At 39.2% G+C, this 144179-nt stretch overlaps 1 protein-coding gene across 1 annotated transcript; it reads right to left on the bottom strand.

The window, feature by feature from the left end:
• Positions 1 to 39246: 39246 nt before the first annotated feature.
• cdh7a (cadherin 7a) lies at positions 39247 to 132766 on the bottom strand. The gene is made up of 12 exons (XM_051697027.1): positions 132325 to 132766; positions 118087 to 118543; positions 102875 to 103169; positions 99201 to 99320; positions 97477 to 97644; positions 92970 to 93157; positions 86846 to 87099; positions 85174 to 85310; positions 75602 to 75723; positions 63479 to 63596; positions 63043 to 63294; positions 39247 to 41093 (listed from the first exon to the last, which is right to left on the bottom strand). The coding sequence occupies exons 2-12, from the start codon at positions 118327 to 118329 to the stop codon at positions 40585 to 40587; spliced, it is 2406 nt and encodes an 801-aa protein (XP_051552987.1). The 5' UTR covers positions 118330 to 118543; positions 132325 to 132766; the 3' UTR covers positions 39247 to 40584.
• Between the last annotated feature and the right edge of the window lie 11413 nt (positions 132767 to 144179).

Here is a 144179-nt window from a genome sequence, read left to right as displayed (position 1 = left end):
TTTATAGATTATGTAGTTCATTTGTTATTATTTTATTTATCACTCTTTGTTTTTTATATATTTATACTTAATTGTTTGTTTTTGTTAACAAAGAGATTCACAAACTGTGAGATATTAATATTGATGTTGAGAGGGGGTGATTGAGGTGACATTGCTTTTGTCAGGTTTTTGCAGAATACCAACGCATCAGCAACCAGCAGCTGCAAGTTGAACTGTTTGCTGCACTGGATCAACACACAGATTGTTTGCTGACTATAGCCAGAGGTATGCAGGGAAAATCTGGTCAAAGTGCCCAGAAGATCTCTTCCATCTTGAAGGTATATTCTCAGGTAAATAATCTTCTAATGTTCTTAGCCAATTCAAAGGATTGGATTTATGGCTGACTCTGGGCATATTTTAATGGATCAATATTGGCTATAATAATGAAATCCTATTCTTTCTTTACTTAACTGTAATGTGTAAACTGTTGCAGTGCTGCTCTCCTTTACAACATCCTACACAGTGCAGCATTTCACTGCATATGCAAGTGAAAATAAGTGTTCCTGCTTTTCACTCAGCCCAAAGTGCCCAATTTTTCTATCGTTCTTTTGGGACACTAAACTAGTTATTTTTAAAGGGCATCAGTATCAGGATCAAGAAGTTTGTATAAAATAAGATGTGTCAAATTTAGTATCTGTTACTGTTATTCATGGTGTCCGATGCATATTTATTCAACATTTAGATAATGTACTGGACTATAAATAAATGAAGACCAGAACTCTGTATGAGCATATACATGTTGTTAAAGGCCTGTTAAAGGACGGTCATGGTCAGAATAAAGAAAAATCATCTCAATCCAAGACTGGCAGATGCAAGGTGGCAGTACATATGATTGGTATTTTAACATTTTGTATTTTTTTCCTTTGTTTTACTGCAGCAAACACGAGACATCAATGTGGACCGGGTTGCAGTTCTGCGGTGCCTACCAGCACTGCTCCAAGAACAGAGAGCTGTTCTACACTTGCAAGGTGGGTTTTAACTGACAGATTTAAACTGATAATACAAATTCCATGTTTACCAAAAGCAAAAAAAAATAAAATAAAATAAGAATAATAATCTACATTTTTCCATAAAGAATTCAAAAATTTTAAGATGTACTATTTTTAATTTTTAAAATTAATTCATGGTTTTTGGGACATTTTTCAGGAGGATGCAGAGCAAGGTCCAACCATTGAGAGATCTGCTGCCATTGTCTCTATCATAGCTGACAACAAGGATGTAAACATGGTGCCATTCCATCCTTGCTGGCCTGATGAATTACTTTATTTGTATGGCATGTTGTATGTCCTCCATGCTGAGTACCCAAAAGACATGTGGTATACTTTTGAGTTTATTCAGAAAGTCCTGCATAATGTGGATGGATAGAAACTGAAACCAAAGACACTTGCCTTAAAAAATAAGCTTTAACAGACACGTACATAAAGTCTTGCAGACTTGTTGAAAATGTTAGTTTTGCTGAAAAATGTGCCTTAAGTTTTTCTTTGTAAAGGTATTTTTTTTTATGTTGAGAAAAGGTTGTCAAATGCACACACAGATTTTAAGGTTAAAGTTGTTAATTTTGGGTTAAGGTTATTTTTAGGTTGTTGAAACCTTGTCAATATTCCAAGGAAACTATAGTGTTTCATACAATACCAAGTTTGGTAATGTTGGCAAAACATCAAAAAAGATTGAACTATTAGAAGTCTTATAGATAGATAACTAAATAGTTTTCAGTATTGATGTTGAGCTGCTGGTCATGATTTTGACCTTAAAGGAATAGTTCACCCAAAAATGAAAATTTGCTGATAATTTACCCACCCTCAGGCCATCCAAGATGTTTCTTTCTTCATCAAAACAGAATTTAAGACTTTTAGGATTTCATTTCAGGCCTCCTCCTCTAAACAATGCAAGTGAATGTCCTCCGTTTTTTGACAGTCCAAAATGCATATTTAGGGTGCATCAAAATAATCCACACGAATCCAGTCGACAAATAAAGTTCTTCTGAACGCAAACGATTGATTATTTTTAGAAACAATACAACACTTATATACTTTTTAACTACAAATGTTCACTTGCGTACATCTCTGTGACGTGCGCTCATGAGAGGGATGACGTAAGCTCGTTGGTAAGGTCGCGTCACATGGAGGAGTCAAGAAGCGCGTCATTGTTTACTTTGGTTTTTTTTTTTGTTTGTTTTTTTACAATTATTATTTGGAAATTATTATTATTATTATTATTTTATATTGTATTGAAATTGTTTTGGACTGTTTTGTTTTGTGAACGGCACAAGTTTCTCTTGTAAACAATGACGCGCTTCCTGACTCCTCCATGTGACGCGTGACCTTACCAACAACTTACATCATCCCTCTCATGAGCGCACGTACATCACAGAGATGTACGGAAGCAAACATTTGTAGTTAAAAAGTATATAAGTATTGTTTTGTTTCTAAACATAATCAATCGTTTGCATTCAGAAGAACTTTATTTGTCGACTGGAGTCGTGTGGATTATTTTGATGCACCCTAAATATGCATTTTGGACCATCAAAAAATGGAGGACATTCACTTGCATTGTTTAGAGGAGGTGGCCTGAAATGAAATCCTAAAAATCTTAAAATTCTGTTTTGATGAAGAAAGAAACTCAGAAACATCTTGGATGGCCTGAGGGTGAGTAAATTACCAGCAAATTTTCATTTTTGGGTGAACTATTCCTTTAATGTTCTTCAATGAGCTGTCATGTTTTGCAGTTTGCACAATTAAAAAAAGAACATTTCAAACACAAAGAACACTTTCATAATTTTTCTTTATTGTGTTATTCTTATGTTATTTTGTATTAGCAGTGAGATTGCAGAAACAACATGAACTGCAACATGGGAGTTTGTAAGCATAGTATAATGTGCTGAGATTCATAATTTTAAATTATGTGTTCCAAACTAGATATTTTATGCTTAATGCACGCAATGACGGATGTTTTATAACTGGACATTTTTGTGTGCAGTCGTTTCCAAAAAATCTTTGGAGTAAGCGAATTAGAATTTAGCTAAAAAAAACCCCCAAACATTTAATGTTAATTTAACATTAAAATTTAAATATATAAATGTTGTTTGCATGTAAAATGACTAAGTTGTGACACATCATTTTATTTGTGTTTAGTAAACATAAAAAAAGACATCCATTGACTTGGTACATTTATGTCTTGTAAAATAATATATTCCCTGTTAATATGACATAGAATTCTGTGCTCTAAAAACACAGATTATTTGATTATGTGATTAAAAAAATAATGTTGAACCGGCAGAAATTTCCCGTCAGATAAGGGTCACGTGACACATTTAATTTGTGTCAAGTGTACTCAAAACTTTCATGTTACTGTGCTGGACTAAACTAAAAGTTTTATGTGCAAGCCGTTAACAAAAAAAATTTAAGTAGAGTGAGTGAGTTGAGATTTACAGTGTGCTAGCACACATGCGCAACACGAGAAAGTGCTGGAAAGCAGGTGTTGCAAATCTCAGGTTCTAAAAGGGGCCACGTCCAATTTATGACTAGTGTTAAAGTACATTACATTTCACCAATTGACTACATATAGTTTACATTTAGTTTTGCTTTGGTACTGAAATTAGTAAAGAAAATTGTACAATTTTACTGGTATTGGTATCAACTACTGAAATTTTGTAATTGTGACAACCGCATCAATTGGACTTTTTTTGAATAACGTTCTGTGCATTGTGAAGAGGCTTTCCGGTGTCATGGAAATAACCATCTTTGATATTTACTTTAAATTAGATTAGTCACTGTTGCCGGCATAAATCACGGTTATTGAGGGAATAGACAAAGCGATTGATTTTGGTTACTTGTTCAGCTAAACAGTATATGGATGTCAGTGCCAAACACTGACTATATAAACGTAGTCCATTAGTCACAGCTGATGACTAGGGATGGAACTCATAAAGAATTTATCACTTCTGATTCCAATTCTGATTTCACTTAACATTTCTGCTCTTTCATGGTTCTGTTGAAGATTATTTTAAGTAACTATGAGAAAAAAAGAATGGACAATGTTTGAAAAACAACACATTGCATTCACACCTCAGAACAAAGTAATGTACAAATGCAAATTTGTTGTATTTATTAATACTTATTAATTTCATGAAAATATTTTGGTTTCAATTTTTTGTATATATATATATATATATATATATATATATATATATATATATATATATATATATATATATATAAACCGTTTTGTTTTTTAAGTCAAGAACCAGTTGCTGATTCCTAACTTTAAAGATTAATGCAAATCTAGTCAATATTTGAATAGTGTAAATATATCAGAACTACTCGTTGAGCAGGCTTCTCTCTACTGTATCAGCGAAACTAAACTTTACCTCACCCCATCTCCAGTTTTTACTGTTTCAACCATATATATCTCAGCCCACTTAGAGGGAACTGTGTGGTCTGCCCCAGAGATCCAGCCCTAGGCACCCCATCCCCCTCACCGCCTGCCACAGGGCTCGATGTACCTGCATGAATGCTTCCCAAGGAAGAGCGGCTGGCATGGTCCACTGCAGCACCAGCCTGTCAATCTCAATTGGGACAGGATACTCTGAACAGATCATCTGCATGTTTGCAGGCTCCCAACGGCATTCCTGGAACACCACAGGATGTGATTCAACTGCCAGGAGGCAGAGAGGAGTAGGTAAACAAGTCTGACACAGAGAGAAGCAGCTAATGAGAGGTGATGTACTGTATGCACTTGCACTGTAGCTGCTATGCATGTGACAGAGAGATCACTGAATAATGTGAGGCTTTGGACAAACTGTTAAAACTGTAAAGAGCTGCTATGAAAAAGTGTTAAAGCTTTACAATGGTAGGGAAAAGCTTGCTACTGTTCAAATATGTAAGACAACAAAATAAAAAAATATTCAGAGTGACTAATTGCGTCTGCAAAATATTTTTTTATTAACCAATATCAGTGTTTAACGAGTAGTACCCTTAAAATGTATCCTGACAAGGCTTTTGTTTTCATAGTTCAGGTACGGCTAGGCTTTTCTGGTGAGGGCAACATAATTTAAAGGAATAGTTCACCAAAACATAATTTACTCATCATCATGTTGTTTTTAAGCCATTTGACTTTCTTTCTTATGCATAACATAAAAGGAGATGTTTCAATTAATATTCTGGTCCGTCTTTTCAATAAAATGGCAGTGGATTAATAAATAAGGAACCGAAAGTATCATAAAAGTAGTCTATACAACTATTGAGAGGGTCACTAGTCAAAACCACTTGCATGATGTGCTCTGCTCTATCCTACTGTATCACTGGAGCGCAGACGCTGTCGGGCTTCCCTTGAAATCTCGGTGGCGGTGCTTACCACAAAACTATTGCGACCCATTTGAATTCTGCTTAGAATAGTGTAGTTTAAAATGTTATGGAGGCAATCAAACATTTCAAATGGCTAGACAGCCCTGACACTCTAAACAGCACTGACGAGGTAAAGACTAAACACTAGCTACATGACCTATCCACAGCAATAAGGAGTCATCCATATTATTACCTATGCTTATGGCATTGCACTGTAAAGGTAAGGGCAAGTAAATAAAGGGCTTTGAAGTCTGGACTTCTAAGATGTATGGAAAAATTATAGACAAAGTTTTCCTCCTGTGTAATATGCTTATAAAAACTACCCTTTTTTTACTTTAGATGTTCCCAAAGATCACTTAAATCATTAAGAGCCTAATGAAAGGAAAACAATATCTGTTTTGGAGTAGGAAAAACCTTTTCACTAGCACTGTCCCAACTCAGTGGTCTACATATGGTTACAGTCAGAAAATCACATACATATTGTACAATATGTATGTCATTTTCTGACTGTACCCATAAGTAGACCACTTTACTGAGCTGGGACAGTGCTAGTGAAAATGTATATATTGGTTGGATACTCTTAGCCCCTGATGTGGTGTAGTGGACTAAAGCACTGAACTGGTAAGCAAAAGGTTGTTGGTTCAATTCCCATAGCCACCACCATTGTGTCCTTGAACAAGGCACTTAATTCCAGGTTGTTCCAGGGGGATTGTACCTGTAATAAGGGCACTGTAAGTCACTTTGGATAAAAGCATCTGCTAAATGTAAATAATGTTTTGGCCTCAGCCACTAATGTTTTTAAATCTGATAGATGCCCCTCATGCGCTCATGAACATAACAGAGACGTCAAGATCTTTTTATGCTCGTTTCGAGGGAATAACACCGCCCTCACGGAGAGAGCTCTCGCGGCCGAAGCTACAGAGGTTAGTTCACTCTCCGTCTCTGTAGCGGATGTAACCAGATCCTTCAGACGGGTGAATATCCGCAAAGCCGTGGGTCCAGATGGCATTCCGGGCTGCGTCATCAGAGCGTGCGCGAACCAACTGGCTGGTGTTTTTATGGACATTTTCAACCTTTCCCTCTCTTTGTCTGTTGTCCCCACATGCTTTAAAACGTCCACCATTGTGCCTGTTCCAAAGCAATCCAAAATTACTTGCTTAAATGACTGCCGTCCTGTTGCTCTGACCCCCATCATCAGCAAATGCTTTGAGAGACTAATCAGAGATTACATCTGCTCTGTGCTGCCTCCATCACTGGACCCATTGCAGTTTGCTTACCGCAACAACCGCTCCACTGAAGATGCCATTGCATCTACAATACACACTGCTCTCTCCCACATGGAAAAAAAGAACACTTATGTGAGAATGTTGTTTGTAGACTACAGCTCAGCATTCAACACCATAGTGCCCTCCAAGCTTGATGAGAAACTCCGGGCTCTTGGCTTAAACAGCTCACTGTGCAGCTGGATCCTGGACTTTCTGTCAAGCAGATGCCAGGTGGTTAGAATGGGCAGCAACATCTCCTCATCACTGACCCTCAACACTGGAGCTGGAGCTGTGTTCTCAGCCCACTCTTGTATTCCTTGTACACACATTGCTGTGGGGCAACACATAGCTCCAATGCCATCAAGTTTGCTGATGACACGACGGTGGTAGGTCTGATCACTGACAATGATGAAACAGCCTACAGAGAGGAGGTGCACACTCTGACACACTGGTGTCAGGAGCACAACCTCTCCCTCAACGTCAGTAAGACAAAGGAGCTTGTGGTGGACTTCAGAAGAAAAGACAGAGAACACAGCCCCACCACCATCAATGGAGCACCAGTGCAGAGAGTCAGCAGCTTCAAGTTCCTGGGTGTCCACATCACTGAGGAACTCACATGGTCCATCCACACTGAAGTCGTTGTGAAGAAGGCTCATCAGCGCCTCTTCTTCCTGAGATGGCTGAGGAAGTTTGGAATGAACTGCCACATCCTCACACGGTTCTACACCAGCACTGTAGAGAGCATCCTGACTGGCTGCATCTCCGCCTGGTACGGCAATAGCACAGCCCACAACCACAAAGCACTGCAAAGGGTGGTGCGAACTGCCAGACACATCATCGGAGGTGAGCTTTCCTCCCTCCAGAACATATATACCAGGCGGTGTGTGAAAAAAGCTGAGAGGATCATCAGAGACTCCAGCCACCCGGGCCATGGGCTGTTCTCACTGCTAACATCAGGCAGGCGGTATCGCAGCATCAGGACCCGCACCAGCCGACTACATGACAGCTTCTTCCTCCAAGCAATCAGACTTTTGAACTCTTGATCTCCCACGATCAAAAATACATCAGCACTGCACTTTATTACTCTTATATCTCACTCCGGACTGTCATAAATTATATTCTCTCTTAACAACACACTGGCAACTGACTATCAGCCGACAGCCTGAATGTCAATACAGTACAATACAACATACTGTACATTTTATATATACTATTTTTTATTGTATAATGTGTATTCTATATTGTGTGTATTGTATACTGTACATTGCATGTTATTATTTGTATATTGTGTTGTGTGTAATTATGTGTGTATTAGATTTTAAATTGTGTTGTGTAAATCTGATGTTTATTGTAAACTGGTATATGTCTCATCACTGTCACGACTACTGTGTTGCTTGGAACTGCACCCAAGAATTTCACACACTATTGCACTTGTGTATGTGGTTGTGTGACATTAAAAGTGATTTGATTTGATTTGAAGATCTTAACTGAAAAATTACTTACATTTTAGGTTATTTCTCACCTAAACCTATAATTTGCCTTCAGCAGACTTTGAATGAACTACATGAACTACTTTTATAATACTTTTGGGCAGGGCCGATTCTAGACATTTGGAGAACTAGGCATAATTTATGTTGGAGGCCCCCCGCACCCCTCCTCCCCTCCACATTTTAGAATAAATAAAAAGCACTTGAAACAAATATGATTCCTAACTTTTTTATTTATAAAACATCTGTTATTAATATTTGTATATTTTTACTTATATGTCCATATTAATTAAACTTTAACTAAGGTAAACACTAAAAAAAGAATTTAAAGAATGAAAGGTCATCTGGACCATCTCTTATTCCTTTGTTAAGGATGCTATCAGGGCCGTGGCCACCTACAGAGACACTCTTCTGCTTTTTTTTTTTTTTTTGAAGCAAAGTCGTCAATAACTGCTTCATAAGAAATCTGCTGGGTGAGTTCTCTGTTAATGATGATTAAAGCAAGTCCACTAAGACGTTCCTGATTCATTGTGGAGCACAGGTAATTTTTTACAAGCTTCAATTTTGAGAAATTTCTCTTGGCAGCTGCTACGGTTACTGGCAGCGTAACTGCAATTCTGAGAGCAATCCAGAGATTTGGATATACTGTATCTCCTGCAGTTGCTTCTGGTGCTGAAATTTCAGAAGCTCCATAGCTGTGTTTTTTTACGGTAATGGTGGAAGGTTGAGGATTTCCTCTGCCATTTCCATTCCAGAGATATCTACATGTTCTTGCTTGCTGAGTGCCTTCTCAATGTCTTTACAGTGTTTCTTCACTGTACCTCTTGACATGGTTGCAACATCATTAAAATTCAAAAGGATACCAAAAGTGTCCCTGACATTTTCCATGGTCTGAAATCTCTCCTCAAGGGAATGAAGTGCTACATCCACAACTGTGTTAAAAAATTTCACTTCCAGGTTCTGCAGTGCATCAGTCAGAGGCTCATCAGCAGCCTCATAAGAGAACTGCTTCCTGGTGTTATGTAGTCTTTTCTGTATGAGAACTGTCTACAAAAATCTCCATCTCTATGGAGTGGTGGTGTAGTGGACTAAAGCACTGAACTGGTAAACAGAGGGTTGTTGGTTCAATCCCCACAGCCACCACCATTGTGTCCTTGAGCAAGGCACTTAACTCCAGGTTGCTCCAGGGGGACTGTCCCTGTAATCAGGGCACTGTAAGTTGCTTTGTATAAAAGCATCTGCCAAATACATAAATGTATGTTTGCTGCAGCAAAGCCAGAGGCCCTATACTGTGAGAGTGCTGCTTTGGTGGAAGTAGTCAGGTTTGAAGTAACATCCAATTGCATAGAGGAAAAGCTTATTGACCTGGTTGACAAGTGCTAGAATATCACACAACATAACAAATCAAAAAGTGATAAGACCCCAGTTCTTCAGCAAGAGCTTGGGCCTCCACTTTAGAAACAGTGCCATACTTCTACAAGTTTCTAATTTGGGCAACCTGGAACCTGACAGCCTGTAATCTGCTCTCCCACATTGTGTCACTCCATGAATTAAGAGTGAGGTCCACATATTTTTTCAAAATAGACCATCTCTGAGTGGATCCTGAAAAGAAGCTGAATAGTTTCTGCAGATGTCCAAAGAATCCAATGGCATCCCTTGAAGCTCTTGCAGCATCTGCCAGAACCAGGTTTAATATGTGTGCCCCACATGGGACAAACAGGGCTCTTGGGTTCTTTTCAAGCAGCCTGGCTTGTACACCTTGCTTCTTCACATTGGAGCCATTGTCATATGACTGACCTCGACAATCCATGAAGTCAATCTGAAGGTCCTTCAGCCTATATAGGATTACCGTTGACAAATATTTGCCAGTTGTCTCTTCCACAACCAAGAATCCCAGGAAATGTTCTTTTATATCTGGCACTGGCTGTAGTTCCACAATGTGTGTAAAGTTCCTGTTGGGTAATGTCTAGTGTACAATAAAGGATGATTGAAAAGTACTTTGCAGTGTGGATTTTTGCAACTATTTCTTTGGTCAGTTGACTGCTCATCAGATTCAGTAGCTCATTTTGTATGTCTTTCCCCAAGTAGTGTGTGTGTGTATTGCCATCTTTGATTTTAGCCAAGTGCTCCTACATGACTGGATCAAACTTTGCCAGGAGCTCCACTTCCTTTAGGAAATGACCATTATCAGAAACATTGAGTTTGTCTGTGGATCCCCTAAATCCAAGATTCCTCTCAGCAAGAGACTGTATAATTGCTAACAGTCTTGTGAGAACATTTCACCACCTCTGTCTTTCTTCCTCCAAGAGGGTCATCTGTCTCTGGTCTGTCATTTAACCTGTTGTAGACCGCAACTCTAATTCCTTCCACGTGGTGCTTATATGCTCAGAACTGTTCTCATGGCTGCACAGGATGGTGTGGATGTTCTTCCAGTCTTTTAATCCTCCTTTAATGAGCTTAATTACTTGGGTAGAGAAAAGTTTGCAGCTGTAGCAAAAGACTGCATCATTCACTTCTGAATATGACAACCATGATCTTTTGACTCTTTCACCATTAGGCATTTTCTATAAAACAGACTGTGTGGAAAATCTCATCCGTGTTTTTTGGAAAAACATATCTTTCTCTGACATTAAATTGTCCTCTTCGCATTGCCTCTGCTCTGAAACTTTGCGAAATTGTGTCAGGCCACAAGGCTGGATCAATAGGTTGAGCTTCGGATACTGTGCTTCCTATTTCACTTTTTGTTGATGTTCCAGGTGTGGCATTGTCTCCTCCAGACTCAATGACTTCCAGTCTCTCATTACTGTTGCCTTCGACCTCATGGCTACTCTCTTTGCTGAGTTGATGTTCTACCTCACAAACACTCTCTGGCCCTTCACTCTCTTTGCTGAGTCGATGTTCTACCTCACAAACACTCTCTGGCCCTTCACTCTCTTTGCTGAGTCGATGTTCTACCTCACAAACACTCTCTGGCCCTTCACTCTCTTTGCTGAGTTGATGTTCTACCACACAAACACTCTCTGGCCCTTCACTCTCTTTGCTAAGTTGATGTTCTACATCACAAACACTCTCTGGCCCTTTGCTCTCTTTGCTGAGTTGATGTTCTACCTCACAATCACTCTCTGGCCCTTCGCTCTCTTTGCTGAGTTAATGTTCTACCTCACAAACACTCTCTGGCCCTTCACTCTCTTTGCTGAGTCGATGTTCTACCTCACAAACACTCTCTGGCCCTTCACTCTCTTTGCCCTGTAGTTCTTCTGACTCACCACTGGTCTTTAAAAACCTCATCACTGATCCTACAACAGGTAGTGTTTAAAACAAGTGATGTCATTAGATAGGCTACATTGGTTTTTCGACACTGTAAAAACTAATTTGTACAGTATGTTATGATAACATATTTTTTCCCATTACTTTAAAATGTTAACTTGATTAAACATTTTTAAGTCAGTTTATTATAATTTAATTAGAAATTACTGATAAAGCTACACTGATTAAAGATTTTAAGGCAGCCAGGATTTTATTTCATTTTTTTTTTGCAGTCATTTATTTACAGTAACACACCCACCCACTATTTGGGATAACAAACAGTTTTGCCTACTCTATACAGTAAAATGAAAAAAATAAAAAATACAAGACAACATTACATTGCCAACAAATAATTACAGATGAACACTTCCTGGACACCACTTCAGTAAATTAACATAAGTGCCTTTATCGTTTTTTTCTTAGCTGGATACGGACAGAATTTCCCCCTCCTACTGAACCAATATAGACTACTGATATAGTCATATTATGTATTGCAGTGCAATACCTTAAATATGCATTATATTACACAAGTCAACTGCTAGCGGAAGTGAATGAGACAAACTACTAAGCAGAAAGAATAGTTCATTTCTTCATAAAATTGTATGCTTATTTTTCAGTAAATATTACAGCAGTATTTATGATTTGAAAACTAAAGTGAAGTATTATGTTAGAGCAGTAATCTAAACATCAGCAGAATTTAGAAGATATACATACAGTAAAAAAAAAAAAAAAAACCAACATTAAAAAATGCTCTAGTGTGTTTGCTCTTTGACTTTGAATACAAACCTCTTTACTTTTACTTTAGTATTTTGCTAGTCAGCTCCTGACGCAATGTCATTGTACGCGCAAATTCAAACTGTCTGACAGTCTCGACGCGTCCACGGCGCTCACGCTCTTTTGAACTCAGAATAAACCGGCAAATGATCTATCCCGAAATGACGCTGATCGACAGAACAAGGCCCAGTTTATTTTTAGAATACATTACAATCACTCCAAAATAGATTATGACAACTCACATACCTGCATCACAAGCTGCACTGTCTTTGCATGCCTGTTTAGCCTTTCGCTTAGAAGGAGGTGTTCGTTTCGGCGCCATCATAAGTCACTGACATAAATGTCAGTCAGCTGCAGAAAAGTTGCATTTTTGCATTTTGTTCATCGTACCCTATCTCTTCATACATTCATATGGTGGGACCCTCTTTGAAACGGTGACATTAATTGGTTTCACTAAAGGTGAGTGACAATTCATCTATATCCAATGGACAAAGAGCCTAAGCAAAAGAGCTTTTGCTGCCCATCTTGAATGGTGGACTAACGTATAGGGATGTTATGGAGGCCCTGCCTCCAAGCCCAAGGCCCTAAGCAATTGCCTACTCTGCCTATAGGTAGCGCTGGCTTTTGCTTTTGGGCCCTTTTTTAAAGTGAGGCACTATCCACTGCTAATGGGTCATTTGGCAAAATCAGTGCCTTTTGTGCCCCTCATTAAAATATGTGTAAATATTGACTTTATTTATAACAATATATATATATATAATATATAACAATCATAAGTCTCTTGCAATCATTTATTAGACTTCTTAATTATACTTTCATGTCCTTTTGAAGCTTGAAGAGGTGGTCACCATAAACTGCCATTGTATGACATCACTGAGAACAAATTTCTTTCACAATTTCTCCAATTATGTTAAGAAAAAGAAAGAAAGCAATATGGGGTTATAACAACACAGGGGTGAGTAAACAATAACTGAATTTTCTTTTTTGGGAGAACTAACCCTTTATACATTAGCAAATATCCAATAACTTTATTATTATTATAAGTGTTTTTTGCAACCTAGTATCATAGAATGAACATTACTATAACAAAATTTTACAAACTGAATTTTATGTGCTGCATACTGTACATTTCGTCACAGTTTCCTTTTTAAATGAACACTAGAGGCGCTACAACAACTGTGATTTTTATTCACTTTCACCCAAATCACTAGTACACCAGCTGATTACAACTTCATAAACACTTACTTTTCGTACTATTACTCACACACTGCTATGTTATGATGTCAAAATACTTTTGCTATAATACATAATTGACAAATTTTTATGCTTGTATACAGACCCACCTACATTTGCACGTTATTACACTGTAATTAGCTTATGAGGTAGCTCACCTGATAGAGTGTTGGATGTCAGACTTGGTAGACCATGGTTTGAGCCCAGCCAAGCACTCAAGCTATGATATCAATATTTTGTGATATCAAAGTGTCATAGAAGCAACATGAAATGACATGGTTGCATCAGACAATTTGCTTTGTATGTATATCACATTTGCTTTCAGGACACTATCGGTTAGGTTTTGGTGTTGGTGTAGAGTAAGAATGTCTGCTTTGTTTACCTTTCATTTGTTTTTATGACACTATTGGTTAGGATTAGGTTAAAGTTTTAGGTTAGGGAGGTATGTTTTAATAATTTAAATATCCATCTAATATTCACCTTAACCTAGTCTGATTATGACACCATTTACCTGCTTTTGGCGCCCCCCGCTGGACATTTCACTGGGAAACTGCAGCGGAACCTGTAATGAAACACTTAATTTCGTTTTGCAACAATGTTGCCACGGTCACGAAATGTTCAAGAGACCAGGCTGTTTTTTTTTTTTTCTCCCTCATCGTATTTCTTTATGAAGATGCATTTTGGCTCGGCTGGGTCATGTGTTTCCAACTTTTCCTAGGGTATGAGTAAAAATACACATTTTGATGTTGAAAAAAAAAAAATGTGTAATGAGAGCCAGCTGGTATTTGATAGCAGTATGTGTAAACCTCACTCCCCTGGCCTCAAGAGGTGCTCTAGCAAAAGACATTAGGGGCTGTATCCTTTTGCCTCCTCATCATCGTGCCCGCCTCCCATGCCGGAGACCCCGGTTCGAATCCCACTTGGAGCGGGTCAGTAGTACACATGGAAATAAAAGCTAGTAGTTAGTATTTATTCTCTCTACTTTTTGTTTTTTTATATTTTAGTGGATATATTTTAAAGTCTTAAGTGTCAACTATATTACCATCTTAACACCCCTATTTTAAAATAATGTACAATTTATAAATAAAAAATTGTCAAGCCTGTCACATTTAAAGGCATAGCTATATCCCAACATATAATAAAATAAAAAACAAATAATAATTTGGCTTGAGATGGCACAATGAAATTTATTAACACTGACTGTAAATACGTTGTCTGATAGAATGTTTAAAAATCAAACCTTTTTGAAATAGAAAAGGCACTGATTTTGCGGAATTACCCCAGTGTATTGAAAAGATGAATTAAGATATTAATTAAAACATCTAATTTTGTGTTCCACATGAGAAAGAAATATATACAGGCTTGGAATGACATGAGGGTGAGTAAATTATGTAAGAATTTAGATTTTTGGGTAAACTATTCTTTTAAGATCATCTTCCATAGTAGGTCATATTTTTGGACTGGTTTAAATGAGACACAAATATGCAAAAATGTGCAATGTGCAAATCCATATATTAGCATCAAACGTGAATAACAATGGCTGATAATGCTCCACTCTGAGACACACCTGGCACCATTTATTAACTTCTGGCTGTTGAATATAACATCAAGCTTTGAGTCACAATCCTCCAGCCATGTGCAGTTCTGTGACACAAGATGATTGCAAAAGAGATACAATATCACACTATACAGTGACTGCCCACTGTATAAATATGAATTCAGTTGTTTTCCCAAGTCCAGCAGGTCTTGAACAAGATCTGAATGGTTCCATTCACACTTGCACAAGGTGAGGGTGATGGGATAAGCTTGTGAGAGCCACTTAGGTGTGAGATTTGTGAAGCCAAAGGCAAAAAAGAGGATGGCACTGAAATTGCTGTAGACTTTTCTACAGAGAGCTTTGGGGCTGCACATCAGTCTGCATAGGTTGGACACTAGAGAGATTACAATGCCAAGAGCGGTGTGTTGTGATGGTCAGAGCCACTGTATATTTACTGACGTACAAAATGACCAATATCATGACTCAACACACTGTGTCAGGTGTGACTGCACTGGTTAAAAAACAATAGTTCCCTGTCCACACCTATAAATCAGAGTTCATTCGGACCACTGGTTTAAGCAGCTCGGCCTGACTCGAAAATTCCTTCTGTCAGGCTTTCTTTGGATCCATGTGATGAGAGGAATAAAGCTACCTCACTCAGTGTCCTTTTGGACTTTGCCCAAGGTAAAATCCACAGAGGACGGTGGATTGGGATTCACTTCTTCAAATACTTGCTTTTTTATGTTTAGGTGCTCGGCCTTTTAGCTGATGTTCTCCTCTCACAAGCCCATGAAGGATACATTAAAGTTTATTATGTAACAGCTCTGCATCATCAGAGGGCTTTTGGCAGTAACTGAAAGTTGACCCAGCTCAATCCCTACTCAACCATATGAGCAATTTTATTTATTGATCTCATCATCTTACCATGTGTTATCCAGTGGTGTAGTTTGAGCCATATGCACGTATACGCCGTATGCTTTTTTCCCAGGGCTGTTTGCATATAACGACTTCAGGATCAATATTGGCGTATACCCTTGGTATAACCACTTGTTTTGCTGCTTCAGAAGTCATGATCCATGATCCATAATGAAATCCATATGCAATGCCATTTGTCCCATATTTTAGCATCACACACCCAAACTGCTGAGAATGTTTCACAAATCGAGAGAAATGGTCCTGAAACACACACACTTTCGCGTGAGTTGTGTGAGATACCGGTTGTTACTATACACGGACACTAAACTTGACAGAAACGGCTGGGGGAAAGATCAGTGACAATCCATGGACGTCTTCTGTCATGTTTTCTGTCAGAAGCAAGATATTTTTGTCAAAATCATTTAGCATTCGAGTGCATGTTAATTGTTGCCCACCAATGGGATTTAAAAAAACCCAGTAAATGCACCTATTCATGACATGCCATTACATTTGATTGCATATGTCAGAGCTCGTTCTGGTAGAGAGAGAGAAAGAGAAAGGTAAGAAAAACTGCATTACTGCATTAATTCAAAATAAAACTACAGTAGTACAGGTGTAGTTAAAACACAACATGATTTTCTTACATTTCCCTTATGATAAACACCATTTACTGCCAAAACAATGACACTAATCCAAGGAGAAATACACTATTTTCATGTTAAGCCTTTTCTATCCCTTTCTCTTTTCTTCCTGGTCATTGTATTAAAGCATTTTTCATTTTAAGTTTAGTAGGGGACGTTCGCACTGAACATGTTTTTGCATCCGTATGAGCTGTTTTTCAATGTAAAGCAGTGTCTCGCGCAGGAACACCTGTAAATAGAGGTCATTCCTACAATTCTGTGTCATTTAAGTCCCCATTACAAGTGTGTGGTATTTATATTGTTTAATTTCACCCAATTACAATTTTGACAGGCTTGTTAAAAAGAAGAAAGACTTTTTATAATGTTACACACTTCTTTGGGCTTAAAAGTTACATTTAAATAACTGAAATCCTTTTCTATTGCATTATGTCACTTCCTTGTGTCCCAAAAACCGCACGTCAACACTGGACATTGATGTGATACAATGCACTAAATAGACAGAGGACAGCTAATGTGGAAAACATATGTAGCTTCTGTCTGAACATGTTACCACAGCTGTATTTCACCCAGCACAAGTACAATCATACTTAACCTTAACCTTAACATTATCTCGGTGGTCTAAGAAACCCCAAGGCCATTTTATAAGCTCAGTACATTCCACAGAAGTTGTTTGGAACAACATGAGGTTTCATTTTTTGGTGAGCTAAATCTTTAAAATTGAAGTATGAGGTATGAGACTTTTCCTAATCTTAGGAGAACTGATTATAAACTAAATTTCAACTTGATAGCATTCATCAAATGTAAAATGTTACATTATTTATGTTGGGGGTTTAACAGACCTCAGGTTAAAAACATGATTAAATGCAATGAATATTCATATGTTAACTGGTGAACACATTATAACAGTGCATTCCTTGCCAGTTATTTATTTAAAAAAAATATATAAATGTAACTGTGCTACACACAGGGTTGGGAGGGTTACTTTTGAAATGTATTCCACTACAGATTACAGAATACATGCTGTAAAATTTAATTTGTAACATATTCCGTTAGATTACTCAAGGTCAGTAACGTATTCTAAATACTTTGGATTACTTCTTCAGCACTGGTAGATTTTTTCACTTGTTTTGACTATAAAAACTCTGCCAGAACAGTAAGACAAAATACACATGTTAAAAATACATTCTCTGAAAAACCTAAATATCTTATGCAGTGCTGTTTCAAAAACAAGATAAATCAAACTGACCTTGTTTTAAGGATTTTTAGATATTTTTACAGGAAAACAATACAGAAATTATTATCAAGAATAAGATTTTTGCCCTATCAAAAGGTTGTACTAGAAAAAAAGAAATTATGATCCAATGTGAATTTTCTTGATAAAAAAAATATGATTGTGCCTGGTAACATTTGGCTAGAAATAGCATTTTAGCTTAGCGTAAGGCTGACAATTTATACAAGGTTTATTTCTATTTCTTTTGCTCCAAACTTCAAACTTACTTCTCTGTCTGCTCGTATGAATGTAACACATCATAAGAAAGTGTTTCACAGCTGTTCAAATGCACTTTGGATCACATAATTTCTATGTATAAATGTTTTCCATCTGAAAGGACTAAATATTAAATGATACAAATGACAATAAAATGCAAAGTAATCTCTTCAGTAATCAAAATACTTTTTGAATGTAACTGTATTCTAATTACCAATGATTTAAATTGTAACTGTAGTGGAATACAGTTACTTATATTTTGTATTTTAAATACGTATTCCTGTTACATGTATTTCGTTACTCCCCAACCCTGGCTACACAACAGTCGAATTTCTGAAAAGTGCACTCCTATTTGTGATACAAAAGAGAGTTAAAGCTTCAATAGAAATCTGGCTTTTATTAAATAAGAGGAACACATTAGAAGATATTAAAGGTAAGATAAAGGTTAATTTCAAAATGACTATTATTATTTTTTAGTGGTGTGCAGTCAGTCCCTTTAAACCCTTCAGAGTAGGGGTGACATAAACTGAGACAGTTTTCCCCATTTATTTAACAATGTATGTGAATTAAATAAATAAATACATTAAAATATATTAATATATAACTTCAAAAACATCTTTAATGTAATTATGTAGACCATAAATATCTTCGCATTGTTCCTGTTTGATGGAGTAAAAGCTGTCCATGGCAGCCAATCAAAACTGCTCATTATCACGCTGTAACTCAACGTTACTGCATCCCCTTTCACAGGATATTTTGAAGGGTTATGTTATTCATTTGTATTAGCAGAGTGTTAGAATAACTGACCAATAAAATTTATTATTTTTACCTTGGGGGTCGGGCGTCAGCAATTTGCACCTTCACAGCTCCTGTGAGAAGGGGTTACGCTTTGAACACAAGTCAGGAAAGTTTCCCTTCCTGCAGCTGTGTTTCCATCTCTACCCAAGGCTACGTTGAACAGTGGGACATGCCTAGCTATAGGCAGAGCAGGCAGTCTTAAATCTGTGGATGATTTACAGGGAAGAATCCAAATAACATAATTTGCATCAAACGAACTGACTAACTGACAACTTTCCTGAGCTGTACGGAATCATAATTTATTGCCATATCAAAGAAACTTTGTTCTTACAATCTCCGTGTCAATGGCCTCCGTTGAGTGCAGCTTCAGAATAAAAATGAATGCAAAAAACACAACAGAAAAAGTTTGACTGAAAATTGGCCTATGTTGACTAACAAACACCCTGTCAACAATGGACGTGAGCGGCACGTCACATCAAAAGCAAAAAGATCCTATTACAGTCAATGTAGCTGTCAACACTGGAAGCGTCTGTTGCGGTGTCGCTTCGACAGTAAACGGATGCCCCATTCCACTTTGTGCTGCCTTCCAAAAGTTAATATGCTGTCCACTGTGTCAGATCTACTGAAGCATTTGAAGGTGTGCTTGCATGTTTTCCTAACTTTTCTTTGCATATCTAACCAACTCCTGGCGAACACATTTTATTTGTTATTTGAATTATCCTGTATGTCATATAACCACACGTCACTATGTATTTAAAAAGGTTGTGTCCATCAAACTTATCAAAATGCCCAAATATATGTTATTTCGTATTCACAATCTAATCCGCACATAAATGCTGAATAGATTGCAGTAGCACGTTAAGTTAGTTTTAGTTTCACAAATGGCTTTTGTCCTTAGCTTCAAAAATTTACCTCAATGTACTTTTATAACTTTTGTGACACATATTCACCAGTACAACTGGTCTGATCTGTTACCTCACATGAATGGTGGTTGTAATGCCAAAATTGCTGGAGTAAGCCCCAGAAAACCTGTTCATAATTCTATAACCTCTCCCATAAGAAATGCATGTTTTTTGCTTCTAAATATGTATGTTGATTATTCTTATCACTCAAAATGTGTTTTTGTATTTCATGTCCCTTTAAGTCCCATTTCTTTCACTCATTAACAGACAAATAGTGAGTGAAACACAAAAAATCATATCAATTCTTGTATTTTGATTTATTACGTTTTCTTAAATGTATTTAATCAACATTTTGTGAAAATGGTCCAAGTTATCCTACTCATAAATGCAGGTGACATCAAATTAACAAATTTGTGGGGGGGTGGGGGTTAAGCATTGAAGGGGTACGCAGTTTATGCATCGCACACCACTGTTAATTTCACACATACACCATTAGGGTCTCAATCCCAACAGAACATGCTTGTTAATAATGAGGAGAACAAGGAGCTACATCTGTCCCACCTTTCTTAGATTAACCTGATTATGGCTATTCTATGTCAATGATAATCCTGTATGGTGGGTTGTGAGGATAATAAACAGAGCTGGAGTCATTTGACAGCAGGAGCACATTCCCAGACAATAGGGTGGTGATTGGTGCTACTCAGCATTAGCAGTGAGAAAGCCCTTGAGTATGACAGGCACTAAGAAGAACAAACAAATCTGACAGTATATTAAAGTCAATATTCATTCTCACAGAGGGCTAATGAAGGGCTGTTCTAAGTGACTTTGCAGAGGGTCTCTTTCTCTTGCAATGTCAATTAGCACTGCAGATACAGGGTATTAAGCTTTAGAAGGCGAAATAAACACCATCACAATTGCAAGACTGCTTCTTATCCAAAGAATCTAAGAAGTATTAGCTTATTAGTTATAGTTGTGTTTGCCTTGCATCCAGTCTGGTGTTGTGTGCCCATACTTAAATATTGTCATCCACTAGCTTTGTGGGTGATTAAACTGTAGGGTTTTTGAATTCCTGTAGGAGGCTTCAGTCTGGCTGGCTAATCCATCAGACCAGCCTAGATGAGTCTGTGCCCTAATCAGAATGAATGATGCCGCAGTGATCAAGGATGCAGGTCAATCTCCTTCCAAACTTCATTTACATGAAATGTTCCAGCCTCCAGCAAGCTATTCAAGCCCCTGGCTACAAGCACAGTTTACCAAATATCTTGTGCCCTTGAGATGTTGTCCCCGTGGACAAACCTGTAAATGTCAGCAGAATGCAGCTTGGATGACTAAGAGTTTGGCATTTGATTCTAGAATTATAGAAGTCTTCCAAACAACTGTGGGTCAGTTCTAAACAATGTAGACATGGTTCTGGCAGGCTGTATTTTAGTTCCAGGAAAAAGAGCACAACAATTATAGCTCTGCTTCTATATACAACATGGTGTATGACAATGTTCACATTTTCCAGTGGTTCCTGACAATATTCTCCACAAAGGAATGGTCTATTTGGTAGTGAGGCACTTCACTTTTTTAACATCTCTCCTTGAAGTTGCAAGAAGATGTATCATATAATGACATGCTTTTGATATGAAGTGGCAGAATTTAACGGAAGGAAACTGAAGAGATCTGGGTGAGGAATGATGACAGAGTATCAAAGGAGATAGAGCACTTAAGTCTCAACTCTAAGTGAGAGGCTCTTACAGTTCTCAGCAGATGAGCTATTATCTAGAAAGACATTCTGAAACACACTTTCTCCATCTCATCTGCTGCCCACCATAAAAGTTTTTTAGTCAGCCAACACGAAACTCTGCAACTGTGACTTACACGGCTTTTCCACCTATCTCGGAAGATAATTGAAAGAGTTTACAGGGTTTAGAAACTAGTCTTGCGCTGTTGTTTTCGAGAACTCATTTTCTGAGAGGCAATTTACAGTTGATTTACGGATGCTTAAGAAAGGCATGGAGGGTCTGTCTTATCCTAAAGCTGTGGGGCCTGAGGCCTGCCTGTCCTAATCTGCAGATTGAGGTGCTGATGGCTCTATGTGTGTCTGATTGCTCTCCGTTTCCCTGAGGGGGTTGCCCTCCCACAAGATGCGTCCTCCTACTCTTGATTGGTTAGTTTTTTTCCCCTATTCTTGTTCAAGCACTCTATTTTGATCATAACAATAGGCTGTGAGGCAAAAAATTGTAAGTAACCACAAAGGCAAAAGTCGGTAGTTGTTCATTTTTTCTGGAGTAAACCTGAGAAATTGAAGTATATGGTACTGATCTGCTATTTTCAAAGCATACTAAAGAAGCTCTCTGCTGTGGTGATGGACCTGACAGATGTAAAATGTGCAAATATGAGATTTTATGTACAGTGGAATTGGCTTGGCTATAGTCTTAATAGCATCCACTAAGAGCAGTTATTTGTGTCAATTTTTGATTTAGAGTGTGAAATATATTTAACGTAAAAATAAATCGGGAGCAAGTTATCACATAGGGAAGTTGTCACAACGGCTTTATCTCGGTCACAATAAGATTTGGAGTCAAAAGTCCAGTTGTGTCATTTCTCTAGCCAAAATGTTGTATTTTGGTTTCAAGCAACTACACTTCAAAACCACTTGAATTACAATTTTTTTTGTTTTTTGTTTTTTGTTTTTTTTTTACTCTACCCTTCAAAGTAAATTTTCACTCTCATCATATTTTTGTTATAGCTCTTGGGTAAGCAAGTGAACATAATCAAACCACACTGGCATATTTTACTACAAGGGGCAACTATGTTATGAAGGCAGATTTTTACTGAAAGGTTTAAATGTGTTATTAGCAAAGTTACTTTTCCTGAAAGTCAGGTTGGGGCATGTTGTCAAATGTTTTTATCGGGGCAGGTTGTCACATTTGTTTAACATATCATAAATTTCTACTTTTAAAATTAAATATATGTTGGTGATTTTTATTTTTTATTTTATTTATTTATTTATTTTTTTGTGGTATTTTTGGAAGGTAACATTTTATTGTTATTGTTAAATTAATGGTTTTATGCTTTAAAATAATAATAATAATAAAAAAAAAAGCCTGTAATTGTCTGTTTAATACAGGTGTACATTTAGAGATGTTTATCTTGTTTTGGAGGTTGTGATAGTGGGGAGATGTTCCCCTGTCTCCTCTGGCTCCACTGGCTTATTGGCAAGTTCCTTTGTGACATCTTGCCCATACAGTGTGACAATATGCCGCATTATTGGGGTGAAAATATAAAATAGCTGTTTTGTAGCTAAGACTTCAAGGCAACTGCCTATGCAGAAATTGAATTGAAATGGAAATTTACTTAATAAATATAAACTGTAGTTAAAAGTGTGACAACTAATCTCCCCTACCTAAAAGTAGGCTACTCAATACATTAAAATATTTCCAGAGATAAGAAGAGTGTGATGTCTTTACATCTTAAAGAAGCCTTAGATAGTTTGCTAGTTATAGCAGGTCTGGTTTCCTGGTTTTAGAAGGGTTTTGAGAACTTGTCAGCTGTTTTAGGCTGGGAGACCAGCTAGACCACCTAAAAACCAGCTAGACTGGGAGACCAGCTTAATGTGATAGTCCTCCTATAAATGAAACTTCTCTCATTTACTCACCCTCATGCCATCCCATATGTATATGACTTTCTTTCTTCTGCAGAACACAAATGAAGATTTTTAGAAGAATATCTTCAGAAGTGATTTGATGGGTGTGGGTGAGAAACAGATCAATATTTAAGTCCTTTTTTTGCAGTAAATCTACACTTTCACTTTCACTTCAACATTCTGGTGTGGAAGTGACTTTCACGTTCACATTCAGACACCTACTGGTTGAGTCTGGTCAAATGTGGAGATTTATAGTAAAAAAAAGTAGTCAAATATTGATCTGTTTCTTACCCGCTCCCATCAGTTCTGAAGACATGGATTTAACCACTGGAGTCATATGGATTACTTTTATGCTGCCTTTATGCCCTTTTTGGTTCTTCTGAGTTCTGGTCACCATTCACTTCCATTTTGAGGACCGACAGAGCGGAGATATTCTTCTAAAAATCTTTGTTTGTATTCTGCAGATGAAAGAAAGTCATACACATCTGGGGTGGCATGTGTTTGATGAGAACATTTTCATTTTTGGGTGAACTATGCCTTAAAACCAGCTAAGATCAGCACACCATCTTAAGCATTTTGTTCTCGGAGGTATGTTTATTTCCAAGCCCTGAAACTAATGAAGTACATATTTTAATGTGACATTGTTTTATGTTTTTTTTTTAAATTATTTTTATTTATGAGAAGCCACAGAGACCAACAATCACAGTGAATGATCTACAAAATTCAGTAGCTCACAATGGAGTCAAGGTGCACCAGTCAATCATATCATAAAGTTGTGCATAATACTGGCCTGTATATATGGGAGCGTGGCAAAAAAGGAACCATTATGTCATGTGTATTTTGTTGATTCATGTCTTTTATTTTGAAAAGTTTAGTTCCTGTTCCCTAGTCATGTGATGTCTTGTTTTCCCTCCATGTTCATGTGTCATGTTTTCATTGGTTTATTGTTTAATTATCTTGTTATCAGTTCTGTTTGTTCATTGGTTTATGTTCTCCCATGTCTTGTATTTAAGCCCTCATGTTTTCATTGTCTGGTTGTCAAGTATTGAATGTGGATGTGATCGTAGACGTTTAAGTCAAGCCATGTTCAAATCAAGTCAAGCCATGTTCATGTTTATGTTTAGTTTAGTTCATGTGTAGTCAGGGTTATTGGTTCTCACTTTGTAAATAAACTGCACTTGGGTTCTTCATCTCATCATCGTCTTCGTCATTGCCATCATTGTCAGCAGCCAACATCGTTACAGAATACTAGACCCCCATGAACCCAGCAGTTTTATTTCTGCGCCTTCGTCAGGGCAATCGTCCCCTGGAGGACTATGTCGAGGACTTCTGCGGTCTAGCCTGCCAGGTGGACTTTAATGAGGTTGCCCTCAAAGACTGTTTCAGATTTGGATTGAATGAGTCCATTTCTTTTTTGATGCCTGGCGGTCGCAGTTCCCTCAGCCTGGTTCAATATATCGACCTCGCCCTACTGATCATTGGTTCCACGTTCACTGTGGGGGAGGCGGATGCCGAGCCAGAGTTCCACGACATGGCCGCCGCCGAGCCAGAGTTCCACGTCACAGCAACGCCTCAGCCTGCTCCATGCCACGTCACAGCAACGCCTCAGCCTGCTCCATGCCACGTCAAAGCCACACCTGAGCAGTGGGACCTGGAGATGGTTCCCACCCTTATACCCACCCTTAGTTCTCCTGATCAGGCAAGGGGAACTTTCGGCCCTCCGACCCCGCCTGGACCCTCCGAGCCCTGGACTTCACCTTGGCCTGTCAGTCCCTCGACATTGCCTCAGCTCTGCGTTCCCTCGGCTCCACTGCGGTCCTTCAGCCTGTCGGCTTTGCCGGGGTCCCTCGTCCCTCCGGCTCCTCCTTGGTCTGTCGGTCACCTGGCTCCGCTTTGGCTCTCCGATCCTCTGGCTGCGCCTCGTCCCTCCGATCTGTCAGCTTCACTGGGGACCTCCTTCCCTATGGCTTCACCTTGGTCCTCAGTCCCACCGGCTCCACCTCAGTCTTCCAATCCCCCAGCTCCGCCTTGCTCCTCCGAGCCTCTAGCACCGTCTTGGTCCTCCCTGCCATCGGCTCCACCCTGGCCTTTCGAGTCTTCGGCTACTCTCCGGGCACCATGTTCCATGGCTCCGCCCCTCGAGCCTCTCATGGCTTCACCCCCACGGACTTTGCCCTGGTCCCATGCCCTCGCCCTTTCTCGCCACGCCCCACGCCTCAAGACAAATCCCCCCCCCCCCGCTCCCTACAGAACTTTGAATTTATGTCATGTTTTACGTGTTTTGTTTGTGTTGGGGTGTCGGGAGCCACCCCTTAGTGGGGGGGATATGTCATGTGTATTTTGTTGATTCATGTCTTTTATTTTGAAAAGTTTAGTTCCTGTTCCCTAGTCATGTGATGTCTTGTTTTCCCTCCATATTCATGTGTCATGTTTTCATTGGTTTGTTTAATTATCTTGTTATCAGTTCTGTTTGTTCACTGGTTTATGTTCTCCCATGTCTTGTATTTAAGCCCTCATGTTTTCATTGTCTGGTTGTCAAGTATTGAAATTGGATGTGATCGTAGATGTTTAAGTCAAGCCACGTTTATGTCAAGCCATGTTTAAATCAAGTCAAGCCATGTTTGTTTAGTTCACATGTAGTCAGGGTTATTGGTTCTCACTTTGTAAATAAACTGCACTTGGGTTCTTCATCTCATCATCGTCTTCGTCATTGCCATCATTGTCAGCAGCCAACATCGTTACACATTACTAAAAAAAACCCACAAAAGCATGTCTGGAGTTTGTCAAAAAAAAAAAAAAAAAAGCAGTTTAAGTGTTACACTACATTACTTAAGTGTAAAAATATTTTATGTTAAGATCACACCAAGGTATGGCTTTCGAGCCAAAATTCTAGGCGATATGTGTGAATCTTACACTGTACACACCTCCAAAAAACACCATACCTTCAGTGAAGAACAATGCTGATAGTATCATGCTGTGAGACTGATTTTATCCATTTTATTTTTTATTATTATTATCAGCAGGACTGGGCATCTTGTTGAAATAAAGAGAACAATGGATGGTGCAAAATGCAGAAAAATACAGCGAAACATATTTTATATGGATTAAACATAGAGTTTGTATTTCAGCAGGACAAAAACAAGGCAACATTAATATTGGAGTGGCTAAAGAACAAAGAAAAGTCAATGCCAAAATGACCCAGGCAAAGCCCTGATCTAACTTCAGTTGAGAATCTGTCACAGTATATGAAAATCCAGAGCACAAGCATCATCCCATTAATTTGAACAAGCCGGAGCAAATTTGCCTCAACGAAAGAAGGGCCTGAATCACACATAGTCTTTGTGCAAACCAGTAATTGCTGCAAAAGCTTTTTTTAAAGATTGAATTGACAATGTTTAAAAAAATAAAATGTTTTCTAAAATAAGCAATGTCACAATGTATATTGAATACTGAAAACTTTTGCTGTGCACTGTACTCATAGAGAGACAGAATATGTCAGGATTGCAAAAGAAAAGGGGTGTTATTATGTGCATGTAAGTATATTTTGACAGAATCAACACTTCAAAGCAGCCTCACAGTCATCCAAGGTCAGTTCAAAGCAAATAAAAGGCACACTCAGCCATGTCAAAATATGCGCATGATACTGTAGCATACTACATTAAACATACACAAGACACAATAAGCCACAGAGCCACCGCTCAACCCAGGGCAACAGCTCAGAGGACAAATCCAGAGATGGGGACTTGAGTTATATATATATATATATATATATATCAAAATTATTCAACCCCCCTGACCAGCAATACATTCTGGTGATGTGAATTAAACACATCAACTAAAACCTCAGTACACAGTCAAAGTAAGTTTTTAATACACATTTGAGTAATTTTGAGAACAAAGAGTTCAGTTTACCCAAATTTTAAAATAAAAAATAACTAATTCTGTCCACAAATGTCATGTCAAAAATATTCAACCCCCAAAGTCAATCATTTGTGGAGCATCCTTTATCCTTAATAACAGCAAATAAATGTTTCAGGTAAGTGTTCTCAGGCTTCGGACACCTCTCTATTATAATTTTTACACATTTCTCATGAGCAAAAGCTTCCAGCTCATTGACATTCTTTGGTTTCTGTGCTGCCACTGCTTCCTTGAAATCCCAGCAAAGGTTTGCAATGGGATTTTAATGATGGACTGAAAGGGCCATTTAAGGACATTCCACGATCTATCCCTGAACCAGATTTTGGACAACTTGGATGTATCCTTGGTGTTATTGTCTTGCTGGAAAGTCCAGTGATCACCGAGCTTCAATTTACACACTGAAGTCATCACATATTTCATGCCAAAATGGCCTGATACCTGAAAGAATCCATGGTGTCAGTCACATAATTAGGATAGCCATTTCCAGCAGCCGCAAAACACCCCCATAACAGGACTGACCCACCTCCATGCTTGACTGTGGGGATGGTGTTGTTGTTGTCATCACTTTGTCATCTTACTCCAGACGTACTGCTGACCCATGGGTCTAAAACTCATTTTCAGTTTAGTGTCATACATCTATAAAACCTTCTTCCAGGACTCCACAGGTCTTTCCTAATTACTTGTTGAATATTCAAGTCAACATTTCCCTTGGTGAAGTTTTGCTTTCTTCCACACCCCAAGAAGGTTGCTGTTGTACCATATTTAAAAAATGTATGAATGGTGCTGCCAACTTTGTCTGTTGGAAATGGAAGTGCCTTGGAAATGTACTTTTAGTCATGACCATTCTTGTGTAATGAAATAATCTCCTCTATTAGCTTTTGAGACAGCTTATTTTTAATTGCATTTTTTTTGCATAGAAATACATTTTTGCTTACAATGCTAAACTTCAATTTTAAAACTGAAATAAGTGCCATTGCAGATTGATGACTTAATTTTGTTTTAAAACAATTACTTGTGTAGCCTTACATATTTAAGAAACTATTGCTACATGCAATAGGGGTTGAATAATTATGACATGGCTGTATTTTAAAAGAAATCCTGCTAATTAGAAATATTAGGTTATATATTCACACTATGACTTTGAATGTGTCACTCAACTGATATAGATGTAAAGTTTAAAAATTCTGGGTCATCAGAAAAGCTTACCTTTGTAAATCCTCACTGTCTTGGGGGGGTTGAATAATTTCGATTGCAACTGTACATACATACACAAATACATACCACACATACACATATGTAGTGCAAATCTAAATACAAATCGGTTATATACAGAGCAAGGGAATGTAATGGCAGAAAAGGTTGGATGTGTTGGATAATATAAAAAGACTAAGCTGTGTTTTGCACATTATTTATTGCTCAAAGGGGCAGTTTTATCTGTTCATAGCCTGGGGGAAAAAACTGTTCCTGTGCCTGACGGTTCTGGTGCTCAGAGCTCTGAAGCGTTGGCCAGAAGGCAACAGTTCAAAAATGTAGTGGGCAGGGTGAGTGGGGTCCAGAGTGAATTTTCCAGCCTTTTTCCTCACTCTGGAAGTGTATAGTTCTTGAAGGGGGGCAGGGGGCAACCAATAATCCTCTCAGCAGTCCGAACTGTCCTTTGTAGTCTTCTGATGTCTGATTTCGTAGCTGAACCAAACCAGACAGTTATTGAAGTGCAGAGGACAGACTCAATGACCGCTGAGTAGAACCGTATCAGCAGTGCCTGTGGCAGGTTGAACTTCCTCAGCTGGCGAAGGAAGTACAACCTCTGCTGGGCCTTTTTCGCAATGGAGTCAATGTGGGTCTCCCACTTCAGGTCCTGTGAGATGGTAGTGCCCAGGAACCTGAATGACTCCACTGCTGCCACAGTGCTGTTTAGAATGGTGAGGGGTGACAGTGTTGTGGGGTTCCTCCTAAAGTCCACAATCATTTCCACCGTTTTGAGCATGTTCAGCTCAAGGTTGTTTTGACTGCACCAGACAGCCAGCTGTTTAACCTGCCTTCTGTATGCAGACTCATCGTCATCTCGGATGAGGCCGATGACAGTGGTGTCATCTGCAAACTTCAGGAGCTTGACAGAGGGGTCCTTGGCGATGCAGTCATTGGTGTAGAGGGAGAAGAGTAGTGGGGAGAGCACACATCCCTGGGGGGCACCAGTGCTGATTGTACAGGTGCTGGAAGTGAATTTCCCCTGTTTCACAAGCTGCTGCCTGTCTGTCAGAAAGCTGGTAATCCACTGACAGATAGACGTGGGAACAGAGATTTGGTGTAATTTAGTCCAGAGAATAGCTGGGATGATGGTGTTGAAAGCCGAACTGAAGTCCACAAAAAGGATCTTTGCATATGTCCCTGGTCTGTCCAGATGTTGCAGGATATTATGCAATCCCATGTCAACTGCATCATCCACAGACCTGTTTGCTCGATAAGCAAATTGAAGGGAATCTAGAAAGGGTCCAGTGATGTCCTTCAGGTGGGCCAACACCAGTCTCTCATATGACTTCATGACCACAGATGTCAGGGCGACAGGTCTGTAGTCATTAACTTCTGTGATTTTTGGTTTCTTTGGGATGGGGGTGATAGTGGAGCATTTGAAGCAGCATGGGACTTCACACTGCTCCAGTGATCTATTGAAGATCTGTGTGAAAATGGAGGCCAGCTGGTTAGCACAGGATCTAAGACATGCAGGTGAAACGCCATCTTGGCCCTGTGCTTTCCTTATCCTTTGTTTTTGAAAGTACAGCACACATCATCTTCACAGATCTTAAGTGCAGATTGAGTTGCAGGAGGGTGGAGGAGGGGGTTTGCAGGAGGTGTTGGAGTTTGTGTGAAATGAAGGTCAGGGCGGGTGTGGGGTGTGAGATTGGGCCTTTCAAATCTACAATAGAACACATTCAGGTCGTCAGCCAGTTGTTGGTCCACCACAGGGTTGGGGGTAGGAGTCCTGTAATTCATAAGTTGTTTCATGCCACTCCACACTGATGCAGGGTCATTAGCTGAAAACTTGTTTTTCAGCTTCTCAGAGTATCTTCTTTTAGCCACTCTGATTTCCTTATTCAGTGTGTTCCTGGCCTGATTGTACAAGTCTTTATCCCCACCCCTGTAAGCATCCTCTTTGGCATGACGAAGCTGCCTGAGCTCTGCTTTAAACCATGGTTTGTCATTGTTAAATGTTAAATAAGTCCTAGTAGGGATGCACATATCCTCACAGAAACTGATATATGATGTAACAGTATCTGTGAGCTCGTCCAGATTGGTGTCTGCAGCCTCAAAAACACTCCAATCAGTGTAGTCAAAGCAGGATTGTAGTTCCAGCTATGCTTCATTGGTCTATGTCTTTACAGTCCTTACTACAGGGTTGGCAGATTTTAGTTTCTGTCTGTAGTTTGGAAGAAGATGAACCAGACAGTGATCAGAGAGTCCCAAAGCTGCTCTAGTGACAGAGCGATATGCATCCTTTATTGTTGTATAGCAATGATCCAGTATATTTCTGTCTCTGGTGGGGCATGTAATGTGCTGTTTGTATTTGGGCAGTTCACATGTGAGGTTTGATTTGTTAAAATCCCCAAGAATAATAATAACTGAGTCCGGGTATTGTTGTTCAATGTCTGTGATTTAATCAGCCAGCTGTTGCAGCATGGTATTCAAACATGTGTCTGGCGCGATGTAAACACTCACCGGAATAAACAAGGACAACTCCCGAGGCTAGTAGAAAGGCTTGCAGTTAATAAAGAGCGCTTCCAAATTAGGACAGCACATCTTCTTTAACATTACATCTGTACACCAACTTTCATTGATGTAAAAGCATGTTCCACCGCCTCTCATTTTCCCCGTTAACTCCGCAATGCGATCGGCTCTGAACAGCTGAAAGCCCAGCAGATGTAACGCGCTGTTCAGAATGGCTTCACTCAGCCAGGTTTCTGTGAAGCACAAGGCAGCAGAGGTTGAAAAGTCCTCGTCTGTGCGGGTGAGGAGATGTAGTTCGTTTGTTTTGTTAGGAAGAGAGCGGAGATTCGCTAGATGAATACACGGCAGCGCTGTTCGAAAGCCGCGCCGAAGGAGCATGACCAGTGCCCCAGCTCGTCTCCCTCGCCTGCATCTCTTGAACAACAGAGCTGTGTCTCCGACTAAAATGTCCAGCAAAACGTCTGAATATTCATAAACTGGGAAAAGATTGACTGGTATATGCTGTCGAATGTTCAGCAGTTCATCTCTGGTAAAACTGACTGGAAAAAGATTACTAAACACAGGACAAACAAACAAAAACAACAAAACAATAGGAGCGCTCCACACCGAGGTTGCCATCCGTGGCGCCATCATGATGTAATGAAATGACTTCAGACTTGACTCGACACAAAGGACTCGTGAATGTTTCAAAAACGACTCGAATCTTTTAACCTTAACTATTAATATCTTAAAGGAAGAATTTGTGTTTTATTTGTATGATTTTACTACATCTGCTTCACATTTCCCTGTGTCGTGATCGATCGGACCCTTATCATAGATTTTGATTATGTATTTCTGCTTAAACCCTGAAATGTAATAAGAGTCCCATAAAACATGACGGCACCCGCCGTGCCATTTGTGCTCACATTTGGTTGTGCCCTCAGAAGCAGAAACTTCAGGAAGAACACATTCTCAAACGTTAGTCACATTAATTAACACACAAAGCTAGCTAATATTGTACTGTCGCAAATGCTGGGTAGTGTAGCTACATGGCTCATTATGACTGCAAACCAGAGGTTGCGTCAATTTAAACCTAGTGCTTCATTTTATCAGTGTTTTCATAGTATATATGTCACCTCTCTCTCTCTCTCTCTGTGTGTGTGTGTGTGTGTGTGTGTGTGTGTGTGTGTGTGCGCACGTGTAAGGAGAGCAAGAGAGAGAGACAGAGAGAGAGAGAGATTTGTCCCATATTTTAGCATCTTGCAATCAGCACACGTACAGTTTTTTGTGGACTAAAAACAGCTGGCAAGTTTTTGTCAAAATTATACCTGATGATGTGGCTGGGTGATAAAACGATATAGATATTTATCGAAAAAAAAGTTGTGAAAACGATGATAAACATTTGAGTAATTTTCTATATTTAGGCTATGTTCTACATCTAGAGTAGCTGATCGAAACAGGTACGTGTCTCTAAAAATGCAAGCAGTTTGGCAAAGTAATACACACAACTAGCTAACAGAATCACAGACATGAAATCAGCCTGTTAGGAAGTTTTAGCAGGCAGCCCTGCTGTCATGGAAACTAATTAGGCTGGATAGCTACTAGCCATTAGCTAGCTATCCGGCTAATTTAATATCGCTGTGTATCGAACAAGACAGCGCTGACAATGCAATACAACAGCTGTCGACTGAGCACAACAACAACTCCGATATCACCATTGCAGTTTATTTATGTACTATTAGTTAAATATTTTTCATGATCCATATGTCACAGGCAAGAACATTTTCTTTTGGTGATGTTTATTGCTGGTTGCAATCCAGTTTATGGTGCATTACCGCCACCTACTGAGCTGGATAGTGAAACATCACAAGAAAGTCTTCAAGTGGTGTCAGACATCAGCTGAAGATAATGAAATTGGCTAAATTTAATCAAAAAGAGGTCACACACCTTATGTAGGATTAAATCTTAAACTGAGTGTGCTTTAAAGATAGCTTACTCTATGGAATTTACTTGTAAACAAACAAGTTATGTTTAATTCATTCTTGAGGTCTTACAAACATGTGGAATGCAGTTCTGCCCCCATTGATGCTATGAAATGTACAAACATGTGGAATGCAGTTCTGCCCCCATTAATGATATGAAATGTACAGTATATTTCGTGATAAATATCGATATCGAACGATATGAAAAAATATTATCGCCCAGCCCTTCCTAATGATATCACATTACATTGCATTTCATATGTCATAATGCATTGCTTGCATGTGCATTCTGAGCTTTGCTGAACTGACAATGAAAAAGACTGCGACACCTTTATTACAAAAAAAAAAACAAAAAACAAAAAAAAAAAAACAGGATAAGTTAATTAAGTCTGTGAAATCATAAAATAAAATGAAATAAATAAAACAAATGTTTCCAAGTTCAGGTAGAATCCTATTAGTATCCCAGATTTTTCAAAGGTCATACATTTAGAATTTTTAAGTAGAGTATTTTAATATTTATATAAAGACTACACGTTTAGTGACTTGAGACTCGACTCGGCTTCATGATAAAAGACTCGAGACTTGACTCGGACTCCAGATTAAAGACTCGTGAACATCTCTGAACAAACCTCCAAGAATGTCAAAATATGACTTGAAAACAGTAGTCCCCTGCAGAGAGCTCTGCCTTTGGCTGGCGTTAGATGTGCCTCATTGTGAATACAGATATGTACTGTATATGATATGTAAAATTATTGATCAGAACACCCTTTTCTCTGCATATCTCTCGTAGTTTATTATAAGCTCTCGTATTAAAAGTATGTGTCTTTCAAACGCACAAGACCCTCCAGTTAAAGATCCCAAGTGTTTTCATAACATTTCAAAACCGAATTCGCTATAGCTTCTCCTTTGGCTTAAAACAGCCATTGCTTGCATAATTATCCCGGCCCTTTTAATGAGTTTTCCACTGGCTTGGAGCAGTAATTGGATTTTTCTTGGAGCAATCTTGTTAAATGCATAAAATCGTATATTTAATTTAGAGAGGAAATCGATGGCGATGTGAGTGTCGTTGGCAGTGCTCGCACCGTTGAGGACATGCATCGAGCAGGGCTATGGAGAGGGAGGCAATATATTAACACGCACACTAACATCTTGTTACTGTAATGAAAGCTGTAAATCCAAAGGCTGAGCTTTATAAGTGTTTCATGGGAACAGTATAAGCAAGAATTGGGTATTCTGTTGTGTTGAGGAGACTTTATTAATGCTGTTAATTTTCTAAATGGACCACAGTTTTCACAGAAAGCCATCGTACTTTAGTCAAATGAGAACAGACATTTTAAATTTCAGTCAGAATCAGAATAAGCTTTATTGCCAAGTATGCTTACGCATACAAGGAATTTGGTGACAGAAGCTTCCAGTGCACAAACAATACAACAACAAGTCAGAGATAATAATAAAAAAAGAATAAAAAGTGAATAGAAAATATAAGTATATATAGAAATACACAATAAGACAATATATATATATATATATATATATATATATATATATATACAGTTGTGCTCAAAGGTTTGCATACCCTGGCAGAAATTCTGAAATTGTTGCATTGATTTTGAAAATATCTAAGGATAGTGATCATATGAAGCCATTTATTATCACATAGTTGTTTGGCTTCTTTTTAAATAATAATGATAACAGAAATCACCCAAATGGCCCTGATTAAAAGTTTACATACCTTTGAATGTTTGGCCTTGTTACAGACACACAAGGTGACACACACAGGTTTAAATTGCAATTAAAGGTTAATTTCCCACACCTGTGGCTTTTTAAATTACAATTAGTGTCTGTGTATAAATAATCAACGAGTTTGTTAGCTCTCACGTGGATGCACTGAGCAGGCTAGATACTGAGCCATGGGGTGCAGAAAAGAACTGTCAAAAGACCTGCGTAACAAGGTAATGGAACACTATAAAGATGGAAAAGGATAAAAAAAAGATATCCAAAGCCTTGAAAATGCCAGTCAGTACTGTTCAATCACTTATTAAGAAGTGGAAAATTCGGGGATCTCTTGATACCAAGCAAAGTTCAGGTAGACCAAGAAAGATTTCAGCCACAACTGCCAGAAGAATTGTTCGGGATACAAAGAAAAACCACAGGTAACCTCAGGAGAAATACAGGCTGCTCTGGAAAAAGACAGTGTGGTTGTTTCAAGGAGCACAATACGACGATACTTGAACAAAAATGAGCTGCATGGTCGAGTTGCCAGAAAGAAGCCTTTACTGCGCCAATGCCACAAAAAGCCTGGTTACAATATGCCCGACAACACCTTGACATGCCTCACAGCTTCTGGTACACTGTAATTTGGAGTGACGAGACCAAAATAGAGCTTAATGGTCACAACCATAAGTGCTATGTTTGGAGAGGGGTCAACAAGGCCTATAGTGAAAAGAATACCATCCCCACTGTGAAGCATGGTGGTGGCTCACTGATGTTTTGGGGGGGTGTGAGCTCTAAAGGCACGGGGAATCTTGTGAAAATTGATGGCAAGATGAATGCAGCATGTTATCAGAAAATACTGGCAAAAAATGTGCATACTTCTGCACAAAAGCTGCGCATGGGACGCTCTTGGACTTTCCAGCATGACAATGACCCTAAGCACAAGGCCAAGTTGACCCTCCAGTGGTTACAGCAGAAAAAGGTGAAGGTTCTGGAGTGGCCATCACAGTCTCCTGACCTTAATATCATCGAGCCACTCTGGGGATATCTCAAACGTGCGGTTCATGCAAGATGACCAAAGACTTTGCATGACCTGGAGGCATTTTGCCAAGACAAATGGGCAGCTATACCACCTGCAAGAATTTGGGGCCTCATAGACAACTATTACAAAAGACTGCATGCTGTTATTGATGCTAAAGGGGGGCAATATACAATAGTAAGAACTGAGGGTATGCAGACTTTTGAACAGGGGGTCATTTCATTTTTTTTTTTGTTGCCATGTTTTGTTTTATGATTGTGCCATTCTGTTATAACCTACAGTTGAATATGAATCCCATAAGACATAAAAGAAATGTGTTTTGCCTGCTCACTCATGTTTTCTTTAAAAATGGTACATATATTACCAATTCTCCAAGGGTATGCAATCTTTTGAGCAGAACTATATATATATATATATATATATATTCACACAAATACAAACCAATAATCCTCTCAGCATTCCGAACTATCCTTTGTAGTCTTCTGATGTCCAATTTCGTAGCTGAACCAAACCAGACAGTTATAGAAGTGCAGAGGACAGACTCAGTGACTGCTGAGTAGAACTGTATCAGCAGCACCTGTGGCAGGTTGAACTTCCTCAGCTAGTGAAGGAAGTACAACCTCTTCTGGGCCCTTTTCACAATGAGATGGTAGTTCCCAGGAACCTGAATGACTCCACTACTGCCACAGTGATGTTTAGAATGGTGAGCGGGTTCAATGTTGGGGTATTCCTCCGAAAGTCCACTATCATCTCCACTATTTTGAGTGTGTTCAGCTCCAGGTTGCTTTGACTGCACCAGTGAATCAATATTCTTGAGGTCTGTCTCTGACATTTGTGTCTGTCAAACGATTTAATATCTGAGAGGGCACAGAGTTGTAAAGCTGAGGTGGTTTGACTGACTCATACAGCAAACACCTTGTAAGTGATGCTTGAAGATGATGTCGTGCTGATAAGTCCAAGTTCAGGTATATTTAAGTAGTGCTTGTTAAATTATCTCAATCAGTTGAGGAGCATGTAAGGAGTACTTATGTGGTGCTAAAATCATTTTATGAGTAATATTAATTAGAACTAATCAGCCATTTCACTGAAGTTGTCATTTTCATACACTTAAATCATTCACTAGCTGTGTAATGGAAATGACCTTGCTCTGTACTCACTTTGGAACACTATGTATTACTTTATTGAAAATTATACATATGAAATTAAGTCAAGAGTGGATTCCTTTACAAAAATTTACATAAAGTCTATGAGAAGAAGCTTTTGAATGTCGGGGCATTGATTGTCTGCCAGACTGAAGATAAGCTTTCTCCTCTGTTCAGACAGGAAAGGCCACTTAGATACCCATTCACTCTCCGTCTGACACTGTGTCCACATTACACCAAATGAAAATGAATGTTAAGCCATTAAAAAAGACAAAACATGAAGTAAATACAAAGTGGCGGACAGGAGGAGCAGGGTTTCTATTCATAGCTTTTCTTACAATTATTATTTTCTATATATTGTCTGATATAAAGTGTGGTTAAAGGTATAGTTCACCCAAAAATTCACCGTCATGTTGTTCCAAACCAGTATGATTGTTTACCTTCTTCCATGTAACACAAAAGGAGATGTTTGGCAGAATGTTAGCCTCAGTCACCATTTTTGTTGATTGCATATTTTTCCACACAGTGAAAGTTAATGGTGACTGAGGCTGTCCTTGTGCCTAGCATTCCTTTTGTATCACACTGAAGAAACAAAGTCATATGGGAATATTCATTTTTGGGTGAATTATCCCTTTAAGATTTTGAGCAGTGAAATAAACATTTTGTCATAGCAAAACAGCAGCAGTATATGTATGTTTAATTAAACTCAATTGTAGTTTTACTTTTAGTAATCAAGTTACCAGCCAACTGTAATCAGCCCAGCATTCGTATCATGTGCCCGATGAGATCATTTGCCAGTAGGGCTTAAGAATGTGCATAATCCCAAACCAAACACAACCAGTTCAGTAAACAGAATCAAATTTATGAATGCCTGTCAATGCTTAAAAGAAACCATTACATTGATTTCCAGTCCCTCTGATATGTGTTAAAGAGTCTCATGTCTGTAAGGAGAACAATGATGGGCTGACCCCATCCTCCTTTGTGTGCATTATCTGCTCGCTGCAGTGACTTGCTTAATTAAAACTGTATTTATTATTAGATAGTGCCAAGTCAAACGAGATTTCAATTGCCCTTTTAGTTTTCATTTAGCGAGCAAGTTAACAAATAATTACATCACCCAAATTAGACCCAGGCCCAACCAGAATTTTAGAGATTATTCTTTGACTTCAAACATATATTTATAAAATAGTTTAAAAACGCATAAATGCTTATTTCTGAAAATGTGAAAGAACTGTTTGACTGTGTTTCTTTGTTGTTAAGGAAAATTATGTAAATTTTTTTTTTTTTTTAAATAGGCGAAAACCTTACATTTTTATTGAGGCCCACCCAAAAGTAATTTCCTGGCTACGCCCTTGCTTGGAGTTGTTGTCCAAGGGCATATTTTTAGGGCATTTTTTCCTAACCTTATTGAAATATGCTGTGTGTTATCTTGTCAAATAATTCTATTTAATCAATAAATCAGAATAATGAGACAGGCAGTTACCTTTAAATTTAAATCAAGGTCAACTCATTTTGTGCAATTTTGTGTATAACTAGGCATAAAAAGGATATTAATTAATATATCAATGGTTACAAATAACAAACAAAGACATTCATTACAGGGCCATTATCACACATTTTAAAATTTCAGGGGCATTTTTTGTGGCATTTTTGTGAATGAAATGGAAAATGGAATGCCATCATGCTGGTGGAAAGTGAGGGACTGATTTCTGCACCCAGTATTTATGCTTTATGTTTTTGTGCATTGTTTGGCCACGAATGAGAGTATTGAGATTCTATCACTAAACATTTATGCAGTCTGAATAACAGTTTACACTGTATATCCAAGTGCCAACATTTGCTGGGAAAGAAAACAAAATGGAACATGTTTCATGACTCGGAACAGATCACAGCTATATCACACTCTGATTGAGTGTAGGCCAGACTGCAATGGGAGTTCGTGAAAAGGCTGCTATCCTAATGCATCAAGCTGTGTGTGAGTCTCAGACAAACAAGGCTTGTTTCGAGGGTTCTAACTGGCCCGGTCGTGACAATTTATAGGCAAAGATTCACATCCAGCCATGGTGTCGCACACTCTGTCTGCCCGTGTTTAGATGTGTGATCGTATTTCTGGATGCATGTTTGTGTTCCCTAACAGAATCATCAATCTCCTCTCGCAGAGGCTAATTTAGCCGAGGTCTTTTAAATGCTCTGACAAGCCTTGTGTCATTCATCAAACTCAAGGCCCTGTTAGCCCTCTATGCTGGCCTTGATTACATATCATGTCCGTGCAAACCACCCCATTTCACAAACAAAAGCAGCTAATTTAGCAGTTAGTCCTCCACATTCAGCACAGATGAAAATACGCTCTGTCTGGCTGTCTGAATGAATGACAGCAGTCATCATGAAGTGGTCACACCAAGCTGTGTATTGTAATTTGCTTTATTACAAAATCTGTACAAAATGTCTTCCCAGCTTTAGAATTTAGCATGTGTATTATACTGTAGACTGATACTGTAATTTTTTTTTGTTACAATTCAAAATCATAATAACCTTTTGGACAACAGTTAAACATTGATAATATACTGTATTATTAGTTCTGCATTGTCCTGATCTTATACGTTGGCTCACATCTCACCAGTAATATTATTCAGGATAATTACTTTACATTCTTTTTTCCCCTTACAGTTTCACACTGAAATTCATTTCAACAATAGGCCTGTTTTTTTTGTTTTGTTTTTTTTTTTTTTATAAAAAAAACTTTTTATCTCACAATATTCAGCAAGAACCACTGCAAAAACTGTACACGGGACAGCATAGAGAACTACAAAAACATTTTGATGCTTTGAGTCTGTCATTGAGGTTTTCAAGAAAGGAATCGGCTTAATACAAAAGACTTCCCTTCAAAAACCTTCACTGTCATACGGTTTCTCTCTACAAACTTACAAAATAACATCTCAAAATAACTCAGGTTGACAGCCTCAACTGAAAGGCAAGTACTATACATTTTCAATTATTAAATCAACTCGGGCCTGTCCTGCTCGATACATCAAAGCCTGTTTTCTACGAGTTTGACTTGTATTTTGGTCAGCATTTCTGCAGGATATTTCAGAAATTGCTATTTTAATGCGCCTCAGCTGCAATTTCATGTGTAAATAAGGCCTGATAACAGATGTGAAGCTATGCATTAAGAATATTTTACAAAGCAAAAGTTGCAGTTCCTCACTAGGCGATGGAAAAGATATTGGTGTTCTCAGTTGCTGAATTCATATTGATTGTTTTTTTTTTACGAAGAATCCATGAGTCATAGTAACACCTGATGGAACAGAAACATTGATCTTTCAAGCATCAGTGCTGTGTGGCTAGCTGGATGACACTGTACTCATTTATAACCATGGGAGGGCACTTCAAATGTCTCTTCTTAACAATTGGTATTCCTGGACCAGCTCATAAGGCCCTGCATCCCACGGTCCTCTGGGGCCTGAAGATCTCTCTCCGGCTTTTACAACCACACCCCAATCCAGACTTGGCATCTAACGGCAATTTTAAATAGAAGTGCTTCAGAGTTGAATCTCCACTGTCTGTTCTTTAACAAAACCACTGCTCTATGCAGATATACGTCCCCCCACGCATTGAATGTTCCCTTTTTTTGCTCCCCTCTTCCTTCAAGCAATGAGTCAGTGGTGCTCTCTTGATCATTGTTCATTTCCATTATGCCCTCGATTGAGCAGACCTTGGCAGGAATTTTAATCTTGGCTAGGAGGAGAATATATTGCTGCTGTCGCCATGGCCGTACAGGTCGGCTAGCTTCCTGAAGCGTGGCCCCCAGTCACTCAGATAGTCATAGTTGTGCTCTGAGTCTGTGCTCAGGGAGTCCAGCGAACTGAGGGACTCGGCCACTGAGCCGCTGCCCTCAAAGGCATATGTCTGCAGGGAGTCATAGGGAGGGGCAGAAGGATCGACGTCAGCGTCCTTCAGGCGGTCCCATATAAACTCCCGAAAGATCCCATTGTCGGGAGTGATTTTGTAAGGGGGAGGGCGGGAACAGTAAAGGGTGGGCAACTCCGGGGTGACGTCTCTTCGGGCTTTGCTGTCCCTAACTATGTTGAGATTTCGCAATGCTACCATGTCAAAGGCCTCCGTGTCTTCCTCGCCTCCACCTTCGTCATCGTAGCGCACAATGTTCTCCCGCACATCCCGGTCTTCATCCAGAATCAGAGGTTCCTTCTTCCTCCTCCTCATTGTCACAATCAACAGCACCAGAACTGCAAAGCGAATACAGAAGTACAATACAGTGTTAGACAGTACAAGCAGAGGAGCTGTCATCAGTCTAACAAAACACATTAGCATTGCAATAGACTGCAACCTCTTTTCAACCATCTTGATTCCGGAAGTATTTTTCCTAATTTCATTTCTTCCAAAGGGATTCTACCCTTCATAGAATAGTTCTAAGCCATGAACCAAACCAACCATTGGCAAGGTAAATCACTTCATTACAAACCTGAATTTGAAAATCAGACAAAAAGACAAAGGTACAAGTATGTGTGGCATGAACTACAATACCATGAAAAATATAAAACTTTTGATTTAAAGTTGGTGATTATAAGTATATAAACAATTTATTAAAAATTTAGTGCCATATATTTAAGTATTTGCAAATATACTAGGGGCTCTATTTTTGTGAGTGCGCAAAGCGCAGCGCTATGCACAACGACTATGTCTTATCCAATTTACGTGAGAGTGCTAATTCTAAGTGCAATTATCTTGCCAGCGCAAAGCGCAAGTGGGCATTGGTTTGAGTGTTTGCGCTAACTGTGGGTGTATGCGTGCAAACTGTGGGTTTATTGTATGTTATTGAAATGCCGCAAAAAGCAATTTGCTATTTTCCTTTTTGTTGAGTTTGGAGATTCCACCAGCAGGTGGTAATAAAGTTAATATCCAAACTCTGAAAATATAGTGGAACATGAAATTATGTCCCTGATGGTCAGAGTTTATTCAATTCAATTCAATTCAATATTTATTTATAAAGCACATTTAAAAACAACCAAAGTTGACCAAAGTGCTGTACAAAAAGAAAAATAATAACTATAGGAGATAAAATATACCACAAAGTAAATAACAAATACTATGATAAAAAGAAAACAGTTCACAATGATCAAGGAATATTGAAGGCCAGAGAGAATAAGTATGTCTTTAGAGCAGACTTGAAGGCTGAAATAGAAGGGGCTAATCTGATATGGAGAGGTAGACTGATCCAGAGTTTCGGACCAGCGATCACAAAGGCACGATCACCTCGTTTTTTGAGTCTAGATCTATGCACAGAGAGTAAACCAAGATCGCAAGATCTCAGAGTTCTAGAGGGAATATACAGATGGAGCAAATAGCTCAGATACTGAGGGGCCAAATTATTGAGGGCTTTGTAAAAATACAATACAATTTTAAAATCGATTCTGTACTTAACAGGAAGCCAGTGCATAGCGATTAAAATAGGTGTAAAGGGCTCGTATTTGCAAGTCCCCGTGAAAAGTCTGGTAGCTGCATTTTGCACCAGCTGTAAACGGGAGAGGGAAGACTGAGAGACACCGTAGTAAAGCGAGTTGCAATAATCCAGGGTCGGTCAACCCATTAGGCGACAAAGGCGAGTGCCTAGGGCGGCATTGTTTGGGGGCTGTCGATCTACTGAGCCAATAAGTATGTGTTCAATCTGTGTCAAACAAAATGCGCCCTGTGTATTCCGATGATGTGTTGTGGCACCCCCCACAGAACAAATGGACCGTGTACTAAATGCCTTACTACCATACTACTCTCACTGTTTCTGTTATACCTGTGTTTGGCAAAAAAACAGTGAGAGTAGTATGGATAGTATGCCATTGTGAACATGGCCATAAACTCAGCTGGGCTCGTGAAGCGAAGTGAGGCCCGATGCATGAATTAATCAGTCCTTTGAGTTGGTTCTTCTCATTAAATTTGTCTAACGTGAGGGCTGAATCGTTTGAAGCTCTTTGTCACGCAGTAAAACAGTAACGGGATGCTTTAGAAGACAGAGAACAAAAACAACGCTGAATAAAGTGAATATTTACTTACATTTCAATGAAACAAAACCTGCAGCTGCATTCATTCGTTTGCCAGTGATGAAGATCATGTGCGAGTGCAGTCTGTGAACATTCATTCGTTTGCCAGTGATGAAGATCATGTGCGAGTGTAGTCTGTGAACGATTGTCTACAGGTAAAGATACTTTCTAAATAAAAGAGTATCAAAAAACTTACATGACATGAAAGCGCTTAAAAGTACCAAAACCAATCCAATACCATGTTTTTTGGACATGTTCTTTGGAGTAGCCTTCTATATAAATACCATGATATAGGCCTACTGTATATATTAAAAATACCAAGGTTTTACCATATTGTACCATTACTGTACCATGATACTGCCGCAGCAGGATTTTAGAAAGGTAACTTTGATAAACTTCATCTTGTGCTGTGTAATGTGAAAAGGTGACAATATGTTTTTAGTCCATTCATTAATGCTACACAATATATATAGGCTACTAAAGAAAATGTTGAAATGATGCTCCTAAAATCACCAGAAATGAATGTTTTGGTGCTGTTTTTGAAAAATGAATAAATAAAATAAATAATCTGAGACCCCCCTACAACATCATAGTACAATAGACTGTGTACTTGATGGGCCCCAGACTCCCCAGTAATGATGAAAGCCTATAAATGTGCCTGCTGTGAAATATACTGTACAATGTGCATAGATATTTACTGCAGTGTGCCTTTTTTTTAACAACTTTGACCACTTGACTTGGTTTACAAGCACTTTTCATTAAAGTTATTCCTACATATAGTGATACCCATTAATGATGCCCAAGAAGCCATAACGTGCACTTGCATATTTCTTCCCACCATTGGTATAATTCAAGTTTTGCTAGTTTTGGTTTATACACATTTGGATGTATTATGTGTTAATTTGTACTTTTTTTTATGTAAACAGTAATACGTAGCTCTCTAATGGGGGGGGGGGGGGGGGGGGTCAGGAGATAGCTTTTTGGCTTATAACTCTTGAACGCTTTGGCCAAAATGATAAAACTGGTCCCTTTAGATTCAGTGAAATGTTCTGAGTCAAACGTTACCCAATTTTCCCATGTCGGCCATTTTGGGCATCGGCCATTTTGAATTTTGTCGCAAAATGCTTTATTTTATGAACACATTGACGTATCGTTACAAAACTTTGTATGTGTCATCAGGACCATGCCCTGAAGGTGCCTGATAAGTTTGGTTCCGGCGCCACCTAGTGGTGGAAAAAGGATTGTTTTTTTACTTTGTGAGTTTATAACATTTAGTGGTGTTGGTCTATTTTCACAGGACTGGTCTCGTTAAGTTTGGGATGACTTGCCGAGCACAACGATACCATAATTGCTATGGTTCACCTTATGGCTTGTTGCCACTTCGAAAATAGTTTCAAAACTACTTTAGCGAATTGCTTCAAAGCCGTTCGTCCAGTCGGAAGCAAACCACCAAAATCATTGGTAAATTTCTTAAGTTAAAAGAGAACATGGAAAAATTTTGCTCGTAAATTCCAAAAACAGGCCGATGAATTTTAAAATTGGTCTCTGCTTTTACGTAAATTGATATAATTCTTAAGTGAAATGAGATATTTTCACCAAACATGACACACTTATATAAGGGCTCAACCTGAGAACACACAGATAAGTTGCGGGGTTTGGCCATTTGGTGGTGCTATAACAGGGAACATTATGAAAGTGGCTGTAAATATAGAAACATTGGTCCGATTAATTTCAAAATTTGCATGCAGTGTCTTTGCATTCAGTGTCTTTGTGGGAGTTGCCATCATTGATCATGAGAACAGTTACATATATTGAGAAACATGGCAGCCATTGGCCAGTCATCAACAAATTTGACATTGAGCACACCAAAATGGACTTGAGGCTGTATGTATGCATTTTTGTGAGACTGGTCTTGTTAGATTGTGTGGGTCATGCAGAGAACAATGATACCATGGTTGGCCATGATTTAATTTTATGTAAACGTTTTGTTTTTGCTATTACTCCTATAACATTTGTCCAATCAACATGAAATTGAAATCTGCTGATTATTTGCAGACCATGCCTGAAAATAGTTTTGTTGTTTAGAATTGTTTCACAAACAAATTTGAAACTATCAAATGTGTATATATATATATATATATATATATATATATATATATATATATATAAAATAATAATAACAAAGAGGAATTAAGGCTGTTGCATTTGCTTTGTAAAATGAAAATATTTTAGGACCTTGCCCTGGGGGGTCATTGTGAGTTCTGGATGCCCTGTAGTAAACAATGGCTAAATGTGCTTTCCTTAAATATTTCAATCAATTAGACAAATTGTTTTCAATTAAGTTATTGTCATGGAAATAATCAAAACTTTTTTTTTTTAGTTTAAATTGGATTAAACTAAATATTGCATAGATGTCTATAAATGTATTGCATATAACTCAATGGATGTAAAAACTTACTTTTCCAATCCAACAAAGTGCTTGAGAATACACAAAACAATGTATAGTGTGCAATGTTGCACTTAACACCTTCTGCACAACCTTGAGTAAATGCTCTTTAACAATGTACTAATAGCCAAAAGAGCAAGCGCTTTTGTTCTGCCGATGATAGAGATTTTAATGTGCAACTAGTACATGCAAATAGAACAGCAGTGTATTTTGAGAAACATGGCCATAGATGTTTGATTTTTTTATCTTTAACTCCTACAGCATTCATCAGAATTCTAACTTAAAATGTGTCACGATGCTTCTTTCGCTGCTCATGCTGCCGATAATTGGCTTGACCCCGGTATTGCTGCTTGCAGCTATATTGAATATTATGTTTATATTTACAATTGTATTTATGACCTAATTTGTATTGTTATTTTAACACCTGTTGTCATAGAGTGATTTTTTAAGTCACTGCAAAAGGTGCCGGTGAAAGAAGTTGGAGGATAAAAAGTTTGGATTTGGTATATTCTGTATATAGTATATATGTTTTTTAATCATTTTGTCATTTTTATTATATTTTAGTTTCGCTTAAATTGTAATTTGAATTTAGAAATATTTTGGTTTAATTCTTTCGAGTTTCAATATATGAATTTAATTGTTCAAAATCAAAATCAACCGGTAGAAGTGAAGTGTGCTGATATAATCAATATTAATTCTAGCCATGATGTGTGTGTCAGTAGATGAAAATTATTAATAATACTTACATTCCCTATAATTTAACAGAGTGTACATCCATTATTAAACAACAGGCTAACAATATGAACAAAGAAACAAATTCTGAATGATACAACAAGAGAATTTAATAAATTGCTTCATTACAAATTCATGCCCTTGTCACAATAAACAACAAAGCCATGAGATGTCAAGCACCGGGTACGATTTAGAGACACCACACTATTGGCAATAAAAAAAACACATCTGCACATCTCAAGCAGTCTATTTACCTTGCGAGATAAGAGAAGACATAAGATGTGTCGAATCAGATAAACAGCGCTGCCATGACAATATCTCTTCGGTATTTATGACACTATGCCAATATACTACTTTCCCATTGTTTTACACCCTATAGAACATCTCTATTACCCTCCAATGGCCTGACACTTCTATGTAAAACATGAAAGATAACCTGAATTATCTCTGCAGTTCAATCAGGCCAGATCTGGTACATTAGTTTTATCAGTAAATTCATCAGATTGGGCTGTAGTGGTTTTTAATAACACTGCTGACAAATCCAGAGCAGGAGGTGTTTCATCATGGGAGGTACTACTGGGAGCAGGAGGTATTGAAGGAGTAACAGTCTTGATTTAATATCATCCTACTATGTGTTTCTGTTTACAACACTTATTAATTGTACGGCCCCTTATAAGCAAACACAAGCACATGTATGGCTGAGAATTAAGCATATGCAAACACTTTTGTCTTCTCACTCTTGGCTCTGTTAAGTGTGAACACAAGCAAGCACCCAAAGATTTAGAGCAGGATATGTGTTGTGAATATGTGGCTTTTATGGCCACTTGCATGCAAGCAGCTTATTCTTAAAAGGCCAGCACTAAATCATTTTAATGAGTGCAGCATATGCCTACTGAATTCGTAAAATAAGACTAGATTATGTGTCAGTCAAAAAATATCAACCTTTCCTGAAAGCATGCGAAGACCTCATGTTTCACACATCAAAACTATCAACAAGAGGCAAGGCAGCGCTGTCGCACAAAGGCTCGTGTCTCAGCGATGCAAACCAGGGATCAAATGATACACTAAAAATATTTTGTGAAAGAGGAGAAATTCAGTCAATAGAAAATAAGAAAAAGGGGGACACATGCCGAGAAATAAAGAAAATAAGACACATTAAACTGTTAAAATAAATCAATTTTTTTGTGGAATGTAAAATGCAAAACCCAATCCTCTGTGCTGCACCGCTCAGACCAATGAATGCGTTGGATCTTACAGTACAGCCGCAACACAGTCCTCCCACGGGAGTCTATCTCTCTCAATGTAGACACCACATATGTGTTTTTAGCTGCTGATACCAAGCTCGAGGAGGAGAGAAAAGGAGCTGAGGAAGAGAAGGAGAGAGAAAGAGGAGGTGTAAGTGGGAGCAGGCTGAAGAGAAAGAGAGAGAGTGAGAGAAAGATAGAGTAGGGGGAAAAGGGAGGCAAGCGTCTAATGATCCATCCTTCAGGCCTGCCACAGCGAGTGTGAAATATGGTGCCAAAGCCTCATACTTCATCCTCGGGCCTGGTGTCGTTTCGCAAGTCAGACAAACTGGGCGAGTGGGCTGGTGAGGCAGCGGCTGCACATGTGCAGTTATAATAACAGTGTACACACACACACCAACAATGATATAAACAAAACCAAAGCCAATTTTCGACCTTACATTCAAGTGCAACATTGTTATATGGGAGTTTATGGTGCCTATGAGAATGTTTGGTGCCAAGGACTCTGCGGCTCATTATTTTTATTTAGGAAACAAGTAAAAAAAAAAAAAAAAGAAAGAAAGAAAGAAAGAAAGAAAGAAAAAAAAACATTAATAAACTGCAGATGCCAATGTACATATTCATATATGTTTGCAGTTTACTAAAAAAAAAAAAAGAAGAAGAAGAATTTTTCTAAACATAATTAATTTCTTGTTTTCCACTAATAATCATTAAAACAAGATCAATCCAACTGATAGGTAAAACTGGGAATTTTAAAGGGATAATTAACCCCAAAATGAAAATTCTGTCATTATTTACTCACCGTCATTCAAAACCTGTATGACTTTCTTTCTTCTGTGGAAGACAGACAGAGAAGTTAGGGAGAATTTAAGCCTCAGTCACCTTTCACTTTTATTATATGGAAAAAAGATGCAATGTAAGTGAATGGTGACTGAGAATAATATTCATCTCCTTTTGTGTTCCAGTAAAAAAAGAAAGTCATATGGGTTGAGAACAACATGACGTGTTTAAATGATAACAGAATTTTCATTTTTGGAAGACCTATCTGTAAGGGGGTTTAGAGGAAAGGAGGAGGCGAGAACCGGCTTGACAACTTAAATAATAATTTATTAAACAAAAACCCAAACAAAAACACACAACTAAAAACACAGCACAGCTGTCTGTAATTCTCTCTCTCTCGAACTGTCGTCCCCGGCCGCCTTTATCCCTCGCGCGCCCCATCAGGCTGATTGGGGACCGGGTGTGTCTCATTCCAGCCCGGCCCCGCCCTCCTCAGCTCTACACTCCTCCCGGCGTTGCCTCAGGCCGGGGAGCCCCCGGCATGACGTACATCCCCCCCACCCTTCCTCTCCGGGTGGGGGGCGTGCCTTATGCCCCGACTGCCGGCGGGTCCTCCCCGCCTTCCTCGACCTGGGAGGAGAAAAAACAACAACACAAAATGGCGAGGGAAAGGCCAACACGGAGCGGCAGAGAGAGAGAGAGGAGAGAGAGAAAAAGAAACTCACCGGTTCTCTGATGCGCCGTCGCGTGGTCCTCGATCACTACTCCACCCTCTCAGGCGGACTGCAGCCGCTCCTCCCTGGGCGGACCGGAGTCAGACCTCCGACCCCCAGCGGACAGAACGCCCCTCCGCGTTCCCGGCGTCCCGTGGAGACTCTCCTCCGCCCCTGGCAGCGGCCCTACCACTCCAGGCGGTCGGGGAGTCACTTCCCTCCTCCCCCCGCGGACGGCGGTCTTCTCTCGACCCCTCTGCGTTCCCGGGGGACGGCAGGGCACTCCTCCGCCCCCGGCAGCGGCTCCCTCGCTCCAGGCGGTCGTGGAGTCCCGTCCCCACTCGCCTCGCGGACGGCGGCCGTTCCCCGCGTCCGGGTAGTCGGGCTACTCCGTCCCCCGTCGGACAGCAGCGGTGCTCCCCTGGGTGGACGGCAGTGTCGAGGACTCTGCGACGGGAATCCCTCCTCCTTCCCGGGTTTCGGCACCAGTGTAAGGGGGTTTAGAGGAAAGGAGGAGGCGAGAACCGGCTTGACAACTTAAATAATAATTTATTAAACAAAAACCCAAACAAAAACACACAACTAAAAACACAGCACAGCTGTCTGTAATTCTCTCTCTCTCGAACTGTCGTCCCCGGCCGCCTTTATCCCTCGCGCGCCCCATCAGGCTGATTGGGGACCGGGTGTGTCTCATTCCAGCCCGGCCCCGCCCTCCTCAGCTCTACACTATCCTTTAAGGCTTGTTCTCAGAGAATGTATATTGAATATAACATAATTAAGTCAGTTGGCACTGGCAGATTTTTCACTTAAACAAAGACTAATGAAAAATAAGTTTTAAACAATCTGACAGTGCCACAAGACAAAATATACGAAATAAAGATGCTTTCTCTGAAATCAAGCCTTAGGGCCCTATTATAAGAGCTCTAGCACTAAGTGAAATATATACGAAAATATAATCAAAATAACCAAATGGTCACATTTTATCCTCTCCAACTTCTTTCACTGATACCATTTGCAGTGACTTAAAAATCACTCTATGACAACAGGTCGAAATATACAGATACAAATTAGATCATAAATACAATTGTAAATATAAACATAACAATAATAATAGTTGAAAAATAAACCATGACCTATATATACAGTTGTGCTCAAAAGTTTGCATACCCTTGGAGAATAGGTAATATAAGTACCATTTTTTAAAGAAAACATGAGTGAGCAGGCAAAACACATTTATTTTATTTCTTATGGGATTCATATTCAACTGTAGGTTATAACAGAATGGCACAATCATAAAACAAAACATGGCAACAATGAAAAAAATGAAATGACCCCTATTCAAAAGTCTGCATACCCTTAGTTCTTAATACTGTGTATTGCCCCCTTTAGCATCAATGACAGCGTGCAGTCTTTTGTAATAGTTGTCTATGAGGCCCCAAATTCTTGCAGGTGGTATAGCTGCTCATTCATCTTGGCAAAATGCCTCCAAGTCATGCAAAGTCTTTGGTCATCTTGCATGAACCACACATTTTAGATCTCCCCAGAGTGGCTCGATGATATTAAGGTCAGGAGACTGTGATGGCCACTCCAGAACCTTCACCTTTTTCTGCTGTAACCACTGGAGGGTCGACTTGGCCTTGTGCCTAGGGTCATTGTCATGCTGGAAAGTCCAAGAGCGTCCGTCCCATGCGCAGATTTCGTGCAGAAGAATGCAAATTGTCTGCCAGTATTTTCTGATAACATGCTGCATTCATTTTGCCATCAATTTTCACAAGATTCCCCATGCCTTTAGAGCTCACACACCCCCAAAACATCAGTGAGCCACCACCATGCTTCACAGTGGGGATGGTCTTCTTTTCACTATAAGCCTTGTTGACCCCTCTCCAAACATAGCGCTTATGGTTGTGACCATAAAGCTCTATTTTGGTCTCATCACTCCAAATTACAGTGTACCAGCAGCTGTGAGGCATGTCAAGATGTTGTCGGGCATATTGTAACCGGATTTTTTTGTGGCATTGGCGCAGTAAAGCCTTCTTTCTGGCAACTCGACCATGCAGCTCATTTTTGTTCAAGTATCGTCGTATTGTGCTCCTTGAAACAACCACACTGTCTTTTTCCAGAGCAGCCTGTATTTCTCCTGAGGTTACCTGTGGGTTTTTCTTTGTATCCTAAACAATTCTTCTGGCAGTTGTGGCTGAAATTTTCTTGGTCTACCTGACCTTGGCTTGGTATCAAGAGATCCCCAAATTTTCCACTTCTTAATAAGTGATTGAACAGTACTGACTGGCATTTTCAAGGCTTTGGATATCTTTTTAATATCCTTTTCCATCTTTATAAAGTTCCATTACCTTGTTACACAGGTCTATTGACAGTACTTTTCTGCTCCCCATGGCTCAGTATCCAGCCTGCTCAGTGCATCCACGTGAGAGCTAACAAACTCATTGGCTATTTATACACAGGCACTAATTGCAATTTAAAAAGCCACAGGTGTGGGAAATTAACCTTTAATTGCCATTTAAACCTGTGTGTGTCACCTTGTGTGTCTGTAACAAGGCCAAACATTCAAGGGTACATGAACTTTTGATCAGGGTCATTTGGGTGATTTCTGTTATCATTATGATTTAAAAAGGAGCCAAACAACTACATGATGATAATGGCTTCATATGACCACTATCCTTAAATAAAAGACATGAAGACATGTTTTTTTGCATGATCAGTCATATTTTCAAAATCAATGCCAAAATGTCACAATTTCTGCCAGGGTATGCAAACTTTTGAGCACAACTGTACATAGTTTAACACAAATCTCATTCATTTTTTTTTTTTTTTTTTTTTTTTACATCAAACGCCTACAACTCTGATCATCAGGGACATAATTTGATGTTCCACAATATTTCAAGTGTAGGAAGTGATTTTAGACTTTGCGCTGAAAACAGTCCTGCTTTTGAAACGTCTTAGTGCAATGACCTGTTTCTCAGGAAAACAGCAAATTGCGCTTTTTGTGCCACAGTTAGCGCAAACACTCGCACCCACACCCACTTGTGCTTTAGAATTAGCGTTCTCATGGAAATTGGATAAGACGTAGTGCATGGTCATTGCGCATAGCGCACAGTCGTTGTGTGAAGCACTACGCTTTTGGGCATTCACGAAAATAGAGCCCTTATATCTTATGTAGTGTTGCTTGTCAGCTAAATCTTGTTTTGACAAAATACAATGAGTTCAAAACAAGTTGAGCTCAATCGACAGCATTTTGTGGCAAAAGAAAATTTCGACTTTGTTAAAAAAAGCAGAAATTGAGGTTATAGTGAGGCTCTTACAATGGAAGTGAATGGGGCAAATTTTTGGAGGGTTTAAAGGCAGAAATGTGAAGCAATCATTTTTTTCAGTTTAGCAGTGGATATTTCATAGCTTATGAAAATCACTGATTCTTGAGATAAGGGACAAAACATAATTTTATCAAAGCACTTACATTAACTCCTCTGTTCCCTATCTGTCACTCACTCGACGTTGTGTCGATGTAGAGACAATAGGGGTCACTCTTGGGAGCCGAGACACCTCTGGTCTTTGATAAAAGGCCAATGAAAACTGGCGAGTGGTATTTGCATGCCACTCCCCCAGACATACGGGTATAAAAGGAGCTGGTATGCAACCACTCATTCAGATTTTCTCTTCGGAGCCGAACGGTCATGCTCATTGAGCTGAATCCTACTGTTCATTCACCTCTGCTGGATCTGACAGCGCATTTCAGCGGCTTCTCCCTCCTCTGCACTGGTGCACTGCAGAGAATGCCCCTGGGCGCTTCGGCAGAAAAACAAGAGAGTATATTTTCTGAAAGAGCTTTTTTCCCTCTAAAAGAGTATATATTTCTCTAAAAGCGTGGCACACACGGAACGTCTTTTTAAAGACACATCATTTTAAAGATGCCTTTCCGATTGTGTTGTATTCCTGGTTGCGGTCGTTATCTCTCAACTTCGGATGGTCATGATCGCTGTCTTTCATGTCTGGGCGTGACCCACATGGAGACAGCATTTGTGGATGGTTCATGTTCTCATTGCGAGAACATGACCATGGCAACGTTGGGGTCGCGGCTTGCTTTCGTAAGAAAGCAAGCCACCCCAGCGGCTCCCCGCCTCGGTCCTTCTACCTACGGGTATGAGGCCAGCGCGGCTGCACTGGGGGCGATTTGGGGACCCCATTGGGATCGTCTCTGCCGGGTATCCCCCGTGGACCTCCCATTCCCCAGCACGCTCGTCTGCCCCAATCGGGCTTCTGGATGAGTTCTCCAGCGAGTCTCATGGCGAATCTGGCTTCTTGTTCGGAGCCCGTGAAGATGATGAGCTCTCGAGCGCAGCATCGGAGAGCGGGCTTGTCCAGTCGGACGCAGAAACCTCAGCTGGGCGTCCCCCTTCGGGGACGATTGCCCAGTCACAGGCCAATGCCGAAATGACGGACATGCTTTCCCGGGCGACCGCGAGTGTTGGGTTAGAGTGGAACCCTCCGCTCTCCCCTGAACCCTCACGGCTTGATGATTGGTTCCTGGGCTCGTGGCGCCGCTCAATTCAGCCACACCCCGCTCCAGTGCCATTCTTCCCGGAAGTGCACGAGGAGCTGACGAAATCGTGGGAGGCACCTTTTACTGCCTGGCCCCAATTCCGCAGTTCCCCCGCTCTCACTACCCTCGATGGCGGGGCGGCCAGGGGCTATACGGCGATTCCCCCGGTGGATAAGGTGCTCGCGGTGCACCTATGCCCGCAGAGCACCGCCACCTGGCGTGGACGCCCTAAGCTCCCGTCCAACCCTGTAGGCTCACGTCGTCCCTGATGGCTAAAGCCTACAGTGCTGCTGGACAAGCCGCCTCTGCCCTGCACGCCTTGGCTCTCCTGCAGGTCCACCAAGCCAAGGCATTGAAAGAACTGCTCGAGGGTAGTTCCACCCCAGATTTGATGCAGGAACTGTGCTCGGCGACCGACCTCACTATCCGAGCGAGGAAAGTCACGGCACGGTCTCTCGGGCGGACGATGGCCACACTAGTTGTCCAGGAGCGCCACCTTTGGCTCAACCTGGTCGAGATGGGCGAGGCATGGTTCCTTGCTGCCCCTATTTCCCAGGCTGGCCTATTCGGCGACACCGTCGAGGACTTTGCCCAGCAGTTCTCGGTGGTGAAGCAGAAGATGGAGGCAATCTGGCACATCCTGCCCCGGCGCGGCTCAAGATCCTGCACCCCGTCTGCTCGTCGCCAAGGGCATCCCCCTGCGGTGACTGCACCGGCTCCACCGCAGCCCGCCCCTTCGGCCACCCGTCTCACAGCCAGCGCCTAAGAATCCATGGAGGTCGTCAGAGCGCCCCTGAGACGGGCGACCCAGAGATGAGGGAACCCATTCACTTGGAGCTGGTAAAGAGACCACTCCATCCCCCAGTGGAGGGCCGGGCGTAAAATCTTTTTTTGCCTTTTTGTTTGATTTCACCGCATGCCCAAGTGGTTGCGGTACCCAACAGTTCAGCAAAAGAGTGGCTTCCTTCCTCCCTGGGTCACATACCCGGTGTGCACGGTCGTCACCACAACTACCGTCCACGGGTTTTTTCTTGCAGGATTGGCGCTCCGGCGGTGGCCTTTCTGCCCCTGAGCACCCAGCTGTGGCACACATCCACACCCGATGTGGCAGTTTCCAAGGGTTACGAGGACAGGCCTCTTCCTCCCCCATCCCAGGCTGTTCCGGGGGTGGTCACAAGGAGCCAGGTAAGTGCTTCGATGTCCGTAGACTCAGCATGGCCACGACATGGAGTGGCACCTTGAGCTCCGCCCTGCCGCGAGGCCCCACCTGCCGGTACATTCGGCGACGTTGTCCCCTTGATCCCCTTGTGCGGAACTTGGATGCGTGGCTCACATTTTACAATCCATCGCGATGGCTGATCCGGACCGTCCGACTCGGCTACGCGATTCAGTTCGCCAGGTGCCCGCCCAGGTTCAGCGGTATTCACTTCACCTTGGTCAAGAGCGAAAATGCTGCTACCTTGCGCGCGGAGATCGCTACCCTCCTACGGAAGGGCGCGAGAGAACCTGTCCCTCCAGCCGAGATGAAGAAGGGGTTTTAAAACCCCTACTTCATCGTACCGAAAAAAGGCGGTGGGTTGCGGCCAACCTTGGACCTGCGAGTACTGAACCGGGCCTTACACAGACTCCCGTTCAAGATGCTGATGCAAAAACGCATTCTGGCGAGCGTCCGGCATCAAGATTGGTTCGCAGTGGTAGACCTGAAGGATGCGTACTTCCACATCTTGATCCTTCCTTGACACAGACCCTTCCTGCGGTTTGCATTCGAGTGTCAGGCGTATCAGTACAAAGTCCTCCCTTTCGGCCTGTCCCTGTCTCCTCGCATCTTCACGAAGGTCGCAGAGGCTGCCCTTGCCCCGTTAAGGGAGGTGGGCATTCGCATTCTCAACTATCTCGACAACTGGCTAATCCTAGCTCACTCTCGAGACATGTTGTGCGCACACAGGGACCTGGTGCTCTCACACCTCAGCCGACTAGGGGTTCGTGTCAACTGGGAAAAGAGCAAGCTCCTCCCGGTTTAGAGCATCTCTTTTCTCGGTTTGGAGTTGGACTCAGTCTCCTTAACGGTGCGCCTTACGAACGGGCGCACTTTTCAGCCCTTGGACCGTCCTCTCATTTCTACGGGCAGGTGTTCCTCTAGAACTGGTCTCCAGGTGCGTCGTGGTCACAACAGATGCCTCCAAAACGGGATGGGGCACTGTTTGCAATGGGCACGCAGCCGCCGGCCTCTGGACTGGTCCGTGACTGCATTGGCACATCAACTGCCTCGAGTTGTTGGCAATTCTGCTCGCCCTGCGGAGGTTCCGGCCGTTGATCCAGGGCAAGCACGTGTTAGTTCGGACAGACAACACGGCAATGGTAGTATATGTCAACCACCAAGGCAGTCTGCGCTCTCGTTGTATGTCACAACTCACCTGCCGTCTCCTCCTCTGGAGTCAGCAGCACTTCAAGTCGCTGCGAGCCACTCACATCCTGGGCAACCTCAACACTACAGTGGATGCGCTGTCATGGCAGGTTACCCTCAGGAGAGAGTGGAGACTCCACCCTCAGGTGGTCCAGCTGATTTGGAGTCGATTCGGACGGGCACAGGTGGATCTGTTCACCTACGGTGGTAGACACAATCACTCAGGTTAGGGCCCCCTCTACGAGGCGCCTGTATGCCTTTACGTGGCATCTGTTCGCTAAGTGGTGTTCTTCCCGACACGAAGACCCCAGAAATGCACAGTCGGATCAGTGCATTACTTCCTGCAGGAGAGGTTGGAAGGGAGACTGTCCCCTTCCACCTTGAAGGTGTACGTTGCTGCCATAGCAGCACACCACGACGCAGTTGACGGTAAGTCCTTAGGGAAGCACGACCTTATCATCAGCACAGCGGAAGGTTAGGAAGTGGAAAACAAAGATACTCACAAAGACAAAGCATTATTTCAACACGTCTTTGCTTACAATTGTGCCTCAAAAGCACAAGGATAAAGTTTAAAGCAAAAACATCTATTTCGTTGAAAGTTAATTCTCTGTAAAGCATTGTTTTATTCAACACCAATCCAAACAGCTGTTTAAAGACATGGGGGTTAGATTTTTCATGCCACTGTTATGCGATTACGAGGAGTTATACAGATCTAATGCAGAGTCTTAAGTCTTAACTGTTACAGACTGCACCCACTTTAAGACTTGATTTAGCCTCACTGCAGTTTTGACACAAGATGGATGTTCAACGGGAGCAGCAGATCAATTTAACATTATCCTCGATTTGCAGTAATTGGATTGAGAAAACAATCCGTCATCCAGAATCAATTAAACAACAAGTGGGATATTTTGTGGGGGCCTCGTTCTCATCGACCTCTTCAAAATGAGCCAGTGACTAGTAGATTACGCACTGCCCTTCATTCTCTTTCTCTCTCTCCCTCTCTCTCTCACTCATGCATCTCCACATATCTCAACCACTGCCAATAGCCCTGGGCAATGAAGACTAATCAAGATATACTGGCGAAACGCAAATCTATCTGGCTTTGGACATTTATGCCACTGCCCGACACAAGGTGTTTGTGCTTTATGACACCTGTCTGTCCCTGCATTTTCACAGTGTCGACATTATCTGCAAAATAAAATGTGATTTATTCTGGGTGATGCAAGAGCGTACTACATCGCCTTAAGGGGCCTCATAAGTATTACTGACTGCGGTCCGTGTGCACTGTCGGACGCCATAGGGGAAGCATGCCTGGAAGAGGGGACGCCCTGCAATCAGGTGAGCAGAGACTGAAAAGGTGATGTCACACTTGCGAGTGTAACCTGTGGTCATGAATCTATCAGAGTGCCCCAGGCTTACCTGATCTCTCCATCTATTCCTCTAGCTAAAACTGTGGAATAATGAGGATCAACTCAATTCAATGCTGAGCGCTGCACAGAGGCTCTCATTATGTGAGATGTACTCCTGAAATTCTTTAGATTACTTTATGCAAACACTGATAAAACCTCATTTGTATACCACAAGAGTTTGCTGGGTCCCTCCATCAATTTTCTCTGTATCAAATATTTCATGAGCCATTATCAAGCTTTGGAGTTCATAGCGTGACTCAGACGTTATAATGACACGATGAAAGTATGCAATCAAGTTAACGGAGAAGCTATTTTGTATGAATGTTAGGTGAGCTGGAATCAAAAAGATAGAAAAAGACAAACAACTTTCAAAGCTGACATGTCCTTGTGTACCGTTCATTGTCTGGCAGGTTTGGATGACTGTTGCTTTGATAAGTACAGCAACAGCAGGCAGGAAGCTTGTTGATTCATTACTTCGAAAAAAGGATAAAAGGAGGGAAAGAGGAGAGAAAGAAAGATCTCTCCTCTGAAGTCATCCTCCTCCTCCCTCAACCATGAGAAGTCTTGAGCCCCTGGGGCTGGACTTTGTTTGCCAAAAATAACTGTTGCTCAGATCAGGCAGAGCACTGGTCTAATCCAACTCTTGTAGTTCGGATGGAGAGGTGGGTGGGGGTGGTGGAACAGGAGAGTCCTATGTTCACATGAGATGGCAAACCACAGGAAAGACTATTTCACATCCGTTAGAGCTGTTAACAAGTAAGCTGAGCTTGCATTCCCATGATAAATAATTAAAGACAGTGATCAATCAACACACGAGGAAAGAGTCTGGTAGCCTACTGCAAGCCCCAAACTGTGCTGTTTTGAGAGGATGGTATTTCTCACAGGTCCCTGTCAATCTTAATTAGGGGCAGAGTCTGAGCTGACAGATGAGCTCTGTTACAAAAACTAGTGAGCTGCCTCATTGCCTACTGCCTAAATGTGCTGCTGCCTTCTGAGGCAGCATCCTAAATATCATGGAACCTCATAAGTATCTATCTATCTATCTATCTATCTATCTATCTATGTCTATACATAAATTGTCTATCTAGTTACTTATTGAATGAAATAAGTTTACTTAAAATCAACATTTCTCTCACCTTGATCACCATCTTGGATTATTTAATCACAGTGCATTCTTCATGAATAATACTTGCAATGCTGCCTTTGAGATTGGCTTTAAAAAAGGTATCGTAGGAAGTAGCATAATTAAAATGTCATCTTTTAGGAACAGCCTATGATGCCTTAAAATGCTGCCTCTGTAGGCAGCTCACTAGGTTTTTGGAACAGAGCAATGCTCTATCCTTCCCTTGACTCTGTTCAGCAAAACAATGCAATTGTATAAGAATCTGTTGTATCTTAGAGATTTTGATGTATGGTACAGCATCTTGTGTGTGAGAACGGCAGAGAGGAGAGTAGGTTTCTTAGGGAACATAAAATTAAAACAATTCACACGGTTTCACCTGGGTATATTATTTCACATCTACAGTTTAGTATTATCACTATGGAGATAGAAATGAACAATTTCATATTTAGATGTAATCAGTGCTCGAATTGGGGGGGGGGGGGGTATCCCCAAATATTTGTATTTTAGTAAAGATAATAATGACAAAATACTATTTAGTTTACACAGTTAGGATACGGTAAATTTGGTGAATTATTTACAATAATCAGAGCTCTACAGTGCGAGTAAAAAATTACTGTTTACGAATGCAGAAATTTATTTGAACGCACGGCGTGAGTAACAGCTGATCTAGCGCCCAAAGTTATGAACTTATTATTGCAGCCTAACATCAGAATTAAAACTCCCTAATGTATCTTCCCTCATATACCAAATACTTTTAAAAGAGGCGTGTTATTTATTTTTGCATTAAAAGTGCCTTTTTTTCGCTCTCTAATTGCTGCGAGTGCTGTCCTCTCCCTCCCTCTCTTTCTTTCATGCGCACGCAGAGACCGAGGGAGAGATATACCATGTGAAGTCACTGTCGCATGGACAAGTGCTTGTGGGATTTTCAATGGTCATGAAAATTCTATAACATCATAACCACGCACTGCAAGACTGTAAAAACCTTTTAAAATGGCATACCTTTCTTTATAACGAGACCAACAAGCATCTGCATGGCTCTGCGTCAATATGCAATAGAAATGTCAACCGCTAAAAATGTATCAAGTATCATGTCTATCGCGGTTATGCAAAATCCGTGGCAATGCACGTTCCCAAAAATCATTGTACTATATTTCATTTCTCACGACCATCGATGATAGTGCTCTCTCTAGCGCACATACAAGCAAACACATAGCCCGTGATGAGAGAGAGTGCGCGCATCCATGGCGGTGATATACTGTATGTGTACACTTACAGTATATACAGTTGTGTTAAAAAAATAGCAGTACAACATCAGTAACCTGATGAACAACTGTTATTAGTAGTAGTGATATTTCTGCATTGCAAATAATTTACTTGTAGATGTAGTAGTGTAATAGAAAAACAACAGACCCAACTGACATGACATGCACGCTGCTTGTTCTGAGTAATTGACTCATTCATTGAAAGGGGCGTGTTCAAAATAATAGCAGTGTGGGGTTTAATTAGAGAATTCATTAATTCTGTGAAAAAACAGGTGTCATTAATTGTCCTTTATTAAGGAAGAAGGGAAGCAAATGTTTCACACATTGTTATAAAATATATTTCCTTCTGAATTGCTAAGTAAAATGGGCCGTTCCAAACATTGTTCGGAGGAACAATGTAATTTGATTCAAAAGTTGATTGGAGAGGGGAAAATGTATAAAGAAGTGCAGCAAATTATAGGATGCTCAGCTAAAATGATCTCAAATGCTTTAAAATGGCAACAAAACCCCAAAACACGTGGAAGAAAATGAGCAACTACTGTTAAAACAGATCGTAGAATAATAAGAATGGCAAAGATTCAGCCAATCATCACCTCCAGAAAGATCAAAGATGATCTAAAATTACCTGTAAGTATTGTTACAGTCAGAAGACGTTTGATCGAACCTAAGCTATCAGCAAGAAGCCCCCGTAAAGCACCATTGTTGAAAAAACGGCATGTGCAGAATTGGTTAAAATTTGCCAAGGAACACATCGATTGGCCCAAAGAGAAATGGCGTAACATTCTGTGGACTGATGAGAGTAAAATTGTTCTTTTCGGGTCTAGTGGTCATCGACAGTACGTCAGATGACCCCTGGGTACTGAATTCAAGCCACAGTACACCGTGAAGACAGTGAAGCATGGTGGTGCAAAAATCATGGTATGGGGATGTTTTTCATACTGTTGGGCCTATTTATCATATACCAGGGATCATGGATCAGTTTGAATACATCAAAATACTTGAAGAGATTATGTTGCCCTATGCCGAAGAGGAAATGTCCCTGAAATGGGTGTTTCAATAAGTAACGACCACAAACACACGAGTAAGTGAGCAACATCTTGGTTCCAGACAAAAAGGATTGAGGTAATGGAGTGGCCAGCTCAATCCCCTGACCTCAACCCCATTGAAAACTTGTGGGGTGACATTAACAAATGCAGTTTCTGAAGCAAAACCCAAAAATTCACAGGAACTGTGGAATGTAGTTCATTCATCCTGGGCTGAAATACCTGTTTCTAGGTGCCAGAAGTTGGTTGACTCGATGCAACGCAGATGCGCAGCAGTTATCAAAAACAATGGTTATGCAATAAATATTGAGTTTGAAGAGAAAAATGTCAACATTGCTATTTTTTTTTAACAGATTAATATTCCTTTTCTTTTCTTCCTGTAAAAGAATAACGCAGACTTGATAAAATTTGTTAATGCTTTGATTTGGAATTGAATGTGTAATGTTTCCACTACATTTGAAATATGGAAATAAAAGCTATTAAAAAATATTTGCACATTATTCACTTTTATTAACACACTGCTATTTATTTGAACACAACTGTATAAGTAGAGGTGGCTTCAAGGACCACTGGTCTGGTGCATATTTTCATAGAAAAACAATATAAAAAAAAAACAGCATACACAGATGCAGAATTGCTTTTTTGCAGTAGTTTACATCATAAAATATATTAACACTGTATAACTTTCATGAATAACCCATTAAGCATTATTGCATTATATAATGCTTAATAGACAGTTAACACTGAAAATACATTAATTTAGTTATGAATGTCACGAAAGTTTGATTTGAAAGATTTAAATGTTGAAGAACTAAATAATAATCTGTTAAGAATTAGGCCTACCTACAGTATATGTTTGTTAATGGCAAAGGAAGTATATAGTGTCATCAATATATTATTATTTTATTAGTAGCTTAAGGAGATCTGTCAGGACTGATGTAGTTTGGTGCTGCCTGTAAGGTTAATTTAAGAAATAATAATTTGAATAAAGTTTTTCAGAGAAGACGTCCTTTGTCATGTAAGAAGAATCTTTTGTTAATGAATTCTGTAGTTATTTTTAATGCATGCATGCTCTCTTGTTATACATTACCAGTTGTATCAATCTGAACACCGACTGTAATAGCACCAAGGAGGCAGAAAGAGGTTTCTTTCTTACTTATTTGTCATCTTATTTGTCAAAAAAAGGATAGTCAAACAATAAAATCACTGGGACTCGGATCAAAATGTGTGTACACATACAAATTCCCACCTTGTCACAGTAACAGGATTCTTCTTAGACAGAGGCAACAGCTGTCAGCAAACAGAGCTGTAGCAGTGTCTGTGGACAGATCTAAACCCCGGAGAGATAACCTATCAATGGTATAATCAAGAAATCAATCCAACCATCAGGACTGCATTCAGTCCCTCTCTGCAGTCTTCAGGCTAACAAATCAGCACAAAGACACACCTGTCAACCAATCAGACCAAGTGAATGGTACATATTGGGTAGAGGTCACTCATCAAACAATCAGCTATTAAGGCTCCAAATGTAGCAATCAGACATACAAGCAGCCTCCCAGGAGAGGGTAAACAAGTCAATTGTGGCCAAGCAGGCCACTCAGAGCACACCGCGTCCCACTTGTTAGAGCTGTTATACCAGCATTTTAAAGGTAACGGAAAACCAACTGCGTGCGAAATGTCAGTATGGGTGAGGTGGAAATTTTATGAAGCTCTTTAAAAATGGTTCAAAAATGGTTTAAAAATGGAGAACAATAACATGGATTGAACAAATATTCTTTGATTGGAAATTCATAAAGCACTAAGTTGTATTTAAATGCTGGCACTGAAACAGAATATGTTCACATTAGCTTGGTATTATTAAGGACAACCTGCAATCAAAATTGACTTAATCAATGTCCTTGGCCTTATTGCACATGATTCATCAATGCATATTATTACAAGAGACACTGCTTTTTCCATGCTACTGTGCAGTATGACAAAACGTTAAATCACAATTTCTTTGTTACAACGTATTGTGTCAACAGCTTTACAGCCGGGTAAATTAAGGTAATTAGCAAACATGCTCACCAAAAATATCCCTTCTGTCTCTCATATGAAGCACTGGGATGTCCAATTCCTTTTAGTGAATTGATTTGGTCATTTAAATGAACCCGTAAAAAAAAAAGCAGAAAAAAAAAGCAGAAAATTTTTTTTTGCTGCAAATTGTTTTTTGTTTTTTTTTTTTTTAATAATATTTATAAAAATAAATTTACAGAATAATATAATATTATGTTATATGCTGATATAACTAAATATTATATTATTCATCAACTTGTTTTCAACTCTCAGTTATACAAAATGTATTGCTTGATGTACTACAGTTTCAAAGTTGTTTCACCAACACTGCTTATTATCCATTGCTTTGTGTGCTGATGAGGGTTAGAATTATCTCCTACCAAGCAAGGTGATGATGCAGGCCAGGATGGCAATGAGAGCACCAGTGCTGAGTCCAGCTGACAGCATAAAGACCTCAGTGCCGCATGACTGTGGAGTCCCATCAGAGTCACAGTCACACACTCTTATAGACAGTGTGTTAGTGCTGCTGAGGGCAGGGGTGCCGCTGTCCACTATCAATACAGGTAGTCGATACATAGCCTGTCCCCTCCTCTGAAAACCACTCCGCTTAGTCAGGATAGAAGCGGTATTGTCTGGAGAGAAAGAGAGATATAAATGACTTATGTGGAAGGTGATTTCAGGTGAAATTGTGAAAATATGTAAAATGACTCTTATGAATAGGTTATAGAATGACACCTATGCTTTATCTTATTAGGAATAATAGCTGAGTTTCAAGGCTTTGCCAGAAGATCTTACTGTCTTAATGAAATCACGTACCTTTATTGTCTCTGAGGGTGAAGTTCATGTTTCCAGCTGTCTCTGCAGTGAGAGAGAAGAAGAAGCGATGTCCGCTCGGCGGTTCATCTCTATCCACTGCACTAATGGTTTCAATGACCTGAGACAGTGTCGAAGAAGGAATAAAAAACAGAAAGATGAATATGGGTGTTATTACCTCTCTCCAGACTATACATCTCACAGATCTTTTGCTCAAAAACACTTTAGAGTCAGTTAAGCAGTGGATATTTCCAGAGGTGGGTAGTAACGCGCTACATTTACTCCGTTACATTTACTTTAATGTAAAAAATACTTTTAGAGTAGGTTTGAAAGTGGGTACTTTTTACTCTCACTCAAGTACATTTCTAAAGAAATTTCACGTAAGATGTCACATATGAAATTATTAAATATTTGGGCCTTGTTATTCTTATTAAATAATATATGAATACAATAAATCTTCATTCTGCTTGTCATTTTTTAATATATACTGTGTGCTAATATAAAGAGTAAACACATTTTATCAAATAAACAGTACAGTTTAAAATGTATCTGTATGTTTTGCCTCTCTATATGTTATTATGTTATTTTAATAAAGTAATGATTTGTCAAAAAGTAATTTAATACATTCAGCATGAAATAAAACATTGCAGGAGTGAATGAAGCAGTAAACTCCCAGCTCATACATCTTCTCCGTGGTGGATTGTGGGCAATTAACCGTTGTCAAGTGGACATCAAATATACACTCGAAATTAGAGTGCATTGTGGGTAAGAATGAGTGAACAAAAGTAGGGAATGAGTGGCTCGCTCAAAATTCAGACACTCCTACAATATAGCGGACACCCAAAATAGTGCACTATATAGTGGATGGGGCGGTTTCAGACACAGTGAGTGTTCCATGACCGGGGTTGGTGCCCTACGCACTAGGCTGCATACTCTGCATTTAGAGAGCGGCGCTACTGCTGTACAGAACTAATGATCTAAATACTTATGACACTGAAAACTATAACTACACTGAAATAAGAATCCACACAGGACTTTAAAAGTTATGAAATGCTAAAGTAGGCATTAATAAAACATGATCTTGCTGTGGTTTATATTTCAGCATTTTATATAATGTACTTGTGGGACATTTTCAATTACTAGAAATGTTTCCAAACCTCTCTTCTTATTGACAAATTCATCCAGATCTGACAAGAGTCCTTAAAGGGATAGTTCACCCAAAAATGACCATTCTCATTATTTTCTCACCCTCATGCCACCCCAGATGTGTATGACTTTCTTTCATCTGCTGAACTCGAAGATTTTTAGAAGATTTCTCAGCTCTGTAGGTCCATACAATGCAAGCAAATGGGTGGCAACATTTTAAAGCTAAACAAAATCAAATAAGTCAGCATAAAAGTAATCCATAAGACTCCAGTGGTTAAATCAGTATCTTCAGAAGTGATGTAATAAGTGTGGATGAGAAACAGAGAAACAGATCACTTTCATATTCTTCTTCTTGTGTTTTTGGTGATTCACATTCTTCTCTGCATATCGACCCCTGCTGTCTAGCAAAAAATGACAAATATTGATCTGTTTCTCACTCACACCTATCATATCACTTCTGAAGTCTTATGGATTACTTTTATACTGCCTTTATGTGCTTTTTGGAGCATAAAAATTTTGGCTTACAGAGCTAAAATATTCTTCTAAAAATCTTAATTTGTATTCTGCAGAAGAAAGGAAGTCCCCTTTCCCATCACCTGCTCATGGTGGATGTAACAGTAAGACACGTGGTCTGGTAAGTTTTATATTTTTTCATATATTAAACAATGTTTAAGTCTCTGCGGTCACAGCTTCAACATGTCAACTCTGTCATTTTCATTATGATAATTTCTGTTATAATTTTATTATTATTATTATATTATTTTGGCATTTTAGTTTAGGTAATAGAGGCAGCTTTAACTGAGGAAAAAACAAAATGACTCCTGAGTACAACACAGTCAGAAATTTCAGAATAGTGTGAAAAAAGAAGAAAAAAAATTTAGAATGTATTTTATCACTTACTGTAACTCCATTACTGAACACCATTATTAGATAACTAACGCAGGGCTCCAGAATGCAACTAAAATAACTGATTGTGACAATGCTATTCTGAGATGCGGTTTGGCACTGTTTTGGCAGCACGAGGGGGACCCACACAATGTTAGGCAGGTGGTTTTAATGTTGTGGCTGATCGGTGTATGAGATCATCGAGGGACATGTACACAACTATTACACAAGGTGCAAACATTCATTGATGCTCAATAAGACAACACACTACAATATGCATACTATACTTCATGTAATTATCTGTAATGTAGATTCTGAAGGGTAGTACTAAATAAAATAAAATAAAATGATCTCTTATATTTGTATAAATTATGAAAGGGGTGTGAACATTTATGAGACAAAAGGGAATAAAAACTTATCTTCTCAACTATGAATACTGTTTATTAAACCTCCTAATGGGTTATCAGCTGTCTTCCTGTTTTTCGGCTTTCTATCTTGTTTCTGAACAGCAATCTAAAAACAGCCATTTGGCTCCTTAATGTTTCAGTTTAGAAGCCAATGGATCCTAAGTCATTTTTTAGTCTGGAGCCCTGCTAACGACTTTACACTCTTGTTGGATGGATCAGATTAAAATAGCATGCTTTTTAGTGTGTTCGACCGAGCTGACACAAATGACAGTGCGTTCAAACTAACATAACTTACAAATCTAAGTAAGTTACGAAGTGAATAAATGTTGTTTACAAAAATTTTTTTTTTTTTTTTTTTTATAAACACCTGTTCCCTTTCATGGTTCGTTAGCTAAGACCTTTGTCTACAAATATATTAATTTCAAATTAATTTAGTATAAATAATAATAATAAAAAAAAAAATTAATAAAATAAAAGATTTAAAACATGTTTTGTCGCTTATCTCAAGAATCAGTGAAACCTGAAAATTTCACTCTAAAATTAAGCAATATTAAACAAGAGTGCTGTTGTAATGAACATCAGTATGGCTGTGATTCAGCCATAGATAGTATGAGGCCACTGTAATTTAAGTTCCAAACAAAATTTTCATTTTAATATTTTTTCTAAATCAACAAAAATGTCTCCAAAAGAAGCCAAAGCCTCAAGCTTTGCGTGTCAGGCACAGACAGCCCAAAGACAAACAGAATGATACGAACAGTGAAACATCCCAGTATAGTTACAGAGAAATCATGGATTGCTGTCATGAATAAATGCAATGAATTCTCACATGTGAAGATTTTTTAAATATATTTAAAGAATTAAAAGGGAAAATAAAAAGTACATTTTTAAATAACTATTCTTTTTACACATACACCATTGGGATCCCTGGGACCCCAAATATAAAAACACTAGGGTCAATCACAATAAAACAGGGTTAAAAAGCACAAAATTAGTCTTGTACTGACAAAAAGCTCATCATATAAAAAAAAATATGGGTGATTTTTGTTGTTATACTAAATCTCCCTTTTGTTGTTATATATATATATATATATATATATATATATAAACTCTGAACCCAATTGTCCAATCAAATTTGAGGACTGTAGAAAACTTTTTTTATAATATGGAACAAACTTTAGCTAGCAACTGAATTCAAGGTGGTATACACATTTCACAATGTCAAATTTCACATTAATTCTAAATCGTGCTGAAAACAACATCATGAGGATAGACTGCCGGTAAGCTAACGCTTATAAGGCACCCAGGGATTTAGCAAAGTAGAGGGCCATCCCAGTGTTAAAGCTGGACCGAAACCCCCAAAGCGCGGCAAATTGCTACGATTTACAAATGAATATCAGGGTGACCCATCAGGTGGTACACTAAGAAGATTCTCCAAACACACTGCTGTAGCCTAATCTGTGGGCTTTGGCTGGGTTAAATACTGTGTGCACAGCTCTTCCTTTGTATCAGACTGCAGTCAGCATAAACTCAATCTGCTAAAAAATCTCCTAAAACACTATGCACAGGTCAAGCAGCCGAACCACAGCTATCAGGATCTGTATATCCGTATATATTCCTTGTTCACTGCAGGAATTTGACCTTGTACTATCCAACAGCTTTTCAGAGCTTTAATTCTCCACTTGGTTATTTTATTTAATGCCACCCTCTACTTACGCTAAGTGATTATTTGGCAATGGGAACTATGAAGGATTTATCTTTTATCTGTAAATATTTTTGAAATAGTAAAACGCTACGCTATTAAAAAGTCTCCTGCTTAAATGACACACAGTGCAGGATGTTCCCTCCACACTGAGCGCTGATTACTGTAAACTGTGACAAAATTAATTACAGATAGTCCATTAAGGCAAACACAAAGTGTATTGATAAAATCAATGAGGCAATGGGTTCATTTAAAATGAATAAGAACTCTTTGCCAAGGCAGGGTACCTAAGGTTTTAAAGAAAACCTGATTTTGCACTTACCGACCATACATGGAGAACCAGTAATTTTCAGTGTATTAACCCTTATACCCCCAAAACCATTTTAAATTTAAATGTTTTTTGGGGGTATGAGGTTTAACAAACATTATGAAAAGTCATGAAATATCAACCTGATACATAAATACTAAGTATGTTTTTATTTTATTAATAATACTTTTTTTTATTATTATTTCTTTTGTATTGTTTTATAAAACTCTAAAAAACAATGTAAAAAATCTGGTTGATATTTTATGACTTTTCCTAATGTTTATGAGAACTTATTGCTAACAAAATTTCAACTTTATAATATGCTTCAACCATTTCAAAATATTGCATTACATAACTCTCTCAAAGACCCCAGGTTTGAAATATGAATAAATGCAATGCATTTAGACTTGCTAACATTCTCTGACATTCCTGAAAGTTATTTACGTTGATTTGTTTTACTGTATTTTTCTAGAATGTGTATTTGCCGGGCTCAAACTGACCCAAAACAGAAACAATGTAACAAGAATTTATTTACATTTCTGAAAGTGCAGTCTTACTTTCTGATAAAATAGAGGTTTAAGCTTCAAAAATATATGTGTACTGAGTTTTGATCAGGTGAGAGGAACATATAAGAATTTAAAGACAAAATAAATGGTTAATTTAAAATGTACTATTATTTTACACTTACTGTACACCACTGGGGACTCTAAGACACCTAACATAAAAACATTAAAGTCAATCTCAACAAAACATGAGTTTTAAAAATCACAAAATACCCCTTATGATGGCAAGAAGTTAAAAATATGATAAAAATATGGGTGATTTTAGTCCTTTCTCCAGCATATGAAATTGGCTGGAGGGAAAGGAATATCTCTCATAGAGAGTACAGGGGTAATCTTCACTATGGTGAGACCGCCTGTGGAAAGTCAGCAGTCACGTGAACTCTAAAGCATCGGTCTGTCAGCCCGTCACTGCTGACCATGTCTCTGAGGCATAAAGAGAAAAGGCAGAATATAGACGACCTTAAAGAGATAAAAAAATTAAAAAAAAAAAAAAAAACTGGGAAAACACTTGCTCCTCATAATCTAATCAGCTAAATCACCTGTAACAAATCATCTGGCTCATTTAGAGACTGCAGCTTCCATTCATATTAAGGTTCTATTAAATTCCGAAAGTCGTATTAGGAACAAAAGAGAAACCAAGGGCACTGAGGAAAGAGCTGTGAGCTGGAAACAGAAGGTGAAGATATGCGTTTGGTGTGACCCCATTACAGGCACTTGTTGGATGGGGATCTGGGGACCTCTTTCAACAAGCCATCTGTTTTTGACTCGGATGCAATGATGGGGAAAGTTACCTCAATCTCATATCATCCCCTTCCATCTCATATCACCCCTTTAGCATTAAATAAATTATTCGGTGTTATTATCTTTAACGAAAGCTAAAATGAAAACTATATCACACATTTTCATAAAAAAAAAAAAAAAACCCTAAGAAAACTGAAATTAAACTGAAAAAAAAAATTCATGATTCAAAACTAAAAATGATCACAAATTAATTTTCATTTTTGATATGCAGTATATTAAAAAAATGTGAAACCTTTACAACTCAACTTTATTAAACACAAAAATGCCACTAAATAGCAATAACACTAGACTGCCTGGAGAAAATTAATGTTGCTAAGTAAGGGATAATGTACAGTTAGCTGGTTGTTTTTGTAAAATAAACCCCAACAGGGTGATCAGGACCCAACAAGAAGCTTCTGTTGGAGTTTATTTTGTGAAAATGACCATATGACTCCTCATTATCCAGCCTATTACAAGAGTACTTGTCAAATAAATAAATAAATGGACATGAAACATTGATTTGAGCTTAAATTATTTTATTAGCTTACTTGTAGAGATAACAGTGATCTGAGAAGCATAAAAGATGACTCGCAATACCCGGATAAGTAGTTTTAATGATGTGCGGTTGTTACTCAGATATATCAGACCGCTAGATGGCACCATTAACCAATCAGAATAGAGTATTCCAGAGTGCCGTGTAAATTATATCAGTGAACACTTTAACTTTAGCAGCCCTAAAATACTTCTGCTAAAATAAAAACAAAACATATACTGTAAAGCTAAAACAAAACTGACACTAGGAAACACTGAAGAAACTAAAACTAACAATTAAAAGTGAGCACTAATGAAAAAGAAATTAAACTGAAAAGACCAATTTAATGAAAGAGAAATAAAAACTACATTAAACCTGTAACAGTCAGTCACTACAAGAAATCCTAAAGGGAAAATATATTTTTCTTAAAAAAAACTTTTTGTAGTGAGTGTTTTTGATTATCACGGGTCAGAAAATGAGCAAAGCGGATCTGAATCTGATTCAACATTGTTTTTGTTTGTTTTTTTGCACTTTTAATCTTCTACTAAACTATGGTCTACCAATCAGTTGAGGAAAAATGAAAATAAACCTGGTTGGAAAAAGCTAAACAATTTAATTTTAACTCAAAACCTGAATTAACTGGTTCTGAACAGGTTTCCCACGCAACTACATGCAACAATTCATTCTTTCTCCAGGCAATTCTGAGGAGTTCATTCAAATTCAATAGCTCTATATAGTCTCTTTCAGAGGGGCTGGCTTCTTGATGGTGCAGGTGTGAAACTCTAAATATACAAATGTGCAGATGAGGTGTATGAAAACAACAAAGTGGAGATACACTTGTAGATAACAATGTGACAACAGGCACACACGCTTGCTGGAAAATAACCAATTTTGCATCAACCGTAAATAGGCGAACAGCAGTCGTGACTATTTTGCAAGGTATTGAAGTGACAAAGAACGTAAAAGTGTCATCACTGTTTGTTGATGATATTGCATCTCACAGCATACACTGCATCTGATCAAAATTCCTTGTCTAACAGCTCTCAGAACAGCTCATTCAAAGGTTTTGACTTTCAGATTCGGCCTCATGGCACCAAAGCCACTCCAGAATGTCTGAGAGTGTCCATTTCACAGGTACAGGGGTTTAAGGGCTGTGATAAGGACAGAGTCATCATGCTAAGAATCACAAGAGAGATCTGTGTTATCAAGAATGCCATTTGACTATCATTGCTGCATCACTCAAGAGGTCCCATGGTTAAAGATTTTTCACTTGGGAAACTTAAATGATTATGAAAACATACAGGAGCTTTCATCTCAATTCAAAAAAGCAGAAGCCGATCCACTGTTCCTCTGACAGATGGCAAAGTAATTTAGCCTTTAATATGAGCGAGAGCTGTCCAAAACACATACAGAATGTATGTAATACATTAATACATTTCAAGGCTGAGATCATAGCATTTGTGAGGAAAGCCCACCAGCACCTTTTCACTTAGGAAAAACAAGCATGATTCTCTGTTACTTTAGGGACACAGGAGGCCAGGCCTAATTGTTATGGCTCAGACAATGATGCCACTACAGGGGATTGTATCTTTCACACAGTGGACCCTGTAGCCTTGTTTTGTTCTCTCTCTGTTGAGAGCTCTTGTGGGAGAGATTGTTTTATTAAGAGAAAGGAAAACATATTTCATTATCCATTCATTGCTCCCAGAATTACTGATTAGATCAAGTCAGTTTCTGATACACAAATAATAATATTGTAACATAATGAGTTGGTGTTTCAAACGCCTCTGCCAATGCATAACTATTAATTCTCCACTAAATATACACCTGCCGTCAAACATGTAAATTAACTGATTACAGTCACCAAGTAGTGTTCCAGCTACTGCACACCAGATGAAATTTGATTTAAGAGAGTACACGGTAGAAAGTGCTATACTCAGGGTTGGGAGGGTTACTTTTTAAATGTATTCCACTACAGATTACAGAATACATGCTGTAAAATGTAATTTGTAACGTATTCTGTTAGATTACTCAAGGTCAGTAACATATTCTAAATACTTTGGATTACTTCTTCAGCACTGGTTGATTTTTTCAATTATTTTGACTATAAAAACTCTGCCAGTACAGTAAGACAAAATACACATGTTAAAAATACATTCTCTGAAAAACCTAAATATCTTATGCAGTGCTGTTTCTAAAACAAGATAAATCAAATTGATCTTGTTTTAAGGATTTTTAGATATTTTTACAGGAAAACAATACAAAAAAGATGATCAAGAATATGAGTTTTGCCCGAATATCAAAGATCTTACTAGAAAAAAAGAAATTATGATCCAATGTGAATTTTCTTGATAAAAAAATATGATCGTGCCTGGTAACATGTGCATGTAAAATGGCTAGAAAGAGCATTTTAGCTTAGCGTAAAGCTGACAGTTTACACAAGGTTTATTTCTATTTCTTCTGCTCCAGATTTACTTCAAACTTACTTCTCTGTCTGCTCGTATGAATGTAAAACATCATAAATATTAAATGAAACAAATGACAATAAAATGCAAAGTAATCTCTTCAGTAATTAAAATACTTTTTGAATGTAACTGTATTCTAATTACCACTGATTTAAATTGTAACTGTCGTGGGATACAGTTACTCATATTTTGCATTTTAAATACGTAATCTGGTTACATGTATTCCGTTACTCCCCAACCCTTGCTAAACTGCAATTGTTATTTTTAAGAGCTATTTCTACCTTATCCAACCCTTAATATATTCTGGTCGATTCAGTGATCTTAAATAATATTTTTTCCTTGAATAAAACCAATTAATTTAGATGTTACCACTTTTTGGGTTAACATTTGTCTTTCAGTGTATATTATCCATAAAAAAATCTATGAGTGATGAAAATTAAGTCAATTCTCATAACTGCTGATAAGATAAAAATCTATTTATTTTCCAATTATTTTTTTTTTTTTAGAGTGTTGTATTGCAGTAGATGCTCTCTAAAGGCTGGATTACACTACACAACATTAACATTAACATTAAATGATTTTAGCCTGTGCTAGTGGCTCCAGTCAGCACATTTTGGGGCAGTTGGTGTTGACAGAATCGAGTAGTATATGATGGGGATATATATATATGATATCTGGAAATAAAGCGAGGCAACAAAGAATAAAATAGCAAAGTCTTCCTTGGCTCCCATGTTTGTTATTTACACAAGCGTTGTGGTAAAATTACGTTGCTGTGGAGAAAGCTGCTTACTGACCGAGCCGCATGTACAGTATACGGGAGAAAAGAGTACGGCACTTATGCAGGGCATGTAAACCGGAACGCTGTCGCAATAACCCGCTTTAACCCGCAATAAGCCATTTTCTGGTGTCTATATAAATGTAGTCAATGTCCAAAGAAAAAATCTTACAGTATTTATTAAGAGGCCAAAAAGTGCAAAAAGAGCAAAGTGCTCAGTGCAAGAACAAAAAGTTTTAGATTTACATCATCATCAGTGTCCAAGTTAAAGCAACACACCTGATCCCATTTATAGCTCAGAGTAGGCTAGTCAGAGCAGAGCTGACTCTAAGAAAGCCTAGTAGTGAATGATGCTCTGCGACTCAAATCTGAAGTCATACGGTGAACACCCAGTGGAAAACGAGCCTACGGGGCCATGAAGCTCAAGAAATGGAAACGGTGAACAAACACTCAAAGTGGAGCTCCACGATGAAGGAAATGATAACTCAGTTGTGGCAGAAGAATTAGTGCCTCTAACAAAGTTGATGACAAGAGTTAAGGGGAGTTTGTGTATCCATGTCAGTTTGTAATTTGATTGATTTGACAGTCGTGTAGTTTGTGATCCCCAGTTATTTCAACATGATCACAGGAATTTAACATGTTGCTTCCAAATGTTCATGTACCTTGAAATCAACCCCATCTCCCGAATTACTGACCAGCGCCATCCCCCATCAGACATTTTTTCATCAACTCAAACAAGTTTATATTTCTCTTTGGTGCTACCGACAGTACGTTGTGCATTTAATCTCTGAGACACAGGCTTGGAAACCAGAAAGTAATCACGTTCACATAAACAATAGGAAACATGATTTGGAGGTTGCATTTTCGCATTAAAATCACATTTTTAATCCACTGGCGGTTAGGTTTAGGGTAAGGATTTGGGTTACCAAGTAGGGTTAATAAAGTGAATTACTGTTAACTTTGTAACATAATTTACAACTAAAAATACAACTTGCTTTTGGCGCCACCGTGTTGACATTTTACTCAACAACATTTCTAGCTTCGGCCACTGGGGGCAGTGGTTTGAATTTCAATTTTCGCAGCAGAACTTTCAACTTTCTGTTGTCGAATTCAAAGTGTGATCAGTCGTTTGGTCTGTAATGCCCAGTTTCTGTCTGTGTGATACAGTGTGTATGATCCCTAGTATTGTGTATAATCTGATTATATTTTAAAAATTGTGTAGTGTGATCCAACATTAAGTGTAAAGTGCTTCTAGTTGAATAGAATGTTCACCCTCTGACATTACACGGAACTTTCTAGATCATTTGGTGTATCATGAAACAAAATCAGACAGTGGCTTTTACCATTTCCATTAGAACAACAAAGGTCCATACTGTTTCCTCCATGCTTTTATAGGAGTGTTTAGTATGTGCCATTCGTTATGCCCTTTACACTACATTCATCTAAGTAATGACATTCTGACAAACATTCGAATATGAATGTGACAGAGAATGTGGCTTGTTGCTGACTCAAAAATGAGGATGTGTGTGTTTGTGTGCTCTGCAATTGGCTGCTGCAATTGGCCGATGCAGGACCTCACATTTGGCAACATGACACAATGCCACGCTCCCCAACAAACCAATTTCATGCCACAGTCACCTCTGTCTCATTTGCATTGGTGTAAAGCTTTTTCCACATGAGCGCACTGTTTTGATCCCCTGATTAGAGTGATCTGCAGCAGAGAGCCACAAGAATCCCGTTGTTATCGTTTTGTCCATCTGTGTGTCTCTCTCTGCTCTTTACTGGCTATGCTTCAGTACCAAAGCCCACATTCTTTCTGTCTTCTAATGAAGGATGTGAATTATATACTTTTATAATCATCGGTGAAATCCTAAATTGAATATTTACTTTATTATTGCATGTTCTTGGGCTTACTGTGTATGATTAATTGGTTCATGTTATTTTGAAGAAAAAAATGTTTGTCTTCATAATCTTTAATCAAAATGTATTAACTTGCTCTTCCTCTGAAAATACTGGGCTAATGGATAATGTTAACTAATAGTCATATTTTGTTCTTAGCAAACTCACATTCAGGTCTAACTCCACTTTGGTATGTAACAACCACTTTTCATGATAAAATAAAGACACTGACTAACATTTTTTTCTCATCGAATATCCTGTTTCACTCGGAAATATCTAATGTGCTTCATGTGGTAAAATCTAAATTAACTGGTTAGATTTGTGTCAAAATGATTATTTAACATGTCTGAATCAACTTGAATAATAAACAGTATTAATATAAACCAGCAAAACAAATTTTAAGCATAAGATCAGGTACAGTAAAAATATCTACTTTAGGTAACAGTTGCAGGTTTCCACATTTACAGTGCATGGGTGCACAATGCAGTACATAATAGCTATTCTCATTTATTAGCTATGCTCCACAATAATAATGGAGAATTCATTTCTGCAGTATCAGAGAAACTGTGCTATGAATATATCATTGTTGTTTATTGCACTCAATGGGTATGAAATCACATTTGATATAAATAATTTTTGTTAAAGTAGTAAGGAGTTTGTCACAATACCTTTCCTGGTCCAGCGCTTTCACACAGGAAGGTTTCATACTCTATGGCAAAGACTGGCGCATTGTCATTAATGTCCATCACTGTGATCAGAGCCACGCCTTTGCCCACCTGTGACGGATCCACTGAAATCACAGAGAGAGACAATGCACATGAATTAACAGGATAATACACACTTAAATATAATGACACATTAGCAGGCCCAGACAGAATCTACAGAATCTACATTGTTCAGATGATGGAGTTACATTAAAGGGATAGTTCAGCCAAAAATGCAAAATATGTTAGCGCTCAGTCACCGTTAACTTTTAGTGCAATTCTACTCCAAAGCAAGTGGCATTGTATGGACCAAAAGAGCTGAGAAATTCTTCTAAAAATCTTCATTTGAGTTTAGCAGATGAAGGAAAGTTATACACAACTGGGATGACATAAGGGTGAATAAATGATGAGAAAATTTTCATTTTTGGGTGAACTATTCCTTTAAGCCTGAAGCATACTACATTATATGCATGTGTGTGAATACATATGCTTCTAGCTACGCCAACTTGATTTTGTGCATTGTTGTTCTCCAAAATATGTCAGACCGCAATACACAACACAACGCAAGTATGTGTTGCATTCTCAGTGTTGCCACAAGGGGCACTATAACCAGGTTATATACAGGTGCATCTCAATAAATTAGAATGTCGTGGAAAAGTTCATTTATTTCAGTAATTCAACTCAAATTGTGAAACTCGTGTATTAAATAAATTCAATGCACACAGACTGAAGTAGTTTAAGTCTTTGGTTCTTTTAATTGTGATGATTTTGGCTCACATTTGACAAAAACCCACCAATTCACTCTCAACAAATTAGAATACATCATAAGACCAATAAAAAAAACATTTTTAGTGAATTGTTGGCCTTCTGGAAAGTATGTTCATTTACTGTATATGTACTCAGTACTTGGTAGGGGCTCCTTTTGCTTTAATTACTGCCTCAATTCGGCGTGGCATGGAGGTGATCAGTTTGTGGCACTGCCGAGGTGGTATGGAAGCCCAGGTTTCTTTGACAGTGGCCTTCAGCTCATCTGCATTTTTTGGTCTCTTGTTTCTCATTTTCCTCTTGACAATACCCCATAGATTCTCTATGGGGTTCAGGTCTGGTGAGTTTGCTGGCCAGTCAAGCACACCAACACCATGGTCATTTAACCAACTTTTGGTGCTTTTGGCAGTGTGGGCAGGTGCCAAATCCTGCTGGAAAATGAAATCAGCATCTTTAAAAAGCTGGTCAGCAGAAGGAAGCATGAAGTGCTCCAAAATTTCTTGGTAAACGGGTGCAGTGACTTTGGTTTTCAAAAAACACAATGGATCAACACCAGCAGATGACATTGCACCCCAAATCATCACAGACTGTGGAAACTTAACACTGGACTTCAAGCAACTTGGGCTATGAGCTTCTCCACCCTTCCTCCAGACTCTAGGACCTTGGTTTCCAAATGAAATACAAAACTTGCTCTCATCTGAAAAGAGGACTTTGGAACACTGGGCAACAGTCCAGTTCTTCTCCTTAGCCCAGGTAAGACGCCTCTGACATTGTCTGTGGTTCAGGAGTGGCTTAACAAGAGGAATACGACAACTGTAGCCAAATTACTTGACATGTCTGTGTGTGGTGGCTCTTGATGCCTTGACCCCAGCCTCAGTCCATTCCTTGTGAAGTTCACCCAAATTCTTGAATCGATTTTGCTTGACAATCCTCATAAGGCTGCGGTTCTCTCAGTTGGTTGTGCATCTTTTTCTTCCACGCTTTTGCCTTCCACTCAACTCTCTGTTAACATGCTTGGATACAGCACTCTGTGAACAGCCAGCTTCTTTGGTAATGAATGTTTGTGGCTTACCCTCCTTGTGAAGGGTGTCAGTGATTATCTTCTGGACATCTGTCAGATCAGCAGTCTTCCCCATGATTGTGTAGCCTAGTGAACCAAACTGAGAGACCATTTTGAAGGCTCAGGAAACCTTTGCAGGTGTTTTGAGTTGATTAGCTGATTGGCATGTCACCATATTCTAATTTTTTGAGATAGTGAATTGGTGGGTTTTTGTTAAATGTGAGCCAAAATCATCACAATTAAAAGAACCAAAGACTTAAACTACTTCAGTCTGTGTGCATTGAATTTATTTAATACACGAGTTTCACAATTTGAGTTGAATTACTGAAATAAATGAACTTTTCCATGACATTCTAATTCATTGAGATGCACCTGTATATACCAGATTACGTATTTAAAATACAAAATATAAGTAACTGTATTCCACTACAGTTACAATTTAAATCATTGGTATTTAGAATATAGTTACCATTAAAAAGTATTTTGATTACTGAAGAGATTACTTTGCATTTTATTGTCATTTGTTTCATTTAATATTTAGTCCTTTCAGATGGAAAACATTTATACACATAAATGATGTGATCCAAAGTGCATTTGAACAGCAGTAAAACACTTTCTTATGATGTGTTACATTCATACGAGCAGACAGAGAAGTAAGTTTGAAGTAAGTTTGGAGCTGAAGAAATAGAAATAAACCTTGTATAAATTGTCAGCTTTACCCTAAGCTAAAATGCTATTTCTAGCCATTTTACATGCACATGTTACCAGGCACGATCGTATTTTTTATCAAGAAAATTCACGTTAGATCATAATTTCTTTTTTCTAGTAAGACTTTTAAAATTAGTGCAAAAATCATATTCTTGATAATAATTTTGTATTGTTTTCCTGTAAAAATATCTAAAAAACCTTAAAACAAGATCAATTTGATTGATCTTGTTTTAGAAACAACACTGCATAAGATATTTAGGTTTTTTAGAGAATGTCTTACTGTACTGGCAGAGTTTTTATAGTTAAAACAAGTGAAAAAATCTACCAGTGCTGAAGAAGTAATCCAAAGAATTTAGAATACGTTACTGACCTTTAGTAATCTAACAGAATACGTTACAAATGACATTTTACAGCATGTATTCTGTAATCTGTAGTGGAATACATTTCAAAAGTAACCCTCCCAACCCTGACTATAACGGACATTAGTGTGAACTGTCTGCTTCTACAGTGAGTTTTCTCTTTCAAGCCGACTACTGTCATGACAGAGCAACAGTGTAAAGAGAATAATGATGAACAATTAAGCTGAAGTCAAAATATTTACAGCAAGATAGTTTTAAAGCAGAGATTTTTAAAGGTAACTATATCATCCCTTCAGTATCGAGGTTTGTTACTATCACAGTAAAGCAAAAAGACAAGTTAAGTACAGTATATTCAACCAGGCTGTCCATTGACCATGCTCATGTCCGCGTTCGTGTACTTGCAAAAGTTTGTTTCAGGCCTTATGAATTTCTTTCTTCCACAGAACATAATAAGAGATGTTAGGCAGAATGTTAGCCTCGATCACCATTCAATTTCACTGTACTGAAAAAAAAAATGCAATGAAAGGTGACTGAGACTAACAATCTGCGTAACATCTCCTTTTATGCTTTATGTAATGATGAACTAAAAGGTGAACTATCCCTTTAACCAACAAGGTTTAATAAAAACTCTTGCAAGCTGTTCTATCATTTTGATCTCTAGGTAATTTTGGCACCAATGATGATTTTGAGAGCATTGAGGAGGACAAAATGCGGTCATGGTCTTCAGCCAAATAAGTTGATGGAGAGCAAAAATAAATCAGTTCTGCAGGTGTGAACACAGCGGCAGCAGACCGGAAATATGCTGGCTCATTCCAAGTTCATTTTCAATGAAAACACAGTGATTTATTGTATGTACCAATCTAGCTTGCCTCTTTACATGGCTAGCAAAATTCAGCCTAACTGTCAACCAAATACAGTTCAGGTTTAAGGAAAACATATATCCTAATAAAACTGTGCTAGTAAATATACTGTATGTCTCCCGCCTCCTAGTATCTTCAGCTCAAGATATTTCAGTAGTTCGCAAGTTAATGTAACCCTGCTTAGAAGATAGTGTAAACGTGTATGGCTTGCTGTCCGGGGCGAAGGGCTCGAGGCTTGACCTGAGCTTGAATACCCCCCAAGAGATGCCAGCAAAACGGGACAGCAAGCTGTTGTCTCTGGATCCTTGTGTTTGAGATGAGATGAAAAATATTGCGAAGTCTCTTGTGTCCCCCAAAGGAATTAACTAAAACTAAAAAACTAGTTGCTTGACTTATCTTGTGTGAGATGGGCAGATGTGCCAAAGAAGATAGACTCAAGGGGGGCCGCTAGCTGAGGCAGCCTCACGCTAGGGTCCACGTCGGGGGATAGGAAATTGGGAGGTGTAGGATAGGAGGAGATTGGAGAGTGAATTGAGGTTGAAGCACTGAAGGGACAATAGTGGTATCGGCCACAGGGAAATGTGCTGGAGGGATCGTTACTCCTTAACGATAGGGCAAGGTTGCCCCGGACGGAGGCGTAAATCCTAACCTCCCAAATTGACCTTAAGTCTCCCTCCAGGTTGTTCGACGGGTGGGCTTGTCTTAGGAGAAGACTCGGCAGCCGCTCGAGCAGGCAAACCCAGCCGCGGCTGAATGGGAAGGGCCCTCACTGCGTTCGATGGGGGGGGAGGGTCACCCCAAGCCACGAATGAGGGAGCCCATGATACAAATGAATGTGAATGGCTCACACTGCATTCAGACAAGGAATCACTTACCGCAAATCAAACGGGGAGAGCCCTTGCCATGATTGTGTTGGAGGGGTCTGCAATGCCCTACCATGGGGGTCACCCCTGCGGTCTTGAAGGATCGCTCCGAACAGAGGCGACCTGGCCCCCCCTCCAGATGCAATATCCCCCACATTGAGTCTGGAGGGGGGGCCAGTTTTTTTCCAAAAATTAATTTGTGGAAGAAATGGATGCCGTTTAGGTAACCTTTAATAGTACCGAGGTGAAAGTTTTTGGTTTTGTTGAGTTGTGAGGTGAAGGAGAATATGGAGAGGAGAGAAAATCGAGAAATGGCAGATTGTAATTTAGGTGGACATCTTTGAAGCATTTCTAAGCTGTCGGATATGTTTGTAGGGTTCGGGGGGAAATGGCTTGAATAATGGAGTCCTGGGGGACGTGGAGAAGGAGTATGAGAGGGTAATTTCTAGGAATTTCAGTTCTGAACGGGGAGGAACTGGGGTTGGTGTTGGATTTGCTTCAATGTCCAAGGCTCTGGATCTCTGAAAGGAAAAACGAGAAGAGTCAGCAATGTGGTTTTTTGAGCCTGAAATGTGTTCTGTTTTAATTATGGTTAGCTGAGGAGGTATTTGGGATGAAGTTCGCTTGCGGAGGCGGCCTCATGCAGGAACTAGGAAAGATTAAAATGGTAGAAAGGAGGGGGATAATGTGAAGAGGGGAATGGATCTGGAGTGGGGTTCTCCAGCGGAGGCAACCTCATGTGGGAATCAGCTCTAGTGGCCCATGGATAGGAAGGGGTAGAGGGATGGATGTTGGCAGAGAAATAGGTTGCGTGGAAAAACTAAGGCATCTGGAACATATGTGAGGCAATGTCAGGAAACGTGCTTGCATGGCATTTGTGATATGAATGGGCTGAATCCTCGGGCGTGGGACCGCACAGCATTCAATGGGAGAGCATACGATTCATGTGAGAATGTTTATGCTGAATTTTACTGAGCTCGCTTGAAGCTGCGAGCGGCTGGATCCACAGGCGTAGGCCTGCACGGCATTCGATGGTAGGATGAACGGGATGAATTCTCGAGTGCGCCATTTAACAGGAAGAGCCCATGTTTTCGTGTGAAAAGTTTACACTGCAAATAAGCAAGAACTCACTCTGTGGTACGAATGGGTTGAGCATGGCATTCGACGTGAGGGCATATGGTAGGCTATGTTCGAATGAAACTGACTGATGCGGAGATGAAGGCTTATGGTGATCTGTTTAGGGAAGACCTGAAACAGCCCAATTGTTGTCAGGTGCTAGGTGGGTGATGGTTCATTTGGTATGACTGGCATGATATGGGTTACGGACCCATGGAGGTTGAGACGCATGGTCTGAAAGACGTGCCACAGTTGTGGCACGTGAACAGTTGTGGTGCCTGGAGAGTGCTTTGCGCTGTTTTCCGTGTAGTGGGAGTTTGTCATATGGCCCTCAAGACGCCACGATTGCAGCACTTGAACAGCGTATTAGCACTGTTGCAGTGCAGTAGCAGGTTTGGTCGCACAGCCCGAAAGACACCGCAGTTGCAGCGCTTGGACAGAGCATTGCACTGTTTGCAGTGTAGTGGGAGGTTTAGTTGCACGGCCCGAAAGACGCAGCAGTTGCGGCACCTAGACAGTATACTTGTGCTGCTTAGGGATGTGTTGAGCCAATAGAAAACATGGTAACGTGGTAAACGTAGCATCTGCAGATGCCTAAACGTAATTGTTTGCTAGATAAAATGTTGGGAACATATGTGAAACAATGTCAGGAAACATGCTTGCTTGTGCATATGAACAACGGCATTTAAAGTTGGTTAGTCATGAAATTAGAAGGCACCTGAAACTGAATGCCCAGATGAATACCGTAGTCTGATGTTTACTAACTTAAGTGTCTGGTTTGGAGCTTTGTAGATAGTTTCCAACGTAATGCGAGTCATTTCATAACTCTATATTATTGGCACGGGGTGACTTGTCTCGTTTTGACGAGGAGCTGAGAGCTGGATTTAATAGATACTATAAGAGCACCATTTGTAATAGTGGTGAAATAAAACAACTTATAATGATGACTTGTAATAAATTCTACAGAAAACTGAAATATTGGAGTATAAAGCAAGGTGCCAAGTTGAATTGTTCGGCATCGATTTAAACCGGTTACTTTAAAATTGGGTGGAGCTTAAAATTATGACAGATTGTTGAACGCTTTTAAAATCATGCAGCAATTAAGTTGTATGGTCAAGCTTGCAAATAAAAAGTTTGTAATCCAATGATTCGGGCAAAAGTAGAGAAGACTGTCTGTAAAAAATAAAATAATAGCTTTTGTCCTGACGGGAGGAGGGAATGTGATGTTATAGTGTAGAGATGAGTGGAAGTTTGTAGCAGAGCTTGCTTTGTGTTATCGGGGCTGCGCGGCGAGGCGAGCTCGAATGCTGAGAGACGGGACGAGTTTACGAAATGATTATGAATGAGTTGGGACTTGGCGCATGTTCTGCCTCTTGCGAAGCCGAATTCGGCTCGTGTCTGTTCAGAGGCTGTGTATAACTGCAGTGTGCTGTGGAATGGTCAGAGCAAGTGCTGCGCGGCAGCGAGCTGGTGCTAAAATGTCTGCATTGGTTTGTAATTAGAGTATCGGTCGATTGGAAGGAGTTCGCTGTTGCATGATTGCCCCTGTTTTCCGAATGGAATAAATCGCACTCTGAATGGCACTTTGAAGGGAGAACATCATGATATTCATGTTAGAAGATGACGAACAGAATCGCTGAATGGATCACGCCCTAAACGAGCTGCGCGGTAAGGTAATGAGGCTGACAGGAATCACCTGTGTGGGAGAACCAGATTGAAACACTGGGGAACATTGGAATGATGATTGAATTAAATAGTTAATCTTTGTTTCCCACACGTTCAAATGAAGCTGTAATAGAACTCGAGTGGCATGAAGCTGGAAAAGCGCCCGTTCACAGAGGCAGGCTTACACGATGGACTGCTCCGGGTGGAAAGTTTAGATAAGAGAGCGTATGAGCAGTCGTAGAGAGCTGTTTAGCATGTATACAGTGCATAATGGAGCATAGAAAGAAAGACATAGTAAAAATATAACACTTAATGTGGTAGCTGTCAATACTGCAAAAAACAAATGAGCTGCTGTGTCAGCTTCTGTTGAATAATGACATAGTTTGGATGGAAGAGCTGTTCGGATAAAGGCGAATGCTTTGCAGAGTCACTTGCATGAGTCTGTTCGTGGGGAATGGCCGGAGCCGAATGCCGGAAGACTCGACGCCATGTAGAGGTAAACGGCTGTTTATATATGCTTAATCTGGTGATGTGATTGGTCGGATTAAATGACCTTGCTCCTCCTGAACCTAGTTTATAAAACTCCATATAGAGCCCATCTGCCACTGTGCTATACTCACCTGCAGGAAACATGCTGTGTTGCAGCCAGTGCTCGGTTTGAGCTTATTCATCTATTAATTTGACTTATTAGAGGATGCGGGATCTGAAAAGAACCCAGGCAGGCTGCCATCACTGGATTTGTATCATAACTGGCTTTACAATGCTCTAAACAATAAAATGGGTGATAAGTTACCTCAGAGTCGATGACACGGACAGTGACTATAATGTCACACACAAGTGATGCCTCTGGGCATAGACTCATAATTCGCCATGTTAAGTGCAGTCACAAATATATTAGGTTGTAAATTATTGACCAGAAAAAGAGATTATGGCACACAGAGCCAACTTTATCCTGAATGCCCCTTTCGAATATTGCTGCCTTCAGAATCTAAAGTATCCATTTTCCAAAATTGAGATTTCCTCCCTTATGATTTTCTGAGCCATTAAGACCTTACCTAACATTGCTTGAAGACAAATGACTTTGAATAGACTTTTTGGGTTCCAGCAAACCTCATTCTTATGAATAAATAGAAGAGGACATTTCAATGTTCTCTGCCAAGGCCCATTTGAGAGACCATGAGTGCCACTGACAATGACTGATTTTCTTTGGAGGGGAAACTGCAAACTTTGGTTAAGTGTGTCCACATTTATGGATATGGATTAAAAATGTAACCTCTGATGGATATTATTCCCTTTCATCACTCAAGTCAATATGGTTATGGCTGTCTGTGCAAAATGAAGGTCATGGTGAAAATCAGAAGCAAAACTTTGGTAGGTGAAGAGGAAGCCGCCATTCTCGCCATCGGCTACAATCAGGACAAGACTCGATCAAACTACACGAATTGTGGAGGTGACAGTGGACAGCAGTCACCTCCATGGCCCAGCATCTGTTCGAAGCCTGGCCAGAGCACTTGCACAGATTGAACACTTACGCTATATCAGCTGTCCAGCTGTAGCTCTGTGATCGCGTGTTTGATCAGAGTTTCAGGAGGGAGCAGCACAACACATGCTCATAGAAAATGGTTTGAAAAATATTGATCACTTCACAGCAGTGCTAACTGTAAGCCCAGGCAAAGTCTGCTAGCATCGGGATAATTATATTCATTGGGAAATTACTGGGAAGGCTTGCATTTTGATTTGCATTTCGTCCTAGTAGAATTTTGGATTGCAAAGAGTGAAATGCAGCAGCTCAAATCTTCACAATACAAAATGAACGTAAAAATTAGTTGACTGTCTTTCAATAAAAAGACTGTCTGAAAGGCTCAATCATGAAGGACAAATCAAGATGTGGCAGTTTCTGTAACGAACAGACCTTGTTCGATGCAAAAAATGAGCACTTACATGGAGTCTTACGTAAATAAAAACCAAACCTCTATCATATACCATATTTTGCATCTCATTTTTTGTTTCAGCCAAGAAAGACAATTATTGTCAGTGTAACCTACTTGGATTTCAAAAAGACTTTCAGATCTTCAGATAACAGAAACAGTATAAAATATTTCCATCATTTTATAAATGACTTGATTGGGAGTTCACTCACAGCTTTCAATAGCCAGGATGGTGATGTTGTGTATGGCATTGGCTTCTCTGTCTAATGGTTTAGCTGTGCTGATGACCCCTGTTGCTGCCTCTATGTTGAAAAATCGCTCCAAGTCAGTGTTTCTGTCTATTGAATACCTGTGGAAAGGTGTGAAAAAATCAGAACAATTGTGAATTTCAAGCATTCACTTTTAATGAGTCTTATGGATATGTCCTAAAGCCATAGGTCTAAGAGGGAATCCCCATCAGCAATCATTTTCTAGAGGCCCTAAGGCATAGAACAAGTTAATTATGAACATTTCTCTTTTAGCAAAATAACACCTGAGCCCACAACTCATTTGTGGCCAACATTTACATCCACTCCTGCATAAGCTAAGGAAATAATAAAATGCAATCATAATGGCACTCATGACTTGCATGTGTATATCTTAGTGTAACACACCATAATCAAACTACTTCATAAAAGGTGAAAGCAATAAAAAAAGATGTGAAATTTGTAAATGAGGCAATTAAGATTTAGGCTTCAATGAAATTTTTTTTGTAGTTTTCCTAATCAACATATAAAATAATTTTCTTAATTAGTATTTTTGTCTTGTTTTCCACTAAAAATATATTAACAATACCAGAAACATGCATAAAACAAGATTAATTTATCCATAAAACAAGATAAATCCTTAAGATAAAAAAAAATAAAAAAAATATCCTTAAAATTACAGAGATAAGCATCCATCTTACTATCTAATATAATAAGACCTTTTTATAGAGAATATACATTAAAGTACACAGTAACACAGGTTTGGGTGGTTTACGAGGAAATTTATTTAGGTTACAAACAGGTAATTACAAGGGTATTATGCTATAAATGTGGTTTATGAGGGCATTTCTAGTGTCCCCATAATTCAAATCACTTAAAAAACATACTAAACAATGTTTTATGTTAGTGCAGATGAATGAAAATACTGACAGACAGATAGACTGACAGCGCTACTGCTGACTAAATGCAGGTCACCTCAGCTAGCTCGTTTACACACACAAAAAAAAATTGTCTTTTGCGGGCTAAAATCTGCGATATCACAAAAATATATGTAAAGAGACACATCTAGCTTATTTTATTAAAGCTGCACCATGTAACTTTTGGCACTCTAGTGATTAAAAACTAAAACTGCATGCGTCTTAAGGAAGCACATTGTTTTGGTTGTGCTTCGGCTCTGCTCCTCTGCGCAGATGAATGTGGTTCGAGGCACTGGTGTACACATGGTTACAGGACATCTTATCAGAGCAAATGGACAAATAAATAACAAAATAAAGGGAAAAACGGATATCCAAAAACGTAATCTGAGCAGGTAAGTGCCATATTTATGCTGTTGTTTTGACTTATTGGAAACATTGATGTGCAGTAGCAGGTTTGGTTGCACAGCCCGAAAGACACCGCAGTTGCAGCACTTGGACAGCGCATTGCACTGTTTGCAGTGCAGTGGGAGGTTTAGTTAGGCAACATTCGTCAACATTATATTAAATTATATTATATTATATTATATTATATTATATTATATTAAATACTGATTAAGAAAATTATTTGCTGTCAAGATTGTGATTTAATCTTGCCTTCATAAAAACATTGTAACTATGGAGTAATACAGTGTGTAGAGCCATTCCACCTGGCAATGCCTTACCTAATGGGACTGTTGGTGGAGTCAGGGTCCAGAGCAGAGACAGTTCCTATGATGGTTCCCACTTTAGCAGCTTCAGAGACCACCATTTTACTGAGGGAAGAGGAGAAAATGGGAGGCTCATCTACATTCTCCACAGTCAGCCTCACCATCGCCGTGTCACTGAACGGTCCTTGAGATAAGAACTGTGGGTCTATGTTCCTGTTGGATGCCTCAATTTTCAGAGTGTAGCTTGACTTAGTCTCAAAGTCGAGATTCTGAGGTAAAGAGCACAAAAGGGAAGACAGGACAAAAAGTGTTGAACAGCTGGTTTTGAATTAATAAACAAGGGCATGGTTTCTGGTAGGCAGCCAGACAAGTCAAAACAAAGTTCACACTTGAAATCTAGCCATGTGATGTTTGTACACATTTAATGCTCCCAAGAACCCTTGATCCTCTTCTCTTAGCTCTCATATTTCATTTAAATATTGCTATTGATTGACAAGAAAGAATAGAACAGTGTTAAAGCAGCACATTGATTTTAAGACAGAGATACATGATGCCGAAAATGTCTTTCTCATATAGTAATTTATCACTCCTGTCTGCTGTAATTTGCAGTGCATTGAAAACAACCTTCCGTGCCTACTTCATATCACTGACAATACATAACTTCCCTGAGGGTGCAACCAAGCCAGATCCAGCATAAATGTACATTTAGCTATGGCTGTAAAATGAGAAGTCGAAGTTGATTTATTGTAAATTCTATCCTACATATTAGGGGAAGAAACATTATGTAGTTTCCCTGGAAACCGCAGATCAAATATTTAACACTGTTTGTAAAACTGAGAGTTCAGACTCTAAATTATGATTGGATAAGCCACAATGTGCATTACAGTGATTTTATTAGCATAAATGCTTAGACAGGAAGTTTATTGATTTCATTTATTGATAGCTCACTCAAAAAAGAAAATTCTGTCATCATTTAATCACCCCCATGTTGTTTCAAACCTGTATGAGTTTCTTTATTCCAAGGAAACACAAAAGAAGATGTCAGGCAGAATATTAGCCTCAGTCATCATTCACTTTCATTGCATCTCTTTTCCATATAATGTAAGCGTACGGTGACTGAGGCAAATGTTCTGCTTAATATCTCTTTTTTTGTGTTCCACGGAAGAAAGCAAGTCATTTGGGATTTGGAACAACTTGAGGGTGAGTAAATGATGGCAGAATTTTCAGGGTGAACTATCCTTTTGACATAAAACAATTCAGTATCATGTCACAAATTACAATACAGTGTAAGACTAAATACCTAATAAAACACTTTGAGAGTTGAAATGATATGTTGTCATGGAAATAACACTGAATATTGCACTAAAGTTAAAACAGCTGCACATGAAAGGCTCACTGGTTGGAAGTTTTGGTGGGGGGCGTAAAGTGGGTTGAGTTGCATGATAGCCTGTGGGAAGGGACTGTTCTCAAGTCCAGTGGTTTAGAAGTGTATGTTCCTAAGCCTTCTCCCAAAAGGAAGAGGGGCAAAAAAAGCTTAAGGCCAAAGCACTATCCTTCATGCTGTTATTGACTTTCTTTATACACTGCTTGGGGGAAGTCACATGCTGAGCAGTCTTCACTGCAGGGGCTTTCAGTCTGAGGAAGAGCAGTTTCCAAACACTGTTGATTTCCTGAAGTCAACAATTATCTCTTTTGCCTTGTTGACATTAAGAGATGGTTCTTGACTCCACACCATTTTTCTAGGTCTCTCATCTCCTCTCTGTATGCTATCTCAACATTGTTGTTGATGAGCCTTAACACTGTGGTGTCATCTGTAAACTTGATGATATGGTTGCAGGGATGCCTGGCAACCAAGTTCAGAGTCAACACCATGAACAATAGAGGGCTGAGGACACATCCCTTTGGGGCACTGGTAGTCAGGGTGACAGTTTAGGAGGTCTAGACACAGATCCTGACTGCCTGAGTTCTTTTTCAGGAAGTCTAGGAGCAAGCTGCAGAGGTGGGTAGTAACGCGCTACATTTACTCCGTTATATTTACTTGAGTCATTTTCTGGAATAAATTTACTTTTAGAGAAGGTTTAGAAGTGGGTACTTTTTACTCTCACTCAAGTAAATTTCTAATGAAATGTTTTACTTTTACTTCATTATAATGGGCGGCATTCCTGTCATTACATTACTGGGTTTAATTTTAATTCATTTGTAATTTATTGAGAGATTATTGAATGGGACTTTTACGACAGCGGAAGTTCACACAGCTGCGTACGCTGACACAGACTGTCACTCAAGCCGAGTCCATCACTGCTGCAGCATCATGCTCTTCACACAAAGTGAAACACTTTCTTCACTCCACACAGTGAAAAAAGAATAGTTTCGTCAAACAATGCTTTCATTTAACACCAAGACAAGTGGATATTTCAAGATTAAAATTGCAGCTCCAACTTAAGGCAGCACGCTGAGGTAAGTTTTGGCTGTAATGATAACGTGGGCTTTTCTGTGACATGGTGATGGTCATTGTCAGGGTGATTCTGTAAACATGGGCTCTTGTGATATCAGTTTTTAAGTGTACATTTTTAAATCTGCAGCAATATATCAGTGCGCTTTGTCCCGCATCCCGCATGTCTTAAGCAGTATTTATGCATTTAACCCGCACCCTCGCAGGTGTACTGGAAACTATCGCAGCTACTTCAGGCTGATTAACTGTATGAATCCATGTAAAAATCCACGTTAAGTGTAAATGCCTTTTGCTCTGCCGATCACTTTATTGACAACTGGAGCGCGAACAGACAGCATTTCTGCACGTGGTGCCCTATGCAGGCTGCGTACTCTGCGTTTAGGGAGCGGCGGTACTGCTGTACAGAACTAATGATCTAAATTCTTTCGACGCTGAAAACTGTAACTACACTGAACTAACAACTAAAAGCTATGAAGTAGCAAAAGTAGGCATTAATAAAACATGATCTTGCTTTGGTTTATATTTCCCTGTGGGATATTGTTCACGTTTTCACCGTAATAATTAATAGAAAGGTTTCCAAACCTCTCTTCTTATTGACAAATTCATCCAGATCTGACAAGAGCCCTTAAATTATCCCAGATGTGTATGATGTCCTTTCTTCTGTAGAACACAAATGAAGATTTTTAGAAGAATTTCTCAGCTCTTTTGCTCTATACAATGCAAGTGAATGGGTGCCAACATTTTAAAGCTAAAAAAAAAAAAAAAATCACATAAGTCAGCATAAAGGTAATCCATAAGTCTCCAGTGGTTAAATCCATATCTTCAGAAGCGATATGATAGGTGTGGAAGAGAAACAGAGAAACAGATCACTTTCACATTCTTCTTCTTGTGTTTTTGGTGATTCACATTCTTCTCTGCAGATCGCCCCCTGCTGAGCTGGGAGAAGAACTTCTAGCAAAAAATGACTTAAATATTGATCTATTTCTCACCCACATCTATCATATCGCTTCTGAAGATATGGATTTAACCACTGCAGTCGTATGGATTACTTTTATGGTGCCTGCATTTGCTTTTTGGAGAATAAAAATGTTGGCACCCATTCACTTGCATTGTACTGACCTACAGAGCTGAAATATTCTTCTAAAAATCTTAATTTGTGTTCTGCAGAAGAAAGGAAGTCATACACATCTGGGATGGCATGAGTGTGAGTAAATGATGAGAGAATTTTCATTTTTGGGTGAACTAGCCCTTTAAAGTGATAGCTCAGCCATAATTTAATATTCTGTCATCATTTCCCTACCCTCATGTTGTTCCAAACCCATGTGACCTTCTGTATTCTGTGGAACCCAAAAGATGTTAGACAGAATGATAGGAGCTGACAGTCTCAGTCACCATTCACTTTCAAAATATATATATATATATATATATATATATATATATATATATATATATATATATATATATATATATTTATATCTATAAAAACACATTCACTGAAAGTAGATAGTGACTCATTGTGACACAACATTCTGTCTAAAATCTCCTTACTGTGTTGCATGGAAGAAAGAAAGTCATATGGGTTTGAAACAACATGATGGTGAATGATGACAGAATTTCCATTAATAATAATAATAATAATAATGATTCTGTAATAGGTTAAATGTGTATTATGTAATGGAATGTAGGGAGTTAACATCCATTATGTCATTTGTGAAAGTAACAAGTTATTCACTACTTGATTACTATTTTAATTGGTTACTTTCTTATTCAAGTAATTATGTTAACACTTTTACTTCTACTTGAGTAATTCTTTTTTTAAAGTAATTGTACGTTTACTTGAGTATAGTTTTTGGCTACTCTACCCACCTCTGCCAAGCTGCAATGTGATGCATAGTTTAAAGGTGAAGTGTGTAAATTCTGGGATCAAGTGACACCAAATGGAGATGTTCAATCAAACAGAGCAATGTTTTTATAGTGCCACAGAGCTACAGTGTTTACACACCTGGGGAAATCAGTTTATTTATAGTTTTCTCTGCATAATTAGATGGGATAGGAGACACTATTTTAACATTGAAAAAAATGACATAATGAAAATGCTGAAATTGATATTCACAGTGGATGGTTTTGCCTGTGAGTGAAAAGTCAGGGGTCCAGTGTGGGTGGTATGGAGTTCTTGATATGGGTCATGACCAGCAGCTAGAGGCACTTCATTATTATGGGTGTGAGAGTAACAGGATGCTAACAATTAAGGCATGTTACCGCTGGCTTCTTTAGTGCATATTCAGTAGAAGGCAAATGAGCAAATCGATTTTGTCAGAAATTCAAAGGGGTCTTATTTTGGAACTGATCCCAGTTGTTGTTCAGCATCTTATGTACGTGTAGCCTCAGATTAACCTGTGACAGTGTCTGAAGATACATGCTTTTTACATCAATCACATTCTTTTTGTGCAGCCTACACTGGCACAAAAATATATAGTATCCAGTAACCCAAATGACACATTATTACTGCAAAGAGCTAAAAGTGTGACAGTAAAAGGAGGGCTGTACATACTGAGGGCATCTCTTGTACAAACAGAGGAGTACAACAGTCTGAGACTATAATGAAAATGCTTATTTTTTGCATTTTAAATTACAACTTATATTATCAGCATAACACTTTGAGTGAAAAGATGAATTAACACTTGGTTGGCATGGACTCCACAAATCTGTGCAAAACCTGATGATCCCATCCCATGATGTTGTCCCATCATGATTTAAGAATGTTTCAGTGGAAGCAAGGAAATCTGACCATTTTGTACAGTTAAAATGGTCACTGTCAAAAGTTTGATCATTTGATTTTGTGACCTACAAATAGTGCAGAATCCTAAATATTTCATCTTTAGTTTAGCTCATTGTTTGTTTGTTTTTTGTTTTTGTTTTCTCAAAATCCTAAAACCTTCTGGTCGTTTCTAGGTTTTAATTAGGTACTGAACCCCAGATTTTCATTGTGGACTTTTGGACCCCACTTTACATCAGCCTTTATTTTTACACTTAGTGTTTGGATTATGGAATTGTTTGCACTGGGCACAGCTTGCATCTACACTACCGGTCCAAAGTTTTGAAACACCTCATTCTTTATTATAATTTTTTTTTTTTTTTTTTTTTTTTACATATTAGAATAATAGTAAAGTCATTAAAACTATGGAATAACATAAATGGAACTATGGGAATTATGTTGTGACTAAACAAAATCTAAAATAAATCAAAACTGTGTTATATTTTACCATCTTCAAAGTAGTCACCCTTTGCCTAGAATTTGCAGACATGTACTCTTGACATTTTCTCAACCAACTTCTTGAAGTATCACCCTGGGATACTTTTTAAACTGTATTGAAGAAGTTCCCATCTATGTTGGGCACTTATTGGCTGCTTTTCTTTATTATTTGGTCCAAGTCATCAATTTCAAAAACTTTTTTTTTTAATTAAATTTTAGTTTTATAATGAAATAAATTAATATGGTGGCACAATTATATTTTTGTCTACAAAACTAATTTCAAACATTTAAGCATATGCCTTCAGATAAAAAAAAAATTAAGATCATGAGAAACATTTCCGTCAAGTGTTTAAAAACTTTTGACCGGTAGTGTATATGCTGTCATAGCGATGGGGCTGAAAGTACCTATCAGATTTGAGCTGTCCCTGGCCTACCTTCTGCAGAGTTATGACTCCTTCCTGGGTATCTTTGTCTGGTGCGACCCTGAACAACCCAAGGCCGTCACCCTCTATAATTCTGTAGTCCATCTCAGCATTTGGTCCGATGTCAGAATCCAAGGCTTTTATCTTGGCCACCACTGAAGCCATAGGCAGGGATTCAGGCACAGCAAACTGATAGGATTCTGTAAAAGAGGCCGAGCAAACACACACACACACACACACACACACACAGAGGTTATTGATGATGCTATTTCTCTTTTTTCCTTTCTTATCACCCAGCTGTTAAGGCTGGTCTGAGCTAATAATGTATATCTCTGCTCTGTGGCAGGTAAGCCACTCTACAGATATAGCTAACACAAGGATACTCTAAGCTCTGCACACTCATTTTACACTTTCCCAAACACATAATGATGGTGGTGATGGTATCACACTGCTAAAAATAGGTATGGAAATGACTGTGATGATGATTAAAAAAACAATTTTTTTTTTTTTAATAAAATAAGATTTTACATTTCGGTTCAGTAGACGATCTAGCTGATAATTACACAGCATCTACAGTGAGTGCTTGATCGGTAGCACTTTATTTTACAGTAGTGTTCAACATTTACATACAGTATAATTACAACAACTACAGTAATTACTAGGTACAAGTGGCAAATTGTCAGGGCCAGCAAAGCCTTCTCTGCTGGCCTAACATGCGAAATAAATAAATATATTTCATCCTTTCATTCTCAATCACCTTTTTGCCTATGTATTTTTAATCTCTTTCCACTCTTAATTAATCTACAAACAAATAGAGAAAAACAAAAAGTTTATCCAGAAGTCAGAATTTATCATTGCCAGCCGACGTTACAGAATACCTGACCATCAAAATGAACCCAGTGGATATAATTATACGTCTACGTCAAGGAAAGCGATCTATAGAAGATTACGTGGAGGACTTCTGCATCCTGGTAGACGAGGTAGGCTTCAATGAGATTGCCCTCAAACACTTCTTTCGTGCAGGCTTGAATAAGCCGGTGCACTCCTGGATGCCTGGCAGTTGGAGTACCTTCAATCTGGCTCAATATATCGACCTTGCCCTGCGGATAAGTGGTTCAACTTTCACTGTGGGGGAGGCGGATAACGAGCCAGAGTGCCACGTCATGGCCACCAAGCCAGAGTTCCACGTCAATGCCGCCGAACCAGAGTTCTACGTCATGGACGCGAAGCCAGAGTCCCACGTCATGGCCAAGCCAGAGTCCCACGTCACGGCCACCGATCCAGAGTCCCACATCATGGCTGCCGAGCCAGAGTGCCATGTCATGGTCGCTGAGCCAGAGTGCCATGTCATGGTCACCGAGCCAGAGTGCCACGTCATGGTCACCGAGCCAGAGAGCCACGTCATGGTCGCCGAGCCAGAGTCCCACGTCTTGGCTGCCGAGCCAGGGTCCCACATCATGGCTGCCGTGCCAGGGTCCCACGTCATGGCCACCGAGCCAGGGTCCCACGTCATGGTCGCAGAGCTTACACCACCTTCTACCCCAGATCTTGAGTCTGCTCCATGCCATGTCACAGCTACACCTCGGCCTGCTCCATGCCATGTCACAGCCATGCCAGAGTCAGCTCCATGCCATGTCACAGCCACACCTGAGTCTGCTCCATGCCATGTCACAGCCACGCCTGAGTCTGCTCCATGCCATGTCACAGCCGCGCCTCAGCCTGCTCCATGCCATGTCACAAGCAAGCCTCTGCTCCATGGTTTAGGCCTGCCTCTGCTCCACGGTCCAGGCCTGCTTCCGCTCCATGGTCCAGGCCTGCCTCCGCTCTACGAGCCAGCACTCATGCCTGCCACGGCCAATGAGTCAGCATCCACACCTGCCATGGCCAAGTTAGGATCCTGCTGTACCATGTTACCACATCATGCCATGTAGCCACATCAAGTCACCACAGCCCCCCCCCCCCCCCCCCAGCTCCATCACAGAAATTTGTGTTTATGTTTTGAGCCGCCCCTAGTGGGGTTGGGGGGGGGGTATGTCATGTTTAATGTGTTTTTGTTCATGTTTTGTGTTTCATGTCATGTGATTTCCTGTTCTATAGTCATGTGTTTCATGTCATGTGATTTTCTGTTTTATAGTCATGTGTTTCCTGGTCATGTGATATCCTGTTTCCCTCCATATTCATGTGTCTTGTTTTCATTGGTTCATTGTTTGAGTTACTCATTATCAGTCTTGTCTTTTCATTGGTTTTAGTTTATTAGACTTGTTATCTTGTTTATGGTTCTGTCTGTTCATTGGTTGTCTTGTTACCCTTGTCCATGTATTTATACCCTCATGTTTACCATAGTCCTTGGTCAGGTATTGTTAATGTATCGTTGGTTGGTTGTCAAGTCAAGTTAAGCCATGTCAAGTCAAGTCTAGTCCAGTCTAGTTCATGTTTATGTTTCTGTTCACGGTTTTTGGTTTTCACGTTTATGAATAAACTGCACTTGGGTCCTTGACATCATCATCATCTTCGTCTGCCTGTCATTGCCAGCTGACATTACACTTACAAGTGAAGCGTGACAGCTGTTTCACAAATCGCATGCCCAAAGCAGCATGTGAGTCTGAGCTCCACCCCCTCAGGCCTTCAGAATTTCCACAGAATCCCTCAACAGTGCAAGTAAATGCACATCTAATGTCAGATTGTCAGATTCATCAGCCAATCAGATTGATTTATTTGTTCTTTGTGGGTGTGATCTTTAGGATATGTCCCGGTCGAGGCCTTCTAGCTGGCCTTGAGTGACACGATCACAATTTAAGTGATGTATGTCATTTGAAAGCAAAGTGCGCGAGATCTTGCTGACGAATTGGCTGTCACTACCACATCACCACTGAGAAAGAGATCCTTATGGATTTAAAAACACGAGATGTTCTGCATGACCGTGTGATTGCTTAATTTATTAAACAGGAAAGGAGGACTGATTTTCACTTCAAGTAAATTGATAAGTGCTTTTTGCATTGTTATAGCAACATCAGGAGTTTTCTAAGTGTAAATTAGGCTGCTTGAGCATTCAGTGTCAGATCAAGTTTTGAAAAGTAGTGCTGCATTCCATTCAACTCGGAAAGTCAGATTTTACAACTTCCTACTAGGAAAAGTGCAATGGAGTGCATCTTGAAGTCAGAATTACAACTTGTAGGCTCATGCAGAAATTCTCAACTCCGATTTCGCCAAGATGCAGGGGCATGATGTCACACAAACATGTCAACACTCAGGGAGATGTACAAAGTAAGTGATAAACATTCACTTTATTATGTAATATCGATAAATGAGTTCATTTCCACATTACATTATATTAAAGCTTATTTAATAAATGCCTGCAGAAACAGGTGTATAAAACATTATAATCTCTTTTGATAATCATACACCTGAAGCACAAATGCTAGCGCTGCAGCATTGTTTATCAGTTGGGTTGCTAGGAGACATCTCTAATGAGAGTCAAACCCCTGCTAAGCTAACGGGAGCATTGCAGTTCCAAATATCAGGGAATGGAATGCATTTATGGTCGGAGATATCAAGTAGGAATATCCCTCATCCAACATGAATGGAACGCAGCATAACCGTGTACCCTGACGAAACGAAATTTATTGCAAACAACATTTAAATCGCAAATATTTTTAGATAGATTTTTCCAGGTATTATAGACCTCCTTGGTAGATTCATATGAAAAATTATGATTTTTGAATGTCTGTTCAGGAGACGTTCATTTCATAAACAGTCATGCTGCAGTTAAAATTAGGCTTGCTTGAGCATTAAGTGTCATTTCAAGTTCTGGCTTTCGTGCGTGAACGTGTTTTTAAAATGTCAATTGGTATTACTAGTTAGCTGCGACATAATATATGATGCCCAAAGGCAAAGGGTGTCTTATTCATTGTGAAACTTTTCTTAATGGCATGAATCACACTGAAGGCCTAGACTTTAAATGCATGGCCCTAACCCTAACCTAACCCATATTAATTACATGTAGTTACCTAATATTACTCAGTACTTTCTTGAGTAAGTACACTGTAAGTATACTGAAAATACACATACTGTAAAATAAAGTGCAACCGCTTGATCTCTATAATACAACACCAACCTTTAAGTCATTAAGGATCTCTAATTATTCACAAGCAAATTAAATGGAGAGACAGCATGCACTAAATTAAAAGGGGACAGTTCATCCAAAACTGAAAATGTAATCATTATTTACTTACCCTCATTTTGTTTCAAACCCTTATGACTTTCTTTCCTTCATTGAATACAAGAGCAGAATGTTACGCTTAGTCACCATTCACTTTCATTTTAAGGCAAAAAAAGGTGATTATGAAAGACTAACCTTCCTCCAAAAAATTTTTGTGTTCCACGAAGCAAGAAAGTCCTAGGTTTGGAAGAATATGAGGGCAAGTACATGAAGGCAGCAGGATTTTTTTTCTTTATTATTGGGTGAACTTTCTGTTAATGATGGATCACATTTATGTTATAGCTGATTGCAGAAACATACTTCGTGTGAAGCGGGGCGGGTTGTCGTTAACGTCCGTCAGTGTGACTGTAACTGTTGTGGTTCCTGAGAGCCCTCCCATCTGGCCCACCATGTCTTTGGCCTGGATCACCAGCAGATACTGGTCCCGTGCTTCTCGATCCATGTTGGGCAGAGCTGTCCTCACAATGCCTGCACAGAGAAGTATGATCTGTTTTACTGAACTTTGTATTGTTCAGTTATTAAGTTATTCGAAACAGTGTTATTACTGTCAACGAAAATGCCCTGAAAACTGAATGAAAACATTTTCATTAACTGAAATAAAAATTAAAACTAACATAATTGGAATAACTGAAAATAAACTAAAATCCATTTCCATGACCCCAAAATTAACTAAAATACAATAAAAATGACCGAAAATGTATTTCAGCTTCCATGTTTGATGCACAGTATTTTATACAATATGAAGCCTTTACAACCCACCTTCATTAAACATGAAAATGCCACTAGATACAATAACAATTAACAACCCTGGGAAGTTTAATGTTTAAATTATATCAGTTAACGGATTAATTTTGGCAGCCCTAAAATATTAAAACAAAAACTAAAATAAAAACTAAAGAAACAAATAATCATGGAGTGAAAGCGAAAGGAAACTAAATGAAAATGAAAAGACAAGGCAAAAATAAAATAGAAATAAAACGAAATTAAAACTTAATAATTTAAGGTGTACCATTGGGAGGAGGGTTGTTGATGCATGTGATAATATCTTTGCCATTAACAGCTGTGAAAATGCAGCTAGATTGCAAAATGGATCACTGTCCTTTCTATATTTTGAGGAGATGGAGAGTGCATCAATTAAAACAGGATTTCCATTTTATAATCGTTCTTCAGCAATGACCTTTTCCAAATTTCTTAGGCCATTTCATAATGGATCTCTCATTGATGAATCAAATTTACTAGTGCCAGTGTTGGACTTTAAATCAATTTAGGCTCCAAACCCTTGTTAGTTCTGGAATTATCCTTGCCTAGCACACCCAAGAGCAATTAAATACCTCATCTTTCCGTTTTTGTGCGCAGACAGCTGCGATAAATCTCAATCAATATATGCTGCTATTTGCTATATCTGGCATCTTTTCCTCCACATGTTGTGGTGTCGTAGACCATTGCTAAAATTAACCATATGCTTCAAAAGAAAAAGGAGAAAAAGTTTAATCAAGGTTTGTAATTTACCTCGTTGATTGAGTCCATATGTGGAAATGACCTCAGTTACAGCTAGAGTGCTGATTACATTAAGGATTTCATTCCTTGTAATCAGCTGGTAATGTGTGGCAGTAACTTCATCACAAGTCCCATCAGCTTTTTCCATATTTAAGTGAGTCAATCAAAACATTGGTCTCTCGCTGTTTCTATCTTTCCATTATAAGATTTTGCAGCTATCACATCAAAGCCATGCAAAGAAGTGTCAGTCAAGTCTACAAAATGGAAAGCGCACTTTTTTGATCTTTCACATTATTTCCATATAAGATCAAATCAAACAATATCTGACTGAAATGCAACTAGACACTGTAAACTGTTTACTTAAAGAACTTGATGTGCAAGTTAAACAGAATAGGTTCTACTTTAGTGAGTTGACTCAAAATTGTCATGGTAGATAAGATTTACATCTCAACAATGTACACCAAAGTGACTAATAATTGTATTGACAGCACTGCAAAGAGATAAACATATTTCTAACTTGTGAATACCTGTCTTTGGTTCCACTGAGAAATAGGGTTGTCCCTCAAGGATGCTGTAGATGACTCTGGCACTGTTTCCATATGTGGGGTCATCTGCGTCAGTCGCCTTAACCTCAACCACAGATGTGCCTGAAACAAATTAACCACCCAGTCCAGTCAAAATGGTACCAGAAATACACTACAATCATAATCAGTAAAGCTCACTGGATTGCTGCACTGAAAAGTGATGCAGCTTATCAGATAACTAAGGACAAACTCAAGTAATCAGGAGATATTATTGCAATAAAGAAACATTAGGATGCATGCAAGCAAGACTGGTGTCCATTGTTCTGTTTCAGCAAAACATGGAAAAGTCAAACTTCACTTTTTGTTCATTTGTGCAGAATTATGTACTCCTCAAAATTCCAAAATAATTCTTAATCAGTAAATGTGTCTTGTTTTACATATATATATACAGTACTGTGCAAAAGTCTTAGGCACATAAGATGCTTAACAAAAACATTTGTCTTAAGATGGTTATTTATATTTTCAGCTTTAGTGTGTCAATAGAAAATATAAATTTTAGGCTTCCAAACATTTCTTTTGCAAATAGAATAGAACAGAATAGAAGAACAGGGAGCCCTGCAACAGATGGCATGGTCCCCACAGAGCTCCCCACTGAATATTGAGTGAATCTGGGATTACATGAAGAGACAGAAGCAATTGAGACAGCCGAAATAGATAGAAGAGCTGTGGCAAATTCTCCAAGAAGCTTGGAACATCCTATCTGCCAACAACCAAGAAAAACTGTGTCCAAGTGTACCTAGGAGAATTGGTGCTGTTTTGAAAGCAAAGGTGGTCACACCGAATATTGATTTAGCTTTTTTATGTTTACTGGAATTTGTATGACGTTAATTGATAAATGAAAACTATTTATGGCATTATTTTTGGAGACATCCTCACTATGCAACATTTTCCCCAAGTGCCTAAAACTTTTGCACAGTACTGTATATATATATATATATATATATATATATATATATATATATATATATATATATATATATATATATATATATATATATACTGTATATATATATATAAACGAAACACCCTTAAAACAAGATAAGTTTACTTAGGTAGTAAGACTTCAGTTTTTGTATAAATAGTTATTTATTGTTTTAGGGATAAAGCTCACTAAGTTTTGTAAGATTTATTCTTTAAATAAGAAAAAAAAATATTTTCCAATGGAGTATGAAAATACTGAATTCAAGATATATTCTATGGAAACAAGTCTTAATATTGTATGCCATTTTTCTTGTCAAGTAAATTTATCTTGTTTTAAGGATGTTAAGATATTTTAACCAGACAAAATAAATAAATAAATAAATAAATAAATAAATAATAATAATACAATATTTTTCTCAGAATATTCCTCCAGTAAATAAGTGCTCTGGTCACTTAACTGGCAGAGCATGGCCCTTGCAACACCAAGGTAAAGGGTTTGATTCTCATGGAACACACAACCTGATCTTGAATACACTGTTTGAACCCTGAATGCTTTGAATAAAATCATCTGCTAAGTGCATAAATGTAATGTAAATGAAGACATGAGGCTTCATGTCTGCCTTTCTCTCTAAAGTCAAGGTTTCTTGCACAATAACAGAAATTGGACATGTGCAATCAACCAAAGATTCTGTACTTCACCATTTATCCTGTAGAAATGAAACACGGCACCACAAAGGCAAGTTTAATGCTGCTTTACTGGCTCACTGATATCTCCCAGATTTATTTAAACTGTAAAATGGCTAATGGAAAGTTCCAGGCATTCATTTAAATGCAATTTATGGGCTAGTCCAGACTGCGGTGCTCCTCAGATATCGCAGATTATCTTTAAGTGCATTTGCTCGTAAAAAAGAAAATCTTTGGGGACAGGCCCAGATGTTGTCATACTGGTAACCTAAACATCTGGAGGCACCCACAAAAAATTTATTACCAAGGCAACACCGTACTGCAGGGACCAAAGCCAAATGAGTGCTATTCTTTATCAGATGGTGTGATGTGATTTGGCTTCTCATACAATAAATGACCTTGTACCACTGCAAAATCATTGTAGGCTTTCACAGATTCAACAGGCTTGAGCATTTATAGACAGTTAAATGTGAAATTTGAAAGTGAATTTAAAAGTGAAAATCCTCTAATATTTTTCCTTCTCACCCTCATGTTGTTCCGAGCCCATATGACTTACTTTATTTCATGGAACACAAAAGGAAATTAGGCAGAATGTTAGCCTTAGTTACTATTCACTTTCATTGCATCTTTTTTTTTTTCCATACAATGAAAGTGACAAAAGAAAGAAAGTCATATGGGATTGCAACAAAATGAAGATGAGTAAATGATGACAGAATTTTCACTTTTGAGTTACCTATCCCTTAAAAGACCCACATATCTGGTCAGTGCTGTTGTGAAGCCATTAAACACACATCACATGTGTGAAAGTGACTGGGTGAGAGTAGTGGTGGTGGCGTAGTGGACTAAAGCACTGAACTGGTACAACCAAAGGTTGTTGGTTCAATCCCCACAGCCACCACCATTGTGTCCTTGAGCAAGGCACTTAACTCCAGGTTGCTCCAGGGGGATTGTCCCTGTAATAAGGGCACTGTAAGTCGCTTTGGATAAAAGTGTTTGCCAAATGCATAAATATAAATATATAATATAATATATAAATATAAAATATATAAATATAGAGTATATAGGCATGTGTTATGAATTTGTGCTCATGCCCATACTGATGTCTGATGTGTCTGGGTTAGGTTGTGGTTCCCACACTTGCAAACAATCTCCTGTTTCTTAATTACCAAATTAAATTAATCATTTTCTCATTAATCAAATCCATTCATCACCGCTTGAATGCTAATGAATTTAAATGGATCTATAAAGCAGTCATTGAGGACAAGGGTTGCTTGCATTCACAGAGGCTAATGGCTTTGTTCATGGTGTTGGACAGACACTAGCAGCCAGCATGTTAATTTCTCTTATATATATATATATTAAAAAAAAAAGCATGTCAATGCTTGTGTGATTTTCAGGTACTATGCTCTGCATGGTCAGACAGACAAACAACTGCCTTGTACTGGGGACATTCATTGTGAATATCACATAAGTTTTCTCATGTAAGCCCCAATAACAAAAATGTGACACCCTGGGTACTGTTGATGCTCATTGACCCCACCCATGGGTTTGACTTTACTTTGCTTAAATGAGTTCACATTTACTATATAGTGTGCTGTTCAAAATTGTTCATAATGTTGACAAATTATATATTTGTATAATTTGTCAACATTATTAACTCTTTTTTGACTAGACTATATAGTAAATGTGAACTCATTTAAGCAAAGTAAAGTCAAACCCATGGGTGGTGTCAATGAGCATCAACAGGTTAAAAAACCAACCAGTTAATACCATCTTAGCCAGGCTGGGATACAAGCTTAACCAGCTAAGACCGGCAAACCACCTTATCATTGTTAAAAGGTAACCTAAAAATTACTTTTTTTGTGGTAACATCTAAATAAACATTTTTGTTTTTTACTAGTGCAGACTGCACTTTTTCAGCAGTGACTGCAACTCATAATTATTGTGAAGCATGACATGTCAATATATCCTTCACTGTGACTGGCTTTGTATGACAAATCTGTGGCACTAACCAACAGGAGACATTTCTGCAACTTGGGCATGGTATGGTCCATCCAGAAACTTGGGCTCATTGTCATTAATATCCTGCACTTTGATCACAAATTCTGACTCGGGTTCAACTGGCAGGTTGGTGGCACGGTCTCTGGCCTGAGCTCGAAGCGTGTAGTAGGCCTGCTCCTCCCGATCCAGGCGCTTAGTGGCATGTATGTCACCTGTGTTCTCATCGATGGTGAAAATGGAGGTTGCCCCCTCACCGTTGAGCACATATTTGACTTTCCCCTCACCTTTGTCCACGTCAGAGTGAAGCTATAGGGGGACAGATCAGAAGAAAGGAGAAAACAGGTATTAATATCTGTTGTCCTTGTAATTGTGTTTGTTGTCTAGTTAGAATAGTAATGAATAAATCCAGTAATTTTGATAACTCATGAGAATGTACTTCTGCTGTGGTTTAAATAATAAATGGGTATAAACCATCTCCAGCAGATTTGAGAGCGATCAGTGCACAAAAATATTCATGTCGACAAAAGAGAACCGAATGAATAAATATGTCAAAACTCTCAAGTTATTCTTCTTCACATTATCTCAGAACACATGGATAGATAAAAATCTATTTGCTAAATATTTTATGATATTTATATTATAATTTGAGTAAAAAGAAATGGTAAAAGAAGCCTGTTTTGATTAAAAAATCAAAACCCAGCCAAGGGTAAAATGCCTCCAGGGGGCTATAGTGAAAGAATTTACATATGGAGCAATTGTAATAGGGGAACATTTGTCTCTACTGTATATTCAAAAACGTATGATATTGCAATATATTTTTGAGTGACATTACGTGTAAATAACTTTAAAAATGAGCACTTCAACAATTTCACTTTCAGTTACAATTTTCTGTTAATTTAATCACTTTTGGCATTGCATAACATCTTAAGTATATTTCAATTTAAAAAGAGCCTAAATTACAAAAAGAAGAAGAAGAAGAAGAAGAAGAAGAAAAAAAAAAGAGTCTAGTGCCTTGTTATACACAATATACCATTAGGTCCTGTTGCAGTGTTACTTTTCTGGAGACAAAAAAACTTAAGGACTTGAACAACAGTGGTGCTGGAGATGGAGTGATCTCACAGTGTTTTCATTTCAAGCATTTTGCCCTGAATGTTTAGTCAACTTTATAAGTCCACAGTTGCTTTGGGTAAAGCCTAACAATTATATAAACTTTGCTGTGGAAAACAACATGAACTTTTCTAAAATGTTTCATCTTCACCATTGTGTTTAAATAGTGCCAACAATGCCATTAGTAATAATATTTTATAAAAAAGCGTTCTATTGCACCAAATTACAAACAGAGTCCAATTATATTCACAGTCCAGATATCCTTATTATGAGCCTTTTTCTCATGCTGTTGGTATTTTATGGTAAGTGAATTGGTATTTCACCAACAGTGAATAGTTTTATTAACTTGGTTTATTTCTTGTATTGTAGCTTAGAGATTTTATTGTGCTCATAAGCCACAAAAAGTCCCTAGCTTTTCATCCCTTAACTTTTAATGATTTCCTTAGTCTTCCTTTATTCAAATCTAATGTTTTATGGTCCTTAATTCCACATTTCTCAAGAGACTGTCTTCCACTGTGGAGCACTACTTTCATGTACAAGAGCTTGCCAGATTTAAAAGACAATTTGTTTGCTTCACTTAAATATTCCAGTTCTACCATATAAGTCTTTATAATGCTATTTTTCTAAAATGCTAAAAAAAGGCATCTTTTACAGTGTTTAAACAGCTTAGCTGTATTACTGTACTTTCATGGCACAAAACAACAACTGAATTTGGGTAGTTACCAGTGAGAGATGAGTCCTGTGGTATACTTCATCTAAAACGATTTTAAACAGCATATTCTTAATTCTTTTATACTTATGCTTGCAGTTTTTATAACCTCATTAATTGTGAGACTACATGCAATGCACCTTTGCTAACGGTGATTGGTGATTGGAAAGAAATGGTGACCAGTTACAGCATCTAAAAATATAGTTTCCTTTAAACACACACACACACACACATCCATGTTGTCAATGACCCATTTACTGTATTTCTAGTCCTATCGAAGCTTCTGTCAAGTCACATCTGGTTTAGGATGCAGTTTACTTGCCAATAAAGCAGCACTGGTCCACATATAATGTCGGTTAATCAAAAAAACAATGGTTTCAGTACCGGATCTTAGTGTGCTAATGCCATTTGAGTTAAATTAATCAAAGTAAATGTGTGTTTGAATGTCAGCACTGGCAGTTCTCCAAGGCCAACTTCAATGTGATAATTGTTGTGTGGCTGGGCCTGAGTCTGCGTTCACAGTCTGAATTTATTTTTTCAGAATGTTTACTCTCTAACCATAATTTACTGTGATGATGACTGCAGATCATTAGTTTTTGTGGGCTCAGCTTTATTGCCCAAAACTCGCAGAATCATCATGATAATTATAAATGTATACATAATTAAAGCTGTCAAAATTATTGTCATTGTATGTAAAGCATTAAACTTCCAAATCACAGCCAACATTTCATGAAAGATAATCTAACACATCTGTACTTTTAGCTAGTTTCTTTAGCTCCTTTGGTAGAGAATGGCACCACTGTACCAGCAACACCAAGATCATGGGCTTGATTCCAAGGGAACACACATGTTGATAAAATGTTTAACCTATATAAGTTTATTCACTGCCTAATAAATTGAATATTTTTCTAAAAATAATGTGCAAAAATGTTTTTGGTTCTTTTCATTTGTTCACAGAATATGTATGCTGTTAAAAGAATAGTTCTCACAAAAATAGAAATTAAAGGAATGTTCCAGGTTAAGTACAAGTTAAGCTCAATTGACAGCATTTGTGTCATAATGTTGATTACCACAAAAATTAATAAAGACTCGTTCCTCCTTTTCTTTAAAAAAAACAAAATAAAAAATCTGGGTTATAGTGAGGCACTTACAATGGAGGTGAATAGGGGCTAGTTTTTGAACGTTAAAATACTCACTGTTTCAAAAGTTTAGACACAAAACATAAAGGATATGCATGTAAACATTATTTTAGTGTGATAAAATCACTTACAAACCTTTTCTGTGTGAAGTTATAGCCAATTTTACAACTTCGATACCATGAAGATGTGATGCCAACAAACCCTAAAATGACTGTAAAAATGACAATTTAAACAAATTTACAGCTCAAATAATACACAAGTTTTAACAGAAGAATTAATTTAAGTGCTTTAATATAATTATAAGCTTCACATTTATGTATTTAAACCCCCCAAAAATGGGCCACATTCACTTTCATTGCAAGTGTCTCACTGTAACCTCGATTTTTGCTTTTTTTAAAGAAAAGGAGGAACAAGTCGAAATACATTTTTGTGGTAATCAACATTATAGCGCAAATGCTGTCGATTGAGCAAATTGAGTTAACATTTAACTCTCATATCAAATCAACAACCAAGTTCATTAACAGCATTGAAATCCAATATGGCGACTGCATCAATAACAGCAAATCTCATTAGTTCTTCTAAGTCTCATATCCAAACGTCATGACATCATGTCGCAAGAACCAGTTTGAGACATGTCATGACAGAATTTTCAGTTTTAAAATTTTTGGAATTTTGAAATTCTTATATCTTTAAGGAAGTGTAGATTTTCTTAATGTTGGAACTTTTGTTCCAAGTTTTTCAGTCAAGATTTGACTGAGATCCCTTTGGTCACTTTTCAGTTTTGATGTTCATATCTACTATAACACCAAAGCTGTATGTTCGCAGACAGTTCCTTGAGCACAGCCTTTTGTATATGAGTGCCCGTGTAAATACAAGCAGATGGGTGAATCACTCTGCTATGCAGGAAAGCAGCACTGGGGTCGCCTCTTGACTTAGTCCTCTGTCTCTTGGCCTTTGCCTCTTTTTCAGCACAGAGAAAGCCATCAAAAAGATTTAAGAAGTGGAGAGACGGAGATGTGAAAAGGTGCAAGTTAATGGGCTGTCGAGAACAAGAACAAGAGGCTAAAAATGAGAACGAGAGGAGGAAGAACAGGGCCTGAAGTGTGGGAGAGAAGAAGAAAGTAGGGGATCTACTGAAGGGAACCAGTTAGAACTGTGAAGTCTAGGGATGAACGCTCACCTTCTCTGTAAGCCTTTAGTGAGATCTGCCAGCAAGCCCTAATGAACTATTCGGGTGAGTCATGTTACGTGAATTGTCTGACTCTGAGTCTGCTACGTGGGTGGTTGTTGACGTGGATGATCCCCACCAACACAACATTTTCTTCAACTGGATCAGGACTAGTCTCACGCTGCCAATGCATTCCAACGCAATATAGAAGACAAATGAAGACTGTCATTACATCCTTGTCATCTGTCTCTGGCAAACCAGCTAGCCCAATTACGTTGTGAGATTACAAACGCTGTCTGTTTCACACACAGCTAATTTACTGTTCATCTGTCTCCTTCTTGCATCCTGCAGGGATGCCCTTAATATGACGCTCCCCCACTTAACTGCTCTCACTCCCTCCAAATATGGAATGATTATGAATATGGCAAATGCGAAGGTCTTGCCTGCCAGCGCACATCAATTACTTCTCTCAAAATCCCACCTAATGAGTGACTTTGAAACTAAAACGAACTTCGCAATAAATAGCACAATTGATATGGGTGTCATTTCTGGAGTGATTGGCACCAGTGAGGCGTTCACTCTGATTTTGTGTAATTTCTTCATAGTGATTTAGAAACTGTGACTGAAATTGCACAGCTAGCTATATTACAGATGGTGCCTCTCTTAATTAACAATATCTGCTCAATCAAAGCATTCAACGTGCCTCTTGTCTGAAGATCAAGCACAGCAAAATGAGCCACATCTTACTAACAAATCTGTAGAAATTCCTTATATTTCTGTAATTTCTAAAGATTCCTCCAAAGGGCTAATTTAATTTATAGGGTAACTCAGTATTTATTTATTTATTTTTTTCTTTCTAAAAAGTTTTATTCCTAAAAAAAATTAAGTCATTTTGAAAAATATGTATATAATCATATTTACTCACATGAAATGAAGACTCCAGTCATATCAGTAACCTTAGAAAAGCAGTTTTATTCTACAGTACATGGAGAGGGTCCCCTCATGGTGGGTCCCATGTTGGATACTACTTGCTTAAACTCAGTAACCATCCTGTTATTGGACTCTTGCACTCATGAATTTAATTAATCATGTGTGACTGTAAATAGTGAATTTGGCATCTGTAACTGAAAACTACTGAGCTTGAATGATGCTGCATCCAAGCACCTAGGTGTCAGTATAAGTCCAAGACGACATGACCTAAAAAATGACTGAGTGCACCTTTAATTAATATAAAAAACATTATGAACTGTATGGTGACATGCAAATTTACCATAGTTTTCCTAATAGTAGCTCTAGTAACTAGGTCATATGGCAGAAATGTTGTAGAAACTTTAAATAATCGGTAATGGGATTTTTTATTTATTTATATGTAATATAAATTAAATATTTTACAAATAAATACATATGTATATACATTTTATAAGTATGGCATATGTAGTTTTAGTTTCTACTTGTTTGGGATACTATTTTTCATTACAAATATCACAGTTTGCTTTGGGGAAACCATAGTTAGATTACTAGCAATGAACCATGCATGGTTTTATTTGTGGTTACTATGGTTTTACAAAAAGAAAAAAAAAAGAAATAAAAATAATACCTCTGTTAAACAATGTTAATATTGCTATTCAGTCATGACGACAATTTGAAGGCCAACACGGCAGGCTAATTTGCTCTGGGTTCCATCTGGAATTTCCGATGGCTTTTTACAATAGGAGTTTTTGATTTTTGAGTGAAATAAGGTCTGTGGTGAACATAACTTGAAAAGACATTCCAATTTTACTCTACAACATAAATTACACAAAGTCATACTTCAAACATGAATTTTGAAATTTAGACACTGTGCTTTATTTAAAAAAAAAAAAAAAAAAAAAAAAAAATGTTAAGTTGCTACATTAGACATACCATGGCTGTTTGATTTGTCAAGCATGAAAACTTGCAACCTTGTGGGAGTCCTTTTTTGAAAATTGCGTGGTATTGACCCGTAATTCTCTTCCAGTTTTTAGGACTATAAACTGAACAGCTCTATTATGCAAGAACTATGGCAAATTTTCATAAAATGTACCATATTTGATTTTATCTCTGAATGGCAGAAGACGGCATGTGTTTTGTTCGTGATTCTAAGTAGCATTAGCTTCAAGAAGTGGTACAAACAACCTTCTTTCTTTCTGCCATTTCCTAGAGGAGAAGGTAACCTAGTTTTGCAGTGATAGCATGATTAGCATTGCTCTTTGAGGATGACTGCATTCTGTTTCAGGTTGACGAACAGGGGTGAGTGAATCACTGGACTATGTAGAAGAAGGCACAAATTCTCACGTTTGCACACAGTGACTTGGCTTCAGAGTTTTCCTTGTGGCAACTAGTTATACTACAAATAGTTATATTGCAAATAGCTAAGGATTGAAAGAAATGGTTCACCCAAAAATTACAATTATGTCTGCATTCTGTTCACCCTAAGCCTGTCACAATTTACTTTTACTGCATCTCTTTTTTTCATACAAAGAAAGTGAATGGTGGCTGAGGCTAACATACTGCCTAACATCTCTATTTGTGTTCCACAGAACAAAGAAAGACATACAGATTTGGAGCAACATGAGGGTGAGTGAATCATGGGAAAACTTTCATTTTGGGGTGAACTATCCTTTTAAGCCTAATTGTTAAGATGCATTTTGTATTATAACTTTTTGTTGTGAAATACTAATTTTTAGTTTCTTAAAGGAATATTTGATTCCATTCTGGATTTATTTTCATATATTCTATGAAAAAGACAGCAAAGCTATTGAGATATATTTGCCATGTAAGCACATAAGCACAGACCTACATAGTGTCATTAAAGCGACAGTTGCCTTAGAGATACCCTTGGCTCACTGTTTAAAGGTGAAAGAAACCTAGCTTGGCATTCTGGCGCTGTTCATGTGTCAGTGTTTTTTGTTTGTGACTTCTAATGTCTAACAACAGAATCAGGACGAGTATTGTCTCCTATTCCAAGCTCAGGTAATGTAGCATTTTGTAGTAATTTTCCTCTCCTTTTAAAACTGCCTTACCATCCAGGGTAATCAAGAGCCAGACTAAAATCCAGCCTATAATAAGACAAACAGCTGAATCGGTGAGAAAAGGCAGTCATTTGTACGTGATAGCTTTTTACATATTGGATCTATTTGCCGGTGCATTTTCAATATGCTCTTGTGGTGTGGGATTCCTCCCCCTGTTCTAATATTTCACCTGAATCAACACCTGCAGAGTGCTATATAAATGCAAATGGTATTTTATTGTGTTGTAGAGCTGCTCTTCGCTGAAGAAGTGTGAGCCTCGTTTCATCCTTATTGTAGAAGATTCCTTATCCTCTGTCATTAGATTCAAAGGTATCAGCTCATATCACTCTCCATATGAGAAATGCTGCCAGATTCTATTAAAAAGCACCTCTGTGACTAGACACCGTCAATGCCCTTACCCTTAATTATCTGAAAAAAGACATGATTCACTTTCTTCGCATTCCCCTTTTGTGGGTGTTTCTGTATAAAACCCATATAAATGTGTGCTGGTCAGTGAGTGTACAGGTATAGGTGCCAACGGTGTTGAGAAAGCTAATTTGAAACCAAAGCTTTGCAACCTAAAAGCTTCTCATAATTCAAAGTAGTTACACTACACTCATGCTACTCTTTTAAACACGTAGTTAGCTACACAAATTTCTAACCAAAAGTAACTACATATCAATATCTTTAATGATATTTTTTTAATACACAACTATCAGATTATAGACATCATAGATAACAGACAGACAGACAGACAGACTGATTGATTGATCGATCGATTGATTGATCAGTTCGCCCAGCTTTGGAACTGTATGTGCAAAACAATGTGACATGAAAAACACTGATGTAACGTTTTGTCATACTACACCGCTACTCATTGGAAAAATAGCTTGTTATAGTACAAGCTACACTGTGTTTAAAACAGCTGAGCTACTGTTACATTACTCTTAAAATGTTGTTATATTAGCTGCATTACAATTTTTTATATATTTACTCCCAAACACTGTGTACCTCTTTGTTTTGTGTGTATACGAGAGTTTGTGCGGAAACACACAGGATTGGCACCAGTGCTCGGGCCGTGACTGCCAACCCAATGACTTTCATCTGCACTGATGACAAATAGCCGTGGCATGGACCAGTACAGACTGGCATGCAGATGAAAAGCAGCCCATCTCCTCCCGCATTGCATTTAATTACCCAGCATATGTTATAAATCACTCCAAAGAGGATTTGGGGAATGCTTGTTGATCCACAACATGAAAAGAGCTCATTCTCTTCTGTTTCATTTTGTTTAATTCAGCTTGCGCAAATCATTGATGTAGTGGGAGGGCGGCCGCGATGGAGAGCTTGTTTAATCTGCTTGGCCAGACTGACAAAAGCCTCCCAGTGGCCGGAGGGGAGAGAAGTGTGGATCTCGCATCCCCGGTGAGGGGTTACAGCGGCACTCCTGGTCTGCTTCTCATTAAACACACATTTATAAGGTGGGTTATGAGTTGTTTTTGGCAGGGTCGGAGAAGGAAATGCAAATGGGCTGCAACAGAAGTCGGCTTGGGAACACTCCCCCCGTGCTATTACACAGACTTCATCATCAAAGGATCCCCTCAATTAAGGTTGGTTTCAAAGCCTTTTTCTCTGGTGCACTCAGTGAATACAGGCAGAATATGATCGGACACTCAACGCCCGGCTAAGGGATTCAAACTGACAAGCACAGCAGATCTTATGAAGCTCAAAGTTGAGAATGGTGGGACAATAAGCAGCTGAGAGGCCCATGATACTGTTCCATTTAATCCTGTGATTCTCAACCACAGGCAAGATCTTTTAAGCTGAAGTATGTACTTTCTGTGCCACTAGCATCACCAAATGGAATTGCAAAAATAATGTTTTTTTGTTTGCTTTTTTTTTCAAACAGCTTTCCTGAAAACTCCTCATGTCTACCATTGGTTGAACAAACAGATAATCCTGCCACAAATTCACGCCATTGGTTGAGTCAACACTAATGTGTCGGGCAGGCCGGGATGCACAAACAGAGCAAGATTTAATAGCGCTAATAGCAAGATATAATCCCGAAAAGTTTACACTTTTTCGGGAAATTAGCGTACAAATGATTTACCGTAGTCTCTGCATATTAAGCTGGGACAGGAGAAAGTATTTTAACATTGAAAACATGTCAGCTTTCACAATATGCCAGTATTTAAGGTCCAAAAAACTTAGTGTAGCGGAACTATTAACAACACCGGACACTTGTTTATGCTTATTCTGAAGTGAACTAGCCTGGAAGTGCTGTAATGAATGTGTACTTTCATTGGAGACACTGGGGTCATTTCTAATAATTGTTGATATTACTGAACCCACCCCGGAGACACGGATATGCATTATTCATCGCACTCTCTGTGACATCCCCTCGTTTGAGTATTTTATTCAAGCTGGACCTGTCATATACATATTCATCAGGCTGCAAAGAGGTCACCATGGGCAATAATCCCAGTCGCTGATGGTACAATATGAATATGGCAAAGACATATTCATTAAATTCATTCTGGTATAATTTCCCAGATAGCAATGGGTTAGTAGATCGTGTGCTGTATGTCCAACCACATGTTTGGTTCAGTATAAGTTTCTCTGTACGCTTCTCTGCTCTTTGTTCACAGTAATAAAAAACTTGTTTTCCAGTGTGAATCACAAGTGAGAGACAATCAATAAAGTATTAAACCAAGAGCATAAAATGTTATTTGAAGTGTTGATTGGAGATGCAAATGAAAGGTTTCTTCTGTTTCTTGCAAAGACAGATTTAAATGGCAAGGTTGTGGATAATGGACACTGGTGGAGACAAAATGTAAAAAAACTGTTCCAAAACTTTAAATCCTTCAGTAACTCTGGAGTCTCAGCATGGAATCTCTGGTTGTGAAGTGTGTTTGTCTAATCATTTATAACAGCACACATCTTTCAACATTCTGCATTAACATTACATGAGCTTAGTAGTAAAAAAAAAAAAGAAAAAAAAAGTACGAGTACTCCCTCTCTCCTATACAGCCTGATCTCATGAAATTTAAGTGACCATAACATTTTTGCATTTCAACATTTTTATTACACGTTTGGCTGTAGTTTTCCAGTGAAATGTCCAGCTGGGGGCACCAAAAGCGAGTAAAATGGTGTCGTATTCAGACAAGGTTTTTAAGGTGAATATTAGACTGATCTTTTTAAAACAATACCTCCCTAACATAAAACTTTAGCCTGAACCTAACCAATAGTGTTTTAAAATATAAATGAGATGTTTAAAAAAGACATTCTTACCAAATCAACGCCTCAACCTAACCAATAGTGTTTTAAAATATAAACGAGACGTTAAAAAGACATCCTTACCTAATCAATGCCTAAATCTAACAAACAGTGTTTTAAAATACAGAAGTGAAATGAAAAGCACATTTTCTGAAGCAACCACATCATTTCATGTAACTTTAATGACTCTGTCAAGTCACATGTCAGCTTGAGTTCATAGCTGGACATAGCAGTCCTCTGACTCAATGCCCAACTCTCTATGAGGTAAGCTACCATGCAAGCCAGTCATCCCAGAATAAGGGTATATGTAGGTGGGTCTGTAATACAAGCATTAAAATGTATTGTTTTTCAAAAGATGTGTTAGAGTAAATGTGTGTCAATACCATAAAATAACAAGGTCTGAGTAATAGAGAGAAAAATAAGTATTTATAAAGTCATATTCAGCCATTAAAGTCATGATTTGAGTGAAAGTGAATAAAACACACAGTTGTTGTAGCATCTTTAGTGTTCATTTCACCAGGAAACTGCAGGAGATTGTACCTGGAGACACATATAATAAGTTTAGCAAACATTTGTATAGAGTCACGTTTTCACTATGAGACCAGGTTGCTCTTATAAATAGTAATAGACCGATATATCCGTCAGGTGAATTAATTGGCTTATACAGTATTTGGCCATTTTGAGATTGTCAGCATCGACCGATGACTGTGCTCAACTGGCCTATTAACAGAAGTGGTCATTCTGCATAGTCCCAGTTCCAAATTCTACCAACTTGCAGAATAAAAACGCAGTAACTACACTTTTTTTCAAAACTGAGTTAACCGAAATCAGGTCTCTCAGACTGTTCTCTGTCCTGTTATGCTCAGAGTCAGAAAAAAAAACATAGTTTAAAAATTTCAATAACTACAAAATCCACACTAAAACCAAGTAATTTTGAAGTAATTTTTTTTTTTTTTTTTTTGCTGTAGTTACTGCATTCTGCCTGGATAATGCACATTTTCTGTTTTCACTAAAATACTTTTTTTTTTTCTTTTTTTTTTTTTTATTAAAAAATAAAATACTATTTATGTTGAAAAAGAAGTTTTGTGTACAACTTATTTGCTATAATTAAATTGTTATAATATCATCCATCAGCCACCCTGCTCTCTAAATCTAGAATCCATGTCGTTCAACCACTACTCATAACTTACTCATGAGTACATGGAGTTATAAAGTAGGTGGCATAACAAGAAAGAGAATATGAAAATGGTATACAAGATTTCTTGGTTAGTTGTTGGTGAAGACCCTGTCATTTATATCTGTATTATATTAAGCTAATAGACATTCTAATGAATAAGACCACATTTCATGCTCACTTGTGATCAAAGGATGGATGACTACTTAAAAGACACGTCTGAAGGAGAAGAGAAAGTTAAAGCCAATGACCATTATGCACAATAAATTCAGCAGAGAGAAAGATAGAGAGTCCATCCATTTCAGACGTATACTGCACATTACTCTGCTGATCATCATTCAGTGAGGGGGAAACATTTGTGTTCAGTCATTTCAATTTTGCCCAGATCCCTTGGGGTTGAGTGAATTGGAGATGAGCCAAAATCTAATAAGGTTCAACCTGGCTGTCAGGGCTTGAGTGTGTTATGGTAGTGATGTGTGTGTGTAATGTTGCAGCTGAGAGATATTGTACTGTACAAAAAAAAAAAAAAAAAAAAACAAGGATAGTATAACAGGTGGCATGTTGGAGTATCTGGCTCATTATCTTGAAAAGGGGAAAGTGTTTGGCTGTGTTTGCATTTAGCATTGAGATAACTACAGTACTAACAATTCTGAGCAATCACACTGCTAGTGAACTGGAGCCAATATATATAAAAAAAAAGCAGCATCCTTTCTGTGATGAGGCTTTTTTTTCCCTCTTTCTCTCTCTGAGCGTAAGAATTCCTTTAGGATCATTTAGTGTAGGCTATAAAATCCACATCATATCAAAGAGTTTTGATCAAACAATGCATGCAATACACATTAAACGCATGAACATCCACATGCCAATCTGTTTTGATCAAACAACCCCTCACCATATCTGCACACTCAAGCATTAATATGAGGAAAATTACAACCAAGAAACACTTAAAAGTCTACGCTAGGCTTTGAATGGAATGCATATGACAACTTTCAATCTCTGAAGCTTTCACTTAAAATCTGTGAAAATTAATTTTAAGGGAAGCTTTTAAAATTGCCTGATTATAATTCCTAATGACTCTGATCGCACGCTACATGTATGCAGTGTGCTGGCAGAGAGAGCATATGTTCTTTACATGCGGTTCATTAAGGAGACAGATTGACACATCATTACAAGGTACTGATATGGTAGATGAGCATTATAGAATAATCAGGAGCAAGAGTTACATGCATGTGAGGTTTTATGTGACTTTGATGGGCAGTAAGGAAGAGGGGATGCTTTCTAATTGGCAGATGCAGTCAGAAAAACTCCACACATTATATCAGCAATTGTGACAATCACATAGAACATAAGTGTTTAAAATGTTTCAATATTCTGTACCAATTAAAGATGATCTGAAAACAACTGTAATATCAAGCATTTTCTGCACTTTCTTACAAAAGTACAGTATCTTCTACTTTTATTAGTTCTTTATTCCTCTGTAAGAGTCTGTGTTAAAGGGATAGTTCACCAAAAACTGTATGTCTTTTTAAACCAATATGACTTTCTTTCGTCTGTGGAACACAAAAGGAGAAATTTAGAACAACTGTAATGGTCACTCATTTCCATGCAACTGCAATAAATGGGCACTTTCAGGCTTTTTAAAGGATGGAAAAGTGGTCACAAAAGTGGTCCAAAAGACTCGTGTGCACTATGTTCCAAGTCTTCTTAAGTCATAAGATAGCTTTATTTAATGAACAGGCCCCATTTTAAGTGGTTATTCACTAAACATCTTCCCCTCCAGAAGGCTGCAGCAACTGCGACCGGATCAGTGAGTTGTCAGTGAGTTGAACTTGAGAACAGAATCAGTCCGATTTGTTAAACAAATCATTCTGACCGCTTCTGTGAACTGAATCAACTGATTATGGCATAGATTTGACTCAAACAAATCATTCGTTCAAAAATTGGACATTGTAACTTCTTTTATGAAATCATGATCACGCCGAAGAGAGCCAGGGCTGATGTCAGAACATTTTAGTGAATCGTGACATTTTGGTGTGTTCTCTACAAAGCTATCATGTGGCTACATAAAAGAGTCAAATGGACCACTTTTATGATGCTTTTTTTTTCATGTTGGAGTGAGTCCTCATTCACTATCATTATATGGAAAAAAGTGGCAAGAAGGAAATACTTTGAAAATTCACCTTTTGTATTCCACAGAATGCCATGAGTAAATTAATAATGACAGAATTTTCATTTTCGGGTGAACTATTCCTTTAAGAGAGCTCTGTATGCGTAGTCCATGCACACTAGGTAGTCATGTTTAATAACTGTCATATGGTAAGTAGAACCGGTGATCACGTGCAGCTGGTGGGTTTTGAGGCAGGAGGCTTTGCCAGACACTCCAGAGAAATAAGTCTGTGTGACTGGACAGCTCCGCTGGCTTCTGGGCACCCAAAATACATTATCTAAATAAACATGTCAGCTCAGTTAGCAGGCAGTCTCTGGATGTATTTCTAACACTAAAGCATGACACTAAGCACAGGACAGGTAAGGCAACTTACAGCAGGCTGCAAAGAGTCTATGCACACCCTAAACTTGAAATAGAGATGCCATAAGGAATGACTGCAGTACTCTTGGGACAGTGCATTAGCTTTATTACATCATGCATAGTTAGAGGCTAAGATTTCTGAGAGACTAATACAGATCTAACTGAAAACTCAGGGGTACATAGACAGCCCCTTACTTCACTCCTGTGCCAATTTTTCCAACATCCTTGCAACTCAAAATACCACAACTCTACGTTCTATTTCTATGCTCTACTATTGCAGGTGTATTAAAGGGACAGATCACCCAAAAATGAAAATCCTGAAATAATTTACTGACCCCTTGTATGACATTTTTTCTTCAATGGAAAACAAAAGGAGGCAGAATGTTTGCCTCAGTCACCATTCACTTTCATTCAATATTTTCTGTACAATAAAAGTGAATGGCAACTGAGGCTGTACATTTTTTGCCTAACATCTCCTTTTGTTTTCCAGGACAAAAATAAATCCATATGTGTTTGGAACAAGATGAGGATTAATAAATGGTGATATTTCCCTATAGTCTTCATTAATTACAACTGAAGAGTGTAATTTCTGTCACACTGTAGGCACTAAAAGAATTGCAAAAATGATCACTCTTTTCAAATAGATTCCAGAAAAGTCCCCCCTTCTTCCATTCCAAACAAATAGTCCCTCTCCAAACTCACACCATTGGTTGAGCCAACGTTCCTGAATTGGGCTGGACGGGATACCCAAACAAATAGAGAAAGGTTTTGATTGTGCCACAGAGCGACAGTGTTACAATTTTAGGTGATATTTAACCTACAAATGGCTTACTTGTCTGGCTTACTTAAATGGCTTACTTGTACAAATAGTTTTAGTTGTCTCTGCACTTTAAACTAGAATAGAAAAAAGTATTTTTACATTAAAAAAATACACATTTCAGCTTTAAGTATTCAAGGGGGGGATTTTGGTTGAGTTTGAGTCAAGTCTTGTGCAAGAGTTCTCCATCATGGAAAACAAGCCAAATGGTTTTCCTTTATCTCATTCTAAAATTATATGAAATGTGAACTCTTTAAATGGAAGTATTGTGCTTTACCTTGCCAACATAGAGAGGATCGTCTCCTGTGTACTCCTCCAGGACGAAGAATTGGTTCCACACCCAGTTGCGCTTGTGTCTGTGAAGTGGTGTGCCCACATTAGCCCTGATATGCCTCTGAGAAGCCAGACGGAGAGGGACTGAGTTCAGAGTCATTCCCCAGCAGCCCATGTCCCACTGGGCCAACAGCAGCACAGTCATTACACTCAGTCCACTCCAAATTGCAGAGCCCCTCTGCATCATTTGGACAAAACGAAAAAGAAAAAAAGGAAACAAAAAAATTCACTCCTCCGTAATGAATGGGTGCCAAAGATCTCAAAGCTTAGAGGTGGATTATGGAAAGCTGTGCACCACCCTCAGCACTGGCTCAGGTAGAAGGGTAGAGGAGACAGTCCGACCAGTGATTGACAGACAGGACCACAGGAATGAACGATGGTTGTAGTTGAAGCTCTCAAACCTGTTGTGAGAACAGACATCAGGATGAGAGGTTGAAGAGAATGAGATTGAGAGAGAGAGTGAGAATGAGGGGACAATGAAAAAGACAGTGAGACATTAGAAAAAGAAAGAAATATAGAAAAAAACAAGTCTGTCAGCGAATATGCATGCTGGTTTTTCTGACATTTTTTATAATACCACATCACATTTGTACCCCAGTTTAAGACAACATGACTTTTGGCATTTCAGAGGAAGCATTCTGAGAAGCAGGTGCAGGCAGACCGCTACAGGTGAGCAAAATGGACATGCAGCCTTTTCCTCTGGATGGGTATTTGACAGCGCTGCTGAAAGTGGAGCACATTAATCTTTTGGGCTAAAGGAAACCAGCGAGGGAGGGAGAGATGGAGGGAGAGGGGAAGAGGCAAAGCTCCAATGCAAAGTTTTGGAGAAATAAAGCAAATAAAGGCCTATATGCCAACCCATTTCCAAAGTAGGAGAGAGTAACTCAATTGTCATATTTGGCTTCAGCCTATCAGTGTAGCTAGCTTGTAATAATCATTTATCACCAGTTTATGTTAATGTAGAACTGTTAGTTCTGGTCCTCTAACTGGACAAGCAGCATTCTTTGAGATGCCATGCTTTGCTGTATGATGGCAATGGGTGAATATATATGCATCTTTACCTTATATTTGAATGCCAAAAATCTATATTTTGACAACATTTATAATATTCATATTTTTAGGGAAAATGAGATCACCATGAAAAATACTGCAGCATAAGGTCTACGAACAACATATTATTTCTATTTGACTAAAATGGAAGTTTAAAACTTGTTTCATTTGTAAGGATGTCCGTACAGATCCACGGTTTTTCTGTGTAATAATAAAAACACACTACTACCGAGGTGCACTATTCCCTCAGGTCGTTTAATTTAATTAAACTGATGTGCCTATGTTCTAAGCAACTTCTATAGTACTACAATGACATTAGGCAGGATGATTTGCACTTGTCCAGGGAAGGTGAATGAGAAATAAGTAAAATGGAAACAGACTGCAATATACAACAGTTTTGAATCACAATTAATAAACATAAATACCTGGATATCGGTATAATAGCATATCGGCAGGTCCCTCTGAATTCCCACCCCTATTGGATCACTCTGACTGTCTGTCAATCTGTGTGTTGCTCGATGACATGCAATGGTTGATCCTGGTTTTGTTTGTAACTACTGTATTTTTGTTAGCACAGTAACTGGCCATTTTGTGTCTGAAATATAAGTTACCCTGTTAATTCCTTGACTTTTGAACTATTTTATAAAAAAATATATATATATATATATTGAAAAAATATATATCACAGGAGCAATATTGCTGTTGAACTGAATATCAGTGCTGTGTTATTGCTTAGTGGTTATTACCAGGCGCTCTCTTATCCTCTGCAAGTTATAGTACATTTTTACTTTAGGAACAAAGTTAGTAGTTAAATGACTTGCTCAGGAGCTCAAACCCCTACAAACTCACCCTTAGGACATGACTTAAGATCTTCAACTTCTGATCCACACCACACCATGAAAGTGTGTTATGTGAGTGACACTAGATTTTTTTAGTGTTGTACAGAAAACCTCATGCTTCAAATTGCAATGACGAACAATATTAAAGTGTGCACTCTAAGTTGAAATGACAAAATTTTAGGCACAAATTCCTCCTAAGGGGTCCCTGGAGCTTCTCAGTTAAAGAGAGCCTTTTAGGTGTTTCCAACATCCTTTTAAAGTCAAACACTTACAAGTCTGGAAAAGAATGTTCAAAAGGGTTTTGGTTAGAGCACATAGATGCTCTCTAGAGAAATCTGTCCTTCCAGAAGTTCAAAACCCACTGCAGCAGGATTCACGCACTAACAGCTTATTTTGATGTTGAAGAGGATGTTGAAATCTCCACGGAAATCTCTCATTGTCCGAGAAAATATCTGACCCAAGCTTTCCATATTACAGAACTGCACAACGTATTTGGCTTGGAGTTTATGGAAAAAAACACAACTCTGTGATTATCGCAGCTTGAATGTAGAAGGGTACATTGTAATAGAGGGTTTAAATACGAGATGCTAAACCGATATTCTAACATTTAAGCTATATGACAGATGCTGTGACTGTGCTAGAAAATGCTAAATAATTGTATATATGAGTGTAGAGTTCTGAAGGTGAACAGAAGAGTAAATCACAAAGAATCCCTCAGGGAATTCATTCACTCCTTGTATTCCCTCCCATCTCAATGCACTAGCACTGCTGGAGGAGAACAGAATGACTTGAACTTTGCTTCTGAAATCCACAGTGCCAAGAAAAGTCTCATCTAAAGCCTGTATTCTCCATCATAAGCTTTACTTTATAAGGTAATTACAAGTGCTTAGCAATGATTAGATCTCTATACATTTGGCTGAGTGGATTCAACATAGTTGAAAAAAAAAAAGCAAACAGATATGAAGAAAAACACAGTTATGGCTAAATAAATAGTCCTCTACATGTCTCAATTATCTATGACCTCCAAGAGTTTCACTGAGATGCTACATGACACCACTGTGAAATAAAAGAGCTTTGATTCTGCAATGCTTATAGCGTAGTGCCAGCTAATAAAGAGAGCTGGAAGGTGATATGGATCATTTATCAGGCTTGCATTAAAACACGACAAACAAGGACACAGGAAACAACCCCTAGGATTTCTTAATGCTGTGCTCCAAAGTAATATCTTAGGACAGGTTTGCATGACAGGACAAATTTCAAATGTGCCTAAATCATTTAGGATCAAGACTAGGACTGGCTGGAGTTTAAAAACAAAAAAATTACAACGCTTCCAATGACAATCAATATTTCAAAAAAACAGATTTTGGGGCTGCAAATCATGTTGTCAGTGAGATCCTGCAAAACATAAAATCTGTGTGCATCTGGCATTAGGATCTTTAACAAACATTTCCCTTCTTATTTCTGGCACTCTCTTTTAATTAAAACATACAGGGTACAAAGACAGCATCTGTGTCTTTGCTCCAAATTAGACAGATCAATAGAAAAATCATCAATAAGACTAATCTTGAATTACTGTACAGTATGTTATAATGTGACTATGTCATGCCGTGAGTGTACTATATCTGTTCCTCTCTCCTTCCAGCACCCCCACTAACTATTTTTTCTCTGCCCGAATCTGCTCACTGTCAGGCTTGGCTGAGTACCCGGACTTTGTGTTCAGCACAGATCGCCCAAATGGTCTGGGACAGGATGATGAAGTCTCATTAGGCCCCCATGCCATCTGACGAGCAGAGCCAAGGCTCCAAAACAGACCGCCCTGTGAGAGAGCATCCACAGCCACCGCCAGAGATGCAGCTCCAAAACCGATCTCAGCGCACTCTCTAGGCATAGCCCCCCTGTAGCGTAAAAGCGATTGTGGTGCTCACCAGGGACAGTATGCTCAAACACAGAGCAAGCAAGGCTCCTGGCATCTGGACATCAAACATAGCACAGTGAGGACTAGTAGCATATGGCCCTCTTATTATGGCTGCCCTTCCCCTTACAGTCTCTTGAAGGTGGCAATGGCAAGATTATGCAAGGATCTGAGCTGGAAATGATTGGTTATAAGTGTGCAAACTGTCGGTGCAGTAAAGAAATATTTGATATAAAGTATTTATACTTGATATATTTATTTTCTTCTTCTGTGTCATTACACGCTTCACAAAAAAAGCTTATATATATATATATATATATATATATATAAAGCTTATGTAAATGCGCACAAACTCAGGGCTGTTTCTAGGCATACAGTGCCCTAAGCGAAATCCTTCTTGAAGGACCCCCTCCCTTCCCTCTCGGGCCACAAGGGGGCCCCCTACAACTGTCTAATTAAGCCATAACAGCTGCCTGAGTCTTTCTCGCAGCTTTTAGTATATTTTAAAAAATTATAATAATCATCTTGCTTTGCGGGGACCCCTATTGGCTTGGGGGCCCTCATCCCGCTTATTGCAAAATGGTCCTGCACAAACTTAAAGGAGTAGTTCATCTAAAAATACAAAATCTTTTTTTTTTCTTGTTCTATGGAGCATCAAAATAGAAGTAATGCAGAATGTTAGCCTCAATCCCCATTCACTTTTTGATTGTATGGAAAAAGGAAGCAATGAAAGTGAATGATGACCTAGAGTAGAACCCAGCCTAATATTGCATGTTGTGTTCCATAGAAAAAAAGAAAGTTATATGTGTGTAGAAAAATAAGGGTAACCCTGCTAACACACGACATACCAGTTACGTAATTTATTCATTTCTTTTTGGTAATTTCATGACTTACTAACAGGCAACGTAACAGCAACGTCACAGGCCCATAATTTCATTACCATTATATTACTAATTCACAGCGTCATCTTTACATCCTCCTAATGTCCCAAGCTTACCCAGAATGGTCCAGTTGTGTAATGTATTCGTAATATCTGGGTATTTCTGTGACTTATTGGCAACGTAACTGCAATGTTATAGGTCCATAATATAATTACCACATCAACTTCCAATTCCACTTTTTTACGTTCTCCTAAGTGATAAATAAAAAAAAAAACACACACAAAAAAAAAAAACATATGACAGATTTGTGTTGTAGCAGTTTAATAATTGCTATCTTTGCAGCACTATATAATATAGTGATGGAAGGTAAATACACAGTACATACGGTAATATAACAGTACGCGCCTCCACCTGAACTCTTGCTGTGCATCATCTGAACTGAGCGCGCGCACAATGGAAATGTGTCCGTTTGTTTTTCTAGGTAAGACAATTTTTATTTCATAACACAATATAAAAATGTCTTAAGTTATGAACATAACACTAGAATATTTCCATATTTACATTAAGCCTGACAGAATCTCATCTAACACCAGGTAAACAGGACAACACATATTTCTGAGGCACTTTTTTACTTCTGCCTCATCTGACAGGATAGTTCGTTTTTTTTATTTATTTATTTTTTTAATCATACTCACCACTAGGGGGCGCTTGAGCGCTAAAACCCCTGGTATTTAAACTGGTAGAATCATAGAAGAAGTCAGTTTGTTTGGAACAGGGAAGCATGGTATTATCCTAGCACCTCCAGCAAAACTCATTGGAGTCCTGATTGAGAAACTTTGTTTCCAGTTCAATCTTGTAAATTTTGTTTCTCCTTATGTTGTGTATTTGTTTTCACTTGATGTATATAATTTATCTGTGGGCTCTCTAGCTAATGCTAGATTCCTTTTCTTTTTGTAGATGGACTCTTTAAATGTTGCTTTATATTTTGTCATCTTGAAACTGTGTAAGTAGTTTTAAAGGCTCTACTTAAATAGATATCAAGAGGTTTCTCCCCAATGGATTGTTCTCACTGCATTGCCTTGTGGATTATCAAATATCCCAAGTACAAGGATTTGACTCTGTGGACTATCTTGTTTTTGTTGGATTATTTGAAGAGCACTTGAAGGGCTATTTTCTATTTTTTGTGTTTATTTCTTTTCTTTTTTTTTTTTCAGCATCAAAGGGACTTGGACATCATCCTAAACATTGACTATTTCAACTTTCATTGTAGTGATTCCATACTTACCCAAAGAATCACTCATCTACAACTTGAACTGATCAGATAAGCCTTTTTTTTTTAATTCTTTTTCTATTGGTTCACATTACTTTACAGGCCATCTTTGGGTATATTACTTTGATTTACTGTACTGGTTTCATTTCAATTCATTTTCATGTACATGCATTGTTCTGTTTATTTCTTCTGGTTTACTCAAAACATTCAATTTATATAAAAGGTATAAAATTTCATTCTTGTCTTTATTGTTTGTGACAACACACTGGGAAATATAATAAGATATTTTTTTAGCAGCGTTAAGTTAATAGTTGGTGGGCCCCTCCTGTTATTCAGAGATATATACAGGTGCATCTCAATAAATTAGAATGTCGTGGAAAAGTTCATTTATTTCAGTAATTCAACTCAAATTGTGAAATTCGTGTATTAAATAAATTCAATGCACACAGACTGAAGTAGTTTAAGTCTTTGGTTCTTTTAATTGTGATGATTTTGGCTCACATTTAACAAAAACCCACCAATTCACTATCTCAAAAAATTAGAATACATCATAAGACCAATAAAAAAAACATTTTTAGTGAATTGTTGGCCTTCTGGAAAGTATGTTCATTTACTGTATATGTACTAAATACTTGGTAGGGGCTCCTTTTTGCTTTAATTACTGCCTCAATTCGGCGTGGCATGGAGGTGATCAGTTTGTGGCACTGCTGAGGTGGTATGGAAGCCCAGGTTTCTTTGACAGTGGCCTTCAGCTCATCTGCATTTTTTGGTCTCTTGTTTCTCATTTTCCTCTTGACAATACCCCATAGATTCTCTATGGGGTTCAGGTCTGGTGAGTTTGCTGGCCAGTCAAGCACACCAACACCATGGTCATTTAACCAACTTTTGGTGCTTTTGGCAGTGTGGGCAGGTGCCAAATCCTGCTGGAAAATGAAATCAGCATCTTTAAAAAGCTGGTCAGCAGAAGGAAGCATGAAGTGCTCCAAAATTTCTTGGTAAACGGGTGCAGTGACTTTGGTTTTCAAAAAACACAATGGACCAACACCAGCAGATGACATTGCACCCCAAATCATCACAGACTGTGGAAACTTAACACTGGACTTCAAGCAACTTGGGCTATGAGCTTCTCCACCCTTCCTCCAGACTCTAGGACCTTAGATTCCAAATGAAATACAAAACTTGCTCTCATCTGAAAAGAGGACTTTGGACCACTGGGCAACAGTCCAGTTCTTCTTCTCCTTAGCCCAGGTAAGACGCCCCTGACGTTATCTGTGGTTCAGGAGTGGCTTAACAAGAGGAATATGACAACTGTAGCCAAATTCCTTGACACGTCTGTGTGTGGTGGCTCTTGATGCCTTGACCCCAGCCTCAGTCCATTCCTTGTGAAGTTCACCCAAATTCTTGAATCGATTTTGCTTGACAATCCTCATAAGGCTGCGGTTCTCTCGGCTGGTTGTGCACCTTTTTCTTCCACACTTTTTCCTTCCACTCAACTTTCTGTTAACATGCTTGGATACAGCACTCTGTGAACAGCCAGCTTCTTTGGCAATGAATGTTTGTGGCTTACCCTCCTTGTGAAGGGTGTCAATGATTGTCTTCTGGACAACTGTCAGATCAGCAGTCTTCCCCATGATTGTGTAGCCTAGTGAACCAAACTGAGAGACCATTTTGAAGGCTCAGGAAACCTTTGCAGGTGTTTTGAGTTGATTAGCTGATTGGCATGTCACCATATTCTAATTTTTTGAGATAGTGAATTGGTGGGTTTTTGTTAAATGTGAGCCAAAATCATCACAATTAAAAGAACCAAAGACTTAAACTACTTCAGTCTGTGTGCATTGAATTTATTTAATACACGAATTTCACAATTTGAGTTGAATTACTGAAATAAATGAACTTTTCCACGACATTCTAATTTATTGAGATGCACCTGTATATCTCTGAATAACAGGAGAGGCCCACCTCCTGTTATATATATATACCTGCGTGCCGATATTGTGGTCGGTGGTTATAAGGTAAAACACTTATTACTTTACAACAAATAAATAACTTTTATTACAAATGTATTGAAGTAGGGGGCCTGGGTAGCTCAGCGAGTATTGATGCTGACTACCACACCTGGAGTCCCAAGTTCAAATCCAGGGTGTGCTGAGTGACTCCAGCCAGGTCTCCTAAGCAACCAAATTGGCCCAGTTGTTAGGGAGGGTAGAGTTACATGGGGTAACCTCCTCGTGGTAGCAATTAGTGGTTCTCAGTCTCAATGGGGCACATGGTAAGTTGTGTGTGGATCATGGAGAATAGCATGAGCTAGGGCTGCACAATTAATCGAAAAATAATCGCAATTACAATTACAGCTGCCACAATTGTGAAAACTGACGATTACAGCATTCAATTTAAGTCTGCTCCTGTTGCGTCAATGGTTTCTATTTACAACGTGTTTTTGCAGCGGTTGATAATTCAAACCAATAACTAACATGTCCATTGAGCAATGAAACAGCAATGGCTAATCAGAGCCACTTAAATTAGTCCTCCGTCCTATCAGTAATGACAACTGATCCTAATGCGCAAGTTTTAAACCGTCTGAATGCCCAGATGCTTGCTTTATGTTCCAACTCTGTTTGCGGTGGCATATGAAAATTAATACTGAAGAAACATCACATGACACTTAAAAAGAAGCTGTAGAACAAGAGCGAAAAGCAATTTGGAATTATTTTGGATTCATTGCATACTGCACCGCTTGCTTTGAACGAAGATGTTAAATACACTGCAAATAAGCAACACGACAAAACTAAAATGCTCCCGTTCTAATCAAGGCACAGACGCGGTGAAAATAATTGATTTATTATGCTGATTAGACAGCTTTGTTTTTAATGAGAGCATTCGCGAGAGTGCAGAACTTTGTGCGGAGCGTCATTGAGCTCGCGTCGAAATGCAGGTCTCAAACAGTGTAAACCTGCAGTGAGTGACAGCAGACATTGTAATGGGAGAGTTTGTCACGTTGCTCAATTTCTGTGTACAATTTATAAAAAATTCAATAATCGTTTTGTTTTGTCATGTTAATAAGAAGGCCAATGTGAATTTGATTTGTACAAAATAGCAATAAAGTAATTCAGCTTAACTGTTCTAAGTTTGTTTTTGTAAGTGTAGCCAACATAAAGAATATGGCATGAATAGCATATTTTAGGAATCACCGTCATTGTTACCGTGTCTGCTCTAATGAGACCCATTTGCCACACAGCTGGTATTAGTAGATTTAAAATTTTCACGAATCGCACAAACTCTAATCGCAAATGACTGTTTTTAATTTCCAAAGTGCACCACTGAGGCCAAAAATGATCTAACGATGATCTTACATGAACAAGATCACTACTGAAGATCTAACAGGATGAATGGTCCCCTGTCTTGCCACCAAAGGGCTTACTGAACGCAGTAAGTAACTTGGTAAATTTAAATCGGCTGTTAATAAGTTTGAATATTGAATAAGTCATATTATTTAATGTTCATGGACTAATAATTTTAGCAGTAATTTAGCAATAATTTAATTGATTCTATACCATTTATATATCCATTTACAATATTTTTATTTGGCTTAACATTAACAAACATTATTACAATATTTAATGCTTAAAAGGTGCGCAGCTCATATCTACCATTGAAATCTGCTACTCTGAAGAACCGCACGGTTGCTTATTTGTGACATCATGGTAATTTAATATTTTAATCAACATTAATAATCACGATTACAATATCAAGGGCAATAATCGGCAATTATGATTTTTGCTATAATCGTGCAGCCCTAGCATGAGCCGGATTGAGGTGAGTAACCGTGCCACCACGAGGACTTAGTAAGCAGTGGGAATTGGGTATGCTAAATTGGGGAGAAAAGGGGATTAAAAAATAAATTACTGAAATATTGTGGGTGTAAAGGTTCATTGAGCTTTGGAAAGACACTAAATACATAAAACCTGTTTTTTACCATTATATAGTACAGTTAGCAGTGGAGTTGCCATGGCAACCGGATCAAACCCAAACTGCAGAAGACAGCAGCTGCACCTCTGTTTCTGGTCAGTTATGCCACAAAAGTTAATCTATCTACAGTATATACATTTTTAATTGTTAATTTTTATTTTTTCTTTTTCTTTTTTTTTTTTTTTTTTGCTAACTGATTAATTTTACATTTTTGCTATAATTTAATATAATTATTTATTGAACAAAATATGTAGATCTTCTGAAGATTATATTGTAAGGAAGTCATTAACCATTTTATTTATCCTTAAAATTGCTTTAACAAATGTAATTCGAGGCATTAGGTGTTAAGCTGGTCTAAGTACAAAAGTCATTTAGGCTTTTTCTGTGGCAATAGGTCTCAATTTCTTTAATTGTTGTATTTTTTCCTCTGTTCTCTGTCAAAATAAATGAAGTACATTAACTTTGAGTCTGCATTCGTTATTCACACGCACAACTGTTTAAATAGCCTTTAAATTAATGTTGGGCAAATGAGGACATAAATAAGGTTAGAATACTGCATGTCAGCCCATAAAATAATCATTAAAAGCAAAAATTACCATCTGGTTACCAACAAACAACTACTGATCCTCAACGTTGCCACAGCGTCATCATCCTTATAGGTCTACAGCCATGTGTAAAGTTGGGAAATAAGATAATAGTAACATTACTCACTGAAGCACAAGAGAACTGAACAATTACTCTGTGCAGAACACTCAGAATTCATACATTGTTCATTCAAACTGAACCTCACACTTAATTTTGTGCCATGGCAAGTTGGCCCAAGTACTCCTCGCTGCAGACTGTAGCGCGATGACGTAGTGGATCTAATCCCATGCGTATTGGATTTTAGTGATGTAGTGGATGTTTTAATGCGCATGCGTATTCATATTTTAATGATTTATTACTGTAGGGTGCTTAACGGTCATTAATACAGTATGTATTCATATAACACACACACACACATATTTACAGATTAGGGCTGCACAATTAATTAAAATAAAATCGCAATATGACATTGAGCAATTATTTAACCGCAAAGGGCTACGATGATTTAATTAAATTAATAGATAAATCAAGCCGTTCGCTTCAAAGTCTATGCACGCTGCTCTCTCCTGTCTGTATTGTGTATAAGCCTTAATACAGTGTATTCAGAGTGGTTCTGTGCTCCACAACTCCATCTCGTGCTCAGGGTAACAGATGTGCTCCATTCGGTTCCGTATAATGAGCATGTCATTTTTAAAGCGCTCCAGATTCACTTTAATTTCACTTCTGCATACTTCCAAGCAGTGGCGAAAGCAAAGCCTTCTCTGCTGGCCTAACATGCCAAATAAATATTTTTCATCCTTTCATTCTCAATCACCTTTTTGCCTATGTATTTTTAATCGCTTTCCAATCTTAATTAATCTACAAACAAATTTTAAAAGTTTATCCAGTCAAAATTTATTCCTTGTTGCTTACAAGCGAAGCGTGACAACTGTTTCACAAATGACATGCCCCAAGCCATGATCCTTAGCCGAAGCAGCACGTGAGTTTGAGCTCCATCCCCTCAGGCCTTCAGAATTTCTTCAGAATCCCTCAACAGTGCAATTGAATGGGCAACTAAAGTCAGATTGTCAGATTCATCAGCCAAACAGATTGATTTATTTGTTCTTTATGGGTGTGATCTTTAGGATATGTCCCAGTAGAGGCCTTCTAGCTGGCCTTGAGTGACGCAATCACGCTTTAAGTGATGTATGTAATTCAAGAGCGAAAAGCATAAGATCAAGCTATCTGACGAGTCGGATGTAACTGCCACATCACCATTGAGAAAGAGATCCTTATGGATTTAAAAACATGAGATGTTCTGCATGACTGTGTGATTGCTTAATTTATTAAACAGGAAAGGAGGACTGATTTTCACTTCAAGTAAATTGGTAAGTGCTTTTTGCATTGTTATAGCAACATCAGGAGTTTTCTAAGTGTAAATTAGGCTGCTGGAGCATTCAGTGTCAGATCAAGTTTTGAAAAGTAGTGCTGCGTTCCATTCAACTCGGAAAGTCGGATTTCCCAACTTCCTACTAGGAAAAGTGCAATGGAATGCATCTTTAAGTCAGAATTACAACTTGTAGGCTCGTGCAGAAATTCTCAACTCCGATTTTGCCGAGATGCAGGGCATGATGTCACACAAACATGTCGACACTCAGGGAGATGTACAAAGTAAGTGATAAACAATCACTTTATTAAGTAATATCGATAAATGAGTTTGTTTCCACATTACATGATATTAAAGCTTGTTTAACCTGCAGAAACAGGTGTATAAAACATGGTAAATTATAATCTCTTTTGATAATCGTACACCCGAAGCACAAATGCTAGCGCTGCAGCATTTTTTATCAGTTGGGTTGCTAGGAGACATCTCTAATAAGAGTCAAACCCCTGATAAGCTAACGGGAGCGTTGCAGTTCCAAATATCAGGGAATGTAATGCATTTATGGTCGGCGATATCAAGTAGGAATATCCCACATCCAACATGAATGGAACGCAGCATAACCGTGTACCCTGACGAAACTAAATTTATTGCAAGCAACATTTAAAACGCAAATATTATTAGATTTTTCCAGGTATTATAGACCTCCTTGTTATGTTCATATGAAAAAATATGATTTTTGAATGTCTGTTCGGGAGACATTCATTTCACTTACAGTCATGCTGCAGTTAAAATTAGGCTTGCTTGAGCATTAAGTGTCATTTCAAGTTCTGGCTTTCGTGCATGGATGTGTTTTTAAAATGTAAATTGGTATTATTAGTTAGCTGCGACATAATGTATGATGCCCAAAAGCATAGGGTGTCTTATTCATTGTGAAACTGTGTTTTCTTAATGGCATGAATCACACTGAAGGCCTAGACTTTAAATGCACGGCCCGCCACTGCTTCCAAGTATGTTTGACAACTACATGTTAATATATACATACAAATAATTCACACCATGATATTTATGTACAGCAGAGGAGATGTTAAAATGAGGAGCACATTATAGTGATGAGTATATTGCTTAATTTATATATTTGTTTTCTGTGGGTGAAGAGGAAAAACAATTTAAAGTAATTTACAAAATCCATGATTATGACCATTTTTAAAAGTTAAGCTATATTAAACAAACATCTCAGTGTAATACTTTAATACTAAGTAATAATGTACTCAGTGTAACGCATAAAAAAACAAACTATCCACTACGTCACCAAAATCCACTACGCAGAGGATTAGACCCACTGCATCATCGCGCTACAGTCTGCAGCGAGGACACTCTGTTGGCCTCACAGTCCACTCGATGCGCCACCTAGTGGCATAACATAAATGGTCGACTCCACTATGTACCTGTTGTTGGCATTGCAGTGGCGTCCTGACAGGGAGGCATTTGTGATCGATACTGAAGTGTGAGGAAAATCAGCCTCTGTATCTGATAACTGCTCTTGTTTTGTAAATTACAAACAAACAAATTAAAATTACAAACACATTACACCTCAAAAAGACTACTAGCGTATATTTCACAGTGGAAATGGTTTAAGTGTTGCCATCAAAATAAAGTCCTTCACACAGTACAGACGACATTATATGCATTACAGATGTGACTCTGGCAAGGTCCCAAATATTGCTCTTAGGACTGAGAAATTGCACATCGGATCGAGTCGTTTAATATGCTGACTATCAGACCTAAACTTTTGAACATCGCATCTAGTGCTCCTGAGGGAAAACTGATGAATATTAAAACTTTGAAAAGTGTGGCACTTAAAATCAGTATTGCTCTTAATGCTGACCGCACTCTCCGAAAAAGAAATTACCATGATTGAAAATGTATGTATGTATGTATGTGTGTGTGTGTGTATATATATATATATATATATAGCCGAAAGTACAGAACATAATTTATTGCATTCGGGCTAACGAATCAGCGTGTTTTGTTTCTTCTTTTATTCTCTCTGGATTCATCAGTCCTTATGGAGTTGCCAATAGTTGCAGCCCGTTAGGTTCAATGAAATTGACCTTTCATTAAAACACACACACACACACAAAATAATGCCACAATGTCAGCCTTTCACAACTTTTAGATCACTAAAAAATGTGCTTGTTGTTGTAATGCCTCTAAATGTGCACTAGCCACATACTACATTAAATATGACTAACGTTAATCTCCAACTGTCCATACGGTATTGCACCCCAACAAACACTGCATAAATCAGTCTCGTACCTTTTCTTCCAGGTCCTCGGCGTGCTTATCAATTGTAAACGTTTTTGTGGAAATTGAGAAGGATTCCGTCACGTAGTAGCCGCTCTGCACGCGCTCTTCCCGAAGAAGTCAAGGAAACATATTCAAAAGCAGCATCCCTGCGCAACAGACGTCCTTCCCTCCGCTCCGCTCAACGTGATCGCATTCAGTGCGCTGCTCGTGCAGATTCCGCGCGTCTACAACACACACAGCAGCTACAATAAGCCCTATTGAGAAGCTACAGCTGCAGCGAACCTCAGCCAGGGGAGAGCACCGAGCACTGAGAGACTCACAAAGCAACCACAACTCTGTGAAGCATCCGTGAAGCATGCCCCGGGAGCCACAGTCACCTAAACTCTAGGGAAAATAGTGGTTGAGCGTAACTTCTTTTCTGTGGAGAAAATGCCCACTCTGCCTTGACAAAATGAACAAGTCTCTTTTAGTATGCTGTTCAAGCATCGCACATCAGGGAAACGTTGCATCGAGGGGAGGTGCCGATGTCAGTCAGCGTATCCAAGGTGGATTTACATGCTCTGACTCCTCAAGACGTTTTAAGCATACTTTTGATCATTTATGTGGCATATTGCGAACAGAGATTATTACCTGAGATTTAATGTTAGGTACATGGTGAATGAAAAGTAAAAAAATGATAAAATCTACTTTATCTTGTCCCTTTAAAGAAATGGTTCTGATTCAATACAAGTTAAGCTCAATCAACAGCTTTTGTGGCATAATGTTGATTACAGCAATAATAACAATAATTTAAACTTGTCTCTGCGGTTACAGTAAGGCACTTACAGTTGAAGTGAATAGGGCCAGTCCATAAACATTCAAATACACATTGTTTCAAAAGCATAGCCATAAGACATTAACATTATATGTGTTACCATGATTTTAGTGTGATAAAATTGTTTATTAACCTTGTCTGTGTAAAGTTATTCAGTATTACAACTATGTTGTCAAGATGATGATGTAATATTAAGTCCTTTAATCCTGGTATTGGATAAAACTTTACACAGATGAGGTTAGTAAGTGATTTTATCACACTAAAATCATGTTAACACGAATGAGTCAAGTCATTGTTATTTGTATAGCGCTTTTCACAACACACATCGTTTCATTGCAGCTTTACAGAAAATCATGCTGTAAAGACTTCACGCAGGGAGGGAAAGGAGGACACAGGGAACTTGATACTTTAAATCAAAGGTAAAACTTTTAATAACAAAACTCAAAATCACTTTTCAGCGTCACACTCATTAGCTTCAGTCAGTCTGTTTCAGATGGGTAGCTCTCTCTCCTCTTGCCGCTGGCGTGGTCCCTTATATACCGCTCTCCCCAAGCTCACTGCAATTGAAAACAGGTGTTAATCATTATCTGGCTCAGGTGTATGCAGCCTTACCGCTTTCTCTCTCCAGATGGACACTCGACCATGCCCCCACTGCCACATGTCCCCACCGCCCAAATCAGGTCGGGAAGACATCCGACCTGTCTACCACCCCCCCCCCCCCCATTCCTGGACAGGAAGTCGGCGACAGCCATCTGCGCTCTCAGTCTGTGGACCACCTTGAACTTGAACAGCAGAAGAGCCAGGTTCCAACAGGTGATCCGCACGTTGGTATCTTTCATGCGGTGGAGCCATTGGAGTGGGGCGTGATCTGAGCAGAGAGTGAAGGCCCGCCCCAACAGGTAGTACAGGAGAGTGAGGACCGCCCACTTGATGGCGAGACAATCCTTTTCAACGGTGCTGTACTTCGTCTCCCTCAGCAAGAGCTTGCGGCTCATGTACAGCACCGGGCGCTCCTCCCCCTCCACCACCTGCGAGAGCACCGCCCCCAGCCCTCTGTCTGAAGCGTCCATCTACAACACAAAACAGAGAGAGAAATCGGGTGAATGTAAAAGCGGCCCACCACAAAGTGCAGCTTTATCTCACGAAAATGCCTGTTGACACTGCTTCATCCACTGGACTGGCTCTGGAGTTCCCTTTTTAGTGAGATCAGTCAGCGGGTTGGTGACATCCAAATAATTAGGCACAAATCTCCTATAATAGCCAGCCAGCCCCAGGAACTGTCTCACCACCTTTTTGGTCTTGGGTCTCGGACAGGTCGCAATCTGTTAATTTGGGGACGCGCATGCCTGTGGCCCAAGTGGAACCCCAGATACCGTACCTCCACCCGCCCAATTGCGCACTTCATGGGATGAGCTGCATGTGCCGCTGCCAATCATTACTGTAAATGATGATGTCATCTAAATAGGCAGCAGTGTAAGCCGAATGCGGTCTGAGGATTCGGTCCATGAGGCCCTGAAACATAGCCGGGACCCTAAACAAGCCTAACAGAAGCGTCACAAACTGGTGTAATCCAAACGGTGTGGAGAAGGTCGTTTTTTCATGGGATATTGGTGTCAAGGGGATCTGCCAATAACCCTTTGTCAAATCCAATGTCGAATAAAATCGAGCAGTGCCCAACCGATCAAGCAACTCATCAACACGAGGCATTGGGTAGACGACAAATTTAGACACCACGTTGACTTTTCTATAATCCACACAGAACCGTACAGACCCGTCACTCTTAGGAACCAGAGCAACCGGGCTAGACCAATCGCTGTGGGATTCCTCTATTACCCCCATATCGAGCATTGCATAGAATTCTTCCCAAACTATTATTTTTTTGTGTTCGGGCAGTCGGTAGGATGGCTGCGTACCACTACTCCCGGCTCGGTCTCGATGTGGTGCTGGATGAGGTTTGTATGACCCAGCAGAGGGGAAAACACGTCTGCAAATTCCTGTTGCAACTTGGCAACCTCTGAGACTTGATACGGTGAGAGGTGGTCTCCACAAGTGACCGGGGTGATATGATTGGGTTTTGTATTCACCTCTGGCCCGAGCTCTGCCCTCACCGGAACCACCATAGCCAACGTCACAGGGACCGCCTCCCTCCATCATTTCAGGAGGTTGAGGTGGTATACTTGACGTGCGCCCCCTCTATCGGTTCACTTCACCTCATAATCGAGATCTCTCACTCGATGTGTGACCTCAAAGGGTCCTTGCCACTTAGCGAGTAATTTGGAGCTCGATGTGGGGAGTAATACAAGCACTTTGTCTCCCGGTGCAAATTCCCATAGCCGAGTACCCCTGTTATACAGGCGGCTCTGATGTTCTTGAGCTTGGAGCAAATTCTCCTGTGTTAGTTGCCCTAGAGTGTGGAGTTTTGCTCTAAGATCAAGAACGTATTGAATTTCGTTTTTACTGGTTGAAGGTCCCTCCTCCCACATCTCCCATATGATGTCGAGCACCCCACGCGGGCGCCACCCATACCGCGGGACTTCTCGTACTGCAAACAAGAGGGGCTCAAGCCACTTATCCAAATTCCTAGCATCTTTGTGTACGAACTTACGAATCATATTCTTCAGTGTTTTATTAAATCCACCAGGCCATCTGTCTGCAGATGGTACACGCTGGTGCAAACAGGTTTAATACCCAATAATTCGTAGAGTTCGCAGAGTGTTCATGACATAAGTGTTGTGCCTTGATCAGTGGGGATTTCTTTCGGAATCACCACTTGGGAGATAATTTTGAAGAGTTTTTTGAACCGCTTCTGGATATCGCGTTGCATAGTCCACCAGAACAAATACAAAGCAATGTCCGCATGCAATTCGGTCTAATGGCCCGACGAGGTCCATGCCAATTCTTTCAAAGGGGACCTCAATTAACAGAAGGGGGCACAATGGCGCTCTTGGTGTGGCTGGTGGATTCAACAGCTGACATTCATGGCATGCCGCACACCACCTGCGAACATCGCTGCGAATGCCCAGCCAATAAAAATGGGCCATTAGTCGATTCAGTGTTTTCCTCACCCCTAAGTGACCTGCCATTAGATTATAATGAGCCGCCTGGAACAACATTTCCCGGCGGCTCTGTGGTATTAACAGCTGGGTTGTATCCTCTTTTGTTTGAGTGTCCTGCGCCACTCGATACAACCGTTCTTTTATTATTGAAAAATAAGGATATGAAAGCGTGGTGTTCAGCTGGAGTTGCTGACCATCAATAACTTTCACTTGGTCGAGGGCGTGCCTGAGGGTTTCGTCTCTCGATTGCTCTAGAGGGAAATCCCTTTCAGAAATTCCCTGAGGATGGGAGGGGCCGCAGCCTCCCCCCCCCATGTCACCCTGACGTGGAGCTGACGAAGACGGCTCCGGCTCCGCCTCCCCTGCCAAAGCATCACACATTTCACATCTAACAGCCTTCGTGCAGGACCCATCCGCTCATATTTCCTTCAACACATTTTTGAACCAATTAGTTCCCAGAATTAGCGGATGGGTGAGGCGGGAACTAACCGCTGCCTCCACTCTATGCTTTGTTTTCCGAAATGTAATAACGAGGGTCACTACAGGGTAGTTGTGAATATCTCCATGCACACACTTCACCTTCACCCTTTTGGTTGTGCCCAAAGCCTCGTGTTGAACCAAGCATTGGTGGATAGTGGTCTGGTTACAACCCGTGTCCACCAAGGCTTGCTGAGTACTCCCCTTGACACTTACTGGTATCCTGTACACTCCAGCCTGATCGGGGGCAGCCTGTGGAGTGTCAGGGATCCGGACCACAGTTCCCAGCTCCATCACAGGGCATTGATCCCGGAAGTGCCCCAGATCCCTGCAACTCCAGCTGGCTGGCCCAGGCACTAAGCCAGCACCTGTGTTGGTGGGCACATCCACCTGAGGGGGAGAGCAGTGGGACAAAAAAGTCATCGGGGGGGGGGGGACAAACCCCGTGAATGGGAAGCCGGCTTCGGCGGTGGGATTCCACGCCTCCGTGGTACTGGGATTGGCTGTGGGGAGAGAACAGAGTGAGAGGGGAGGTGGGAGGGAGAAGAGATTGGGGGAAACACAGGGGGAGGGGAGAGAGAGTGGGAGGGCTCTTCTGCCCTCTGGTACACCATCATATGGTCCTCCACCAATTGGACAGCTTCCTCCAGCGATGCCGGGCGGTGGCACTGGACCCATTCCGCCGTTCCTTTCGGTAGCTGACGGATCAGCTGCTCCAGCACCACCAGCCACTTCCGGCAGGCGTCTCGGAGCCGTTGAGTGAAGGCAAACGGGCGGCCGTTCCTCTCCAACTTCATTGAACGGAAGAGATGGCGGTATTGTTCTGGACTGCTGCCAACCCGCTGTAGGATGATCTTCTTCAGGTCGTCGTAAACCAGGAGACTAGCCGCTGGCAGTTGTTGAGCTGCGAGTTGGGCTTCCCTGGACAGCAAGGGAACAAGCCTGGCCGCCTATTGGGCGCGCGGCCAACCCCAGTTCTCGGCGGAACGCTCGAAGAGGTCCAGGAAGGCTTCTGGATCATCTTCCGCCCCCATCTTCATGAGCGTGGGCGGGGACATGGGGGCTGCTGTGTCCGGGGTCGCAGCCAGGGCTTTCTCCTGGCTGAGGAGGCTCTGGATCGTATGCCGGTCCTCTGCTTGAGCTTGGAGGATCTCGTGGAAACGGCGATCTTGGTCTTGTTGAAGCTCAAGAAGGCCTATTGGTTGGTGTGGTGTAGGCCGGCAAGGAACTTGAGGATTTCTGCCAACTGTGAGGACTCCATGAGGCGTACTTCCTCCAACTTTCCCGGGTTTCAGCACCAGTGTAAAGACTTCACGCAGGGAGGTCACAGGGAACTAGATACTTTAAGGTAAGACTTTTAATAACAAAACTCAAAATCGCTTTTCAGCGTCACACTCATTAGCTTCAGTCAGTCTGTTTCAAACGGGTAGCTCACTCTCCTCTTTCCGCTGGCGTGGTCCCTTATATACTGCCCTCCCCAAACTCACTGCAATTGGAAATAGGTGTTAATCATTATCTGGCTCAGGTGTATGCACCCTTACTGCTTTCTCTCTCTCCAGACGGACGCTCGACCATGCCCCTGCTGCCACACATGCATTAACAGAAAATGAAACTGTAATATCTATAAAGTCTTAGAGTCCTCATTGTGTAGTTTGATTAAATATGATTGTAAATTGTGTATAAAAATAAATAATTAAACACTAATTGTATTTAGAACCCAAATGAGCAAGCCGAAGGCGACTGTGGCAAGGAACACAAAACTCCATAAGATGCTGGTTAATGGAGAAAAATAACCTTGGGAGAAACCAGGCTCACTGTGGGGGCCAGTTCCCCTCTGGCTAAACAGCATGAATATAATGCCAATATTAGTTATTTATGCGCAGTGCAAGTCATGGTTTAAAATGAGTAAACTAAGAAGATGGCGCCGTGCTGCCAAGCATCCATCTAGCGAATCTCTGCTCTCTTCCTAACAAAACAGATGAATTACTACTTACCCGCAAAAATAAGGACTTTGCAAATTCTGCTGCATTGTGCTTCATGGAAACCTTGTTGACTGAAGCTATTCCGGATGGCATGTTACTTCTACCTGGCTTCCAGCTGTTAACAGGAAAAACGAGTTAACAGGAAAAACTAGATGCGGTGGAATGTGTTTTTACATCAACGAATGTTGATGTACAGATGTAACAATGTTAAAGAAGATGTGCTGTCCTAATTTAGAGGTGCTCTTCATAAACTGCAAACCTTTCTACTCGCCACAGGAGATTTCCTTGTTTTTTCTGGTGAGTGTTTATATTCCTCCACAAGCATGTGTGTGAGTGCAGACACGGACACGGAACAACACTACCCAGACTCACTTATTATTGTTCTTGGAGATTTTAATGAGGCAAATCTCACATGTGAACTGCCCAAATGCAGACAACACATTACATGCCCCAACAGAGACAGAAGTACACTGGATCACTGCTACACAATAATAAAGGATGCATATCGCTCTGTCCCTCAAGCAGCTTTGGGACTCTCTGATTACTGTCTGGTTCATCGTCTTCCAATCTACAGGCAGAAACTAAAATCAGCTAAACCTGCAGTAAAGAGACTGTAGAAAGATGGACCAATGAAGCAGAACTGGGACTACAAGCTTGCTTTGATTGCACTGATTGGAGTTTTTTTTTTTTTTTACCCAATTTGGGGTGCCCAATTCCCAGTGTGCTTTTTAAGTCCTCGTGGTCACGTAGTGATTCGCCTCAGTCCAGGTGGCGGAGGACGAATCCCAGTTGCCTCCGCGTCTGAGACCATCAACCCACGCATCTGATCACGTGGCTTGTTGAGCATTGCCACGGAGACGTAGCGCATGTGGAGGCTTCATGCCATCCACTGCGGTATCTGCGCTCAACTCACCATGTGCCCCACCGAGAACGAACCACATTATAGCGACCACTAGGAGGTTACCCCATGTGACTCTACCCTCCTTAGCAACCGGGCCAATTTGGTTGCTTAGGAGACCAGGCTGGAGTCACTCAGCACGCCCTGGGATTTGAACTAGCAAACTCCAGGGTGTGATAGCCAGCATCCTTTACCACTGGAGCTACCCAGGCCCCCTTTGATTGGAATGTTTTAGAGTGTGAGGCTGCAGCCACAGACCTGGATGAGCTTACAGATACTGTGACATCATACATCAGTTTCTGTGAGGATATGTGCATTCCAACAAGGACTTATTTAACATACAACCGTGACAAACAATGGTTTACAGCAGGACACAGGCAGCTTCGTCAGGCCAAAGAGGATGCTTACAGAAGTGGGGATAAAATCTTGTACAATCAGGCCAAAAACAGACTGACAAAGGAGAATAGAGTGGCTAAAAGAAGCTATACTGAAAAGCTGAAAAACAAGTTCTCAGCTAATGACCCTGCATCAGTGTGGGAATGCCTGAAGGACATTACCAACTACAAGACACCATCCCCCAAACTCTGTAAGGAATCAACAACTGGCTGACGATCTGTATATGTTTTACTTTAGATTTGAAAAGCCCAGTCTCACACCCCACACCCGCTCCGACCTTCACATCACACACACAATTACACCTCCTGCAACCCCCCTCCTCCCCTCTCCTGCTACTCAACCTGCACTTAGGATCTGTGAAGAGGATGTGTGCCGGGTCTTCTGGAAACAGAAGACAAGAAAAGCACAGGGCCCAGATGGTGTTTCACCCACTTGTTTAAAATCCTGTGCTGACCAGCTGGCACCCTTCTTCACACAGAACTTCAACACATCACTGGAGCAGTGTGAAGTTCCCTGCTGCTTCAAACACTCCACCATCATCCCCATCCCAAAGAAACCCAAAATCATAGGACTTAATGACTACAGTCCCGTTGCTCTGACATCTGTGGTCATGAAGTCATTTGAGAGACTGGTGTTAGCCCACCTGAAGGACATCACTGGACCCTTTCTGGATCCCCTACAGTTTGCTTATCAAGCTAACAGGTCTGTGGAGAATGCAGTCAATATGGGAATGCATTACATACTTCAACATCTAAACAGACCAGGGACATATGCAAGGATCCTTTTTGTGGACTTCAGTTCGGCTTTTAACACCATTAAACCTGCTCTTCTATGTACTAAATTAACCCACCTCTCTGTTCCCACATCTATCTATCAGTGGATCACCAGCTTTCTGACAGATAGGCAGCAGTTAGTGAGAATGTGGAAATTCACCTCCAGCACATGTACAATCAGCAATGGTGCCCCCCAGGGATGTGTGCTCTCCCCACTACTCTTCTCCCTTTACACAAACGACTGCACTGCCAAGGACCCCTCTGTCAAGCTCCTGAAGTTTGCAGACGACACTACAGTCATTGGCCTCATCCAAGATGACGATGAGTCTGCATACAGAAGGGAGGCCAAACAGCTAGTTAAAACAACCTGGAGCTGAACATGCTCAAAACAGTGGAGATGATAGTGATTTTTAGGAGGAACACCACAGCATTATCCCCGCTCATTATTCTGAATAGCACTGTGGCTGAAGTGGACTCATTCAGGTTCCTGGGCACTACTGTCTCACAGGACCTGAAGTGGGAGACCCACATAGACTCAATTTTGGGCCAAGCAGAGGTTGTACTTCCTTCGCCAGCTTAGGAATTTCAACCTGTCACAGGCACTGCTGATACAGTTCTACACAGCAGTCATTGAGTCTGTCCTCTGCACATCTATAACTGTCTGGTTTGGTTCAGCTACTAAGTCAGACATCAAAAGACTTCAAAGGTTAGTTCAGACTGCTAAGAGGATTATTGGCGCTCCCCTACCCACCCTGCTATAACTGTACACATCCAGGGCTGGTAAAATCACTCTTGACTCCATTCACCCAGCACACTTCCTTTTCAAACTGTTGCCCTCTGGCCGGCGCTACAGAGCACTGAGAACTAGAACAGCCAGGCACAGGAACAGTTTTTTCCCTCAGGCCATCCACCTCATGAACAGTTAAAACTGCCCCCAGATACTTTCCTTTTTGTCAACACAACCATGTGCAATATTTAATCCATCCATTCCTGCTTATATCTATATTTCATTTATATTTTTTAACATATCCTACCTCTTCTTCAATACATTAAATCACATGCACATAACTGTATATCTGTATATAAAATATTCGAACAACATTATTGCTCTATTGTGTATTTCTCATTTATATATCTGTTATATCTTATTTTTTATTTTTTTATGTTACTATATGTATATATGTTTAAATGTAAATGTTTGTATGTATATATATATGGTTGCATTCTCTTTGCACTGGAAGCTTCAGCCACCATGACAATTCCTTGTGTGTGTAAGCATACTTGGCAATAAAGCTCATTCTGATTCTGATTCTGAAGTGTTAAGGGCCAGTGTTTGAATAAAGATTTTGTATGAACTGTAAGATTAATGACTAATGTCTTTGAAGTTCATCCTGGATTAACTGCAGAAGTTCACATAGATGCATTGTCCTTTGTTAGTTGGCTGATGAAGGCTTTTGTTGGCAATTAATTGATAGTCTATGTATTCCATTTTAAGAGTGTAGTCCATCATGTTTAATGTTTATATTATGTGGCTATAGTTTTGCAACAGTGTGTACTTTATGGACTGGCCCCATTCACTTCCATTGTAAGTACCTTACTGTAACCGTGATGTTTGCTTTTTGTAAATAAATGAGGAGTGAGCCAAATTTTTTTTTTTGTTGTTGTTGTTGTTCTCAACATGATGCCACAAATGCTATCAATTGAGCTTTCACCCAAAAATGAAAAATCTCTCATCATTTACTCACCTTCATGTCAGACTAGATCTGTATCTGTATGACTTTCAACTGCAGAACACAAATTATGATTTTAGAAGAATATTTCAGCTCTGTAGGTCCATACAATGCAAGGCAATGGGTGCCAAAATTTTGACGCTCCAAAAAGCACACAAAGGCATCATAAAAGTAATCCAGACGACTCCAGTATTTGAATCCATATTTTCAGAAGTTATATGATAGGTGTGGGTGAGAAACAGATGAATATTTAAGTAATTTTTTTGCTTGAAATTCTTCTCCCTGCCCAGTAGGGGGCGGTATGCAGGAAGAATGTGAATCACCAAAAACACAAGAAGAAGAATGTGAAAGTGATTTGTTTCTCACCCACACCTGTCATATCACTTCTGAAGATATTGATTTAAACACTGGAGTCATATGGATTACTTTTATGCTGATTTATGTGATTTTATGTAGCTTCAAAAGTTTGAAACCCATTCACTTGAATTGTATGGACCAAAAGACCTGAGAAATTCTTCTAAAAATCTTGAAGATGAAAGAAAGACATACACATCTGGAATGGCAAAAGGGGGTGAAAATGATGAGAGAATTTTCATTTTTGGGTGAACTATTCCTTTAACTTGTGAACTATTCCATTAACCAGAATATTCCCTTTCTCCCTTTCTCTTCTTTTGTCACTGTCTCCAAAGAGAAAGTGTTAGCCTACTGTTTTTATTGGAATGAATGCAATTTTGAACTTTCTTCCAATTTAATAGCCTGCCTAGATTCCTGACGTTGAGAAAAAAAAAATAAAAAAGTGTGTTTAATGCATCTGCTGCTGAGTTTGCAGTCTCTTGTTACCAGAGTGAATTACTCAGTTGCCTGGATATGTACAGTATGATGTGTTCAAAAATGTCCCAAGTGAGAACGTGTGTGCTTGTGTCTATCATCCACTCCACTATGATTTAAGTCAAATAGCTGCAAGGCTCCCCAGGGAAGCAAAACCCTCAATCCCTCTGTGACCTAAAACAAACAAGAGAAACTTTTTTATTGAAGAGAGTCCTCTAATCCAGCCGCAAGCATTACTTTATGAAAAAGTTAATTAACTGTTGCTGGCTTATGTCACTATCAATAGACCTATGCTTTCAAAAGCAGTGCTGAGGCAGTCAAAACCACAATTACATAGGGAAACTCTTTGGTGTCACATTGCCCAGGATTAACTAACATGGGCAAGCCCTGAGCTTCATAGAGCTACTCTGAGACCAATGTACTTGCATTTAATCCTGCAGCTGAGAAGAGCTGAGGCAGAGGAAAAGTAGTTGTTTGTTAGAGCAGATCTTCAGTTCATGTGCGAGGATGTAGCCAAGTTAATTCGTACCTTGATAGGCAGTAGTTTGGACTCTTTAGATGGTGATGTGCTGTAGTATTTCATTTAGCTGCTGTAGAATTGTCCCAGTGTGTGGCATTCATAGATAGACCCACAGTTTGCCCTTGACACTAAAGGAGACTGTCAATGTGTGGGAGAATTTGCGATCCAAGTAAGTGCCAGCCTCGTGATATTGCATTTGCTTTAAGTGCACAGTTTAACAAGTACACCCAGCTAGCACACTATCACGTTTATGTGTTTTGTTCTTTTATTTTAAAGTCTAGTTCCTGTTCAGGTCATGTGGTTTCATGTCATGTGATTTCCTGTTTCCTCATGTGTTCCTGGTCATGTGATATCATGTTCCCCTCCTTGTCTTATCTCTTTATCAGTTCT

This window comes from Myxocyprinus asiaticus, chromosome 5 (assembly GCF_019703515.2).
Source record: "Myxocyprinus asiaticus isolate MX2 ecotype Aquarium Trade chromosome 5, UBuf_Myxa_2, whole genome shotgun sequence".
NCBI classification, from domain to species: Eukaryota; Metazoa; Chordata; class Actinopteri; order Cypriniformes; family Catostomidae; genus Myxocyprinus; species Myxocyprinus asiaticus.
Note: the sequence above shows the minus strand (reverse complement) of the source record. Positions and strands in the feature narration are given on the sequence as shown.

Coding starts and splice junctions, on each gene's coding strand:
- cdh7a (XM_051697027.1), bottom strand. CDS start 118,329: ATGATGCAGAGGGGCTCTGCAATTTGGAGTGGACTGAGTGTAATGACT. Junction 99,321..102,874: donor TGCAGAAATGTCTCCTGTTG/GTTAGTGCCACA, acceptor AATTTGTTTCAG/GCACATCTGTGGTTGAGGTT. Junction 87,100..92,969: donor GAGTCATAACTCTGCAGAAG/GTAGGCCAGGGA, acceptor TCTTTACCTCAG/AATCTCGACTTTGAGACTAA.